The following is a 144,179-nucleotide window of genomic DNA, read 5'->3' on the forward strand; positions in this document are numbered from 1 at the left end:
ACTGGCCAACGTGGAAGAGTTTGGGAAGGAAATGGTGCTCTTGATGAACTTGTACCTCGTGTCCTTATCTCTCCCTCCGCCTCACGCCCAGCAATCTAGCAGTATTCCAAGACTGTAGAACACTCGAGAAAGGGTGGAAGATTCATTTCTCCATGTCGATGGGGAGGAAGGAAGGGGGTAGGAGAAGTGTTGCTGAGGATTTCTGAGTACTGAGTCTTCGTTTAATTTATTCATGTTTTTCCACCAACAATACCGTGGTCCCTTGTGTCCTCTGCTGCATCTCCAACGTGCACCCAGGGGACAAAATGTGTGGCCGGGTTTGTATCTAAACCCAGACATTTAGAGTCTTGTTCTAGTCAAGTTTTAAAAGGGAGTTTTTCAGGAAAGAAAAAAAAAAACAAAAACAAAAAACCAAGACGGCAATAAAATCTACAGATTAAGAGACAGAAATTCAAATATTAATCTTTAATGATTATATTCCACTTCTTGTCTTGTCTTTCTGCTGTACTTTTAAAAAGTACTCAGATGAGGAGAAGCCATTTTTATACGAAGAATTTGAGTCACTACTTTATTGAGGGGCCAGAGGTAACAGATTACACACTAGTGCAAAAAAAAAAAAAAAAAAAAAAAAAAAAAAAGAACTACATTCTCCAAAGTGCTTCCTGAATAAATTTCAAGACCTGAATTCTCACCAATTTGCTAAATATTGGAATACTGTTTGAATAAACTGCTTGGAGGCTCAAAGTTCTAGAACATTCTACAGAAAATTCTGAAGCGGGTAGTCCTAGATGGGCATGAAAGGGAATCTCCTGTATCCTCTTCCCAGTATTGCACAATATAAAACCTGCCCACAAGGTGTAAGCAGGCACTGCTTTATCTCCCCCACATTCAACATGAGGCCTGCACGCTGGAACTTCATCAAAAGCTGCCACCAAGTCTGTCATACGTTGTGTCACCCACACAGCCTGTTTGTGCCAAACACAAATGAGAGATGGAACCTATGTCACCCCCAACCATACAGAATGAGGAACACAGTAAGTCCTGCTGACTCATTGTTTCACGGGAATCCGCGCTCTTGGGAGCCAGGCCACCTCATCTGCCTAGATGTTCTGGTTGTCTCCCTGGTCTGAGTTCATGGAGCATGGTCTGCTCCATGCTGTGCTCTTCCTGTACCAACTGGTCATCAGCTCAGGATGGCAAAACACCTTGACTCTGAACAAATGGCCCACCATCCTCCGGGCACTGCCTTTTACACCCCAGAAAGATGTTGAGTTTAGCGCCCTTCATTTAAAAACTGATTACAGATATACATATGTTTTCATAAATAAAACTTGAGGCATACATGTATATATTAAAATTTTCACCAACAAGGGTGTGTTAAAAATTTCAAGTTCTGTCATTCAAGTTCAATAAAGGCACACTTTTTTTTTTCCTTTAGGCTTGCAAGGAATACAACTGCTAGCAAGAAGTCATAAAAGGCATTTTATGGGACTTTCTTCTTTGATTTTCCTCTTCTTGGGATGAGCGTTCATCCTGTAAGTCAATGGCATGACTCTGCTACCCAAAGAAGTATTGAGATGCATAGAGGGCATTAAATGGATTCCACTTCTGTGTCATGTTTCAGAGTGACAACCCCCAGCTGTGCTGGGTCAGTCACTCCAGGTCTGCTTTGGCCATTTCCATCAAGGCTTCTCACTTCCAAATCGGGCTTTCCGGCTGCCGGGTTCCGATGCCCTCCGGACCAGCCTGGGTGGTGGCTTGGGGCAGACGCCTTCAGTCACACTGTCTTCCCGCACTGAGCCAAACTGGCCTTTGGAGAGAAGGGGCTGCCGTAGCATGCCTGGGGTCTGGGTGCCCCCCTCTTTGCTGGGGGGTGCTGGGGGGTTACAAGGCTGGCCCTGTCCGGAATCGACGTCTACCTCGTTCTTCCATTCCATTTTATAGGGCTGTGGGGCTTTCTTTGAGAACTGTTCTGGCAAGAAGCCCCTTGCTCGGGGCTGCAAATTGAGGACGGTAGTCCCAACATCTGTGTCCGAGTCACTGCTATTGCCACCTACCACAGAGCAAAAGAAGGACAACATGGGCAAGCATTTCAGAGGGAAGGAATTTCAAGTGACTCAGCAATGCATCAGTGGGTCCAGCATTTGCGGTGCCCTCAGGCACCTCAGGCACGGTTTGGGCAGGGGAGATCCGAGGGCTCGCTACCTCTAGCCCACAGACCTGGGCATGATACATAATCTCTGTGGGCGTTAATGTTGACTGTCCACACTAACGCCGAAGAGCTTACTGTGCGCCAGGCAACTGTCCTAAGCACTTTGAAATGCATTAACCCATTTAATCCTCACAAGCGCCCATTCGGCAGGTGAAGTAACCGAGCTTCAAGAGATATTATTAATCAGTGCATGTGGGTGTCACAGTGCGACTATCTGGCAACAGCAGCTGTGTTCCCACCTGCCCCATCAGAACGATCCCAGAAAGGCTCAGCTACGTGTCTGGCACACAGAAAGCAGATTGGCAATTGGCTGCTATTATGAAAATTCTTGTCTTGATCTGGAATCTCAGAGACAGCCTTCTTTATCTCCTTTGCAGTTTCATAAAAGGGCCGAAACACCCATGTGCCGTTTACAAACAGTGGGAAGACACATGATCAGAATGAGCTGGTGTCAAAATTCAGGTCCTAGAGAACTGTGGGTAGAAGAGCTGACGGGGAGCTCGCCCAGGAGCTGAGATTCTTGGGACCCTAAGACCCGGTCTTAGTGGACGTGGCCCACAGCTCTACATATTCAGTGCTGCCTGGCCTCTCTTCTCAGGTCTCATCTCACTGATCATCACCACCAGCCAGCATTAGAATTTCCTCTTCTTGGTTAATTAAGTAAATAAGCAAAAATAAAGGACGTGGTAGTGTTATATCCCACATTCTAATAACATGGTATCTTAACATATTTCTTCTGGGGTTCACAGAAAATGGCTGGGAGTCTACCCAAAGATTATCATTAAATAAAGAGATATTAGACTCGTGATTACAGGCAGAAGTAAAATTTATGGTTGACCTTATGAAAATATATGCAGGTTGTAAAAATTTAAACACTCCTTCGCACATTCACAGCTCTCTATTTATCTGTTCACTACCACAGGTGACAATAGTGGCTCGTGCTGTATCAAATGGAATCATTATGGAAAATCATTGGCTAAATTATTTATAACGTACACAGAACTCCATCCAAAAAGCTTACAATGCTAATAATAAGTCACCATGTTATTATTTGAGGTTTGCAAACCATTAAACAGATTGTCCTTAATGAAGAAGAAGAATGGGAAATTTTCTCTATTTTGTGAACATTAGTAACATGACTCTGCTCCAACTGAGTTCATTACCTGTGTTAGAAATATTCTTTTTCTTTTGTAGCTTTTCTGGAAGCTTTGTATTTTTTGGTAAGGATAAATATCGAGAGGCTGAAGTGGACGCCTGTGAGAAACACAGAAAATGTTTAGATTACGCAGATGTCATTTATTGTATCTTAGAAGTTTAAATTCTTAGGGCAAACCCTGGTGTTAAAAATTAAAATTGTACTTTTCTACTCCAAAATTACTTGTGAGGGGCTGGGGGCATAGGGAAGAAAGCTTCCAGCAATAATTATTTTACTTAAAATAACCAAATCTTTTCTAAAATGTAATAGAAATCAGTATTAAGGAAAACGAAAATAAAATAGGACCATTAACAATAAGATGTGCAAACTACTGAGTTTTTTTAAAGAAAAGCTAAGGAAACACCTATGTATAAGAATATACAAAAGATATGTAGAAACAAGGCACCTGGGTGGCTCAGTCAGTTAAGTGTCTGACTCCTGATTTCAGCTCAGGTCATGATCCCAGGGTTGTGGGACCCAGCCCCGTGTCAGGCTCCACGCTAGGAGCCTGCTTGGGATTCTCTCATTCATATTCATTCCCTCTCTCTCTCTCTCTCTCTCACCCCCCCTTCCCCGCTTGCACTTTCTCACTCTCAAAGTAAATAAATAAACTTTAAAAATAGGCAGAACCTATATGTATGGGGAGAAAATATATGAAAAATGTAGCTTACTTGAGTTTTAATTACTTTAGTAAGTCTCGAAAATGATAGAACAAAAAGTTATTAGTATAGCTAATTTGCTGACCATTCAAATGCCACAATCTCTACTTTCCTTAACTTTTCATCGATGCTGCCACATTTTACACATTAAAAAAAGATCATTATCTTGTTCACACATTACCATTTTGGTCTCTGACGACCCAATACAGAATATTATTAAAAAATGAAATGCAATCCTAAAATTAATGCAACCTTGTGTGTCAGAGTGATAAGATACAATGTCTGCTACGTTAAATCAATCAATCATAATGTCATTTAAAAATGGCTTTCCTTGGGGCACCTGGGTGGCTCAGTCGGTTAAGCGGCCGACTTCGGCTCAGGTCATGATCTCGCGGTCCGTGAGTTCAAGCCCCACGTCGGGCTCTGTGCTGACAGCTCAGAGCCCAGAGCCTGTTTCGGATTCTGTGTCTCCCCCTCTCTGACCCTCCCCCGTTCATGCTCTGTCTCTCTCTGTCTCAAAAATAAATAAACGTTAAAAAAAAAAAAAATTAAAAAAAATAAAAAAATAAAAATGGCTTTCCTTATCTATTGACAATGCCCTCCACCAAGGGCAAAGGTGAACACTCACGTCCCCCCAGCGGCTGTGACCTTGCAGTTCCAGCACGTGCCCCTTGCCCATCTTTGGGCTGCAACCTCTCCCTGGAGATATCAGATAGGACTTTGCAAATGAAGCTTGGTCCAGCCATGCTGTTTAAATCCGCAACTTAACTGACCCTTTCTGTGCTCCCAATCTCCTTCCTCAGCATTGTTTTTTTGTTTTTTGTTTTTTGTTTTTTTGTTTTTTTCCCCATAGCACTCACTGCCCTCTAACATAACAGATAATTTATTCCATTGCTGGCTGCCTTCTCCTCACTAGAATAGGAATTCTACAAGCGAAGGTATCTTGCTTGGTCAGTTTCGTTCACCAACATATTCCAAGTGCCTAGAACAGTGCCTGGAACATAATGGGTGTTCCAGAAATATCTAGAAAGACTTTACCATCAACTCCATCTCAGAATTCCTGTGACTCAACCCTCAGCAGCCATTCTGTCAGTAGAGCCTCCAGACTGGCGGCTGGCTCTGCTCTGGGAAGCTTCCCTCCTCCCAGACAAATGGTAACAAATGCCAGTTACCCTGTGCTCCTGGTTCAAGCTGCTGTCTTTCCGGATGCTTTCTCGCAAACTGTGCCTTCGTCGGATCAGAATTTCCTTGGCTTGTCGCTCACTTGTGTCAGCCGTCAGATTGTGTCTGTTGTAGGACAAAGTCTGAAATGAAAAAAGAGACATTTTACAAACAACAAACAAACAAAGCCTGATTGCTGCCCCAGAAATTCCAAAACTTTGCTGTGTTTCTTTGGCTTTGCACCTCAGCGAGGCACTTAACTAATGTGCAGAGCAGAAAAATAAATGAATAAAAAGCATAAAAGTTGTTAACATTCATAAAAAAGTTAACATCCGTTCAAATTTTGAAAGCACTTGTTTTCTAATAAAAGTGTGTGAATAAAGTATCTTTCATTCAAAAGCGTGATCTTCATAAATCAGAAAAATGATGGAACTCATCAAATGCCTCTGTCTACCTTGAAGTGCTTTATACGTTTTTAGCCCTCATTAGTAGCTGGAGAAAATGATACAATTCATCTTAATAAATTCTCTATTGAACAGGAATTACTGGTATAAAAACAAACCACTTTGAGCCACTTGGTGGTGCCGTGTCCTTGTGATTAAACTTAAGAACACTTTTACAACTGGGTGGTCAAACTGAAAAGGCTGGGGGCTATCACCAGCAATAATCATGTGCCAGTATTTGAAGCAGTAAAATTTCTAAACCAGGGCTGGACATGGCACACATTGTTAGTTTTCTAAATTTCCTAAAATAAATTGTAATTAGCGATGGAGTTCATTTTCTGGTGTATTAATATATTCTTCTTGGGAATATCCCTGTGTCCCGAACTATTAAATATTAAATCTTGAAGAAATATGCAAAACTGAGAGAACAAGGCTCAAGTCCTGCCTTGAGAAAATTACTGGCTGGCTGGACATCAAAGGCTAACAAAGTAATACAAAATTGTGAAATTAAGTGCTAAAACTATGTGGTACGTTATCAGCTCCTAGTGCTACCCCACTTGAAGACAGGGCTGGGAATAATACGGAGGCTGTTGAGGAATCCTTAAACATCGGAGGATGTGGATCTGCTGACAGGAGCCAATGGGACATCCCAAGTGGAGACAGAGAAGAGAGGAACAGAGTCCAAGGAAGGAAGACAGAACCTGGGGGCTTGGGGAGGGGAAGGAGGTGTAAGGTCAGAGACTGTAGAACTTGGAATAAGAGATCCCAAATTCTGAGAGAATAGTTTAGCCTGTAAGCCACAGCTGTGGTTTTGTTTCAATTCAAACAGGGGAACGCTGCTTAAAAGGTGCTTTAGGGGAAAAGGAGGAGCCACAGTAATGCAGGATGGAATGGGGACTGCTTTGGGGAAGACCAGCTGAAAAAGTGCAGAAATGACCCCAACATGGGTGAGGAAGGCTCCTGACAAGCGATGTGATCTGTGTGCCACCTCGCCTCACTGTACCTTAATTTATTCATCTACAGAATGGAAACGACAGTCACCCCACTTGGAGAAATGAGTTAATACCTGCTGAAATGGGGCACGGCAAATTGTATGCACTCTCGAAATGTTAGCTATATTATTAGCCAACTGTTAGAATGAGGTGTTAACAATGGGACAGCTGTGAAAGAAGTGACTCGGGAGATACATTAAAGGAAGACACTATAGCACTTTATGAATAACAAGGAAGATTAAATGAATTTGGATAAGTTTTCTTAAAGCTGTAAGTTTTCTACAAGCTATAAAGCTATTTCATCAAAAAAATTAATGCCTGGGTGGCCCAGTCGGTTAAGCGTCTGACTCTTGATTTGGGTTCAAGTCATGATCTCATGGTTGTGAGATCAAGCCCTGTGTCAGGTTCCACGCTGGGCGTGGAGCCTGCTTAAGATTCTCTCTCTTCTTCTCCCTCTGCCCCTTCCCCACACACGCTGTCAATCTCTCTCTTAAAAAAAAAAAAAAAATCAGAAGAGAGCCATCAATCTCTTTTTTCACAATTAGTTAAAACATATTCTTTTATCTCCAAATCCAGAGTAGCAGAACTCCCAGGGGACTCCAAGCTTTTCCCACTGGTGTCTGGGAAGGAATGGCACCCTAACAAGATAGGACCCAGAGAAGAGAAGCTGTCTGGTGTGGGACTCGCAAAAGACTGGCATAATCGTAGGGCAATATCCGCTACAACTGGGTAGCGTGAAATCAGAAGTCATATTCTCAGCCAAAGGCAAGGAAATGCTTGGCTAAATAAATTATTCTCACTCTCTGTCGGATTTGATAGAGATTTCTGGATAATATTTCTCGGATTTCATCCATTTCACCAGGTGTGAGCTTCCTTATTTTCTCTTCACGACAATCACTGTGAAAGTTTAGAAGAAGAATATATTTTACTATTGGACAAATGTTGGAATCATCAATTTTTTTTGAGATAGAATATCATCTAAGTAGAATCTTAGCTTAAAGAATAACACTTAGGGATTATTCAGTATTTTAAGATAACTCAAAATTCTAAAACTGTTCAGCACCAAAATTATTCAAAACAAGTTCAATCATGCACAAGTTTTCACAGTCTGTTCACGCAATTATTTTTTTCCATACAATTATTATTTTAAGGGAGAAAAACTATAGTAGCTTATAATGGTCTCACTTTAGTATTTCTAATACTCCATAAATAAGGTAATACATGATTGAGTTTTTTCCAACAGAAACTTAATTAGCTACATTTTACTATTAGGGCTTAGTCCTTTAAAGACATCATTATAAATATTTGCAAAGACGCCACTTACAATATGGATGCATATGCAGTCAATCATAATTATTCAAGGATTTCGTATTTGTAAAGTAACCTACTTGCTAAAATTTACTTGTAAACACAGTATCGGTACTCCTGGCACTTTTTCACAGACATGTGCAAAGTGGGGGGAAAATATGAGTGCCCCAACACACAGGTTCCTGGATAAGGCTGAACATGGCAACACTCTGCCTTCTTGATTCAGGTCTTGTACTGTAAACAAATGTCCTTTTTGTGGTCTATTTAATGACACATTTTTCACATTTTTGTGCTTTCTTTTGGTGACTTCACTTTTTAAAATGGCCCCCAAGCATGGATCTGAAGTGCTGTCCAATTTTCCTAAACAAAAGAGAGCTGTGATGTGCCTTCTAGAGAAAAGTCATGTTTGTTCAGGCATGAGTACAATGCTGCTGGCCATGAGAGGAATGTTGATGAAATAGTAATATATATGAAACAAGGCGTCTTTAAATAGAAACGTACATAAAACGAGGTTATATATCATCAGTTGATGAAAATGTTGTGACCAGAAGCTCACAAGAACCTAAGCCCGTATTTCCCCTAGGAGCAACTGTTCAGCATGGGCAAATCAGCGTTTATGGCAATTTTACAAGACATGACTACTGCCAACAATGAGAACCAACTGTATTTATACAGTTTTATTCTACTGCCTTCAAAAAGACTTTGAGAGGGGCACCTGGGTGGCTCAGTCGGTTGGGCTTCCGACTTCAGCTCAGGTCATGATCTCACACTCTGAGTTCGAGCCCCGCGTTGGTCTCTGTGCTGACAGCTCAGAGCCTGGAGCCTGCTTCAGATTCTGTGTCTCCCTCTCTCTCTGCTCCTCCCCTGCTCATGCTCTGTCTCTCTCTGTCTCAAAAATAAATAAAAAATATTTAAAAAAAAAAAAAACAAAAACAAAAAAAAAAAACAAAAAGACTTTGAGAGGGCCTACAAAAATATACGGTAAAATAAAATGCATAGCTAAGAAGATAAATTAAGAGAATAAAGCTGAGAAAGTTAATATACAGAAATCCAGGTCTTATAGAAGATGGGCTAAGGACACACCAATTGAAGGCATAGTTCCTTTATTTTTTTTTTAAATGCAAACTTGCTGTTACTGAAAATCAGCCATAATATTAATTACCTATGCCCATTGGTACTGGAGAAAAGCAAAGGAACAGATACAGAGATTTAAGGCTTCAGCAGGACAGACTTCTCTAGATATAAATGATTCAATTTTGCCTCAACCTCAATTGTTCTTGAGTTTTTAAGAAGCATCTTCTTAGACTAAAGCATTGTTGTTTAGACAGCTGTCCAGGTATCTAATCAGGAGTTTGATCAGCAAAGTTAATTCACAGGACTTGAGAAGGACAAATATAGTCAAGAGGTAACAATCTTTTGGGTGTCTGATTTTCTTGTACAATGTTCCCACCAAGTTTTATCCAACATATGTTTGTATAACTCTAGTGGTAAGTGCCCAACTACCTCCCTTGTTTATACCCAAAGTGTATCTACTGGAATGTAATACAAAAACAAAAAGTACAGGAATCTTACATGCACAGCTCAATGAACTACCACAAAGCAAGTGTACTTGCACAACCGCTACTCAAGTCAAAAAACAGAACGTGACCTAGAACCCCAGAAACCACTTCATATTACACGCCCCCAACAATCACTACTTCCTTCCCTCTTTGACAAAAACAACCACAATCCTAACTTTGGAATTCACAGAATACTTTTGCCTGAATCTGAACTCTATATAAATGGAGTCTTTTAAATACAATAGGTAGTTTTTTATTTTTATTTTTTTATTTTATTTATTTTTTATAATAGGTAGTCTTTTAAATTTAGCCTCTTTTGCTTAGCGTTATATGTTGGAGATTCAACTGTGTTATTGCATGTAGCTATTGTTGGTTCATTTTATTCATTGTGCAATATCCCATTACATGAATATAGCACAATCTACCCATTTTACTATTGATGGGTATTTGGCTTATTTCCAACTTTTGGATACGACAAACAATGCTTCTATGAAAATGGGTCTATTCCAAACTCTTACTTTGTTCCTCTGGTCTATTTGTTCTTTTATCCTTACCCAGGAATCACATTGTCTCAATCATAGGAGTTTTAGTCTTGCTACCTGATAGTATAAATCCTCCAAATTTGTTCTTTCATGTTAAAGACAATTTTGTCTTGGTTAATTTGGGCCCTTTATGTTTCCACAGAAATGTTAGGACCAGACTGTCTAATGACACACTGGAATTATGAATGAAATTGCTTTGAGTCCACATATCAATTTGAGAAGAGCTGATAGTCTTATAATATTGAGTCTTTCTTTTTACTAATATAGTCTTTATCTGGTTTGGACTTTCTGCAGAGAGGTCTCACACATATTCTCTAAATTTCATTTTGATGTTTGACATGGACGTATATGAATGTTTCATGATACCATTCTAAATTAAGCATTTTTTAAAGTGTCATCTTCTATTTGTTGATACTTATAAAGCCACCACTGATTTTTTTTTTTTTACCATGTATTAAGAAACCTAGATAAATTACCTTATTGTGTCTAATTACTTTTCTGTAGGTTCTTTTGGATTTTCTCTGAAAACAATCCAGCTGTTTGGGAAGAGTGACAGTTCTACTTCTTTTCCTATCCTTAACTTTTAAATTTTTTCTTGCCTACCATTGGTACAATATTCATAAAAATAGTAATAATAGGCATCCTTGTTCTTGATCTCAGGATAAATCTTTCAACATTTCAACACTAAAAATCGTATTTGCCATAGATTTTTCGTGAACAAACTTTATTAGCTTGAGAAAGGATTTCTTCTATTGTTAGTCTATTTATATATTTAAAAAAAATAAAGGATATTGAATTTCGTCATATAATTTCTGGGCCTCTATTACAGATAGATAATAACCCTTGATTTTTCTCCTTTATTCAGTAAAAGTGGTAAATAATGGATTGATTTTGACTCTTAAATCATACTTATATTCCTAGAATAAACCAAAATTATTATGATGTGTATCTCGTTTATAGATCTCCGGATTTGGTTTGCCAATATTATGTTTAGAATTTTTACAGGTTTATTATAATTTTCCGTTCTTATAAGTGTCTTTGTCAGGTTTAGTATCAAAATTATGCTAGTCCCATACGGCAATTTGGGAAGCTTTCCATTTTTCCGTACTTACTGAAGAAGTCTGTGGAAGATTGGTTTTATTTTCTCCTTAAATATTTTGTAGAATTACAAATAAAGCCAAATGGTCTTGGGGTTTACTTTGTAGAAACAATTTCAAGTACAGATTTATTTCCTTAGTATTTACGGTACTATTCAAATTTTCTGTTCTTTTATGGGTTTAATTTGTCATTCCTTTTTTCTAATTTCCTAGTATGATTTATTGATTTTCAGCCTAACTTTGTTGTTGTTGTTTTTTCTTTTTTTTTTTTTTTTTTGCCTATTAACTGTATTTCTAACATTTTCATTAAAGGTTAAAAAAATTTTCCTCTAAAAATGCTTTATACAAGTTTTCATACATCCTGTTTTTCAAAGTATTTTCTGATTTATAGCATAATTTCTTACTTGATCCAATTTTTATTTAACTTCTAACTACAGGGACATTCTACTTTTTATGCTCTTTTATATTTTATTTTGGTTCTGATTCCCGCCTGGTAAGGGAACATACCCTATATGAAACTTTTTAAGACTTGATTATTTATTATGTTATTGAAATCTTCTATATCCCTGTTGAAAGTCTGTCTGCTTATTCTATCATTTTCTAGGAGAAGAGCAATACAGTTATCCACTATGATTATGAATTTGTGTATTTCTACTTGTGGTTCTGTTATGCAGAATGTAATGTTTACATTTTATGGTAATAATATAATTATACAAACTTTCTTTTGTTTAGGTGCTTTAACAAGATACCTTTTTATCAACCTTTCACTTGCAATCGGTCTGTACTTTTAGCTAGAAGTGCTATCTCTTATAAGCAACACTTAGTGAGTTGTATATTTTTATCCATTTTGATCATCCATCCTTTCAAATGGAATGTTTGTATTTAATGTAATTACCTTTGGGTTCAGACTATCATCTTAGTATTCGCATTCTATTTGTCCTACCTCGTCTATAGTTGTTTTTTCTACTTTGCTGCCTTTTTAAATTTTATTTTATTTTGCTCTTTTATTTCTGTAGTTAGGTTGGCTTTTATGTTCTTTTACTGTTTTGTTTTTTGTTTTTTTTTTGGTGGTCACCTGGGATTACAACATTAATCACTGACTTATTAAAATCCAAAATAATTTTTACTATTTTCTGGACAACACAAGGTTATCAAAACACAATTAACACCATTTACCTCCCTCCCAATTTATAAACTGTATTTGTTGTTCATTTTAATTCTGCTTACATTCAAAACCACACAGACATTATTACTTTATGCAACTGATATTCATTTAGCTATTATAAGTACTCATTTCCATTGTTTTAATTCCTTCCTTAATCTCCAACCCTTCTCTCTACGGAGACTCTTCCCCTTCTGTCTGAATTTTTTTTTTCTTCTGCCTGAAATTTTTTATCATTCAATTTAGTATGATGATTTTTAATTGTCTGAAAATGTTTTCATTCTCCTTTTTGTGAAGAATATTTTAGCAGGATATGGAACTCTATAGATTATCAGTTGCTTGCTTTCAGAATTTTGTTGAAAAATCAGTTGTCAGCATTTCTTTTTTACTTGAAGAAAACAGGTCTCTTTTTCCCACTGATCATATTTAAAATTCTCTCTGTGTCTTTGACTTTTAGCAGTTTTTTTAGCATGCACCTGCATTTGGTATTTTTCTTATCTAATCTGCTTGGGGTTTGTCTTTGATCTGTCTGGGAAATGCTCAGTAATTAACTGTTAAAATACTATTCCTACTAATTTCTCTCTCATTTTCTCCTGGAACTTTCACATAATCCCATATATTTCTTACTTTATTTTCAACATTTTCCATGCTCCCCTCCCACCCCCACCCCACCGCACCAGCTCTCTGCTTCATTCCGGTTATTCCTTCTGTCTTACCTTACAATCAGTCGATTCTCTCGATAGCTGTATCTAATCTGCCTTTACACTATCAAATGAGATCCTAAATTTAGTTATTTTAGCTTTAGCTCAAATATGCCACTTAGATCTTTTCTATTTATATCATCCCCCACAACAATGTCAAAAGCATCAATGCCATTTTCTTTCCTTACACATACTATTATTTTTATTTTAAAGTCCCTGCCTGATAACTTAATTATGTGAATCCCCTTTATGTCTGTTACTACTCCCTGTTTTTGTTGTATCTTTTTCTCAGTGTTTTCAGTAACACTTCCTTGTCTACTCTTATGCTTTGGATTGGTTGATAGACACGATATAGGAAAAATCATGGAAGTAGTTTAAGACTCTTTATAATCTTATTTTCCTCTGGAGAAGATTTAAGTTTACTTCTCTCAAGCAGCTGGGATAGGAGTAATTACCAATTCCAAATGATTTAAACAATCATGGATTGAGAGAATTCTAGGCTAGACTTCTTTCCCTTGAGGGTTAAAGGGTAGAATTTGGAAGTAATAGCCTATAAGCTGGGTACAAGAACCCCTCCTTCTTAGTAGGTACTGAATTCCAATTGTATTCTGTTTTAGCCTTTTAGACTCTCAGATAACTTCTCTGTGATCCAGGGGAAAAAATGGCACCAAATGCCCGTTCCATCTTCTTGGACTTCCCTTTTCTGTTGACTCTTGGCCAAGAAATTCTTTGCACTGGTGCTTTCCAGCTTTTCAGCAGGTTTTAAAAATACATTTTGTGCTTTTTTTTTTCTAGTTGTTTGCATAGGATGGTTTGGACTACAACACTGAGTCCATTACTGTCAGAAATACAGTTCCTTATTACCTCCCTTTCTGCTTTTCATTTTCTCTAAAGAAAATGTTTCAGGAGCTGTGGAATGGTCAATATGCTACTCATTTACACAGCCATGCAGCTGACCATTAATTCTGTTACCTACTTCCATAACCTTAAGCCTTTGCCTTTCTTCTGCTTACTACCAGCTTCCAAATGAACTATACACAGAGAGGAAAACTAAGATTTCTTAGTGATGGCAAAGATAATGGCTCTCCTTTGTGAAGCTGAATAATTGAATTATCCTTTGCCACAACTGTGAAAGGAATGGTGAGTAAGAAAGATCATTAATTTGTAAAGCTAGAGGGAAACAAAGATCAAGTGTAGCCCCATTTTCTACTTGAAGAAACTCAATCTCAAGGAAATAGATGGACCAGCTTAAGGTCACATAGTGAGTTACTGCAGCGGAGGACTATAAATCAGTCACTGCGCTCAGTCAACTACTGTTCCTAGTGCAATATAATGCCTTTACCTCCAAGCCATTCTTGATCACTATTTCTTTTTATTTTGGATTGGGTAAACTCACATAATTTTAATACGGGATGTACAGTCTTAGTAAAAACCCTAGTTAATATGGTTGGGTGTAATTTGGAGTTTCCTTGTCTTATTTCAACTCTCCCATTGATAGCATTCTAATTACGTGACATGTTCTTTAAATGCACTTCAAGCTCATCGGTGAAAGAAGAAATCAGCAGAACCTGTAATTTCTGTTATTTTTGTGGCAGGGAAGGACTGATGTTTACACGATAAAATGACCTCATTTGTTAACTGAGCAGTAATTTACTGCTCTGCTATGGACTTGCTATAAAATTTTGGGTAAGTCACTTTACCATTCTGAGTCTTCATTTCCTCATTTTTAAAATTAGGGAGATAGACTAGGTCAGTGGCTCTCAATTCTGGCTGCATATTGGAAATATCCGAAGAACTTATAAATATACCTATACCTGGGCCTTAACACCACAGATCCTGGTTTTATTGGTGTGGGTGAGGCCCAGACATTTGTATCATTTATATGCTCCTAAGATATTTTTAATACGCAGCCTAGGTTGAGAACCGTCATACCGTATGATCACTAATGTTCCTTGCAAGCCTTAAACTACGATGCATGAATAATCTATGAGGAAATAGCTATATCCACATGCGTATTTATAATAGCGCACCTTAAGATATTCCATTTCAAAATGCTCGCTAAGGAGGCACCTTTAAAAAGCACTGAATTACATTAAGAAGATAGAATAAAGGCATACCCATCCTAAACATGACAAAGTATTTGCTGAGCAGTCAATTCTAAAATAACCTGACATGATGTGACACAAGGCACACATTTCTAGGCTGCACATTTTAACCAGGATCTCACTCTTCTGTGAGGTGTCCAGGAAGAGGTCAAATTTGTTATTATTACCGGTTTCCAAAAACTATAAAGACATACACAGGAATACTAACTTTTATTTGCAAAACAGTACTTACTTCAGAGATGCAAAAGAAGGAACAGTACTTATCATCCCCGTCTCTGCCATCTCAATGGCATGTTTTATTTCAAGCTTTTTATATAAAGACACAATGCTTGACTTGGGTTGGTTTTCCCGAATCAAAAGCTTCCGCAGGTATTTGTCATCAAACTTCTTAAACCTGGAAACAAAGGAAATCAGAGCTTCAAGTAATTAATACTAAACTGACAAAAAAACCAAACAAACAAACAAAAAAACCCAACAAGCCTGCTTTTACCAATAAAATCATTTCTACTATACTTGGGGAAAAACTCAGTAGCAATGTTTAGCTCATCTGATTATTATATATATATGTGTGTGTGTGTGTGTGTGTGTGTGTGTGTGTGTGTGTGTGTGTGTGTGTGTATTTTATGTGTAGACCTCAATGTATGTGCATATATAATATATGTATACATAAATGACACTGTTGTATCCAGCCATGATATACATGTATCTAATATTTACTAATAACAGAGTAAACTACGTATTTTTTTTTAACAATTGCTATTTCACTGCTTCTGCTTTCAATAATATTACTCAAAAGTGTTTTTAATGCTTTCTATCTCCAATTCCTCTCCACGGATTTTCTCTTGCACATTCACAAATTACGCTTTTGTCCCCAGCACTCCATTGAAGCTACTTGTACTGAGGTCATCGGTGACCCTACAATATATATCCAATGGCCAGTTATTAGCACTCACCTTTCCCGACCTGTCCTGCTTAATAGGTCATTTTCCGGGACGTCACATTCCCCTGGGCTCCCTCCTACCTCTTTCCCAGTCTCTTTTGTTGGGTATTTTTCTCCTTTCTGGCCTCTTGATGTAGGAGTGCTCAGGGTTCCATCTTGGTCCCCTCTACCTCCACTTGCTCTCTAGCCATCTTGCCCAGTCTCGTGATTTTAATAGCATCTCTGTGCCAGCAACTCCCATATTTGTATCCTGCTGTAGCCTCATCCCCAAATCCCAGAAATGAATATTCAGCTGCCTATTCAACATCTGCACTTGGATATCTAGTTCTCCAACTTGACTTTCCCACCGAATGCATCTTCTCCTATAGTTCTCGCCATTTCAGTTAATGACCACTCCACCCAGTCAATTTTGATTCTTCTCCTTCTCTGACATTCCACATTATGGACTGAATTGTGGGCCCCTGAAAGTTCACAGGTGGAAGTCCTCACCCCCAGGACCTCAGAATGTGACTGTCTTTGGAGATAGGGTCTTTACAGTAGTGATTAAGTTAAAATGAGGTCATTAGGTCAGGTCTCAATCCAATATGACTGGTGTCTCTATAGTAAGAGGAAATTTGGACACAGACACACACACAGAGGGGAGACCATGTAGAGAGGCAGAAGGCGGCCATCTACAAGCCAAAGAGAGGGGCTTGTAACAGATGCTTTACTTATAGCCTTCAGAAAGAACCAAATCTACTGATAACTTTGATCTTGGACTTCTAGCCCCCGGAACTGTGAGAAATTAAATTTCTACTGTTTAAACCACCCAATGTGTGGTACTCTAACAACTCTAGCAAACTAATACTCCATGTCCACGCTACCAGAAATTTCTGTTAATGCCACCATCAGAACACACACACAATCCCACCATGCCTCGGCACTTCTATCCTCCTATCTCTTGGATCCACCCTGATGCAAGACATCATCACCTCTCGGTGGATTCTTGAAACAGGCATCCAGTTGGTCTCTCTGCTTCCACCACCTCATTCCTCCAGACTACCCTCAACACAGAAGCCAGAGCGAACCTGGTAAAATGTTAAGTCAAACCATACAACAACGCCGCATCTCTCTTGAGTAAATGTACAGCGACCTGGGGGCCCTACACAGTTTGGAGCTGTACCTCTTAGCACTGTGCTTCTCACATCCAGCCTCACTGGTGTCCTTCCTGCCCTGGAAACTGGCAGTTCTGCTCCCACCTATGGGGCTTGGTAGCCACTATTCCTTCCACCAGGAGCACCCCTGCCCCACAGTTGCAGACCCCCCCTTTATGTCTTCCCTTAAGAGCCATTTTTCCAAAAGGCTTTCCCATCCATCCCATTAGAAATGCATGCTGTCTCCCTCCCACCCTCCTAACTTCCCATTCTACCTCCCAGATAGATTTCTCTCCATACCATTTATCATTTTCTAACATGCTATATAATTTATTTATCTTGCTTTCTGTCCCCTAGCACTAGAATGGTATATATGGGCAGAGACTTTTTCTTTTTGTTTTTGTTTTTTTTCCACTTTTTCCTGTATCACCAGTGCCTAGGACAGTGCCTGGTACACTATAAGCATGGATGGTAGAAGAGATCTTTTGCCTCGATTCCTCCCTGTATCTACACCCTCTGCCATATTACTTGGCAATGTCCTTCCGCCACGGCCTAGGTGACCTGTGCTGTCCTGTTTCCTGCCACTGGCCCCAATAACGTTACTTGCTCTGGTCAGTGGGCTACAGCAGACATGATGATTGGGGCAGAGGCTTAAAACAGACTTGTTGGCTTGCACTTGCGTATTGAAGCTTATCTCTTTTGTTTTCACAATTACCATGAGAAGGACATGCATGGAGTGACTCATGAGTCCCAGGACAAAGGTGAATGCCACATGAAGCAGAGCTCTGTTACTCCAGTCACATACAAGAAGGCCAGCCAGGATGAGCTGACAACTAGCCAACCCCCTGAAGCATTAGCAAGACCTGTCCGCATCAGCCCGGCACAGCCCCAGATCCTGGACTCTCAGACTCATGACTCATATGCTTTCATAATGTGACTGTTGTTTGGACAGCTGTATATCAGGGCAGTTTATTATGTAACATTATTATGCCAAAAGGTAAGCAAAACAGCATGCAATAAATATTTGTTGAGAAAGAAAGAAATGCATTACAGTGATCACCGTAAGCCCAGAGAGGTTTATAGGTACACCTGTGCTATGAAAGGAAACAATGTGAACCCACATTCTTGGTACTAGTCCTTTGTTCTATACTGGAGGGCTATGAATAATTAAAGAGAGCCATCCTTTCCACTGGGGCCACAACACTAAACACACAGCTAACTTTTTTCTCCGTTTATTCTCAACTTCATGTTAGGCCCATTAGGCCAGGACTCCTGGCATCAGCAACACATCTTTTCACTGTATTTTTTTTTAACGTTTATTTACTTATTTTGAGAGAGAGAGAGAGAGAGAGAGAGAGCAAGTAGGGGAAGAGAGAGAGAGACAGAGACAGAGAAATCCCAAACAGGCTCTGTGTCGTTAGCGCAGAGCCCAGTGCAGGGCTCGATCTCACAAACTGTGAGACGAGGACCAAAGCCAAAATCAAGAGTCGGACTCTTAACCAACTGAGCCACCCAGGTGCCCCACAGCAACACCTCTTTTTAAACTTCTGTTATTTTTATTATTGCTTTAGCTTTTCAGTAGAGATCAACAGAAGAATTAACATCAAGGGCAATGACATCTGATCTATTTAGCATAGGAAATATGTACTTTCTTTTCTTTATTTCCACACCTTTCATTTCTCTGCCAGGCCACACCTAGGTGCTTTCTTCCTTTCGCCATCATTAGGCAACTTTTACCAAGTCTGAGAAACTTTCCTACTCAAAGGATTGCGCTTTACCCTTCCTCAAAGCATCAAATGCCTCAAGAATTCTCTGGCAAGACCACTAGAAATTTACAGCATAAGGATTCCAGACGAAATGGAAAGATACCCAACATACCTGAAACAATCCACTTCTTTATATGTGATCTTTAACATCAACAATCATGTACATACCAGAGATAGGATCTGCAGAGAGCTAATTTTAAAAATGGCCTGCGTCAGCACCAAATTCCTCCACACCCACACCCACTTCCTTGCTCTACCTGCGACATACAATGTACTTGACAGTCCAGAGAAGTATTTGAAATCTACCTGGAGAATATGAGGCATGGAAACATACAGGACTGAAATGAAGTATGCACACTGCAGAGAAAAACGTGAGACACAACGCAATACCACCTTTCGGACAGGAAATCAGAGTTGGCTCTGCCCTCTTTAGTATTTATGGTCCAATTACCCTGGCAGCATGTAGAAATCAGTCTGGAGCAGACTCCCGTACCCCAGAGACAGAGCATCTCTGCCTGCAAGACAGGATGTAGCCAGACTTTTCTCTGCTGTTCCAGATCAAACCCACAGAATCACAGGGTCCACCAATCCCTCCTACCACTGTCCCAGGGGCTGCGGACCTGATGCCTACATCTATCTACTCATGTCTACTTCCCCCTGTTTGGGAGGCAGAGGAGTGGTATAAATCTTTAATTGCATTGTCCCTTTGGAAAGGAACCAACTGTTGTGGGCTACTATACTCTCCTGTCCCTCCAGGGAAGGAAGGGGTGCCTAGAGAAGGGAGAAAAGTGGTCGGGTGGAAAGGGAGGATACAGGTGGAAAACGGACCGGGCTGAGAAAACAAGAGAGAGAGAAAGGCAGAAAAGTCTGTACTGCTGGCTTGGCAAAGACAAGGATCCATCTTTGTTAGGAAGGTCCCAGGGATGTAAAGCAGGGTAGCGTAGAAAGTCACAACAGAGATAGGTAGGTTCTCTCATCTACCTCCCGCCTGCAAAAAATGTAAAATCCTGCCCAAGATAAATGGCCATTTTTCTCCATATTTTTATGATGGAGATTTCAGTTTGCTTTATTACTTTGTGCTCCCATGTGGCTAACTGGGCACTCTCTCCAGACAAATAAAATATTTTTTCTTTACTTAATAAAGTAACACTAAAGGTTACTGAAAGGTCCACCAAGGTCCACTAAAAGGTCCAAGGAACTTTTCTACATTAATAGAAAAGTGTAGCCAGGTTTGTAAAGGTTGTTCTCGTACTTAGAGTCTCTGTAACTCATTTGATCACCTAATGATATCACACACACACACACACATACGTACACACACACCGGTTTGCTGTGTGTCTGTGTTGTTACCTTTATTTTATTGCAAAATTTTAAAGTCCTGAGTTCATGGTTTATATTTCTCGTGTAATCCAATACCATGTTGGAACATGTAAACAAACAGTAAGCATGCAAAAACTCCCTTACGTGAAACTGCATAAATTGGTACGTTGGTCAACTTCACGTAAGTTAGCAGGGAGAGGGAGGGGATCTAGCAAGTCAGGAAAGCAAAGGCAAGCAGAAGAGGAATCTACCAAAATATAGTTTAAATCTGTCTGTCTGTCTGTCTCTTTCAAAAGGCTTTCTTCAACAGTGATGGGCTGATAAGTGTTAACAAATTGTTTTATGACAAACCAGAAAAAGGCTCTGGTTCAGAGCATTTGTTAGTTCCATGGCAAACTCCTGCCATGGCTGACTCAACCTACCCACGTAGATGGCAGTGAAGGTGCACGATCAGCTCCTGGTGGTCCGGTGGGCTGGCTCCTCCACTCTGTGGTCCCCAGCCCTGCTGTCACACTAATCCTTACTGCTTGATCCCATAAGTCCGGTTTTCAGTTAATATGAAAGCATGTACCTAATTCTGTACCTAACTCTGCCTGGCTAGTGTACCTTGTCCATTTCAACTCTAAGATCCTTGAGGAGAAGCACTGAATCTTCTTTATCCACCGCAGAGACTTTAAAGGTTAAAACAAAACAAAACAAGGACAAAGAAACAAACAAAAACGGACAGAGACAGACACATTTATATAAGCACACACAATATTTCATGTAAGTGTAGATTGAAAAGCCTTTGTTATTTGTATTTTAAATCTATTTGTAAAACGCGTGTTATTCTATTTATATCCTCAGGTGCTCTGAAGCTCTGCACTGGACAAAGCCCCTCAACAAGCGTGGGAGAACAGACAGTAACAGAACCCTCAGTTTTTAACCAAATGGACTACATTCCTCAGCCTCCTGTGCAGTGAGAACTGCCCACGTGATGGAGCCCTGGCCCTATAGGGCCAGGCCATGTGTGTTAACTGGAAGAATTCTGTGAAAGCTTCGGACAGCTCCATTTCAGAGGAAGCTGGTACATATTCCTTGTCTCTTCATTATCTTTCTTCCTACGTGCAGCCTGGAATGTGTGCATGATGACTAATGCTGCAGCAGCCACTCTGGTCTAAGAGGCAACCTTGGAAACGGAAGTTGTTGGTGGATTCACCAACTCGGGACAGAAGGGTCCCGAGAACCACAAGCGGTCCGTGGAGCGGAGCTCACCTATTAATGCCTACATGGTCTACAGAGCTCTGGCTTTTTACAGAAGAGAAAAGTAAGCTTCTAACTTGTTCTAGGTGTCTGTGGTTGTTGAACTTTATCTTAAAGGACAGAGGCTGGCACAGCGCAGGAAAGGTGTGCAACTCAGAAAAGTAACACAGCTCAGTAAGCCCTGCTTCCAGAGCGAGCCAGAGCCACTTCAGAATATAATGGCGCAAGACCTTCTTACTTGTCTCTCCAAAAGTTGTGACCCCAATGTCCACAAACATCTTCAATCCCAGTCTTCACATGATCAAAAAACTAAAACGGAAAAAGCAGGCTCTTGATTAATTGTTACCTGAAATCACTAATTTCCACTCTACTGCTATCACTTCTAAATTCTGAAGATGCGGATCATTTTTTGTTTTGTTTGTTGTTGTTGTTGTTGGGTTGTTTGCTCATTTTGTTTTGTTTTTACTGCAAGCCACAAAACAATAATTCAACTCCAAACAAATTGATGTGTATTATATCAATATTAGGCAATTCTCAGGTTAGCTTTCTCATCGTAACACTTTGCTCATAATTTTGGAAAATAATGACATACAGTGATAGTTTTCCAGCAGAAACATTTTCAGGTTGAATGAAGTAACAAGAGGGATTTCTTGGGCCCCTATTCCCAAGAGGTCTAGCGGGTCAATTTGGAGAAGCCACTATGGGGTTGTGCTCATTCTATTCCCCCTACTCATGCCTTCCTTGGCCCCCCTTCCCTTTTATCCTTTGCCATTTCCCTCTCCTTCAGGAAATGAACACCTTAATATCAAGTGGTCGACCGAATCCAACAATTTTTTCTCTTATCATTTAAACCATTACATTACATTAACACTTACCCGGCAATGGATTTCTTCACTGACCGCTTGCTGTTTCTTATTGGACTTCTTCACATCTAGAAATTCCACCAGCGGTCGGATAGTAATTCCCTACATAGGAAAAAAAAAAAGTGTATCTTCTTATAAAATTAAGTTAAAAATTCAAGAATAACTTTTATTCTTCCAAGCTTTGATAACTAACAAAAGATGCCCTCCTCTACTAGAAACACAACAATGGACAAAGTACAAGACGTTGCAAACAGACTCTAAGTAAGTTATTCTAAGAAACAGAGAAAGAAAGAAATTCTAAGAAATAGTAAAGTATTACCCAAGTCAGAGGAATCACCTACTTGCAGTATCCATAGAAAACTTTTCAGTAATTCTTATATTCATTACTTTATTAAAACCACTTTATTGAACTTCTGCACAAATGTTAGGGTCTTGGGCATTTGGGACAAAGTTAAGGCACTCAGCTCTAGGACTTTGTAATTTTACAGAGAGAAGGATACACCAAAAACAGTTATAAAGTAGGCAAAAGGAAGAATGAGAGGTACCGAGGAAGCCCATCCAGGAAGGCTTCCTGGAGAGGGAATACTGGATAACAGTCTTAAAAGACATCGGAAGCGTATCGTAGCAGGACCAAACACGAGCAAAGAATCAGCAGTGAGAAAGGGTACAGAGGGGTTTGGGCACATTTGCGAACTTGAAAAATGGACAGAACCATAAGGTATTTAGTAATCTAAGAAAAGAAAAAAATATCCTTAATATAAAAAAAAAAAAACATCTGCCAGAAATCTGTAGTGAACATCTGACTTAATCATTAAACATTAAAAGCCTTTCCATTAGAACTAGAAATAACACAAGGATACTCCTTATCTGCTATTTGACACAGTTCGACATGTCCCAGCCAATTTAATAAGAGACAAACAGGTAGAAGTAGAGATAATAAAAATGAAATAACAAGATTTTTGTTGCTCGTGAGCGATCTAGTTTTTGTCCTAAAATATCTAAGACGATCTTTTTTCATTAAGAAATACCAAGAAAGTTTAATAAAGTCACTAGACACAAAATCAACATACACAAATCTATCCCATATCCTAATTTCAAAAAAGAAACAGAACACTTACATGAAAGAACACATATATATAATACTAGTGTGTGCCAGTATATAATAACATATAAAATATACACTAGTATACTATATAGATACTAAATATATATTATATACTCCATATATGCATATTATGAAATATATGCTCCCATCTTGAAATGCACAAAACCTTTATAAAAATAACCATAAAAATTAATAAAGGATATTTAAAAGATTTGAGTTTTAAAAAGACACAGTTCCTAGATGGGATTACATTACAGTATGATCCTGACAATTTTATCTCAGTACATGCAATAAAATTCCGGTAACATACTCCAAAGTATTTTTACTAACAGAACTTAAGAGGCTGGCTCTAAATTAGTCTGGAAGAGTACAGGTAGCCAGGAAAACTTAGAAAAAGAAGAATGAGGAGGAAGTTACAGATATCAAAACAATCAGTTAATAGACTTAAAACTATGAGATACTAGCACTAAAACAGGCCAGGTAAGGGGTGGTGAAAATGTGGGGTCAAGGAAGAGCCCCAAGTCTGCTGCATGGTAGGCAGATGGGTGGCCCTTCTTGGCATGGGGAACACATGAATGGGGGGGTGGTAACTGGGTTTTTTTGGGGGGGGTGGATACACATATTGAGATATGTTCCCTGCCATGTATTTGATTTTGTCTTGCCTTTCCACGTCTTTGAGAATGTTTTTGATAATATAAACTGTGACACACACACACACACACACACACACACACACACACACACTTTTTAAACTTTTTTTTAATGTTTATTTATTTTTGAGAGAGAGACACAGAGCATGAGCAGGGGAGGGTCAGAGAGAGAGGGAAACACAGAATCCGAAGCAGACTCCAGGCTCTAAGCTGTCAGCACAGAGCTTGACATGGGGCTTGAACCCATGAACTGTGAGATCATGACCTGAGCCAAAGTCAGCCCCTTAACCGACTGAGCCACCCAGGTGCTCCCCACCTTTTTAAAAAATTTTTTTAATGTTTATTTTTGCAAGAGAGAGAGATACACAGAGTGTGAGTGGGGGAGGGTCAGAGAGAGAGGGAGAAACACACACACTTTTTAAAGGAGGTTATTATCCACTGTGTTCTATCAATCCAGCTTCAGGTATTTTTAAGTTTAACTTTCTGGGGTGTGAACTGATTTTGACCAAATTTGGTATATAAGACACATTATGTTCTATTTGCATTTCAGTCTGTCTCTCTGAAATAATATAAGAGGTGATGCACAGTTTTCCAATCAACAAGTATTCTGTAATTTTTAACTTCTATAAATGAAAATAGGTGTAAACACGTGGCTACAGAGATGGGTGATTCCATTGAATTTGAGATTCCATGAAAACACTGATTTAATAATCACTCCAGGAAAAAAAAAATCAACAAAATCAGTGTCATGTAGAAACTATCTAATGTGTTCTAAGGACACTCGCGGTTGTTTTGCATGCTTTTTTTCTATCAGTATCCATTTAGTAAAAAAATAAACAAGGGCCCAGGCATTGTAATATAGGGGACATAAAAATAAAGACAGGACACGGGCCCCGATCCACATGTGGACTCCTTCCACCAGACATATAATCTAGAAGTTAATGTACTGCTACAAATAAAAGAAAACTGATCAACTACAGGAAGCAAGTGCGGTCTGGTGATTAGGGCAAATCCAGTTTCCAAAAACACCACCTATTTTATAGTTTATAATTAATAAAATCTATCGGTTATATGCAATGGATCACTGGTACAATATTTTGACAACCTGTTCTTAAACAGCTCCTTTAAGAGTCTCCTATTTGCTCTTTGAAGTATTTGCAGTTGTCATGTCATGTCAACAGGAATTATTTGATAGGTTCCTCTCCTTCCCTTCTTCCTTCCTTCCTCAGTCCATCTATTTTGGAGGCAGAGTATGTGGCATCTGCATATGTCATATTAAGTTCCCCAAGCTGGATGCTCTCTTCTAGGAGCCCTGGGTCTTGGGTTGGGAGAAACAAAGGGGGAAAACAACAACAACAACAACTAACCCTTGAGAAGTCACCTTATTTTACCACACTGGAAAATTTCTAATTTAGGTCACTTGGGAAGCAACCTGATCAGCTTGTTACCATCCATGTGGGTTAAAAACAAAATAAAGAAACCCCTTGGTCCTCCATCAAACCACTGAAAAGCGCATCTACAAAGTACGAGTAAAATGTTCACCCATTCATTCGGCTTTGGCACAGAGAACATAACACCGCAGGGCCAGACCCCATGGAAGGGAATATTTAATAGCAGGTGCAAACAGAAGGACAGCGAGGTGAGCCTTGTTTTCTACCTGGTGCCACCCCTGTTTCCACCCACCTTGCCTGCTTCTGTTCCCAGTAACAAGTCACGAAAAAGAACTGCTGTCTGATTAAGTAATGAGCATTCTTTTGCTTTAAGCTTTTGGAAGAAAATGAGTTGGTTGGTTGGTTTTAATTAAATTTTACCAAAAGAAAATAATAATAAGGAGGTTGGTGGGGGGGGGGGGGGGAACTACCTTCTATTTCTTTGCTGATTTAGCAGACAATTTCCAGAACAACTTGAGGAAACTCTTATTAAAAAATGGCGCTATCATTGCTATGCGTAGCCCTTATCCTATGTAAGGCCGTGCTCACATTACAAACTTGATCACAGAGACTGTAAACCCAGTTGCACACACAGTATTTATTTTTGAATGGGATAAGTGGGCAAGAACCATAAAAGTGTTCACACGGTGCTCACGCTCTTCACCCCCCAGTCTCCCGGCTTCTGTTTACATTTCTTTCTGAGCTTAACCACATTGCCCGGTATCTGGCCATCATCTGTCTGTCTCTTCCCCTAAACCAAGTCTTTCCCTTTACTGTGCCATCAATGTTTCTCTCTACTGTACCAGCATTCAGGCATGCTACTATAGCTTCTACTTTGAAAAACACAAACAAAAGCCCAAACAGTCCCTTCTAGCTACTGCCCCTTTCCTCTCCCAGATCTCAACAGACTTGCCTTATGTCTCCTGTCTTCGATCTCTCTTTATCCTTCTCCCTGGAATCCAATCGACTGGTGTTTCCTCACCATCGAACCCCAGCACTCTTGTGAAGATGTCCACTCATCACAGACTTGCTGCATCCAACAGTCCACTCTCTGCTCCCATCTCACCTGACCATGCACCCCCTTTATCACAGTTACCAGAACCCTCTCCTTCCTGAACACTTTCTTCACTTGACTTCTGGATGAGCCCCTCTTGATCTTTCCCCCACTTTACTATTCACCTTTTTCATTCTCCTAGGCTGGTTCCTAAACATTTTCTTGACTTCTCAATATGGATAGGCCTCCTCTTCCATATTCCTCCTATGCTTGCTCCTGAATAGTTTCTTCCAGACTCATGCTTTAAAAACCATGTATATACCAGAGTCTCAAATTTCTATCTCCCAGTGAGGAGACAGCTTCTTTCATAAATTCTAGACCCATATATATAATTGCCTAGTCAATATTTCCATTTAGATGTCTAATAGGCAAATATTCATATCCAAAATGTACATGTCCAAAACTGAACATCTGGTTCCCCACCCTTCAAACCCAATACCCACCCCTGGTATTAATTTAAACATTGCCTTCTCTCACCTGGTTGCTCAGTCACAAACCCTTGGAACTATCTTTATGCTTTCTCCCACATCCTAAATTATTCACCTACTTTTTTTTTTCTTATCTTAAAAATTCCTGATCATCTTGTCATTTTACTGTAGGACCAGAATGAATTTTTGTTAATTTCATAGCCCCCTCCCCACTCACTTAGTAATGATGTATGTTAATTAAATATGGAAGGTGTCACTGTTACACTACATACATATCTTAAATATGACCATTCATTTAACAAATCAAAGCACACTTGAAGGTCCTCGCAATATCTATAAAATAGTTGGCATCATTGGCCCAGTTTGAGAGGCTAAGTCAGCAGAGATACTTGTTGTTGAAAAAGGCCAGCCCACCTCGGGTCCTGAGTGTCCCACCCATTCTTGCAGGGGGGTACCAATAATGCGGGGCCTCAACCACTGTTACCCAGGCCATTTTTCAGGGTTGCATTTGCAACAAGCAACATTGAGGGATGAGGTAATATCCCCCTCAAGACAAAGAGAGATAGAGTCTCACGCTCAGTGCCTGTGTCCCGTCTCCTGCCACGCACCACACGTGCAGACCTCCATTCTGAGTCCTCTGTGGGGAAACCCCGGGGGATGGAACACTGACACAAACCAACACGAAGCTCCGGCTACTCCTTTGGCCATGTGTGAGAAAGTGAGTCACGAGTCAGAATCTTCTCTGACTTCTCTGATTCATGGAATCGTCTGCAAGTGTCCATGGAAATTTGACAAGCAGGTTAAACTTGTTAACTTGCAAACAGGGTAAAATCTCAGATGCTTTACAGTTCTGAACAACGACTTACAACAACACTTATCTGCAGTGGACACTGAAAGAGACTGGCCAGGACAGCCTGGACTCTACCTCATCCCCAATCTTGAATATAATTTTAAAACAGGAGAGACAGCTTATATTTTATGTATCATTACCTATCTTATCTAAAAGAAAATGAATTCACATGCTCAAGGGATCAGATTGTTTACTCATTCAATATTCCACAAGCAAGACTGTACTCTGGTAACATGTTAATGTGTTTCATAAAGAGGCAACTTTCTCTAATTATCACCATGACTCAAGGAACGCTAAAATTCTCATTATAAATCTTGGTGTCACACAATAAACCATGTCACATGGAATTCTATTTTAGAATATAGTGCTGATAACTCAACAGTATTAGAACAGAGGCGCTCATCATATAAGAAATAGTGAAATAAGGGGGGAAGGCATTTTGAAGTTTCATGATAGATCCATCAACATAAAAGTTGTCATTTGAGAAAGAATGCATAGCCCTTAATCAGAAGGCACAATTTTATGCATATATTATAATTATTTCTGGTATGTTTATAATCCACTTAAGTATTTTCTTCCAGGCTTCTTTCCCCGAGTCCCTTAATTATGGATGTATTCTGGAAAAAATATCCTCTCTTAAGGAAGTGTGTGTGCCATTTGTGTGTGTGTGCATGTGTGTGTTCATAACCCAGAGGCTCTTAAGAACTAGATTCAGGGGAGCCTAGGTGGCTCAGTCGGTTAAGCGTCCAACTTTGGCTCAGGTCATGATCTCATGGTTTGTGGGTTCAAGCCCCGCATCTGGCTCTATGCTGACAGCTCAGAGCCTGGATCCTGCTTTGGTTTCTGTGTCTGCCTCTCTCTCTCTGCCCTCCCACTCTGTCAGAAATGAATAAACATTAAAAAAAATTAAAAAATAAAAATAAAAAGAGCCAGATACATTAGTCTCCAATCTGTCCACACAAAAGGGTGGGCAAACAACAGTGACAGGAAGATTATGGGAAGTATGGAACTATAGAAATTCCTCTCCTTCAGGGGTACCAGAGAGAGCTTTGCCAGGTTATCCTTAAGCTGAATCAGAGGAGAAGACTATCCATGGTGTATGCTTACAGACTCCCAAATGTTGACCCCCAAATATCTCCATCACTGAAGGGTTAATTTGATATACCTACTATACCAAATATAGCAAATACATCTAAACTATTCTGTTTGTGGCCGGTGTTTTTTCATTTGTCGCATCAAAAACTCTGTTAATTGCAGTTAAGTCTGGATATACATGCTGTTCTTCAAACTGGGTGTGTAGGCTTTAAATATGCGTATGTCAAGTTCACCTGTATCTTTTGGTTGATTTACAGTTCCAAAAAGCCAAGATACTATAAGCATAATAATGGCACTCTATATTAATCACCTATATACACACATTCATTGAATAACTGTACACTTTTCTGTAATACTTTCCTTTTCCCTATGTTATGTTTGTTCTGATTGTAGAAATGCAATCTTGCCTGTTGACTCTAATAACTAAAACATTTGAGGTTGTATGTTGTATGTCCTCTCCTGAATTACATCTTCCTATTTAGTCATTTTTTTTTAATGTTTATTCATTTTAGAGAGAGAGTAGTGTGAGCAGGGGAGGGGCAGAGAGAGTGAGCAAGGCAGAGGATCTAAGGCGGGCATTGCGCTGACAGCAGCCAGCCTGATGGGGGCTCCCACTCTCAAACTGTGAGATCATGACCTCAGCTGAAGTTGGACACTCAACTGACTGAGCCACCTTAGTCAGGCGCCCCTTAGTCCTTTTCATTATATTTTACAAAAGCATGTGCCCCTGATGTCGGGGGAGGGGGCTGGTTCTGCACTATAGGTATTTGAGAAGCACTTGTGTAGGTAATTAATAGCAGCTGATATATTCATCTCCAAATGACCTAGTTCCTAGTTACCCCAGGCTGACTTGGTTCTATTTTTGTATTTGACACCTTAAGTTCTGAGGGCACGGAGGAGTCCAGAGCACTGACTAAGCCTTGGCAGGGCTCGCTAGGAGTGCTAAGGACAGGGCAGCTGGCCTAGGAGAGGCAGTAGTTCACTCACTCTCGCCTGACTTTTCCCCTCGAGCCGGATGCCCCAGGATGGATGCTCCGTAGAGATTAAAATGCTCAAGGCAAAATGGATTCAATGCACAATTTTGCCTCAGGTAACCTGTGGGGGTAGCAAATTGGATGACTTTTTACAAGAATCCTGTAAACACCACAGTAAAGAGATAAAGACAAGGTCAGTTTGCTTCTCCTGTACACCCCCAGGTGACTCACTGAGTGTAAGAAGGGGACTCAAGCCAACATGGGATATTTGAACCACAACTAGTATGTGTGACTATAACCGGCACTGTTATGAATCATAATCTGATAGGTAATGTCTTTTCTGAGTGAAGTCAATGGAGTTCAGTCATTCTGAGCTCGTCTGTGGGGTCAGAGTCCTAGGCTTAACCTCAGCTTCTGTCATTCGCCTATGTGTGTCCTTGAGTCAGTCTCCTTTCTCTCTTTCAGCCCCATTGGGCTTGTGCTCAAAGGTTTGTTGTGCAGATGAGATAATACACAGAGGAAAGTCCTTGTCTGAGTACCTGGCACAGGATCACTGATGGGTACCAGCAGTCTGAAGGTGCTGAGGACAAAGACAGTAACAAAAAATGGCTACTTCTTGACTTAGGAAAGGGTCACCCAAGGCATTCTTCTCCAGGATTCCTCAGACAGGACAACCCACTGTCCCCAGCACTGGGAGGTATGAACGGATAAAGGATGAACTGCTTTTTGGAGAACTGATCAGCGGGAGGAAAAGGAGCACAATGAGTCACAATACTGAATGCTTATTATGTACTTTATTGAGAGTCAAGACCAAATTGGTCTCTGCACCACCTTTTACTATGTGTGTAAATTTAGGAAAGCGACTTAAGCATAGGCTCAGTGTCTCAGTTTCCCCCTCTGTAATATGGGGTTAGTAACAGTGAGTCCTAGAGTTTTGTGCCATAGAATTGTTATGAGGATCGAATGAGATACTATAAGAAGAGCTTAGACCTGAGTGAGGCAGCTAGGAAGCATTCTGTGATGAACTATTGAATAAAGTTGTTGTTTTTTTTAAAGTACCTCCTGGGTTTCCCCCTTTGTCATTATCACTTGCTCTCAGTGTCCTTGGCTACCTCCTTCTTCTCCCCAGTGTCTTAGAGTTGGGCTGCCCCAGAGACCAGTTGCTGGTCCCGTATATTGGCTTCCTTGATATATATGTTCACTCCCTTGGCAACAGGTCCAGTTTCATGGCTTCCAACACCAGCTCTCTGCAGATGACCAAGCTATCTCCTAAACCCCAGGCTTAGGACCCTGCCTGCTCATCCCTCTGCTTGTAGGTTTACGCAGCACCCCTAACCCAGCATTGCATGTAATCGAGTCCAATCCCTTCCACCCACACCCTTCCCTCCTCACTTAAGAGCAAGTCGCTCCTCCTAGCTGCTCAGACCCAAAGACCTTGCGTCCTCTGTGTTCATCCCCCATCCCTCCAGCTACACTGGCCAGGAACACATTGCCTGCAGACCTATGGTCCTACCTGCCCAGAATGTTCTTCAGCTCAGCTAATTCCTTCACCCCCTACCAGCCTTTGATCCAGTGTCACTTGATCCAGTGTTGCCTTCCATGACGACTCTATTTAGAACTGCAACTCCCCTGGGGCGTCTGGGTGGCTCAGTAGGTGAAGCGTCCAATTCTTGATCTTGGTTCAGGTCACGAGCTCATGGTTTTGTGAATTTGATCCTACATCGGGCTCTGTGCTGACAGTGTGGACCTTGCCTGGGATTCTCTCTTTCCTCTTTCTCTGACCCTGCCACACTTGCGCACACGCTCTCTCTCTTTCAAAACAAACATTAAAAATAATTTTAAAAAGAGCTGCAACCCCCTGTCATTTACCACTCCACCCTCACCTGAGCCCTTACTTCTCCTTATATAGCACCTTTTACCTTCTTACATCCTCTATAATTTACTCACTCACCATGTCTGGGGTCTAGTTTCTGCCATCCCCTCTGGGATGCTAAGTTCACAAGGACAGAGATATTTCTGTGTTTTGTTCAGTCACGGATCCTAAGCCCACAGAGCACTGTCTGGCACATCGTAGGAGTCCCAATACATATTTACTAAGTGAGTATCTGCGAAATATAATCTCCTAAGGGCTGGCTCATTAACTTAAAGAGACTGGTTGGCGAAGTCAGGATCCTGACACGGGCCCGTGTTCTTCCTACCATACTTTCTGCCTCCTGATACTAAACATGTATTCACACCACCCATCATTTGCAGGGACACACTGCTATGTAGTCAACTAATGTCAAATTGCTGTGGGAAGGTCATCACACAAGTAGCATTTAACGAGCACATTTACTAGGTCAGAGAGTAAGACAAATGACAAGGGTTAGCAAGCTCAGTTCATAAGTTTCCAGTAGTAAGCTTAGATCACTTAGCTGAGTTTCCTTAAATAAGAATTCCTGTGGGGGGGGTGGGGGGGACAAGCGAACAAACTGGATTCTCCCAGGGTCCTGTACCATCAGGTGACATGAGAAGATAGCACTTTCCCTAACATCACGACTGCCAAAGTTCCAACCCACCTTTGCCACTTTGTATCCTGCAAAAGGAGTACATTATGATAGCCTGAAAGATCTGGTCTTCTCTTGGTAACCAGACAGACTGTGCCGGAACAAAGAAACTTACTCACCAGGATGAAGACAGTAAAGAATATGACAACGATTGCAGCTGTAATGAACAGCTTTTTCCGAGGAAACACAGCAGCAGGTAGGAGAAACACAAGCGCAAAGCAGATGGCACCTCGGAGCCCTCCATAGGCAATGATGAACTGATCCTTAAAGGTCAGGGGAATCGTCCGGAACCAGTTAATGACCTGAGTCAGGACAAAGACACCTGAGAACAAAAAGCAAAACCAAAGAGAGCAGACTGTGTGAGGCCGGGACGTGAAACTAGGAAGACTCATTTTCTGCGCTTCTGTGGCACACGGGCACGGTATCTAATCTAAGTCCCATGATCTTCCCCTGCACCTCCGCTCTCAGGCGCGCTTCCTCGTTCCAGGATAATGGGAGAAAACGTGGACTCAGAGAGGCCCAGAGAGGTCAGTCTGACTTACAGCATAGTCACGAAGGTACTTGGGGATGGAAAGCATCTATCAGGAATGGGGAAGAGGGGGAGGAGAGGGCGAGGGAGAAGACAAGGAAGAAGAGGAAGGAGCAGCAGCCAAAGGGAGGACAAGAAGAAGCGAGCCCCATTTGTCTGAGTGTTCATTTGCGAAACAAGCACCATTACCCAGCGCTCGCCAGATGAGACAGAAGGCAAGAGTGAAGCACACGAAGGCCCAGTTCCACTCGTGGTTCTTTCCAACGGTGGACACGCCCATGAAGATGAAGATCAGGGTCTCGCTGACGCTGCTCAGCATCTTCATGAAATACTTGATGGTTGTGTAGGACTTTTGAGATACGTTTTCTTCAACATACTTATTCATAGTCATTGCACAGGCGGTGATTCTGCAAGAAAAGATGCAGCTCCTATTGAAACATGACATGGATCCTAATCAGAATATTGAGTGTCAGCACTTAAGGGCTCAATGGCAGCTCTACCCTTCTGCCAGTCACTATAGTGTTATTGATTGACCGGTGTAAGTGAACGAGACGTGCATCATCGGAGCCCCACTGTCCCTGGAGGTCTTCATCAGTACCTATGGCTTGAACGTCTCAGCTCTGCCCAGCTTTGTAGTCTATGGGCACGGGCACCTGCCAGCATCACAAAAACAAGTCCACGATAAATTCAAAACCTGTTGTCTTCCCACAAAACCAGCTTCATCATCTCTATGCCTCCAGTGCCTAAAATGCTAAGGTATTGCCTAAAACCCTGAACTTGAAACTGCAGTGGCATTGGCCTTCTCTCCCCTGCCACACCTCCTCGGTGCCCCCTACCCCACCACCTAATTGGTCACCAATTGTTTTCTACCCCTCATCCTGAATATTTCCCAGACCCACTTACTCTTTTTTTATCCCAAAGCCTTAGTTTCGGGTCTCGTTTCTACCTATCTACTGTATGCGCTCCTAGAAAATTCCCAACGTATTTATAGGCTCAGAGAAACTCCAAGAGGAAAGAAGCCCTTTTTCTTGTTTCCTCCAACATTTCTAAAACTCTGGGACTACAGAGCCCTTATTTCCCCCTCGGAATATATCTGTTTTAATAGAGCACCTGTGCACACTCTGGTGAGGGCAGGGCTTCAGGGTCAAGTTCATGCTCCTAAGGTGGACATCCAAAGCTCTTCATACTCTTTCCTCAGTGGACAATTCCAGTTTCATCTCCCACACAGCCTCTCCACCCAGCATACACCATATGGCTCAACTGTAATTTCCCCACCACACCCTGCTCTTTATTGTCTTTTTGCCTCACCGTGTGCATAAGCTCATCTCTCTGTCTGGAATGCTACCCCTGACCACTCAGATGGCAACCAGAGAGGAAAATTCAGTATGAGCCCGATGACAGCTCATTCCAGGTTCCATCTAAAGAGACACAGATACTAGACATCGGCTGTAGCAACATTTTTTCTAGATATGTCTCCTGAGGCAAGGGAAATTAAAGCAAAAATAAACTACTGGGACTTCATCAAAATACAAAGTTTCTGCACAGCAAAGGAAACAACCAACAAAACTAAATGGCAACCTACTGAATGGGATAAGATTTGCAAATTATATATCTGACAAAGGGTTTGTATCCAAAGTATATTAAGAACTTCTACAACTCAACACCCCAAAAAACCAATCTATTAAAAAAAAAAAAATGGGCAGAAGACGCCTAGCCGGCTCAGTCAGTTGAGCGCGACTTCAGCTCAGGTCATGATCTCATGGTCTGTGAATCCGAGCCCCGTGTCAGGCTCTGTGCTGACAGCTCAGAGCCTGGAGCATACTTTGGATCCTATGTCTCCCTCTCTCTCTGCCCCTCCCCCACTCATGCTCAGTCTCCTTCTCCCTCTCTCTCAAAAATAAGCATAAAAAAATTTTTAATGGGCAGAAGACATGAACAGACATTTCTCCAAAGAAGGCACTCAGTTGGCCAACAGACACATGAAAAGATGCTCTACATCATTCATCATCAGGGAAATGCAAATCAAAACTACAATGAGGTATCACCTCACACCTGTCAGAAATTGCTAAAATCAAAAACATAAGAAACAACATGTGTTGGCAAAGATGTGGAGAAAGGGAACCCTTGTGCCCTACTGGTGGGAATGCACACTAGTGCAGCCACCGTGGAAGACTATATGGAGGTTCCTCAAAAATTAAAAATAGAACTACCCTATGATCCAGCAATCACACTACTTGGTATTTACCCAAAAGATACAAAAACACTAATTCAGGAGTGCCTGGGTGGCTCAGTCAGTTAAGCGTCTGACTTCGGCTCAGGTCACGATCTCGCAGTTTTTGAGTTCAAGCCCCACATCGGGCTCTGTGCTGACAGCTCAGAGCCTGGAGCTTGCTTCAGATTCTGTGTCTCCCTCTCTCTGTCTCTGCCCTTCTCCCACTCATGCTCTGTCTCTCAAAAATGAATAAACATTAAAAAAACACTAATTCAAAGGGATACATGCACCCCTATGTTTATTTCAGCGTTATTTACAATAGCCAAACTATGGGAGCAGCCCAAGTATCCATCAACTGATGAATGGATAAAGAAGATGTGGTATGTATATGTGTGCGTTGGATATGTATATATCCAACAGAATATTATTTGGCCATAAAAAAGAATGAAATCTTGCCATTTGCAACAACATGGATAGAGCTACAAGAGTATAATGCTAAGCAGAATTAAGTCAGTCAGAGAAAGGCAAATACCCTGTGATTTCACTCATATGTGAAATTTAAGAAACAAAACACACAAGCAAAGGAAAAAAGGGGAGAGAAAGAGGAAAACCAAGAACAGACTCTTTAGAGAACTGATGATTACCAGAGAGGAGGTGGGGGTGGGGGGGTGGGTAGTGTAATAGGGGATGAGCATTAAAGAGTACACTTATCATGATATAAATTAAGTGATAAAAAAAATATACAGAGACATGGGGACTAGAAAGTACCAAATGACTTCATTATGAGAGAGGCTGTTCTAGAATGAAGGAAGACAGAATTTGAGTGAGCTGTCCGCCTTCCACCATGCCATAAACCAATTGCTGGCCATGATCTGTGAAGTTTTCCACATTCTAACTTCAAAGCTACAAGGACCCTGAATGCACCCTGCCCCCAACCACCGCATGTAGTCCTTCTGACCTTGAGAAGATGGCTGGTATTTTAGGAAAATCCTCCTACTGTGAGCACAAGGATAGGTAAAGAACACAAACCTAAGGGCTCTCTGAATCAAGACCTAAACGGGTAATCATGAACATATTTCATTGCAAGAAAAAGACCTGTTTTTTAAACACAAAAAATGTATATTTATTTTTGTGCCCTTATTAAAAGAAAACAAAGACCCCATCAGGTCAAGAACCATGCATTTAGCTACAATGTCACTGTCCCCAGAACGAGTGGGTACTTCTTTTAGATTTATATGTGGGAGGAATGCATAATTCACGTGGTTCCCGAAAGAAAGAGTGCCTTATTAAATAACCTAGTAAAATTCAGCAACCACAAACACATAGCAAAGACTTTGACATAGCAGAGGGCTTGTATAATAACAAGCAACCTTTATAGCACCCCTGCTGTGCCAGGTGCTATGCAAGCTCCCTGTGTGGATTATGTCAGTTAGCCTCATTACAAGCCTCTCAAGCAAGTTCTGTTATCATTCCCATTTTACAGATGAGAAAACAAAGGCAGACAGAGGCCCTCTTATTCAAGATGACACTGCTAATAAATGGTGGTGCCAGGATTTTTACTCAGGCAGTCTGACTCAAAGCCAGCACTGTTGAGGATGTAACCCTTGCTCTCTTTGAGCCCGGTTACCTCCGATGGGGAAGAGGTCTTAGTCCTCTGCCAAGCCCTTGCTCATCCTGTCTCAAATACAAGCCCCTCTGTATGAGCTTCGTATGGCTGCTGTAAGAAATTAGCCAGAACTTAGCAACAACAACACAGACTCATCATCTTATGCTTCTGGAGGTCAGCAGTCTAAAACCACTTTCACTGGGCTGAAGTCAAGGTACTGACTGATAGGGTTGTATTCCTTCTGGAGGCTCTTTAGAGAGACTGCTCTCACTTTTTCTAGTTTCTGGAGGCCGCTCACAGGTCTGGACTCACGAGCCGGTCATGCCAACTTCCTTGGCCATCTCCTTCCGACTCTGACCCTCCTCCTACGATCCTCTCCTCAGGTTCTATGTGATCAGATCTGACCACCCAGACCATCTAGTGTTATCTCCCCATCTCAAGGCTCTAACTTAATCATGCCTGCAAAGTCCCTTCTGCCATGGAAGGTACCATATTCTCAAGGAGAGTCTGGGGATGAGAATCTTCAGGGGGCCGTCACTGAGCAGATGTGTGGTGGTCACAGTCAAGTGCGTGTTTCTGGATGAGCGTGACCGGAGTTGCTCAAGTGTGCTTGGTGACAGAGGCAAACAGAAGCTTTGCCACGCTAACTTGAATCAAAGGCTGGAATGTCCACTAGCAGGCGAGAGAGCCTGAGGAGGAAAGAATGGCAAGGAGCATCTCTCTGAGCAAGTCTACAGGGCATCTCACCAGCGCCCCGCCCCCCCCCCCCCCCCCCGAATAGAAGCCACTTGTTAACTACACTCCTGAACATCTTCGGCTTCCATATTTTAGATTTTCTTTAACCCGACTTAAAAAAGTAAGATTTACCCAATAGAAAGTAATGAAGGCAAAAGCCAGATTAAGCTGATTAAAAATCTAAAGCATATGTTTTTATACAAAAAAGACATACACACAGCAATACACACTAGTGAGCATTTCTTCATTGTTGTCAAGTTGAAAATTTGTAACAAAAATAAATTATAACGGTCCCATTACTTCCTGAAATGGTCTAATGCTACGCAAAGGGTGCTTCACAATGATTTTATTATAAAGCATTTAAGCTTAGATACAAATATACAGAATAAACACCAAAGTACTTACTACCCAGCTCTTTCTAATCACTTTTTTTTTAATTTTTTTTTTAACGTTTATTTATTTTTGAGACAGAGAGAGACAGAGCATGAACGGGGGAGGGGCAGAGAGAGGGAGACACAGAATCTGAAAGAGGCTCCAGGCTCTGAGCTGTCAGCACAGAGCCCGACGCGGGGCTCGAACTCACGGACCGCGAGATCACGACCTGAGCCGAAGTCGGATGCCCAACCGACTGAGCCACCCGGGCGCCCCTCGCTTTATTTTTTTTAAATAGAACATCAGCTACTGAGTTGAAATCCCTATACTTTTCTTACTACCCCTATTTCCCTCTCTCCCTCCTGGCATTGGATTTTAATCATTCCAAAAGTGATTTTTAAAAGGCTGGAGAATATTGTTTTTGTGAATATGATAAACATTTCCCTCTAAGATCACGTTCCCATCAGTCACTGGGCAAAATGTAAACCATATATAGGCAAAGAATAAGCTCCAGTCCATTATGGGAGCAATTGAACAAAAATTCTATTCAGAAATTATTGAAAGAGATAGAGCTTTGGTGTAAGAATAAAAGACATGAATGAATTTTACATGAATGTCCATGGTATCAATTTCCATGGCTTTGTGTCCTTAACACGACACCACAGTGATGCTCATGTCTGCCAGACATGTCACTGTAACTTAATGCCGCTTCCTACCTGCACAGTGAGACACTGGAGGAAGAAGAACGGCCCTGGCAGGTACCAGAGGCCTCGGCATCCGGTAGTTCCCCGTTCAGGAAGCATGGGCACGTCTAGGACATTGATGCGCTCTACAGGCTGGGGACAAAAGTTCCAAGTGTCCCTGTTCTGGCGTGTCACGGACAGCTTAATAATGCACGTGGCCTCTCAAGCAAAGGCCTAGTGGTGTTTTCATCGCAAAGGGGTTTTTTGTTGCGCTACGCTCTGACCTGAAGTCAAACCACCTCACTGCAATCATCTCGTAAGTACGCAAAACGACCCATTAGGGAGGCAAACACAATACAGTCTCCCAGCAGCTGAGAAGAATAGAAACCTTCTCTCCTCGCTGCAAAGACCATCATCTGCAGCTGACAGTCTTGGCACCATAAATTTGCATCTTCTTCATTTTTCTAAAAGCAGGCACAAGAAACTTACGAGGTGGTAATGGTCCAGGCTGGTGTCTGACTGTCTTCAGCCTCACTGGCTCTGAAGTGCGTGGCCAGGAGTGTCCTTGGGCACAGGGTCATGTCAAAGCATGTCACTGTAGCAATGTCCTTACAGAGAACTAAGATTTTCTTCCTCCATCAGCATGGGATCACATGACGATTTCATGCCTGAAATCCATGCCTTCTCATCCTCATTCTGAGCATCAGTGTGACAGATAATATCTGCACCAAAATAATAACCTAAACAGAGGCGCCTGGGTAGCTCAGTCGGTTGAGCGTCCAACTTCGGCTCAGGTCATGAGCTTGTAGCTCGTGAGTTCAAGCCCTGCGTCAGGCCCTGTGCTGACAGCTCAGAGCCTGGAGCCTGCTTTGGATTCTGTGTCTCTCTCTCTCTCTCACTCTCTCTTCCCCTTCCCTACTCACTCTCTGTCTCTCTGTCTCTCTCTCTTTCCAAGATAAACATTAAACTTTTTTTAATTCAAAATAATAACCACGACAGGCTCATTTTAGAAAATTCTAGTTGAATCTCTTAACTCTAAATCTCCATCAAATATAAAACCATTGGCCTTTAGAATTTGCAATAGAGCCTTACTTTTATAAGCCTATGTCACTGAGTCATCCCCCCCCTTCCCATGCACATTTCTCTTTCCTAGTCTCCAGAGCTAGCTAATATGATTATGAAGCACAATTTAAGATCAACCAACATTTTCTTAGCATTTACTCTGGGTCAAGTTCTGTGCTGGGGTCTAGGAAGATAAAAAGCAAGTAAGACACAGCTTCTATTTTCAAAGGTTCACAGTCTCAGAGGAGAAAGGGCCACACAAAGATAGCATCGTGACACAACAGTGCAAGCGCCAGATATGGGGATTGGAAATGAGGCTTTGGGAGTGCAGGGAAGGAAATCACTCTACCTGTCACAAAGGAGGAGACACTTGAGCAGTATCTCTATGGCTAAGGGAAGAGCTCACCAAGCAGGAAGAAGTAAGCCGAGCAAAAGCAGTGGCCATGTACGAAGGCATGAAAAAGAAAAAAAAAAAAAAAAAAAGTTGGCATATTCAGGGAACAAGGAATGATTTGGTTAGCCAGAGATGACGATGTCAAAAGAAAGGAGTTAGGGGCCAGATAATGATAAATGACACGGTTATATGTTATGCTCAGGAGTTTCAACTTTATTCCAAAGGTTGGAGGGGAAAAAATGAGAGAGTCTACCTTTGATCTTATACTTAATGCCTATTTCCCCAACCCAACTGTTAGTTTCATGATGAAAAATAAATAAATAAATAAAAAGTGTCATCAATGTTTAGCATAGTGTCCAGCAGGTCATTAATGTGTTTCAAATCAATGACTACTTTGGATCCAGGGATGAATTGTTCACAGAGATGTTGGTGTGGTGTGCACAGATCTTGTGTTTTATCAAGAGAACTCTGAAGGAAATGCGGAGACCAGATTTGGAGGGACAGGAACCTAGAGGCTGGAGTCAACTCATTTCCTACAATGGTTGGTCATTTTGTTTGTAAAATCCATCGTAGCCCCTACCTGGCCCATACGATATCCCAAAATGTGTCCGTGTTTTGACAGGTGTTGGCCTCCATTCTGCGGGGCCACATGGAGGTAAGGTATGTATAGAATTCACTGGTGTTTTCTGCTTTGTTATTACCTTACCTCACATTACATTTTAACATAAATGTATGGTGATTATCACCAATTTAGAGGCGGAGAAGCTAAAGCACTACAATTAGTGGTTTTTACCTTCACCAGCAATTGAGGTTTTCTTCATCACTACGTCATGCTAAATACAGCATACACAAAATTCAGGCCAGCTAATACTATCTCAACAGAGTCTTTGGGGGGAAAAACAAACTTTGTATTTAGAGGACCTGTCATTTGACTATTCCTGAATAGAAAATTCCAACAAATCCTTTGCTCTGTATTGCAAGACTCCATCCCAGCAGTCCACGAAGCCAGTCTTCCATGGACGTTCATTTCCTTCTACCAGAATGTAGATTTTGAGAGAGCAGGACTAGCATTCAACCACGCTTACCATGGTTCACTTCATGTTATGGTACTGAGTTGCATGTTCAAATAATCCTGGCTGAGCTTAGTTTAATGAAGGTCCAGAACCCTTCATTTAGATGGCTGTGATCTGTAGGACGAAAGGGACCAGCGTCAATACGGAATGCATACCCTGTCTGTGTTTATGTACATATGGTGATGCCATGCCTCAGTGACTTCAGTTTATAAATACAAGTGCTTTTACTTTTTTTTTTTTTTTAAGGTTCATTTATTGAGAGAGAGTGAGAAAGAAAACAAGTGCAGGAGCACAAGTGGGGGAAGGGCAGAGCGAGAGGAGGAGAGAGAATCCCAGGCTCCGTGCTATCAGGGCAGAGCCAGACGTGGGGCTCGATCTCGCAGACTGTGAGATCATGACCTGAGCTGAGATCAAGAGCCGGATGCTTAACCAACTGAGCCACCCAGGTACCCCACTTGTATGTTTCTGAAGAGTGGCCAATTCTCTAAATTTCCATTCCCAGATTAGGAGACTTCTTCTGTAATCTGAACTGCTTATTGGAGTTAAACAAATAAAAAGAATGTTGCAAAGTTCTTGGCCCCTGTTCTATCTCCACATGTGAACTTAAAACGTATGGATTCAGTTGCAGAAAAATACGGTCCAAATTATAACTGCATATTCTCAATAAAGACTTTGCCAGATAGGAAAGCATACTCCACTAATCAGTGTCAAGCATTAGCAGTGACAAAGGACAATTAAAAAGCTTTCTCTGTATTGATTAAAGCCAGGTCTCGTGGTGACTCAGGGTACACTGCATGTTCTCAGAATAAAGTACTCACTCATGTGAGGTAAATTAATTATTCCAGGGCATGAATTACTATATAATGGATTGCCTCTTCTACAAAACCTGACAACCGAGAGAGAGAGAGAGAGAGAGAGAGAGAGAGAGTTTGACATATGAGAAAATGCAAGCAAAATTTGTTTTTAAAGAAGGATCCGAGTCTAAGAACGGAACAATCTTTCTTAAAATACCAAAGAAAAGCAAACTTAAACTATTGCAAATGTCTGGTTATTCGTGTAGTCTTGCCCATTTCGTGTATTTTCCACGTCTTTTGTTTCTTCTCCTTTATAGGCTTTCAACTCAGGTCAACTAACATTTATAGGTCATTCACTGAGTGAGGGTTGATTTTGTGGAGAGAACATATAAAGAATCATTATCAATAGTATAGTGACATACAAGGCATCAAGGGACCCACGGAGTCCACTGACTCTAGTTGGGGAGTGTTGGCAAAGGCCTTGCGTTTCTTTCATAAAAATATAGCTTCTCTGTAATGACTAGAAAGCCTGGGACAAACATAAATGGCTGGGCCCCATCCCAGACCTATACAGATTCAGAATCTCTAGCTGGGGCCTGGGATTCTGTAGACACGTAAGACAACTTTCCAGGTGATTCCTAAATACATCAAAGTTTGAGGAAAGCAGGAGGGGTTACAGGCGGAGGGTTCAGTCAAGTAAGAATGAACGAGAAAAAGCGTTGAAACTTGAATCATTTTATTTACAGTGTTATTGGAGAGTGAAAATAAGGGCCAACATGAGATGTATGGACTGAATTAAACCTCACCACCTATTCTCTCCTTCCTTTCTCCCAATTTCCATTACTCGGTTCTGGGTGTAGGTTCTATCTTCTCTTGCCTGGACGGCACACATTCTTGTCCTGGCAAGCCTCCACCTAGGCACCTTCACTCTGCTGCCAGAAGCTGTTCCCTCTCCTCCCACCCAGAAGGCGAATCCTCTGCCCCGGGCGGGGGGGGGGGGGGGCATCCAGTGAGCCTGAGGCCATGACTGCCTGCCAGCTTTCACCCCAGAGTGCTATGAAAATACTACTAGTTTGATGTGTGATGGCCTAAGAAAGCTTTGGAGGCACTCCAGTCTTCACTATGAAACAGAAACACAATTGCGTCACCTCTTTGCTCAAAGCTTCCAAAGGTTCCCAACTGCCTACAGCACAAAGCAGGGCGAGACCAAGCACCTACCGCCTTTCTCATCACCCCGGGGTTCCATTCCCTGGAGGCAGCAAAGCTTTTCGCCTTGGAGCTCTCTGCTGCGCATCACCCTTGGCACATAATGCCCTTCTCTTCATCACTGAGGCCTCAACTCAATACGTCACCAGTCCAACCCTCACTATACTACAAAGGACTGAGCTTTCCTGGATAACTTGTGGTCAACACAGACCGAGAGGCAGGTCACACTGGAATTAAGTTTAACTTCACAACACCTTCTTCCGGTACTTCTCCCACCACAGGGCTGGTCATGTGACACAGTCTGATCCAATCATGGTCCTTGCTTTGAAATGTCTTCTAACAGGAGCTGGCAGAGTAGAACTCCCTGAACGCTTTAGTGACAAGAGTCGCAGAGCAATAAAGCCCGATCTGTCTGTAACCCCTGCTTGATGCTTTAGAGATGGCTAGCCTATCAGAAGGAAGCCATCACACAGAGTAAGATGAAAAAGAGAGAGAGGGGCTTCTGGCCTGGGGTCCAATCAACCCAAAGCCAAATCTACACCTGCCCTCATCAAGAGGTGATTTACAAGAACCTCTATTCAAATAAATCTGGTTTGATTTTGGGTTTCACTAGGTGACCAATAATCTGGTTTGATCTGGGTTTCCCTTGCTCACACAGAGCCTCCCTCTACTGTCTGAGCTGGGCTCCTGCTTACAAGGACCCCAAGTGACTCTATTTACCTTAAATAGCCGGGGATTAACTGCGAGGGTGCATGTGGGAAAAAGATTCTTGGCCACTTTTCCAGATCCCCTGGAATCAAACGCCCTCATGTCTGACTGGCATAAAGGAAGTGGCAACAGAGGGACAGGGCACACTGACAGAAAATACTAGAGCATCAAGAGGAGCTACTCACAGCTGCCCCATGCCAAGGGCACCAAGAGAGGAAGTCTCTGGGTTCATTTCAGGCTAGCTTCCTCCCCCACACAGCCAACTGCTAAGTAGTACACTAAGGTTTGGGGCGCCTGGGTGGCTTGGTCTGTTAAGCGTCCGACTTCGGCTCAGGTCATGATCTCACGGTCCGTGAGTTCGAGCCCCGCGTCGGGCTCTGTGCTGACAGCTCAGAGCCTGGAGCCTGCTTCAGATTCTGTGTCTCCCTCTCTCTCTGTCCCTCCCCTGTTCATGCTCTGTCTCTCTCTGTCTCAAAAATAAATAAACGTTAAAAAAAAAATTAAAAAAAAAAAAAAAGAAGTACACTGAGGTTTGTTAAAGCAAGGTGAAAGAGAAACAGGTTTTCCTTAGGGCACCTGTCCTGTTCTTGAAAGAGCAAATGTTGACCCCCATTGCTGAATTCCCTCATGAAGGGAACGGGACATTGATTCGAGCCATGTGGCCAAAGGCTGGTGTCCTACTCAGAAGTACTAGCTGGGAAGTAACTGCATGCTTTCCTTCAGCATCAGTTTGCTGCAACATTTTCATTTTTCATTAAAACAGAGAAGGCAATTGCTTCTCAGCAATTATACAACATTTACGTTTCTGATTTATCATCTTACATTTACATTTTGGCCTACATATTACTAGAAAACAATTTTAGGGGCGCCTGGGTGGCTCAGTCGGTTAAGCGTCTGACTTCGGCTCGGGTCATGATCTCACGGTTGGTGAGTTCGAGCCTCGCATCAGGCTCTGTGCTGACAGCTCGGAGCCTGGAGCCTGCCTCGGATTCTGTGTCTCCTCCTCTCTCTGTCCCTCCCATGCTCATGCTCTGTCTCTCTCTGTCTCTTAATAATATATAAACTTAAAAAAAATAATAATAATTTTAGCCTTACTATTGCAATTTACTTATACCTGAGAATATGGAAGCGGAAAGCACCACGTGAAGTAGCGAGCTCTGGACCAAGAGTAACCCAGTGATGTGGTGCTGTGATTGTTTTGACATAAACACAAACAAGACTTAAAGAGTCCAAAGAGCAAAGTGACAGTAACCCCAGTACTACCCGATCACTGGTTATTATCGAGAACCTCTATTCATCAGAGATCTTAGGGAATGGGGTTCTTAATTCAGGAGCCAACTGTTAAAGTTTCATGTAATGTAAATAAATGTAGCAGGCAAACACCAACCACGTTCCCTAAAATAAAGATATGTGAAAACGACACGCCTAAAGGAGCCACCAAAGCCCTCCAGTGAGGAAGGCAGGCCTCAAATTCTATCACTCTATTCAGTTGCTCTCAAAAGAGAAATCCATAAAGTGCACTTCACAAAACGAAACACACTTATGGTGACATTCACTGTGACCCCTCTTTTTTAATTTTTATACTCTTTTCAGGAACTGCCACGAAATATTCCCCTGGGCCACTTGCTGCATTCTTACCCTCCCTGAACATGCCGAATGACAAACTGTGTGACCAAAATCATATACCACTCTTGTAGTCGAGAACTCATGGCCTCTATGAATGATATTCCCCATACAGATGATTATGATAATGTTTTTAATGTTTCTACGTATAAGAAGATGAGGCGTGAAAACACATTATTCTGAACACTGAATTTTACAATTTCAGTTTGTGAAAAACATAAAGTACCCAACCCCAGGGAATCTGTTTTAATGGACTTCGCTCATTCCTAGAGCGATAACAACTTTTTCTCAGGAACAGTCACTCCCCTTGGCCATGTTTTGAAGAGTTTATTCAAAGCCTCTAAATGTGGACCTTAGGGTAACAATTTTCCTTTCCTCACAGGGGCTTTAAGTTGACTTCTTAATCATCACAAGCCACCTCAGGAGAACCCTCTGCCCTCTCTTCTGTTATTCCTCTCTTGCTTTCTGACCTTCCTTGCTCTCAAAGAAATCTTCTTTATAAACAGCATGATTTATAAACATCCATGAAGGGAATGCATTTCCATTCTGTTTCTTACCTCCATCTTTTCTTGCCCTGTTTTTTTTTTTTTATTCTACTGTATCAGACGGAAGAAAAATATATTTCAACGTCTTCAAATATCCAAACAGCAAAAACTAATGGCGAGCACTAGAGAACACTGTTACCTAATAGAAATATAACGCGAGCTTAAATTTCTTAGTAGCCATGATTAAAACTATAAAACGAAGGGCGCCTGTGTAGCTCTGTCAGTTGAGAGTCAGACTTCAGCTCAGGTCATGATCCCACCATTCGTGAGTTCGAGCCCCACATCAGGCTCTCTGCTGTCAGCGCAGAGCCTGCTTTGGATCCTCTGTCCCCCTCTCTCTCTCTGCCCCCTCCCCCACTCGTGTGCATGCTCTCTCTCTCTCAAAAATAAATATTTTAAAAATGCAAAAAGAAATCGGTGCGATTAATTTTCATAATATATTGATTTCACTCAACAATTATTTATATTATTTATTGTTGCTTCAAGCTGAAATCAATATACAAATCATTAATGAGAGTTTCTACAATTTTTTTCCCACTAAATTTTAAAAATCTGGTGTCTAGTTTAAACTTAGAGCACATCTCAATTTAGACTAGCCACATTTTAAGTGCTCAAAAAGCCACATGTGGCTGGTGGTCACCACACTGGACAGCACTCAGGGAAAATGTGACAGCCCATTGGTTCTGCTCCTTCTTCTGAAAAACCAAGCAAACTCTGCAGTTCGTCAGTTTGACTCTGTTTTGTGAAACAGTTTAAACTATAAAAATAAATCCAAGCAATTTCATGAAGCACTTACACTACTCTGGATAAATACTGCATGATCTCACTCATGTGTGGAATTGAAAAAAAAAAAAAACCAAGGTCATAGAAACTGAGAGCAGACTAGTAGTTAGCAGGAGTGGAGAGCAGAGGGGGTGGGGAGCAGGTGGAGGGAGTGAGGGAAATGGGTGATGGTGGCCAAAGGGTACAAACTTCCCTTATAAGATGAGTAAGTTATGGGATCTAGCGTACAGCAGGGTGACTGTAGCCAGACCTTGCTTATTTAGAATAAGTTTTTTCTAATGTTTATTTTCGAGAGACAGAATGCAAGCAGGGGACGGGCAGAGGGAGGAAGGGAGACACAGAATCCAAAGCAGGCTCCAGGCTCTGAGCTATCGGCACAGAGCCCTAAGTGGGGCGCGAACCCACGGACCACAAGATCATGACCTGAGCCGAAGTCAGACGCTTAACCGACCGAGCCACCCAGGCGCTGCAGAATGAGTCTCTGTCCATCTCTATACTCCGAAATGTTAGAGGGATGCAAGATGGAAAGTGCTATGGAACAACACAACTTAAGGAGGAGGCAGACATGCGTTGCAGTATGCACGCATGGGAGCCACAGGGCACCGGGACCTGGGGCTGTCCTTAGAGCATCCCCTACCCATTCTTTACTTGTGATGCTTCAAGAGCTCCAGCTGGCCTGCACTGAAACCAATAACTGACTCAAAGTGCCGGCTGTAGGATGAAGTCAATTCTTAAAGGCCATTTCTTCTTTGAGTGTGCGCAGGGAAAGGTATGAGCGCTGGGATGGGAGTGGATTTGAAGTTCAAACTAGAAATAAGCTGATGTGATCTGCTTGCTCTCTGTTTAGACAGGCTTTAAGACCAAATGGATTTGCATGGAGGCCAGGCCGGAGGGTGTGTAATAACAGATTACTTGGGGGCACTATTTATCCTGGTTGCATTATCCAGATTGATTTATTAAAGCTCCAAGTCACCTTCTTACACTAAGGAAAACATTCACTAACATGAGACAAGTCTAGGAAAATTAATAAAAGGAGCTTGTCTTCCACATACATACAAATATATGTATATACGTACATATGTAAGGTTTTATGAATGTCCTGCAATGTCAAGAGTTCATTTTTGCCCCATATTTGGAGAAGAGCAGAATACATGAATATTCTGCAAGCAGGAACATTCTGGCACACTGGCCTATGATTCCATATGACTGTATCTTAAAGAGACGGTCTTCTAAATACTACCAATGGCAGGCTGATCAAGAGAAACCAGGACAGTCGCTATAAAATGGCAAACAAAGGCATGCTTTCCTATTTTTCTCAATGTTTGAAAAAAATGACAATTACCAACTCATACACAGAGAAATGAGGAGAGAAAAAACGGCCTTCACATCTTCAGCAATGACTCCTCAGTCCAGCTAGCTTGGCCCACTCCTAGACTTCATTTCTGAGCTTATCATTCTGGAAATTCCCTGTTAAAGTCTCACTTAAAAATTGTCATACAAATGTGCAGTTTTTTTAAGTGTATACTGGGACATATGCTGGACTGGCCTGGTAACTGGAGTCCAAGGGTCCAGGACCAGCTTACAAAGACTCACCTGCAGCCATGTTTTTTCACCACCTGAGTCTCAGTTTACTCATTCATAAGACAGGACTTATATTTACTATTGCCTACAGTCTTTGCCATAATGCTGCTAGAATGATTGAAACAACAAATGGAAAACATTAAAAAAAATTTTTTTAATGTTTATTTTTGAGAGAGACACACACAGAGTGTGAGCAGGAGAGGGTCAGAGACAGAGGGAGACACAGAAACCGTAGCAGGCTCCAGGCTCTGAGCTGTCAGCACAGAGCCAGATGTGGGGCTTGAACTCATGAATGGTGAGATCAGACCCAAGCCGAAGTTGGACGCTTACCCGACGGAGCCACCCAGGTGCCCCCAAATGGAAAACATTTTAAGTACCCTCAAGAGATGGAAGACTAAGGAATTATGAATCCATGAAAGAAAAAATCAACTAAGAAATACTGGGTGCTTATTCTCCTATCTGAAGGAGGATTTAGCCATTTTTTGAAATTCCTGGAGCACCTCAAAAAGAAATCAGCACTTCCCCGCAGGCTGCAAGCTGCTGTGGAGACTAACATCCCTTCCTTCGTGACTGTGTGTTTTTAGCATCTCATGGACTGGAGCACGGGGGACGTGGCGGGCACGAGGTGAGGACTGAAAGAGGTGCTTGATGTCCACAGGAAGAGAACAAAGTCCTACTTCAGTTCACTTCTTTGTGGATCTGATCTGTGGAATCATCTTACACATCCGTTTGTGTCTTTGGATAAGGGGAAGGGGACAACATGGAATTGTCAGTGTCTTATCTCTGAGCATTTTTCTGAACATAAACCCCAAAACATACAAACCAAGACACGCATTTCTAAAGCCAATAGCTATTCTGCTTCCTCTATATGTCCTACCATGCTGCTGTGATTCTCAAAGGTGTCCAGTGCTCCTGAGACATGAAATTCCCAGTTCAAGGGACTACGGATACTTTCTCTTAACTTTAGCTGCAGTGCTGTGGAGCTGCCTATGAAACACACACGCACGTGCACTTTTCCTACTGCAACAATCTGTTCCGGTGTAGAAATGAACAAGAGAATATTAGGAAAGAAGGAATTTCATTTACCCTCCTAGGGGTTGCAGCGAAAACCCTCCCGAACACACAGGAAGACAGGACTATCATTAATTGCTTAACATTAAATTAGCTTCATGAAAGTATGAAGAGACCACAAAGGGGAAACCAGACCTAGGGATGCCTAGAAATCAGTTCTCCAAATAGCTTCTGTCAGACAGAGGAGGAGAAGGCAGATAGAACTCCACCTCGTGTTATTTCACGTACTTGTTGTCAGTGAAAATCAGATATCTCCACAATTCCATGACAAAACAAACAGCTGCAAGGGGAGCTTTTGAATGCCCATGGTACATCACTCCCAACATCTCTCCAAAGAAACCAAGGTGCTGAATTCCTATCCAGGGCCTTCCTACCTAAAAGACTGACTGCATTTTGAGCTCAGACCCAAGTTTTCTGTTCTGTGGAAGGATGTTTCTTTTTAATCAAACTTTTGTGTTAACTTCCTGCTCACTGAGTGATCTCAATCTTGGACAGGCTGCTGCCTAACAGCCCACCCAAGACAAAGTGCAAGCACAGAGGGTTACAGCATCTGGAAGGCAATCAGAAGGGGAAGGAAGAGAAAGGAGAGATAGATGGAAGGAAGGGAGAGAGGGAGAGAGGGAGGAAACCAGGCGAAACTCAAGCAGGACAGATGCACTTTGCTACACTGTGTTACAGATACTGACAGCGGCTTTAACCTTCTTCTCTGCTCCCCAGCTGCTTAACCTCAGTGCCTATTTTCCTTTCTACGTGGCTGCGCACTTCTCTCAAGAAAACAGGGGAAATCACTGAGCATGCTCAGCATGTCACATGCCTTCACTCCCATTAACCTTAAAATTTGTTTTTAAATGGCAGAAGAGTGCAATTAGCATGAAGTATGATGGGAATTCTTAAACTCCGTGCAATTTAAATGCAGAAAAAAAAATCCCTAGTTCTATAAAAGCAGCACACATGGATATGCAATTTTAACTGCATCATTAGAGTGGATCCCCTGGACTGACGTCCCAAGGTAAGGGTAGTACTTACAATGGGGAAGAGCACACAGTGCACTTTTCAAAGGGGCGACACGCACACCTTGGATGTACACCATACAGAAGCATCACGCATGGGCGAGTCCTGAATAGCATACTAATACCCCACATTAGAAAACAGGGTGGTCCTTCTGAGAACAAATACACTCCAACATCAATCTGTCACTTCATTGGCTATCATAGGGTAACGGGTGTGTATGGTAATTCCAGATCCAAAAATGTTTAAATCTCCTGCCATGTCTTATTTAACAGTTAACTTATTATGTTAGCGCACTACACGCAATGACAAAATTTGTTTAAATGTAATAAAGGACCTTTCTGTACAGTAAGCTGTTTCCACACTGAAGCTGGAAACAGAGGTGATGTTTTTCCTCCACCAACAAACCATGCAGAGGATTCCCTGTGCTATCTCCCAGGGATATGTGGCCCTATTTGTCCCTGATTTCCTAATTCCCAGAGCAAGTAAACCCCTAATCGCATCTTCGCAGGAGGTCGGGGCCTTGGTGGAGAACCAACCAACCACCGTGGACCCTGGGCCTCACGGACATTTCTAGGCAAGATGCACCAGGACCCCAACCCCTTGCAACACGTCAACTATCCCCCCAGCACCCTGGATCTTCCCATCTCAGTCCCTGCCAATGTCAAACATATTTAGATAATTGTGTGGGTGTTCTAGAACTTTCACTTGTGCACGTGGTCAAACGATATTCAAGGTTCTGACACAAACTGCTGTTAGCACACTGTTGGGATACTAGACACAGAGTTCCACCCCCATCATTCTTTAGAGACCTTGTAACTAGCTGATCACACACTTTCAATGACACTGGTCAAAGAACAGTGAGAAAACTGGAAGTCATACAAATGATATGAATAGCAACCAGGAAGATACAGAACATTTCATTACTGGGTCAAACTGGATTAATATGTTGCTTTATTTAGGCTCTCTGTGAAACAGAAAACCACACAACCTTTAACTCATGGCTTGCATTATAATGGATTCCACTCTCCTCGGGGAGAGGCACCTGACTTCTTCCACCACAAACCTAGCCTGCTTCCAATATAGCAGCGGTGATAGGAGGTGAAAAACAAACAGTCCTTAATCAAAGCAACATCTAAATCCGGCTGCAAGACGAAACTTCAAGAACCAGGCTCGGGTCTACAAACCTCAAAATGTAGCAGGGCCAAGCATAGAGCCCAGCACATGTCTAGCTATAAATAAGTATTTATCAAAATGAAACCATATAGAGCCATTCCATTACTAAGCATTTCTCACCAACCCTATACAGGGTGTGACCATAGTAGGCTTGTTTTTGGAAATTACAAAAATATCCACACTCAACAGGGAGCCTCCTTCAAAGTGACCCTGTGAAGGCTAGAAACTGATCCAAAAACCACCCTTCTCTAGCCCGCATGCAAGGCTTCTTGAGAAAAGTCCTTCAGAATTTGTCGGTGAATGATACACCAACTGTATCTTTAATAAAGAACTTCTTGCTTTATACATTTCTTGCCTTATAAACATACCTCTTTTTTAAAAAGCTAAGCTAAAATGACCTGATTACATGCTTTCCACATTGAATTTTGCTTTGAATGACTTAAACCTATTACTTCAAATCGAATGGAGCACGCAAAGTGAAAGTTCCCTCCTACCAATATCATTCGTATGAATATACATACGCAATTCCAGAACTCCAGATGCAGTTTGGGCAATCTGACCTTGCTGGAGTAAGTTTAGAGCCTCCCACATGGACAACCTCTGAGTGAGCATCAAACTGGGAAAATTCTTGGTGCTTGACAATCAACCCCAACAGTTTATTGTCATGTTTCATATGAGACCCAAAAGAGAATTCTTTAGTCGTTTTCCATTCTAGCACCAGATCGCTTTAGTATAAAATTGGCTGAATTTCTTCATTTCTTTGAAACTAAGAGTAAGGAGACTCTATTTTTAATCTTTCTGGAAAGAATTTAAGGAACCCTGTTTTATAAAATGGATTCAACCTTTGCCTCTTGGCTTAGAATACATAAATTTAATGAAACTTCATCAGTAAGTGCTTTTAACAAAGAGTTAAATACTTACGCCATGATACCTGAGAGGTGAAACATTTCGGCTGTTATATAGGACAAATAACTGTACAGGAAGACAAAGAGTGGTTCAATCACCCGGATGTTATGCGTGAACCGAGTAGTAAATGCCGCTATAAATCCCAGGAAGATGCCAATCAACACCCCACCAATTCCCACAACAAAGAAGTTTGCAATTCCAGCAAACACGTCAATGGTCTCAATGGTTTTCATCTGGCAAAAAGACTTGAACAAGTTGTACAGGACCTGTGGGAGAAAGAGAGCGCATGGTCAAGATCCTTCCAACTTCCCCGTTTAACTGCAGCCACAGAAAAATCCACCTGGCCTTGCAACAAGGACATTCCTTCTATGTACCAAAGTTGCTGACCAGTGGCAATAACTATATTTCTCTATGTCATGTTTTAATATTGTGTTGAATAGCTTTGAACAGAAAGCAATGTAAAAGTGTATTGTCAGGAAAGAGATTTCTAAAAGTGAGGGAGAGGAGACTTCACAATTATGATGTGACTTGCTCCTAAAATGTTATTTTTTAAGATACCATCTAAAAGATAATTTTATGAGATGTGGTTGCCAGCCAAGAGGCTCTGCTTGTATTACCGATGCTGGACAAGTAGTACGTCACAGAGAAAGCTTGTCCGTGTTGCTGTGAGTTTAGTTACTTTGTGAGGCTCTCTGGTGAAGCCCTGCCCTGGAAGGGGCCCCACCCAGCAGTCCAGGTACCCCATCTAAAGGTATCTTCCTCCCAGGGCACTGAGGTCCTCCCTTCTCACCCCTCCTCCTCACCCCGCCCACACATGCACATCAGCTAGAGGAGACCCAAAGGAACTTTCTTGAAGTCAAGAGGCACCTGTGTCGTGTGTGTGTGTGTGTGCGTGTGTGTGTGCGCACTGTAATTTCATATATATTTTATCCCTTTTCTAAAGTAATGAGCTTACCCAGTTACTTGGCTTCTGAAAAATCCAGTCTTTACATAGTCTCAGTTTAATTAAGCTTCAAAAATGCCAGGCACTTCATGTCTGCTAGGGAATATGCTTGCAAACATGTTTCTAAGGGTCACTGGGCCAAATGAAACAGGAAGTGATGGCTTACGCCCTGCCACACTTTTTACAAAGCCAGCAAGTAAAATACTCCAGCAGGTGCCCTGCTTCTTTTCATTGCGTTATTTACAGCCAGAATCTCCAGGGAAGCTGGCTGTCAGGACATTGGGATGAAGGCCTTTTACAGTACAGGCCGTACTATCCCCTTATTTGGTTTCTGAGAAGCTAAAATTGAACCCATTTGTCCATGGTCACACAAAATGTCACAGGCAATATGAGAATCTAGGTCTTCTGACCTTCCTGGTAAGTTTTTCAAACTTCAACCATGGGAGAGTGAGTCAAGTTCTGACCCAGCGAACCAGAGTGTGATCTGGAAAAAAGTCTATTCCACTCTTCACCTCACTTAAGGTCCTTTTTTAGTCTACCGTGTTACAGGTTTTGTGTAATTTTTCCCTCTTTTCCGCTGGATCATACACTCCTTGTGGTCAGGGTTCATTCCTTATTATAATTTGCTTCTTCCATGCTGCCTGGAGGGGGACAATAAATGTCTGCTGGTTTTGAAGAAAGCAGATTACTAAGAAATTAGGAGCTTTGCTCATTCACAGGTATGACACTCAAGAGCATTTGGTCTTGGACCACCAAGAAATGACTTGAGTAAGAAGAAAAAAAAAAGCAACTTATGCCCCCAAAGATTTGAATATGTTGAGAGTATCATCATTTGCTGAAAAAGAAACTGACTTCAAGCAGTGGCTGCTTCCTACTTTCAACCAGAGGCTTGCTGCATACAGGATTCCATCAGCATCAACATGCCACGGTTGCTTCCTGAGGCAGGTTCAGAGATGTGCTATATATACCCCATGTCTCCAAACAGCCAAGACTGAAGGGTGACGGTCACCTGCTTCCTGAGGAGAGAGGTAGGTTTCCTGGCCAGCCATCTCTGCATAGACAGGCTCCCCAGGCCACTTGGTCACTGTACTTCTATCCCCAGGCTCCATGACTTCTGCTCTCCTTGTCTCCCACCTACACCAGCAAATCTCAGCTCTCCCTTGCTCAAATGCCCCATACAGCCAACACAAGACTCACTTCCTTTATTTTTTAAAAAAATTTGTTTAACGTTATTTAGTTTTGAGAGAGAGAGAGAGAGAGAGAGAGCGCGCACAAGTGGAGGAGGGTCAGAGAGAAAGGGAGACGCAGAATCCAGGGCAGGCTCCAGGCTCCGAGCTGTCAGTACAGAGCCTGATGTGGGGCTTGAACTCAAGAAACATGGGATTGTGACCTGAGCCAAAGTGAGATGCTTAACCTACTGAGCCACCCAGGGGCCCCAAGACTCACTTCCTTTAAATACTGTTATTCTATTTGTCACTCTCAAGTTTAAAATCCTTGACTTCCTGGGGTGCCTGGGTGGCTCAGTCGGTTGAGCATCCGACTTCAGCTCAGGTCACGATCTCGCGATCTCGCGGTCCGTGAGTTCGAGCCCCGCGTCGGGCTCTGGGCTGATGGCTCAGAGCCTGGAGCCTGCTTCCGATTCTGTGTCTCCCTCTCTCTCTGCTCCTCCCCCATTCATGCTCTGTCTCTCTATCTCAAAAATAAATAAACGTTAAAAAAAAAATTAAAAAAAAAAAATCCTTGACTTCCTGGGGTGCCTGGGTGGCTCAGTTGGTTAAGAGTCCAATTTCAGTTCAGGTCATGATGTCGCAATTTGTGACTTCGAGCCCCACGTCAGGCTCTGTGCTGACAGCTTGGGGCCCAGAGCTTACTTTGAATTCTGTGTCTCCCTCTCTCTGCCTGTCCCCCACTCACACTCTGTCTCTCTCTCTCTCAAAAAAAGAAAAATTTTAAAAAAAGTAGTAATAATCAAATCGAATCAAATCCTTGACTTCCTGACTTTGGGGAAGGCTCAATACACCTGACAACAATTTTTTTTCTTTTTTTACCACTTTCCAACACCCTTCAGTCTGGAAGGGGGTCTCATCACAGCTCCGCAAAACATACCATATTTATCCATTACTGCCCCTGGTTTCCTTCTTGTGGTTTCTCTTGGCAGAAACCTACCAAGTAAACCCAGGGCAATCTTTATCTATCTTCCATGGCCCAGCTGAAGCTGCTACTCCTCTCCAGAGCCTTCCTGTACGTCTACAGCCCCTGCAAATCACCTTATCCTCTGCCCTCCTACAACTAAGATGAGCTCCAAACCAGTTGGGCTTTGGTGATGCACCATCTTGCATTGTAGGTGTTGCCTCTTGGTGCCTACCTCATTTCCCCAGCAAAAGCAGAGAGTCCTTGCACACAGAACCCGAATCTCCTTCTCCTCCTCTCTCACATCTCCCCTCCCCACCCCATCGAGCACATTTATGAGGCCTCCAAAGGAGGTGCAGGCCCATGACCAGCATATAGTCACAGTTTTTCCAGAGGCATTTTCCTCCATTTCAATCCATCAAATCCATCCAAGGGACATTCTGGTTTCAATAGCTTTTTAGGTTTTGCAGAGAACAAAGCTGAGTCACAGGCACTGTACGTTCTGCACCCGGGCAGAAGCTCCAGTTGGATCAATCTACTGCCTCAGATACCAGGGCAATGTTACAGGGAAATGTCTTAGGTAGAGACGTTGCCTTGACAACCAGAAAGCTTTCCATAACCTCCCACCTGCTTTACACTGAACCTGATACCTAGTGATCAGCACAAGATAAAATTCTTTTAGTTACCACTGACCATAACCCATAGTTAGTTCATTCCAGTTAAATACTTTAGTTGTATCACAGGGGAATCTATGTAGAAAAGTGCTTTTGGAGATTTTATTATATACTATATTTATATATATGTTATACGTGTATGTAAAATATATAAACATATATATAAATATGATGGCTACAATTATGTCACTAGTTGGTCTGTGCAAAGCTGACCTCAATCTGACAACTGTACTTTTCGAAGACTGAAATACGGGTGTTGCCTGTATTTTGTAGTGGGCTAATCTGACAGCTGAGTACTTTCCAATCTTTCTACTTGATACTGAGGTTTTAAAAATTCTTACATAAGCACCCTGCTAGCTCAGCTGTTAGAGCAGGAGACTCCTAAAATACTTACATATAGAAGAATTAGAAATGATCTATTGTGACCTTTGATTTAAAATGTGCAACAATTCAGTGAAATCACAGAACACAAAGATGCAAATATGGATCCTTTACCAGAATAGCTCTGTTCCGGAAAAATAGTTTCCAGGTCACTTTTTTTTTAATGTGAAATACAAGAAATAATCATTTTTGCATAAGGAATTTGAAATATAGTCTGTTACTCGCAAGAGCAACAATGAGTACCAAGTGGTTGCTGTTTACCATCTAGCTTCCTGAAGTTAAATTCCAGGGCGCTGCACATAACGACTGGGCCATTAAAGCCCATCCCCAGCCTCGTTCCAAAGAACCAGCTATCCTTATCCAAGCCTTGTTATGGTTGATTAAGGAAATTCTTTAAGTGTTCTTGAAAAATGTATTAGGTTATTCAATGGGTGCATTAACACGGTCTAGAGGTGATATTGGAAATTACCATTTGAGCACAAGTCATTGGATTATGGACTACTAGGAATGGCAGGAATGATCTGGTAACTGACAGCCTAAGCTGTCTTTGCCTAATAAGGAAAATGTTGACAGATTTTCCTAAAATATTTACCATAAGGGAAAGTACAAAGTTCCCAATGAAAAATCTCACCTTTGTTCCTTTGGCTGTCATTTCTCCAGCTGATTCCAATCTACTATAGCCTTAGACAGTGGCACAGTTGGACTGCAACATATGTTATCATCAATTTCTCTTTGAATGGGGACATTTTTAGGGTAGGTTTTCTCCCCTCATCTCTGCCACCTCAGTAGTGAACCTACCGTGATTTGGGGAAGGGATTAATTGCACTGACCTATAATTTCACTCATCAACCAGACTACCTTTTTAACACGAGTTCTCTCTGTTTAATCTTTACCCTTCTAGTTGCAACTCCTAGTGACTCATCATTTTCACTGTACACAGCAGGATTCATACTTTTCATGCCTTTCCCTACCCTAAGAGTCCTTAAAACACTCCTGGAGATAAGACTAAATGTCAAAGAATCTTCCATAAAACATCTCCACTTCTATACTCTGAGGGTACCTCACTGGGAGGCAAAATGATCATTTTTACAACGTTGTTCTAATCATTCCTAACACCACATCAGTGCAGTCCACTATTCAGCCAATTCAGTGAAAATAATACCTGGTAGTTTATTCTTCGGCTTTAGGTAGGCAAAACCCTTGGGCATGCCCTGCTATCCTGTGGGTGTGGCTTTAAGGGTCCTCAGCTTGGAGCCCAGGGTATATAACCTGAGGAAGGCTCATTCATGGGAAACCATTATAGTCATCCTGACTTACAGGTGTTGGCTTTGTAACAAGGGCTTTCACATCTAAAGAGCAGTCATGCCCTTTCTCTGTCCTTGCCCTCCTTCTTGTAGTGGAATGATGCCCTCAGTTTGGCCCACTGCCCTCTCTGTCCATAAAATCACATTTGATGGCTTGGTGCCTCTTGACAGGAAGCACAGGATGTGCCTCTGGAAAGCCTGGGGCCTTCGCACACTTTGAATGGTGGTTTAGCCAGATTGTTTCCTCATATCTGATTCTCGACAAACTCAAAGAATGGACACTGAGTTGTCTGAATGACAGATTTTATAAGAGAAGAGAAAGCAGTGTAGTATCACTCTGAAACTGAGCTGACATTGATATACTGCCCAAGAATGAGTACAGCGAGGTGTTATTATTTCTTTATAAAATTTTCTATATGCAAAAGAGATCCAAGAAATCCTCATTAAAATGTCCACGATCTATCTCAACAAAGGTAACGTGTACATATCAAACTAGACATTAGAATAAATCACAAAATGTCTTCATTGCTATGGTACCTTCCCAGTTACAATTTATATTGGTAAGTTAATGACTGATCACTGTTAATGAACAATGGAATAAAGGAAGTGTATTTTGTTACTTGAGTGAGGCAACTTAGCTGCCTTAAAATACCCATCTTAGCAGCCATTCTAAAAGATGGGATTTCCTGGGGCACCCCAGTGGCTCAGTCAGTTGAGCGTCTGACTCTTGATTTCAGCTCAGGTCATGATCTCATGTCTCGTGAGTTCAAGCCCCACATCGGGCTCTTTGCTGACAGTGCAGAGCCTGCTTGGGATTCTCTATCTCCCTCTCTCCCTGCCCCTCCCCTACTCGCTCTCTATCTCTGTCTCTAAAATAAACAAACATTTAAAAAAATGGGATTCTCTTCTCAATAAATTACTTTCTACCTAATAATGTCCACATGGAGTTAGCGGATATCCTTAAAAATGATATTTCACTCAGTTCAGGGGTCTGAATATAGGTTAATGGCGAGTGATGTAGGTTTCTGTACTGACTTTTAAATGAATCAGGAATAATATTTTAATGAAAGGACCTAATGAAGAGGGTGATGTAAATTACGCAAGTTACTTAAAAGGATTTAATCCTTCTCTGCCTCAACTTTCTTCCCTATCAAAGGTAAAGAAATAATTACTGCATAGGTTGTCATAAAGACCCAAGCACAAAGCAGACATCCACAAAAGGGTAACGGCTACATTGACAACTGTCACCATCACCACTACAGATTGGTGGCTGACATAAAACGGCCTCACTGGTGCCCACTAACAGGTTTACCGATACAGGGACACCTGAGTGCCTTTTGCTGCCGAAGGGGCATTTTGTAGGCCTTTTGCTGGGTGGACAGAGACACTTCCCGGTCACTTCTCCGTGTTTTGCCTGGGCTCCGAAAGCAGGGCGGAGGTAAATTGTGCTACCGTGAAGATCCCAACAGCCTCGGACTCTAATTATGGGGTAATTAGTGACAATAAAAAATAACTAGGATTTTCAGAACAAATACCCACTTGCAGGAAAGTGGCGAGGACCAGAAATAAGCTGGCTGAGTGATGTGTGATGAAAAGTTGGCCTAAAATCATGAAATGACAAATAAACCATGCCCAGATACAGAACGGTACACAGCAGGTATTATCGTTTCACTTCTATTGCGTGTATCGTATACTGGCAGCGTCGCATCTCACAAAGAATTCTGGGACTTGAAGTCCTTAAATTCTATTCAAAAACCATCACTTTTAAAAATGGCACATGAGGGGTGCCTGGGTGGCTCAGTGAGCTGAGCGTTCGACTCTTGGTTTCGGCTCAGGTCACGATCTCACGGTTTTTAAGTTTGAGCCCCACACTCAACTTAGTTAGTGTGGAGCCTGTTTGGGATTCTCTCTCCTCCTCTCTCTGCCCCTCCCCCACTTCCTCTCTCTCTTTGCCTCTCTCTCAAAATCAATAAACCTCAAAAAGTTTTTTTTGGAAAATGCCAAATGAGAAATCCTCAGAGATAGGGAGGTCACAATCACTCTTATGCTCCTCTGTCCCAAGCAGGGACCCGCAACACAGTTTGTACAACCCAGTGCAAAGTGAAAATGAGGGGCCCGCTGTATAAAAACAAATTAAAAAAGTCATTAATCAATAAAAATCTTTACAAGGTAGTTCAAGACAGCAGGAACAGCATGAAACCAAGCGCGGGGCCTTCCTAAGCACAGGACCTTCGGGGTCTCACCTCAGCTGTCACTACCAGACACAGATAGACCAGCGTGTTGGAGTGACACAGCATGAACCTGTTACTCACCACTGTCACTGCATCATTCAGCAGGGACTCTCCAAAGACCAGGATGTACAGCTGCTCGTTGACCTGGATGTTCTCAAAGACAGCGAGCACAGCCACGGGGTCCACCGCTGAGATTAAGCTGCCGAAGAGCAGATTCTGGAGCAGAGTGATGTCACTCAGGCCAAAGGCTTCAATTTGGCAGATACCAAACAAAGACACCCCAATGCCAATGGAATTCCAGAGGGTCCCTACCACAGCATACCAGAAAATGGTGCCAATGTTCTCAAAGAATGGGCGAGTGGGCATGAAATAGCCCGCATCAAGCACAATGGGTGGGAGAAGATACAAGAAAAACACATCGGTCTTCATGGCAGGGGGGGACTTTTCATCGACCCCAAAAATAATCCCTCCTAGCAGCAGGCCAACCATTATAAGGAGGCAGCTCTCAGGCACTATTGTGGGCAACTTGTGATACAGATGGAAGCCTGTGAAGGAAAAAATAAAGACAAGGCATTTGGGTTGTGCATGAATTAGGGAGAAGGTATACTGGTTCTCTCTGCCAGAACCAACAGGTTCTATTTCAAAACCTCCCAGGTCAGCATAATTGGCTACAGACTGGCTTTACAGATTATGATGTACAAAGTCAGATGATCTCCTTAAAACTATTCACAAAGTACATGGAGGCACAAATGCAACTTTACATTAGAAGTTGAATGAGATACATACATAATACACAGCACGGCTTTGTCTAAATTCCAATTAAGTTTTCTTAAACGAGATCACGCAATTTTACATTTGAAGCAATTTTGCGATTTCCAACACATTTTCAAATGTGACAGGTCATTTCAAAAAAACTTCAATGGGGCGTCTCGGTGGCTCAGTTGGTTGAGCGTCCGACTTCAGCTCAGGTCATGATCTCGCGGTCTATGAGTTTGAGCCCTGCATTGGGCTCTGTGCTGACCTCAGAGCCTGGAGCCTGCTTCAGATTCTGTGTCTCCCATTCTCTCTGCCCCTCCCCCACTCATGCGCTCGCTCGCTCTCTCTCTCTCTCTCTCTCTCTCTCTCTCTCTCTCTCTCTCTCCCCCCCGTCAAAATAAGTAAAACATTAAAAAAAAAATTTTAATAAAAATAAAAAAATAAAACTTCAAGGAGGAGGTAGGGCAGTTATTTTCACCGTTTTAAATGTATTCATTTCCGTGGAAACCGAGGCTCACAGAGATACAGGGTCTTGCCACGGTGGCCACATCACATGGCAGCTTTTGGGTTACCACCGTGCCCTCTGGTACTGAGAAGAGCTTTAACTTACTTAATATTTTTAATGTCTGATTATCTCTTGGAATGCTAAGTATGTTTCATTTTTCAGAGGTCTGAAACAACCAAATCAACCCTCCAAAGGCACATCAGGTAGTTACGACACGAGAGGTGTAAACACACCACGATCTCCAGTCTCAGAGAGTCTCCAATTGAGGCAAAGGAAGAGATATGTTTATGACCTCCTCTGATGTAAGACACTGTGTGATAAGGCCCCAAACAGCCACTAGGGGAGCAGCAGAGAAGGACATCATGGAGGAAGCAACATCAGGCAGGGCTTCCTTAAAGGACAGACTTTAAATACACAGAGGAAGCGTGAAGAGTCTCCCAGGAAGAGAAGAAATGGAGGGAAATACCCATCTCCTAATTCATGGTGGAGCCCAGTGTAGCTTTATTGCAAAGACTATGTCGGGGGGAGGCCTGCAAGCAGTAAAAGGAGAGGAATGTGAATTGTACCAGTACATGGGGTAACATGAGGAGCAAGTTCACACATGAAAGGGCAGCCCTTATTTACGAGGCAACAACGAGCCATCCTGAAGACATCTCACACACTGTAGAATTAACGCGGCACGTGGAAGTGATCTGTTATAGGAACGCAATACGGAAATGACAGAATGAGTCCTTAGAAGCTCTGAATCACAAAAATTTTAACAAGAAATCCCTTAGTACAAACCGTACTAAAGTCATAGCACGAAATAGCTTCTACACGACAGCAAAACACTAAACGAACAACTTGAAGAGATGTAAAGAACTAATTTCTAAATAATGAAGTAAACATCTTTACACTGGGATTCAAATCATTCCTCCAGCATTGATCATTTTATTATTCATATTCTAGCAGGCTCCAATAATTGGTGAATAAATGTATTCAACTGGTTCAGCCACTCTTTACCCATAACCTCTATCCTGCTGACCCCTCTGCTGAACAGAGAATTTTAAGAAAGTCCCCTGAAAACCGTATCTTTGTTTTTTTTTAATTAAAAAAAAATTTTTTTTAACGTTTATTTATTTTTGAGAGAGACAGAGACGGAACATGAGTGGGGAGGGGCAGAGAGAGACACACACACAGAATCTGAAGCAGGCCCCAGGCTCTGAACAGTCAGCACAGAGCCCGACCGCGGGGCTTGAACCCACGAATCGTGAGACCATGACCTGAGCTGAAGTTGCACACTTAACCAACTGAACCACCCAGGCGCCCCTGAAAACCGTATCTTTGTAACCTCTCTTCACAATGACTCCTGCTTCTACATTCAACTTCCCCCTGTGTGATAAGGATGTGCCCACAATAGCCCTGCTGGCCCCCTTGATTCTAAGGGAAACCAGCTCCTTTCTGGAATGCAGGACAGGAAGATCCAACTTGAAGGCGCCGTGTGTGCTGTGAGCCTTAATGGCTGCTGTCTGACAATGGCCCGTGGCTTCACATCTAGTGCTCCCACTCTGCCTGCGGCTGTGGATAGGTCACAACCAGGCCCAGGCCTGTTTGGTTATCTGGCGACAAACGTACCTGCCACCTTAAGGACTGGAACAATCATGAGTTGATGGCTGCATGGAGTCACCACTGTGCCTATGATATCACACATGCCCCCCAATTTTGGCTTCCTCCCCGTCTTCTACATCAAAACACAAGAGAAAAAAGTTCTAAAGAAATGCACAGAAGGCCTACAATCCTCTACAGACGCAAGGCCTCTTCCTGGTGGTGGCTCCCTCTTCTTCTGGCCTCTTGCTTTCCTCTTCCTGCCACTCAATCCCAGAAAACCCAGTGTTTCCATGTGGAGTGTCGTCTCCTCTCACTGTATTGAAAGGAGGTCCTACTCCTAAGGATGGAGGGTGGGAAACAAGGCAGATGAAAGAAAGGAAGAAACAGAGGCTGCTTGTATGCATTTTGCAGGCCAACAGCTGCCATGCTCTGGCGCCATGATGGATCCTAACCAGGAACGGGGGGAGCAGAAAATGACCAAGCAGATGCCAGAGAAAGGCAGCAGAATACCATTAGATGAAAGGGCCACTGGGAGAGGGGGCTAAAAGAGATGGGGCTGGGGGATGAGGAGGGGGAAGTCTGGTAGCAGCAAACATCAGAAAAGAACAGCGAACATCAAGAACTGTTGTTTAAAAGGTCCTGCCTTTAGGGGCATCTGAGTAGCTCAGTCACTTGAGCGTCCGACTTCAGCTCAGGTCGTGATCTCTCAGTTTGTGAGTGCCACGCATGGAGCTCGCTGCTATTAGCGTGGCTCCTCTGTCCCTCTCTCTCTACCCCTCCCCCTCCTGTGCTCATGCTCTCTTCCTCAAAAATAAACATTTAAAAATAAATAAATAAAAATAAAAGAGCCTGTGTTTATATTTTTAAAACACTGTTTCCCTTTCTTTTACGAATGTTTTGGTCATTCCGAATTGGTCTGAGTGACCCTTGCTTGAAACTGGACAGTAGTCCCGAATCTGCCCAGTTGTTCCATAAGCAAGGGGGGATTAAATGAAGGGTGGCCATAAGACATCTTCGTTCTGTGCTTCTGGGTAAACACAAGCAGAGACACTGTATTTTCTAAGACACTCTCTGTGGGCACAGAAGGTTTTGGGTGTTAAGCGTCTATGGTTTATGAATGACAAGAGTCAAGACACCTATCACCAAAATAACTAATCAAAACAAAAGTCATCTTAAATTTCACCGTTCACAGAATAAAACAAATAAATCAACACTTGCCAATGTGAATTCATTTGTGGCTCTCCCCACCCTCAATTCTTTGGAGGGTACATGAATTTGAATGGACAGAATTTGCTCTGCAGAGTCATTATCTCATCAAATGCTATGGAGAAACAGATCAGTAATCAGGAAAACAAAAAAAAGGAAAACAAATGAACTTTCTGATGATTTTCACGAGGCTGAACGTGTGCTACTCCAAGTACAATCTACTGCTCAGTCTAGGGGTCAGCTAATTTTTTTCCACAAAGGGCCAGATAGCAAATATTTTCAGCTTGCAGGCCATATTTTACTCTGCCGTTGTGGTACAAAGGAAGCCAGAGATGATACCTAAGTGCAGGAGTATGTTCTAGGGAGGCTTTCTTTGTGGACATGTCCTACTAGTTTTTATGTCACGAAATGTCATTCTTCTTTTGATTTTGTTTAAAAATACAACAGCCTTTCTTGACCCACAGGCCATACAAAACCAGGGCAGGAGCCATGCTGGGCCCTTAGGCTGTGGTTTACCTGTCCCTGTTTTAGTTTGTTCTTTGTATTTCCTGCTAAGTTCTACTTAGTAATGTATGGGGCATTGTAATTGTGTCATTCACTTTTTATCACTAGCACATAAGAGTCTGTGAGGGTGGATGCTTTAAATTTTCAAAATTCACTTAGCAAGAAGGGGAACAGGATTAGGGTCTCATACAAAATGCATAGTTAAGACAATCCTCTCTTGGAGTGAATCTATTTTAATTTCTCTTTGCATACAAGTGTTGAAATTAACTGAGCTTTTTTTAAGAGCTTAAGATCTATGTAGAAAGAAGTACAATGCAATTAATTCACTGTATTTTCTCATTATGGTTATAAGCTATTTGTCAAATCCTGGGAAGAGAACACAGGAAGCTTCCAGATAGCAGGATCCACAGAAGAGCAACAATGTAAAAATCTAAATCCCAGAGAACCACCACCAACAAAAAACCATACAAAATAAGTTTCAAAAATTACATACAGTTCTTTTTTTTATTTATTTACTTTGAGAGAAAAAGTAAATAAATGTGAGCTGGGGAGGGGCAGAAAGAAAGAGAGAGAGAGAGAGAGAGAGAGAGAGAATCCGAAGCAGGCGCCAGGGCAGTGCCCGATGCAGGGCTCACATTCACCAACTGCGAGGTCATGACTTGAGCTGAAATTCAGAGTCAACGCTTAACTGACTGAGCCACCCAGGCACCCCCAAAATTACCCACAGTTCTAATTAGCAAGTGACACGGCCAGGAGGGAAAGAGGCAACTAGCATAGGTGAGCAGGGACAAAGCCTACAGGAGAGAAAGCCTACCCTCCAGGCCCAGACAAACAAAACTATCCAATTAATGTTCCATATTTTACGAGAGCTTAAAGAAAAAATAATGACATTTATTGGATCCACAAATATTTTCCAAGCTCGTGTTAAGTAGGGGACAGGTACCCTTGGAAACAAAGTCAGCATAGGCAGCCTGACTCCGAATTCGTGTCCCAGGGTCATCCTTCTTGAAGCAACTCTGGGAAACATTGGATTTAACATAAATAGTCTAAAATAAGCCATGCCTTCTTGGCTGGGGGATAAATAGGCAAATATAGAGTATATTAAACTTGTTTTTAATTATTAAGAGAAATAAGCAAGTTCATTCAAAGCTAAAAATGCTGGTTTTATGTATCCCAATTCACATAGCAAGCAAGCAAAGGCACAATTTCAAAACCAAAATGGCAGCAAGCACTAAACATTGAGAAACTGGAAATAATGCGAATCATTTTGATCTGATACAGCAACAAGCTGCTGTCACTGCCAGATTGATGCCAGTGGACAAAGACTGAGTGACAGATTTTAATTCTAAAAATAGAATTGGGGCGCCTGGGTGGCTCAGTTGTTTAAGCGTCCGACTTCAGCTCAGGTCATGATCTCGTGGTCTGTGAGTTCGAGCCCCGCATTGGGCTCTGGGCTGACCGCTCAGAGCCTGGAGCCTGCCTCGGATTCTGTGTCTCCCTCTCTCTCTGCCCCTCCCCTGCTCATGCTCTGTCTCTCTCTCTGTCAAAAATAAATAAACATTAAAAAAAAACTATCTTAAAAATAGAATCAAACTGCATTCGTAAATAAAAACAAACAATAAAAGTATGGAAATAAATAAACACATAAACAACGAAATTCAATAAATAAAACAGAATTAACTGATTTATGTCAGTAACTTATTGACACATGGATGCTGGGGCCAAAAGGTACATTTAATTTCTCCCCACCAAAAAATAGTGCAACTATGAATATATAGCCAACTCGTGTTGTATTGCACTTTGCTTTACTGTGCTTTGCAGATACTGCACTTCTTTTTTGTTCGTTTTGGTTTTTACAACTTGAAGTTTTGTGGCAGCTCTGTGTCCTTGAGCAAGTCGACTAGCACCATTTTTCCAAGAGCATCTGCTCACTTCATGTCACTGTATCACATTTTGGTAATTCTCCCAACATTTCAACCTTTACATTATTATTATATTCATTATGGTGATCTCTGATCAGTGATTACAACTTGCTGAAAGCTCAGATGATGGTCAGCTTTTTGCAGCAATAAAGTATTTTTTAATTAAGGTATGTACACTTTTTTTAGAACATTTAGTAGACTGCAGGATGGTGTAAACATAGCTTTTATAGACGCTGGGAAACCAAACAATCCATTTGACTTGCTTTATTGCAATATTTACTTTATTGCAGTGGTCAGGAGCTGAACCTGAAGTATCTCCATAGAGGTTTTAAAAATGCCCCACTTAGGAGGTCTGCAAAGGACTTATAATAATAAAATAATTGAAAACAAATGAAATATAAATGAAACATTAAAAATTTATTGGGATTATTCCAAAGCAGAACTTAGATGGTATTTAATTTTTCCAAATGACATGACCACTTGCAAAGAAAAGAAAAGAAAAGCACAATGAGTACAGTCAGTCCATGAAGAATTTCGAAAAGGAAGGAGGAGTTAAACCCTTAATCAGACTGTTGAGTCCCTTCCCTGCACGAGGCTGTGAGGGAACCAGTATCATGGATCATGAATGGGCTACCTTCAGTGAGCTTGGATTTGGCACAGAAGATAAGACACGAACATAAGTAATTATAACACAAGACAGAGAGTGATAAACGTGAAGAAAGAAGAGCTGTAGAAGTTCTAGAGACATAAGGAAGGGAAGAAAATCACAGAGGAGGAGACTCAGGAAGAAACTGGAGGAGGTGGTGTTAAGATAACTAGCTGTAGATATGTAGGTTTCAAGGGGAATGAAGCACAAAGAAGGCACGAGAAAGACTGGGTGCCATGAGGGAGGGGCAACACACCTGACCTAGATACAAAGCGCAAACAGCAAAGAAGAGATGAGCCAAACAAGGAATGGCCACACTACAGAAGGCCTGGAGAGCCGATCTTTGAAGATCTGCCTCTGTTCTCTGGGTCAGAGGGAGCTATTGAGGGTGTCTCAGAACCATCCTTGTCTTCCACGCATGGCGTGAACAGGGATGAGCCCCTCCTAAGAGACTAGAGACTGGAATTTAAAAATGAGGGATGAAAGCTGCCTAGAGTTTTACACCAGATGGATGTGATTAACCATCAGTGAAAATAAAGAAGACGATGATGCAAACCTGTGACTAAAAAGTTTAAGAAGAGCCCAAACTCCAAAGGGATGTATGCATAATCTTATAGAGGAAAAGTCTGAGAGGAGAGCCACTCAGCACAACCATGTAGTAATGTAAAAAGAACACATACATAACAGAACAAAACTATATTGCAACATTATATGTGACAGGGAAAAATCAGAAGCAATAAAAATTATCAATACCATCCGATCATATTTTTCATTCAATATACATTTACCGGGACTCTACTATGTGCCAGGTACCATATGAGGCACTCGGACTGCAGCAGTGAAAGAAAGAAAGCCCCTGTGCTGGAAGGCTGCAGTTTAATGGAGGGAAACAGGAAATGAATACATCAGCCGGTAAATTCAGAGCAGCAAGTAGTGATGAGCACTACAAAGAAAGCCAGAGAAAGGTGAGGCATCCAAAGTGACAGGACAAGGTGGTATCTGGCATCAGTCTGGTCAAAGAGAGCCTCTCTGATGGGTGACATCTGAACAAAACCCTGCGTGAACTGAGTATGTGAAACATGGTGGAAGAACTTTCCAGAACAGAGAAGAACAAGGGCTCTGTGTTGAGGGCACCCTGAGCAAGAAAACCACCGTGGTTGGAACAGGGGAAGTCAGGAGAACAGGGTAGGAAATGACATGGAGAGCAGCAAAATAATAGAACACTCAGAGCCTGTGGCCATGGGAAAGGCTTTGGATATTTTATTAGTGCAATGGGAGCCACTGGGAGCATCTGAGCAGAGGAATGTCATGATCAGATTCACAGTTTTATAGGGTCATTATGACCGCTGTTGAAGAATGGAAGCAAGAACACCAGTCTCTCAGGAATTCAGGAAGGAGATGATGGTTTCCATTAAAGTGGTGGTGTGTATAAGAGGAGGCCAAATGCTGAACATATTTTGATAAGTGCTCCAAGAGGGCATGTTGCTGGCCTGGAGGAGGGATGTGACTGTCATATTGTGATATGAGACAAATATATATATTTGGTCTTCATCCCAAGCTCCTGACCAGAGCTCCTAAAACCTTTGTAATTTTCCAAGTGATAATGGTGTTAGGGGCATCTTTTGTTCTAATATTTGATCTTTGACCCCACTCCTTGACACAGAGCTCTTAAATTCCTTGGAATTTCCTAGGTGATAGGAGTGTCTTTGGTTCTAATAAGGCAACTCAAGGTGGGCTCCTGGATAACTTCAAGATAAGGTCAGGTCACCAGGAAGACCAAGCCATGAGTAGAAACTTGTAACTTTCAGCTCTCCTTCCTCATCCTCTGGAGAAGGAAAATGGCTGGAGACAGAGTTAATAGTCCATCCTGCCTATGTGATAAAGGCTCCATAAAAATCCCTCAACTGTGGTATTCAGAGAGCTTCCAGACTGATGAACAAGTCTACCTGGCAGGAGAGTTGTACACTGCAACTCCACAGGGACAGAAGCTCCTGCACTGGGGGATCCTTCCAGATCTTGCTTTATATCACTTTATCTGGCTATTCATCTGTATCCTTTATCATATCCTTTCTTATGTAATACACCAGTAAGCATAACTGTTTCCTTGAGTTCTGTGAGCGGATCTAGCAAATGACTGAACTCACGGAGGGCATCATGAGAACCTCGATTTATAGCTGGTCAGTAAGAAGCACAGGCACTCACAACTGCCATGAACAGTCTTATGACGCTGAGCCTTTAACGAGTGGGCTCTGACACGAACTCCAGGTAGATAATGTCAGAAGTGAATTGAACTGTAGTACACCCAGTTAGTGTCCTCGGAGAATTGGAGCATTGCTTGGTGTGGAAAACCCACACATCTGGGTATTCCGTAAGTCTAGATGTTTTTCTCTTAGTGAGACTGATGAATCAAAGATGAATCTGAGCATTTTGGAAAATTCCATATAGGTTAAATAGTTTAGCATTAGAAAAAAAGAAGAATCTATAAAACACACAATAAAATTCTATGCTGCAATTATCTCTCTTAAAAAGCAGTGACATATTGTAATCAATGACCCCAAAGTAGAGGATATTAAGCTAGAACTTAATATCCTTTTAAATTCACCTTTTAGCTCTGTGCTGGCAGTGCAGGGCCTGCTTGGGATTCTTTCTCTCACCCTCTCTCTCTGCCCCTTCCCCACTCATGCTCAGGTGCTCTCTCTCTCTCTCCTTCCCTCCCTCTCTTTCTCTCTTAAAATAAATGGGTAAACTTTAAATAAATAGACAAATTCAACTTTTAAAGACTGTGAAAAAAGTAAGAAAATAAAGATTAAGGAAAAAGAACTAACTTCGGCCTCTGGAAAGATGGAGTATGAACGTTTCTTTATTCTTCCAACTAAGTAAAAAACCCTAAAATCCCTAGACATTATATACAAAACAAGCATAAGGATATTCTGAAAAGTGGACAGAAGAAGGAAAACCAGCTAGGGACCTTGAGATCTGAAGAACAACATGGCTGAGAGTTTTTTGGGTTTTCTTTTTGCCTCTCATATCCCAGACCTGAAGAAGCCACTAGCCTGGAAATGCCAACAATCACAGACGACAAAAGTCCCAGCAAAAGTCTGCCCTATCTATACTATGGACCAGGAAAGAAGCAGTATAGCAAAACAGAAAACTTTTAGATCGTAGCTGCTCTACTCCTGCCAACATGTCAAAAGAAACTGTGGCCCCAGTCTTGGCAAAGTCTGAGTGGGGAGCCTAGATTATGTGCCTACTAGACTGTAAGGAAAACCCCAGCCTCCCTATTGAGATGGTGTCAGAAAAGAAAAAGGAGGGAGGTAGGACTTTCTTCATCATGGAATGGTAACTCTCTTCCATGATGCCATTAAAGGCTATGTGGAGAGCCTGGACCTCTGCCATCTGCAGTAATGAGGCACCCCAGACCCTCTCCACTGAGGTGGGTCAAAGAAGACCTAGTGGAGTCAAGACTAGGTCACTTCCATCCAACCGAAATGAAGCCACCGCACCCCTGTGGTGTAAGTGGAGGCCACCAGAGGAACAGCAAGGAGGTACTCCTAATCCCTCCCAGCCAAGGAAGGATCAGGGGAGCACTAGTAAGGATCCGGAACTGCCAGCCCCATACAGTAATGAGAAGCATCCTCCCCAGGTAATCAAAGCAAGCAAAGCGGAGACCTGAAAGTCCATCCCCACCTGTCAGTAACGATATAGTGCCTTTCTCTCCCACCACCAAACTGCTCATCGTAAGAAGTCATCTAAAACAGAAGGTATAAATAAGATCCAGAGTCTCATAACTAATATGCCAAATGTTCATGTTGCAGCAGAAAGCCACTCATTATACCAGGAATCAAGAAGATGTCAAACCAAATGATAAAGAAAAAAAAATTAACAGATACCACTATCCTGATGACTGAGATGTCAGATTTATTTGACAAAAATGTGAATACCGCCATGATAAACATGTTTCATAAGCAATTACAAACACATTTGAAACAAATGAAAAAAATATAGGCAGTCTGCGCAAAGAAATAGAAGATATGAAGGACAACCTTCCATAAATTTTAGAACTGAAAAACATAATTGAAATAAAAAAATTCAGTTGTGTAGGCTCAATAGCAGAAAGCAGTAGACAGGAAGGAATTAGTCAACTTTAAGATAGCATGACAGTAATTACTCAATCTGAGTAATTGGGGGAGGCTTAGGGACCTGTGGATCTATAGCAAAAGATCTAACATTCCCATCATCCGAGTCCCAGGAAGGGAAGAGAGAGAGAGAAGGGCTACAAAAGCATTCAAAGAAATAAGGGCTAAAATCTCCCCAAAGTTGGCAAAAGACATAAACCTACAGAATCAAGATGAGTAAGCCCCAATTGTGACCAGCCCAAAGAAGCCTACAGCATGACACCCGATAGTCAAACTTCTGGAAAAAAATTATGATAACAGCCAAAGAGAAAGGACACCTTCTCTACAGGAGGGAAAAGAGAATGACATCAGATTTCTTGTCAGAAACCATGGAGACTATAAGGAAGTAACAAGACATCATTCGTGTACAGAAAAAAAGAACTGCCAACCCAGAATTGTGTATCCAGTGAAAATATCCTTTAGGAATAAAGGGAAAATCAAGACCTTGTCAGCTGAACAAAAACTAAGTAAATTCGTTGCAAGTAGACCTGTCTTGGCTAAAGGAATTCTCAAAAAGAAAACAATGTAACCTTAATATGTGTGTGTGTGTGTGTGTGTGTGTGTGTGTGTTTACATACATACATACATATATTTTAATGTTTGTTTTTTAGAGAGAGAGAGAGACAGAGTACAAGTGAGGGAGGGGCAGAGAGTGAGGGAGACAGAAGACAGAATCTGAAGCAGCCTGCAGGCTCTGAGCTGTCAGCACAGAGCCCGACGTAGGGCTTGAACTCTTGAACTGCAAGATCATAACATAAGCCCAAGTCACATGCTTAACCAACTGAGCAACCCAGGTGCCCCAAAAATGGAATCTTAGAACATCTGAAGCATAAAAGAAAAACAGATAGAATAAAAAATATGGACAAATTCTATGCATTTGCCTTCTCCTCTTTAATTTTCTAAATTAAGTTTGACCACTGAAACCAAAATTACAACACCGTTTGATGTGGTTCTCAATGTATATAGAGGTAATGTTTAAGCCAACTATATGACAAGTTGGAGAGAGTAAAAAGATGTAATGGAAGATAAGGTTTCTACATTCATTCAGACTGGTAAATGACTACACCATTAAACTTCTATTTAGTCACATATATAACATAATACCTAGAGGAACCACTAAAGACGCTATACAAAGAGGTAATCCCAAAAACACTATAGATAAATAAAAAATGGAGTTTTAAAAAAAATGTTCAAATAACCCACAGGAGGTCAGGAAAAGAAAACAGAGAAATGAAAAAGAGAACAAAAAATCAAAGTCACAGACTTAAACACAAACATATCAATAATCACATAAAATGTAAATGGCCCAAACACATCAATTAAAGGCAGCTGTTAATAGAATAGGTTAAAAATATGACCCAACTATTTGCTGTCCTCAAAAAGCTCACTTCAAATACAGGGATATAGGCTGGGTTAAAAATAAAATAATACAAAGTTATATCATTAAACATTAACCAAAAGAAAGTGGGAGTAGCTATATTAATACCCAGTAATGTAAGCTTCAGTGCAAAGAAAATTATGAGACAGGAAAGACCATTATATAATTATAAAAGGGTCAATTCACCAAGATATGGCAAGCCTAAATGCATATATGTCAAATAACAGAACTACAACATATGTGAAACAAAAAGTGATAGCATTAAAAGAAGAAACAGATAAATACACAATTATAGTTAAAGATCTTGATACCCCTCCCTCCCTCAATAATTGATAGAATAACTAGACCATCAACCAATAGGATCTAATTCTACAGTGGACTCCAGCCAACTACAACAGAATACACATTCAAGAATCCACAGAAACGCATCGAGAGACATATCCTGGGCCATGAAAACATGCCTCAATACACTTAAAAGAATGGAAATCATACAGAATACATTGTCTCATCACAAAGGAGTCACACTAGAAATCAGTAACATATAAAAAAACAGGAAAATCTCAATTTGGAAATTCAATACTCTTCTAAATAATCTGTGGGTCTTCACAGACACCAGGGTGGCTCTCCTCAAAAAGACAGGTAATCACAAATGTTCATGAGCATATGGAAAAATAGAAGCCCTCATATACTGCTGCCAGGAATGTAAATCGTACAGCCACACCAGAAAACAGCCTGGCAGTGCCTCGAAACGTTAAACACAGACGTCCTGGGCCTAGAAATTTCATTCTCAGGTATATACCCTAAAGAAATGAAAACCTGTCCACATAAAAACTTATACAGGAATGTTCACAGCAGCATTATTCATAATAGCCAAAAGGTGAAAACAACCCAAATGTCCATCAACTGATGCCTGTGATAAACAAAATGTGGCAAAAAAAAGGGGGGGGGGGTATTATTTGGCCATAAAATGGTACATGCTACAACATAGATAAACCTTGAAAACATGCGCTAATTGAAAGAAACTTGTCACGAAACCACATATGGTATGACTCCAGTTATATCATACATCCAGAAGAGGCAAATCTACAAAGACAGAACGTAGATTCGGGATTTCCTTACTGTGGGGCAGGATGGGGAAATCACACAGACATAGCTAAAGCATATGGGATTTCTTTTAGAGATAATGAAAATATTCTAAATTTGACTAGAGTGATGGTTGCACAACTGTGAATATACTGAAGGCCATCAAGTTGTATACTCCAAATGGATTCAATACATACTATATAAATTATACCTCAATAACACTATTACAAAAGAAATCGATGGGTCAAAAAGGAAGTCTCAAGGGAAATCAAAAAGTGCTCTGAACTGAAAGGAAATGAAAATACAAAATATCAAAAGCTAAAGTTTTGCTGAGGAAAAAATTTATACCACCAAATGCATTCATTAGAAAGTAAGAAAAGTCTCAAATTAATAATCTAACCTTTTACTTTACTATTTGCAGGTGACATACTACTATATATGGAAAACCCTAAAGATTCCACCAAAAAAAAAAAAAAAAAAAAAAACTACTAGAACTGATAAATGAATGCAGTCACAGGATACAAAATTAACATAGAGAAATTGGTTTCATTTCTATACATTAAAAATGAGGTAGCAGAAAGAGAAATTAAGGAAAACAATCCCATTTACAAATGCATCAAAAAGAAGAAAATATCTAGGAATAAACTTAACCAAAGCAGTGAAAGATCTGTACAAAAACTACAAAGCACGGATGAAAGAAACTGAAGATGACACAAATAAATGGAGAAACATTCCGAGTTCATGGTTTGGAAGAACGAATATTGTTAAAATGTCCGTAGTACCTAAAGCAATCTACAGATTGAATGGGATTCCTATCAAAATGCTAACAACATGTTTCACAGAACTAGAACAAATAATCCAAAAATTTGAACAGAACCACAAAAAACTCCTCAGAGCCAAAGCAATCTTGAAACAGAACAACGAAGCTGAAAGCATCACAACCCCAGAATTTGAGACACACTACAAAACTGTAGTCATCAAAACAGTACAGAACCGGAACAAAAGTAAACACACAGATCAATGGAACAGAATAGACAGCCCAGAAATAAACCCAGGCTTTTACAGTCAATTAATCTATGACAAAGGAGACAAGACTATGCAATGGGAAGAAGAGTCTCTTCAACAAACGGTATTGAGAAAACTGAACAGCTACATGCAGAAGAATGAAATTGGATTGCTGTCTTACACCATGCACAAAAATAAACGCAGAATGAATTAAAGACCTAAATGTGAGACCCAAAGCCATAAATTCCCGGGAGAGAACATAGGCAGTAATTTCTCTGACATCGGCCATAGAAACACTTTTCTATATATGTATCCTCTGACAAGGGAAATACAAAAGTAAAATTAAACTATTAGGACTACACTAAAATAAAAAGCTTTTGCAGTGAAGGAAACCATCAACAAAACTAAAAGGCAACCTACTGAATGGGATATTAGCTAATGATGTATCTGATAAGGGGTTGATATCCAAAATATATAAGGAACCCATACAACTCAATAACCAAAAAACAAACAATACAATTTAAAAATGGGCAGAGAACATGAGTAGTCATTTTTCCAAAAAAGACACACAGATGGCCAACAGGCGCACGGAAAGATGTTCAACATCACTAATTATCGGGAAAATGCACATTACAACCAGAAGGAGATACCACTTTACACCTGTCAGAATGGCAAAAATAAAAAAAAACCACAATAAATAACAAGTGTTGACGAGGATGTGGAGAAAAAGGAGCACTCATGCACTGTTGGTGGGAATGCAAACTTGTGCAGCCACTCTCAAAAACAGTATGGAAGTTCCTCAAAAAATTAAAAATAGATTTACCGTATGATCCAGTAATTCCACTGCTGGATATTTATCTAAAGAAAAAGAAAACACCAACTCAAAAAGATAGATGTACCCTACGTTTATTGTACCATTATTTATAATAGCCAAGATATGGAAGCACATGCACACATGCACACACTGGAATATTACTCAGCCATAAAAAAGAATGAACTGTTGTCATTTGCAGCAACATGGATGGATCAAGAGGGTATAATGCTAAGTGAAATAAATCAGAGAAAGACAAATACCATATGATTTTGTTCCTGTGTGGAATTTAAGAAACAAAAGAAATGAGCAAAGAAAAAAGAGACAAACAAACAAACAAAGACTCTTAAATATAGAGAACAAACTGGTGGTTACCAGAAGGGAAGTGGCAGGAGGGAGGGGAGGTGGTAAAATAGGTAAAGGGGATTAAGCGTACACTCATCATCAGATACCTGGGTGGTTCCATCATTAAGCATCTGACTTCAGCTCAAGTCATAGTCTCACAGTTGTTGAGTTCGAGTCCCATATTGGGTGAGCTTGTGCCCCACTTCGGGTAAGCTCCAGCCCCACTTCAGGTGAGCATGAGCCCGCTTTGGATAAAAAAAAAACACGAGCCCCGGGTGAGCCCCACTTCTCTCTCTCTCTCTGCCCCTCGCTCACTTGACCCTTCTCTTAAAAAAAAAAAAAAAAAAAAGGTGTATACTCATCATGATAAGCACTGAGTCACTGAGTCATGTACAGAATTGTTGAATCATTACATTGCACACCTGAAACTAATATAACACTATGTGTTAATTATACTTGAATAAAAAGGAAATTTTAAAAATCAAAACAACTAAACACAGCCAACAAGTCTCTCCCAAATAGAGGCAATTGTTTAAACTAGAGCCAATCAAGTAATTTTCTTCCTTTACTTCCAGTTCTTCTCTATGAAAGTCTTGCCCCTGGTTCCTGCCAGTTGAGTACTCCTAATGACTTCTGGTTTGTCACCACCCAATTTGAATAGATTTTTTCTCAAATAAACACTTAAAATTAAAAATAACAATAATAATAAAAGCAAAATAAACCCAAAATAAACAGAAGGAAGGAAATTATAAAGAGCAGAAGTCAGTGAAATCAAACACAGAAAAATAGGGGAAAAATAGTGAAATAAAAAGCTGAATCTTGGGTCACCTGGGTGGCTCAGTCAGTTAAGCATCTGACTCTTGATTTTGGCTCAGGTCATGATTCCACAGTTTGGCAGACTGAGCCCCGCATCGGACTCTGCGCTGACAGCACGGATCCTGCTTGGGATGTCTCCCTCTTCTCTCTCTGTCCCTCTCCTCACTTGCACACGCTCTCTCTCTCAAAATAAATAAATAAACATTTAAATGCTTGTTTAAAAAAAAAGGGTGAATCTTCAAAAAGGTCAATAAAATTGGCAAATCTTTAGCAAGACTGGTATTAGTGTTTACCAATAATTTGGGAATAAAAAAAGGGTATCCATTACAGACCCTGCCATCATAAAAAGGATGATGTGGGAATACTATGAACAGATTTACATACACATTTCACATCCTGGATGAAATAGGCTGATGCCTCAAAACACACAAACAACCATAATTTACCTCACATGGAGATAATTTATATAGCCCTACAACTAGCAAAAAATAAAAACAAAAACAAAACTGAACTTATGATTTAAAACTCTTAAAAAAATAAACTCTTTAGCCCAGATGGTCATATTAGTGAATTCTACAAAATAATACCAATTCTACATAATTGTTTCCAAAAACTGGAAGAAGAGGGAACATTTCAGTTGACTTCTGAAACTACTAGACCCTAGTATCAAAACCAAACAAAGAGTACAAAAACTAAGGCAACAGGTCAATATCCTTTATGAGCATTGTGATATTGTAATTTATAATAATAAATACATATTTGTTCTTCAACCCTTTTTCTGGTTTACAGAGCCCCTAAAACCTTTGTTTGATAAGAGAGCAGTCTTGTGGGACTGAGCCCTAACCTGACGTTGCTTCCCAGTAGATAGTGTCATAACTGAGTTGTAGGATACCTAGCTGGTATCCAAGAATTCCTTGGTGATGCTGAAATTGAATGCGGGATTATGGTATAAATGCAAAAATCCTTATCAAAATATTATCAAAGAATTCAGCAATATATAAAAAGACTCATATGTTGTCTTTTGACCAAAGGAGGCTTACTTATTTCAGGGAGGCAAATGTGCCTTAATATTCAAAATCCAATCAGTGTAACACATCATATCAAGAGACTAAAGAAGAAAAATTACATGATTATACCAACTGATGCAGAAAAAGTGTTTAGCAAAAATTCAACATCTGCTTATGATAAAGACCCTCTGCAAACTACTAATAGAAGGAACTTTCTGAACTTGATAAAGATCATCTGATTCCAAATGCCAAGTTTTAATTACCCTGCAAAAAAAGTGCCTAGTTGGCAGAAAGGTTGGCCTGTTCACTTAAAAAACCCCAAAGTTGGTGCTCAAGACACATACATTTGGGAAATGACTGAATAGACTATAAATCATTAGGTGGAAACCATGTATGCTATGGGAAAATCATTGCAAAGAAAATATTCTTCCTTCCTAAAAACTGATAAATAACTCATATGATTACTTATTCTTTCATTTATTGACCCACAAGCATTTCCAAGCACTCACCATCATGAAGCGTGCATAGCACTAGAGACATCGCAATAACCAAGATGGAGATGTCTTTGTCTCCATGAAGTTTACCATCTACAGGGACAAAGGACTCCAAAGAAGTGGTTACAAATGCCATGCTTGTTACGGAAAGGGAAATGTAAGTCACAGTGGAACCGCTGCAGGGTCTTTAATCTTGTCTGCCCCATTGGAGAAGGGCTCATTAAGGAAACAGTGGTAGGAACTGTCAAAGCCAAGAGGCATGGGAGGGGCTTCTGAGCAGAGGGAATGGCATGTGCAAAACTCAATAGTGTGGGCACCAAGTGTGGCCCATAGGAGGCGCTGCAAGAAAACCAAGAGAGGGTGACAGTAATGTGTCCTAGGGCTTGTCATCCGCAGTTTGGATTCACCTCAAGGTAGTGCAAGTAGTAACACCCAACACAGGCAATGATATGAAGAAAAAGGCATGCTCTTCATTGGAAGACATTTACAAAATGTTTCAGAGGGCAGTGAGTACCCACATGGCTCTCTGTCCACAGTCACACTGTGCAGATGTTGTTAACAGACTACTTACTGCACTACAGTTCACAGACCCACCTGAGGGTCTGTTTCACCCCCTAGAGCAGGTTCCCAGGGTGGTAGCGAGTTTTACTCAATTTTGCCCTCCCATTATCTCATAGGTTGTAGCAGGTGGACCAAAATGGCAGTAAAGAGGGGCATCTGGATGGCTTAGTCCATTGAGCATCCGTCAGCCGGCACAGAGCCCACGTCAGATCCTCTGTCCCCCTCTCTCTGCCCCTCCCCAACTTGCTCTCTCTCTCTCTCTCTCTGAAATAAATAAACATTTGAAAAAAATGACAATAAAGAGAAAAGCGCTTCACCTTCCCTTTGATCTGGATGTGCTCCTTTAGGGGTTTTACTCCATGCCTCTGGACAAGCATGCAGTGACAACCAGATAAGCATGTTGTCGCTGGGGGTCAAGCACTTGAAAACAAAGATCAGATCATGGGCTTCGCCTTTTATCACAGTCCTCACCCACATTCTTAGTTCCAGCTTTTCTATCATTTTCTTTAATCTTTAGTTTTGTTATTTTATTTACCAGCGGAACACCTAGCCAACTGGTTTATATCTGATTACCCTAAAGGTTTATGCTTTCATCACCGATGGTGAGTTCTACCTTCAACTCAATTTCCTTAAGGTTGTAAGAGTTATGCTGTTCCTCCTTAAAATCTTCACTTCCACCAGACACAAAAGAACACACACTGTATGATTCCCCTTACATGAAGTCCCTAGAGTAGTCAAATTCGCTGAGACAGAAAGTAGAATAAAGGCTCCCAGGATCTGGGAGGACAGAGGATATAGGACAGGGAGTTAGTGTTTAATGGGCAGAGTTTCTGTTTAGGAAGACGGGAAAGTTCTGGAGATGGCCAGTGGTGATGGTTGCACAACATGGTGACTTGACCTAATGTCACTGAATTGCACTTGAAAGGGTTAATATAGTAAATTTTATGTGGCATCTATTTTACCACAATAGAAAATACATCTTCACTTTCATTTTTCACTTTCCTACTCATTCTTATGAAGTAATTATGGCACAGAAAAATGAAATATTGGTAATAGCTACATAAACCCTGCTCAGCAAACAAGTGTGAAAAGATGTAGCTGAAACTGATCTCTGCTGATAGGCACTGGCACCATGCACATAACCCAAAACAACTACCATCAGCTGAAGGCAACTCTCAGCGTGGTGAAATAAAGCGTGTCTGGGTATTTTCACTGTGTACGTCTCTGCCACAGCATTTCCACTCGCAAACATTTTCACCGCACAACTACTCGACCAAAAGGACTTCTGCTCTAAAAGATAGAATGACTGATTGACAGTTTGGTTTCATTTCTCCATTGACAGTTCCCATTGTTACATTATATAACTATTGGCTAGACCTCATAATGTTCTATACGGTGATGAGCAGACAGGGTAGTATTAAAATAGCAGGCGATAACTTCTAAATCGACTTGATAGAAGAGATGGTAACCAAACTTACTGGAAGTGTGAAATAAGACAGTCCAAAGCTGTATCGCATACTATACTCTACTAGAAAATATCAGTTACAATGATAACAAAGCTCAGTTACAAATGCATTACAGCAACACTATGTCTTGTACATTTCCCATAGAACTCCAGAACGTCTATGAGCAGACATGTGACAATATGTCAAGGATGAACAGCAGTGTAGAAGCCTTTCAGAGTGCAGTACGAAGCTCCGTTACAAATGTGTATCCTAGTCTTTGGAAAACTGACACTTCTCTAAATGAAGGAAGACATTAACAATGAATTTTATTGCATTTTTCATGTTTATTTATGTCCTTTTACATGTCCCTGTTTCACTTTTCATGGCTTGATCTTTTATTACAAATATCCTAATGGCACTTCTACTAATTTTTTCATGTTTTGTTATGTCCATTAAACATGAACGTCCCTGTTATCTTCTGTGATTTTCTCTTTTGCAGCAAAATTGCCTTACACCCAACTAGATATATAGCAAAACGTTTGTGGCAATCATGTTTGTGGTGAAATGACCAAGAACCATAAAATGGGCAAAGCACGGGCTGTCCAAAAATAGCAAGCAAAAAAATCAGGATTTTCTGCGATGCAAAGGGAAAAATAACTAATTTTTACAAAAACACTCATAGCAAAATATCAAAAGGAGATGGCTGACCAAAGTATAACACGCTAACATGCTATCCCAATCTACCATAGCACATATGTCAATTACAGCAATACTCCTATGGGTTTATTGTAAATGATGCTCAGTGAACAAGAGCACAAGAATGGTTGTCTTTATTATCGTTAAAACTGTTAAATTCACCGATCTTGTTCACAGACATATTTTTAAAGGAAAGTGCCTCTTATATGGGACCTCATCATCCACTGAGACCCTAAGACCAGATAGCCTTATTTAAATTGGCAAAACAGAGACATTTGGGGGAAGGTAAGTAACACTTTCATTGTTTTAACAATGGTCGGGATGACATTTGATGTATCCATAGAGTTTACCTTTCACAGATAATGAAGTTGCTGTGTGACATAACTAAATGTCAGAGGCAGGGTGAGAGGGACGTGCCGGCAGCCTGGCATCCCTCCCAACACTGCTTCTCACGCCTGCGCTCCTTACTCAAGGTGTAAAACGGGAATGCCTTTTACTTAGGGATTCCATGACAGCCTCCCCATTTTTATCAATGGTAAGGGGATGTCACCATTTTTACTTATTTCTCTTTTGGTAACACAACCATATTCTGAGGACGGTATTCATTTTGACTATTATTAACTTGATAAATTCCAGCAGATCCTGAGTGCATAAGAATCCCAATCAGTAGACTCACCTCCCTTAAATATAAGCAGGTATAAATACTGGAAGCAAAATTTCATGCAACGTGAAAAAGGCTGGGCCAGAGGTTACAAACTGGCAGCTCATGGGCCATCGTGGCCTATAGACCGATTTGGTTTTGCTCATTGTATTTCTGAATATCGAGCTAATCTCTCGTAAATGAGAGTTTCCACATACAAATTCCTCTGTTTAGTTTATCTTGAAAAATCAGCAGACTGGGCCCTCTGTCCCCCAGTCTGTGCAAGGTGGCAATGAGCTGGAACTGGGCAGGGGATTCTTCTAGTCAGAGCGAGTGCTGGCTCTCCAGCTTGCCTGCCAGCCTCCCCCACGCTGGGCATCCCCACCCATCCAGCCCACACAGCATGCATATGCACTACTAGGCCACACTGTGTGCTGTCCGTCTAGACGGCAGGTCCAAAAGCCTATCTTCAGAGGCTACTCAGACTGCAATGGAGGGGCACCTGGATGGTTCAGTCGGTTGAGTGTCCAACTCTTGATTTCATTCAGCTCAGATCATGATCCCAGGGTCCCACGTGCATGATCCCTGCGCGCATGGGGCCTGCTTAAGATTCTCTCTCTCCCTCTGCCCCTCTTCCCCACTTGTGCTCTAATTAAAAAAAAAAAAAAAGACTGCAATGGAGACTGGGGCGAGAAACCTTACATTGTCTTTCTCTTCAGTCTTCTTTTTAGATTCCTGACTTCAAATCGGAACTGCAGCAATGAGAACACAACTCAGCACTCAGATTCCATGGCTTATGGGACTGGCTTCCCATCTCTTAAGCAAGTGACCAGTGCTCAGCAACTCAGGGGGTGAGGTGCCTCCCTCTTCTCACCGGGCCCCATGGCTGGTTTCTGTCAATAGGGCGAGCTCCCTGAAAAGTCCGAAGTGCCACACTTGGAGTTGGTGACTTCTGCAGGCTGAGAGAACTTCCCTCAGTGTATGCTGAGGCATACATTGCGGGCTGGGACTTTCTCCTCCACTGAATCCTAATCTGACCCCTGAGCCAGGGCTGAGCACAAGAAGTGACTTGTGCTCTTGCCTCATTATCACCTGAATTAAGGCCTTTTCTTTAGTCTCAGACCCATTATTTGCATTCCTGGGCCATCAGCAAGATTAAGATCAATTCTCAGTGTTAGTTAGATTTTTCTTTCTACAAGAAGTTGGGCCCAGAGAGTTAGCCTATAACCAGTGGGTCAGAAAAGTATTTTTGCTGTGTCGAGTATGCAAATACTCATGAGCAGAAATCTCATATTTAGTTTTTACCTGGCTACCTGTGATTGCTCATGACAGACTTAAAAGTTGTGTGTGTGTGTGGTGTGTGTAACACATGGAGATACATGTGTGAAGTCATCCCTAAGCCCTGTGGTTTGCCTTGCTTTACGAAAGACACTGCATCCGATGCTGAGAGTTTTATGTCACACAGAAGACACATTTACTGGGGCCCAAGGTAGATGCGGCTGGAGGTGCTGCTCTCGGAAGTCCGACGTGGAAAAAATAAAAGACTATATAGGTCTCTGGATTTCAAGGAAAGTCACAAATTGAAACAACAGCAAGCTATCCCTTCAAATGATAGAGAAGTTTTTGGTTCCACACATGAAGGTGTCTGGGAGGAAATATGTGCTGGGCTGAGCGGGAACCAGGTGGCCTGGGAAGATCTTCCTGGCACTGAATCCCTTGGCTCTCCAGGGCCCGGAGACCAAGCAAAAAGGGCCAGAGTCTCTCCAGGCTTGGCAGCCCAAATCAATTTTGGGCAGGCCGATCACAAAGAAAGTTCTCCTGGCTGTAAAAGAGGCTGGGCCACAGTGGCGAGCACACGAAGCACTGTGCAAAGTTAATGATTCTGTTGATACGGCTCCTCAGCTTGTGCGTTACAGCGTATCTCCAGTCTTCCAATACCTCTATAAAATCTATTCTAATGAAGTGACAATCGCGTGCCCTGGCTGCTCGAAGGCAGCTTCTGTGACAGAAAAGCTCACTATTTTTCTAGGAATTCTGAAGGAGACGGTCATGCAAGAGACTAGCTTATTAGCATCTATGTAAAGGACATACATCATAATTATTTTGCATAGTTATCTTGCCAAAAGCAAATCAATTTCTTCCTTTCCAAGATAAGAAAGAAACTATGCTCAGAGAGTGAGGAAAGCCAGCGAAGAAAGGAGAAATAAATAAATGAACACTGTGCTTTTCTGTAAATAATACTTCTTGCTTTTTATTTGAGTTATTTGCGGTTTTCAATTTTATGTTAGGTTCCTTACCACTCAATGGCTTTCAGAGGATCAAACCAATTACATAGTTTACCATCTTGGTTACTTCCTACTGCAGAGGCCAATCTTAGATTACTCTGTTAACGGGTCACACTCTCCTTTTTTTCTTTTTTTTTTTTTTCATATTTATTTTGAGAGAGAGAATGCACAAGCAGGGGAGGGGCAAAGAGATAGAGAGAATCCCAAGCTGACAGCATGGAGCCCAACACAGGGCTTGATCCCACGAACCCTGAAATTGTGACATAAGCTGAAATCAAGAGCCGGAAGCTTAACCAACCAGGTGCCCCCACAGTCTCCTTTTTGAAGCTACAGGTAGGCTAGGCCAGGGAAATGAATTCCGAAGATGTTCAGTTCTTGCTATCAGCATGCTCAGATTGGGTCCTATGAATTTTGCAAAACGTTCCATGAGCACAGTGCAACCAAGATGGAGTAGTCATACCACACCATCCACATGGCCCAGAAATTATAACTGATTTGGGTGCGTCCTTACCGCCCACCAAGGCAGCAACTCTGCACCAGGAAATAACAATGACACTGGCCAGTGTCCCAAGAATTTTCACATATTTTACATCTGGGTGTGAAATATGTGCCTCCCTATGCCAAGTAAAGTAATCCACAGATGCCAGGGGAATTTCTAATATCGCCAGGTGGGAAACAAGATCCACGCTGTTAAAATGCTCAGAGCAGCCCTCGGACACGCCAAGAATTCTTATTTAGCAGAGTCCTCGACTCATGTTTCTCATGAAGTACACATAAAGTCGTCACAGAACTTGTCCTGCATCTGTCAGGACTGCAGGTTCAGATTTTACAGCTCTGAAGCGGATTCGACAGCCCCATATTCTAAGTATCTTTAACGTTACCAAGTTCTACCCCCTTGTGGCTCTTGGCCCACCCCTTTTTCTTCTTCTTCTTTCTCCACTGCAGTAACACCCTTCGAGGAAGGGGTTCGGAAAAGGAAGGGGTAGACTGAAAGAGATCTTTCTGAGGGGAAAAAACTCTCCCGGGTATAGGCATTATGTAGGGGGAATGACAGTATCCAGGGAGTAGTTAGGTTTGCCAACTGTATCTGAATAGACTTTCTGCAGATCTGGCTGGGAGGGAGAGGGACAGGGAGGGGGCACCGGGATCCAAGACCCAGGAGTGGTGACAGGGACCCTGGGGTACTCTAACCTAGAGAGAGGCAAGACTTGCCATGCAGGCCAATAGCTGAAAGCAATTTTTTTCCTACTGCCCCAGCTAGATGTTAAAGCCCAAGATTTGTCATTCTTTCAACCCGTGTGTTAGTAAATGATTTATGCCAATTTTTGGTTGTGTTGTTTGCCCACCCATCATTAAGTTATGCACGGTTATCCAGAGAGCCTACCGCACCCACTCAACCACCTTGTGTTGGAGTTTTATGTTCCGTTTGGCTTTTATTCCTCTGAGAGCCTGCCTTCTAAACAAACGTACCACTTGCTTAAAATAAATAGATCAAAGTATAGTAGAGGAACCCACAATTGCCAGTAATTGCTGCCTAATTGCATTTTTCAATTAAGTGGTCGCTAACACTTAACTCCAGTCACTGGTTATATACACGGAGGGGATCTGCGTGCACACCGGTGGCCAAAGCTAAATTAAGAAACTACCCTATTTGGTAAAAGGATGCTATTTTCTCAACTTACCAGAATCAGCATATTTTTGCTCATTTTGCCTCCTCTCCAGCTTCTGATTACCAACTCGGTGATCTCTGCACATCCATGTGTCTTTCGATTTGCTTATCGTTGCAAAGACCAAAGGGATTTCAATTCTTAAGAATTCTATGGTCCAAGCATCATCATAATTATTACACTTTAGGAAAATAATAACCAGTACTACTAACATATTTAGTGGAAAAATAAAAGACCGGAGTCCTGCCAGTTATACACACTTGTTCACAGATTCAGAAACAGCAATAAACTCCCTTGGTTTCAGTGGCCTCAAAACACAAAATTGAGACATCAAGACCAAACGGAAAGAAAAAGAAGAAAAAAAAAAAAAAAATCACTGCAGAGGGAGTAAAGTCATTACATATATAAATCGGCTATCTTATCAAACAAATCCCTTTAGCAAAGCCATTAGCACTCACGAACCACACTTCGAATGAAAGCACATGAATACATGTCAGCAGTAAAACAAAGCCAAGTGAAGACTCTTGTGAGAATCAAAATAGGCTTATATATGTGAAGCAGCTGAAAACAGAAAACAGTACTGAGGATGTAGACATCATGAGTTTTGACTGTGAACCGCCTAAGCCCTGCAGAGGTAGACAAAAACAAAAGACACAGGCCCCCATCCCTGGAGCCTGTACTTGAGGAGGGAGGGACTGTGAGCACACACAGGCGACTGATAAATAAATAAACATATGTCAGATAGTGACTAAAGTGCTAAAGGAAGGAAGCCGTGCACAACAGGACCCAGAGAGACTGGGGTGGGAGCTGTTTCCCGCAGGCACACACACGTATTTTCTAGTTCTCTTAAAGACATCAGCTCCTTGAGCCCACGGCAGCATCTTTGTATCCTTCCGGACAGGTCACGGAGGATGCACAAAGAATGATGCCATTTTCCTAAGAAGACAGGTAGACATGAATGGTATATTCATGATTACTTTGGGCAGGACTTTGTTTTACAACTCCTTCCTGCCTCGATTCCTAAAGGAACACAGTTTAAAAAAAGAAAAAAGAAAAAAGTACAAAGGGACTTGGGAATGACCTGCTGAAGAACATGTTTGCCCTGCTTGTGTGTGAATGGACATTGCTGGGGACCCTGAGGACACGGAGTGGACCCAGCAGCTCAGAGGGTGTCAGGAGGAAGGCCTAGGGGAGAGCCAGCTCCTACACAGAACGTCTCACCGGACCACAAGCCTTGTGTGCAAGGCCCTCTCTGCTGCCTCCCACCTACTATGCCCCTTACCTACTACACCTGGCTGTTCGCCCTTCAGTCTTTGACAGAGGAACCTGCCACCAAACAAAGGGGGGTGTGTGGCCTTTCCTCTCTATTGCGAATTAACTTACAAAAGCAGACAGATGATTTTTTTTTTTTTTTACATTTATGCAACACTGAAAACTGCAAGGTTATGATTTAGAGAGAAGCCCGTGCATAACACCAACAGCAGGAGACAGGGCCATCCAGACAATCTAACAACTTGCTACAGAATAACTGGACGAAACAGACTTTGGTGGCGCGATACTGTTATGCTTTGGAGGAGGAAGCAAGACATCGGTTCTTATCCAAGGGCTAACCACATTTCCAAGGTCTGAAGGTGGCAAGTTTTCTACGTGCACTCTCATCAACCTCACAAGGAAGCTATTCTCATTCTCCTATTTTATGGATGAAATAACTGAGGTTATAGAGGATTATTAACTCACCCAAACTCCACAGCTAGTAAGTGGCAGAGGTCAGATTTTGGACAACAGGGCGGAAGTTACCACTCAAAGTATGTGCAATTACAGTATATGCATTGTATGTAGAGTGACTACATAAATGACCACGTGAACTAGCATATTTGAGAGTGAGGGGCAGACTATTAATATATGTTCTCGGATAATGGACGCAAATCATGGATATCATGGACAAACCAGGAGGCACAGTTACCTTAATTACCACATGATTAAGCTGAGGTGAAACAAAAAGTGTCTCTAACTACTATTTACTTATTATTTTTCTCAGTGCTTATTTATTGAGTACCTGCTCTGTGCCAAGCACTGTTCTAGGCAGCACGTCAAAGAGACAAAATCCCTTCCTGCACAGAGCTTCCATCCTAATGAATGTCGTTCACGTGTGCAAATGTGTCTGCGTGTGCATGCATGTGCATGCAGTTCAACACGTGTGCATGCACGTGCAACCACGAAACACATTTAACACCCTGTCTCCTGTAAACCTGTTGAAGCTGAACTTTGGCCTATTAAAATGTATATGGTAGCCCAAGTTATGGGTTGAACCTTTAACCTATGAATCTTAACATGTTAAATATATATATCAAAAGCATTGGAATTCTATATTCTCTAAGTTATGCATGGGAGAAAAAGTTAGACCAAGCTTCAGAAATTCCAGACTCAAGTTCTAGCTCTGACACCACTTATGAGTTATGCCACCTTGCCTTCTGGAGCTCCTTCTGTCCTACCAGTTTACAGAGTTGTGGTGAGGTCCGACCAATGTCAGCTGTAGAGTCAAATGTGCTTTCAGTTGGTCCACACAAAGATCCTGTGAAGTAGGCAGGATGTAATCATCGTGGTCCGATTTTACGGTGAAAATCTGAGACCGTCAAGATTAAGGTTAAGAGTGTATGAGATAAGGCACATCTAGGTGCTCTGGAGACTACAGACAGATGCCTAGAATGTAATACTCTTCTCCGGAACAAAACACAGTAGAGCAATGAGGTACGCTGACCATGGATCCCACCTCTACCACTTAAGAGTTGTGATACCCTGGACAGGTTACCTCAGCTCTCTAAACCTGTTTCCTCATCTATTTTTTAAAACTGGGGATAATAATGATGGCTTACCAACCAGAGTTGTTGTGATGATTAAATGAGACAATGGGTATAAAACACTTGGGCCAAATACCTGGCATGGAATAATGCTTCATCCTGGTTGGCTATTATTGTTTTATTAAAGAAACCTGTGATAGAGGGATTATGTAGGCCCACCCATCTCCACCCTCCAATGCCACAATAAAAGACTCTGCTCGGCTGCATTACATTGATCAGGTTTCCCAGCCCATGGATCCCTAGGAAAGAAGCTTAGTAATAGGGAGTAGCAGAATTGCCTGTGGCAGAGTCACAGGAACACGGCAAAAGAATCGTCCCATGGCCTTGTGACTCCACGAGAAACTTTCCATGGATAACAAAATTTTTAAACTGCTTTAGAGCACTTTCACAGGCAGGCTGGGCATGTGTAATCTGTTCCATTTGCCGCTGAAATTTCTAAAGACAATTGTGAATTTGACTTTTCTGTTTTTCACATGTGGGCCTTTGTATGCCAACACCAAGTATTAACATGAAACTCACCTTTAAAAATATGGTTGTGTCACAACCACCCAGAGAGCTTTCAAAGGAATTCCCATACCTCCCCTGGAGTTATTGAAGAGGGAAAGGAATGCATACATCTTCAAACAAGGGATGAATTTTACAAATCAAGATTAGAAAGCCCTGGAACAGTGATGAACAATGTGTAGGACTGTTGCAGGAAGTACATCAATTATGATTCATCACATTTAAAAGATGTAATTGCAAGAGAGTAACCTCTAATTGTGCACGCCTCATTTAGAATGACAATACGCCCATGTCTGCACGTCCCTTTAATATAATAAACACATGCTTCTCTTGGCTTAAGTTTCTTTTGCTATAAAAGTAAAATCTTTGTTATAAATGACTTCCTCCCCTACACAGTATCTCTTATTATCCCTTGGAAATGTTAAACAGGAGGGGCAGATACATATCCCTACTTCTACTAATTAAATGTGAGAACCAAGTCTTGGGAGGATCATACAACAAAGTTAATGGCAGAACTCAAAGTGCCACAGGGTCTTCCTGCTTCTGATCTGGGGACGTATTTTCCAAACCTCAAGTCCAACACTTTTTCAATTGCTGAACTATTTCTCTTCTACCCAACTATGAAAATATAGAAGAGAAAAGGAGAATAGTTACATCTTCCCATCCTGCAGATAGAAAAACTAGGAAAAGAACATATTATATTCACCTTACATTGAAGAGAGTCCATTATGATATCCTATGGGCAGAACATACCCATGGGCTTTTAACACTACATAGCACGCATTTCTTTTAAAAGTGCCATATAAAATGTCACTGAGCCATCCAACAATGTGAACACAGATAAAACCATCTCGTACTTCAAACACAGAAGATTAATATCTAGCCACATCCGAAATAAAGGAAAATGTCTCCGAGGCCAGAAACAAGAGAAGTCCAAGAAAGAGACATCAGTAGGATTTCAAGCCACAGTGAACCTGGGGGATTGGATTCCACACAAGTTACCTGCACTACGTGCTGGGACCTAGCATTTGAACACCTATATGAAGCCAAGAAATCCGAAGTCAGACCAGTCAGGGAAGGATTCATGCATAAATTCCTGAGTCTCAGAGAGCTACTTTGTGCCAAATAAACACGTACTAAAAGATGTCTATAGCCAAGGAAAAATTGAAGGAAATACATCAACTCTTTATAGCCTTGGGCAGAGGGAAAATTCACCTGTGAAGTATAAAATTCCAGATTGACCCCACACACAGGTTTAAAGTCCACTTGAATAATATAGGAAAACCAAGCTAGCACTAAAAACCAATCACTGAAATTCTGGGTCCCAGCATGAAAACTCAAAACCATTTTTGTTAGAACCATTCATAACTTAAGGGAAACAAACCACTTCCAAGTAAACATCCCCTGCTGAAGCTAAGCTCACAATAAAAAATATAATCTATATGAGGAAATAAATATCCAAAAGGGAAAATCGGTAAATGTGATAAACATAATTAACAACTAAAAATAAGAGAAAAATCTACCTTTTTAAGTTTTTTTAATGTTTATTTTATTTTTGAGAGAGAGAGAGAGAGAGAGAGAGACAGAGACAGAGACAGAGCATGATCAGGAGAGGGACAGAGAAAGAGAGAGAGAGACACAGAATCCAAAGCAGGCTCTAGGCTCTGAGCTGTCAGCACAGAGCCTGACACAGGGCTCGAACCCACAAACCGTGAGATCACGACCCAAGTTGAAGCTGGACGCTTAACCAACTGAGCCACCCAAGTGCCCTAACAGGAAAATCTAAAAAAAAAAGGAAAAACAAAAACCACAACAACAACTATAAAATGAATACAGTTTAAATAAAATACTCCAAAGGAGGAGTATAAGTTAATTAAATAGTAGAATAGTATGAACAAAATGCAAGTAGACTGGAAAAAGAACCAAGGCAGCATAAATGAAAATATAATTAAAATGAAAAATCCAATGAGTAAGTTAGGCCTGTGCCTAACTGTGAAATCTGTGAAAGTATAATGTGGTACTGGAAAAAAAGATCTGATAAAATCACCAAGAAATAGAAAAGAGATGAAAAACATCAAACGGCATTAAGAAACATGGAAGCACAAGTCCAAGCAACAAAAATAAAATAAGTCGATACCTAGACATACTGAAGAAGCGGCAGAATATCAGAAATAACCAAATGAAAAATCTTAAATACACACAGACAGCAAAGTCTGATTAATCCAAAGGGCAATGAGAGTAACAACATAAATCTCCTTAGCAACAAAACCAGACAGAAAGTAATGAAACAATATTTTCCAACTGATAAGTGATAATAACTCCAACTCCTATGTTGTTATATAATCATTCAAGAGAATAATCAAGATAAAGACATTGTTAAAGATCAAGAGAATTTATCATTCAAAGGTCCTCCCTGAATGAAGTATGTATCAAAGAAAACACTTCAGTAAAAAGAAAACAATGTGGAAGGGAGAGAGAAGAAGTAACAATAAAAAATTGGTAAGCATGTTTGCAAATCTATGTAAATACTGCTTATAAAAATAAAAAACTAATTTGGAAGAAATTAAATACAAACCAGGTCTAAAAATTAAAGTCTAATTTGGAAGAAGTTAAATATAAACCAGGTCTGAAGTCTAAACCAAAAATTACAATTCTGAAACAGGCAAATAGCAGTTAAAAATTTTAAAGTTTAAATATTATTAAGGAACAGTATAAAACAATAACATAATAGTAAATACTGTTTGCCATGTTCCAAAAATTGTTTTAAGATTTTACATATATTAACTAATTTATTTTTTATAGCAGCTTATGACACTGGTACTTTCATTATACCCATTTAACCAATAAGGCAACTGACCCCAGAGAGTTTTAAGTTATGTACCCAATATCTCACAACCACAAAATATGTAGGAAAATGTAACTGGGATGTGAGCCAAAGCAGTCTGCCCTGGCTCCTGTTAAATCAGATAATCAAATTAAAATTGAAAAGTAAGCACAAAAGGAATATAAACAGAATATATAATAATATGTTAAAAATAAATGAAAAAAATTGACTAGGCCAAAATATGACACTAAAATTAAATATACCAAATAAAAGCACAATAAACAAAGAACAAAATAAGCTCACATATATCTTAACTTACAATAAATGTAACTGCAATTTTTTAAATTACAAATATTTTTAAAATTTAAATTAAATATAAAAAAATCCAGTTATATGTAGGGGTTTTTTTTGAGCTTTAAGTACAGACTTTATTTAAAAAAACTTTTTTTAACATAATTTATTGTCAAGTTGGCTAACATACAGTGTATGCACTCTTGTACTGTTGGTGGTAATGCAAACTGGTGCAGTCACTCTGGAAAACAGTGTGGAGGTTCCTCAAAAAATTAAAAATAGAACTACCCTATGACCCAGCAATAGGACTACTAAGAATTTATCCAAAGAATACGGGAGTGCTGATTCATAGGGGCACATGTACCCCAATGTGTATGTAGTTTAACAAAATGTATCTGAAGAACAATTATCTAGTTGATTTGATTGCAATGTTAAGGGAAAAGATATGTCTGGAAAATGTAGATGTGAAAACAGATACAGAAAAAATACATGTGCAAAATCTAGTTTTATTTTGAATAGCAATAGTAATAAGAGAAAAAACAGACTATGAGCCACAAGAATATTATTGAAAATAAAGAAGCTCATAATTTAATCATTAAAGAATTCACTCAGAAGATATAATATTAAACTTGTATGAACCTAATAACTTGGCATCAAAATATATAAAGCAAAAACTGACAAAATTACAAATAGTAATTGGCATCACAATCTTAGAGACTGATTTTAATGTACCCCATAACCTAATAGATAAAATAACCAAAACTCAGCAATTCTATTAAATATCTGAACACCATAATTAAAATGTAATCTAATCCTCTGTGTGGAGGCATGTTATCTTCATATGTGCACATGTGCCTGTATAGAATCCTACATCCAATAAATAGAGAATATATAATCTTTTTTTTCTTTCTTTTTATATTAGAGAGACAGAGAGAGTGGAGGAATGGGGGGGGAGAGAGAGAGAGAGAGAACGAGTGCTAATTTTAAGCAGGCTCCACGCTTAGCATGGAGGCCAACACAGGTCTCAATCTATGAACCTGGGATCATCACCTGAGCTGAAATCAAGAGTCGGACACTCAACTGACTCAGCCACTTAGGCACCCCTATAATCTTTTTCAAGCAAGCATGGAAAATGCAGTTTAAAAAGGACCACATGTTAAACCACAGAGGACATCTCAATCAATATCAAAAATCAATTATCAGGCATATCTAACCAAAATTAAATAAAATATGAATAAATAAAAAATAACCACATATCTCAATATGCTTACTGACTAAAAACTATAATTCTAAATAATTATTGGGCTAGAATAAAAAAATCATAAGGGAATTTAAAAATACTAAACAATACTAAACAATAGTGAAACAATAGTGAAAACTCTACATATCAAAACTATACAATGCAACGAAAGTAGGACAGAACAATATACTTTTAGCCTTAAATACATATATTGCTGGGGTACCTGGCTGGCTCAGTCGGTTAAGTGTCAGACTTCAGCTCAGATCATGATCTCGTGGTTTGTGAATTCAAGCCCCATGTCAGGCTCTGGACTGAGGGCTCAGAGCCTAGAGCCTGCTTCACATTCTGTATCTTCCTCTCTCTCTGCCTTTCCCCTGCTCATGCTGTCTCAAAAATAAATAAACGTTAAAAAAAAATACATACATTGCCATTCTTCTAAGATATACCCATTTGGATCATGAGAAACCATCTTTAAGAAGAGTTTCTTTTACTATTCCTATTTCAGCACATGAGGCATTTCTTTGACTTCATAAAGACTGTATTGGATTTTATAGATTTTAAATCGGTGGCTGGGTGCCCTTGATGAGATACTTCAGTCATCTTTCCAGCTTTATCACTGATATGTTAAGTTCTCATTTCAGAATACAGGTGGTTTGTCAATTAATAGCAGTAATGATTTCATGCAGTTGCTTAGGAAAGTGCAATTCCATTTGCATCACCTCCCTGAATTCTTTAGTCTTTGCCATGCTCTTTATTGTTATTATAATTTGCAATACAGATAAATTTACATAAACATAGTTATCATGACTATGCTTTGTAACACAGTCTTGAGTGTTAGTTTATCACAGCTTTGAATTTAATGAAAACAAGTAAATAGCCACATTTTGGAGGAACTGATGAAGAGAAATGGCTTCTTAGGAGTTGTAATAACTAAAATAAACTACTGAAATAGTTTTGTGCATTTTACTAAGACTGATGTCATTTTAGCATAAGGGTATGCCTATTTTAGAACATAGGAGCTCATAAAAACATTTGTCATTAAAATTTTTGAAAGTAATATTATGTCTTCAACTCTAAGTGTTTTTTTCAGGGATTAATTATCATTGTTAGGTGGGAATACACATATTAGAAAACAAGTAAATTCAATAATTAATGAGCTAAACTTTCAATTCAGGAATGAAAAAAATATATATATGCCAATAAAGTAGGAGTAACTAAGTAATACAGAGAAGAAATTGGTAAACTAGAAACCAAACAAAATCTAATTCTTTGAAAAAGTATAAAATAGATAAATTTCGGAGACTGTTGATCAAGGTAAAGAAAGAAAAATTACCTGTTACTCTTTTAAAAGACATGAAAATATTTCTGCGTTACAGTGCAGTGATAAGATTCCAGGTGGCACCTGAATGATCCTTAGAAACAATACAAGCTGCTGCAGTCATCCTTCACACAGAACACAGGAAATGTATGGTTAACCCAAAGTGGAGAGAGATGGAAGCTTTCAGACAAAAAGAAATCAAAATTCTTCTTTTAGCTTTATTAGGAACAAGCGCACGCCATCAGGAAGACTGAGCTCCACAAGTGTGTTCGAAGTAAGATGTGGTTCAGAAACAAGGAAAGATCATGAGCTTCATCCACTGACCAACCAGCTGGTGTATACACTTCAGGAAAAACAAATACAACAAAGAGAAACAGATCAAGGGCAATGATAGGTTTTTCTAAGAGATCAAGATCTCAGGTAATACAGACAGATAACAACTGCAGAAACTATCTGGTTTCATATTTCAAATCAGGACAGAATTGATCCCAGAGGAGAAACCTTCAGGGACCAAACTGCTTTGACTTTTCCTCATAATAATACTACAAGTTATTTAATGTCAAGACAACGGGGTGGAGGGAAGTGGAAAATTCTGCATCCTAACCCCAAGTTTAAGGGCAAAGGAGATGAAAAGGGCAGGATTCATGCTGACACCTGAAGAGGCAAACAGGCCAGCTCAACAAGACTACTAGGTAGGTGAGGGGACAAGAGAACGGAGTTGTGTTGCTTTAAACAGCAGGGACCCAGTACTCTGTCCTTGAACTCTGAAGAATGGTAGAACACATGCCCAAGTTCACCTGGTTTAGGACAAATCCAATGATCCACTTCATGGGCAAGGAAATCAGAGGAGACAATCTTAGAACACTCTTGGAAGTTCTTCCTCTTCTTAATTCTTTGGCTACCTATTACTCTAAGCTGTAGAACTCCATTGCTGTGTATAGGATTTACCAAGCAAGGTGTGCATTTCATAACTGTTAAAAAAATCAACAATTATTCCAAATATAGATCTTAAAAATTAAAGAATAATACAAGTTCACATGTGCTAACTTGGAACTAAGTGAAAAACAAATTCTAAAACTGCAAAATTTAACACCTGTTCAAAAGTATAATAAGTTTCCTACATTCTTTGATTTATTTAACCTACTTTGCATACACATTCACATCATCATCATGATGAGAGGATTTTGTTTTTAACCAAATAATTCAGAAATTGAGTTTCCCTAATAATCAGGTAAAAGAGTGAAAAGTTGAATCATTCAACACTCTCCCGCAAATGCACCTGCTCACTTCTGACTGCAATATTTCTAAGGTTATATTGTACTGCAATCTAGCAAACAATTCTGAATTCACCATCAGGCATGATTTAAACCTCCTACAAATGTTATTAGGAGCCTCCATTTGGGGCAACCTGTTACCTTTGTTTAGATTAATCACCAGCAATGTTTCTCCATGTTCTCTGGGTAGGTAAGTTCAGGTACACCAGGTACATGGCATAAAAGTGCTCCAAATAGAAACCATGGCATTTTGCATGAGTTAACACATCTATAATCTCTCAAGTCTCCCTGCACAGCTCAATTCATCATCGTGCCCAAAATATGAGCAAATTAAGTCATATAAGTCTCCCCAAATAATAGTTTTTCCAGGGCAAAAGTTAAGATAGCATTTGAATGACTAGATACTGTTTAATGGGCTGTAAAGGCATCCCACAATACAAGACAGTTTTCCTCAAATCCAACAAAAAGTGCAGGGCCGGTGGGGGAGGGGCGTGGGGGTGGATATCTGGGCATTTCCAGGCTTCTCTAAGGGCAGAGTTGCAATAGGAAGGCAGGGCTGGACTACATATATACACGAAGAACCTAGGAAAGACCCCCAAAAACTGGCCTTGGGAGACTGAAACTATACTCTCTCTTCTGGGAACGATATATACCCTTTACCTCACAAACGGCAGTCTCCACTGAGGTCTCTCTCTGGTCAGACCCTTCTGGTTGGGAGACATGAACATCTGTCTGTGTTCCCATTTCTGTGCCACCCCAGATGCAGGGAAGAAAGGGGACTTAGTAGCCAGTAAAGATTACAATTGGGGGAGGGGCAGAAAGGTCAGAACAACAAGTGCCAGGGAATATAAATACATCTGGGTATAAAACAAAAATACTGCCAATGGGCAGATGAATACACCTATGAACTCATAGAAGCATTTCAATAAAATACCACACAATTAGTGGGATAAAGTCAAACGAGATGAATAGATGATGACAGAAAACAACAAGCATGAAAGAGCAACCCACACACGAATAGGAACACTTGGGAAAGGCTGAGCCTAAAGGAGCAGAGAAAGGCAGGAGGTTACCCAGCGCAGTGGAAAAGGAAACACAGTGCCAGAGCACTAACCAAGGCTTCAGTTCACTCCTCTTCCACGCCTACTAGTGACAACATTCAGCGCTTACCACACGTCCAGCATTTTCTAAGAATGTTATACATAGGTAGTGTCATTTAATCCCCATAACAAAACAAGCCTCCAGGATAGACACAAAGATGAGACATCAGACAGACCTGGATGGAATTCTGGCTCCCCACCCACCAGCAAGGTAACCTCCCCACTGCTGTTTCTTCGTATAGGAAATGGGGTAATCAGACCTACCCACGATGGTTGTGAAAATTAGAGGTAATGAACTTAAGTGCCTACCAGCAGCTGTTATTAGTGTAATTAATCAGATTAAAATAATCAGGAGTGAAGAACAAAACAAAGACTTGTAATTGAATAGAAATAGCAACCGAGCAGCAGTAATGGAAACAGGGCACAAAAGCACCTCTCCAGCGATGGAGGCTGGGACAGAGTGAACAGAGCCTGCATTTGGCTCCCCACTTTGTATATCTGTGGGCAACTCCTGTAAGCTCTCCAGAGTTTCAGTTTCCACCTCTATCAAGGGCGGGGGAGGGTATTAATATCTGCCCTTCCTGCGTGGCAGGGTTGTTGTAAGGACCATGTGAGGAGACAGCACCTGAGTGTATTGTTACAGACAAGGAGTTTACCTGCAAATGTGTATACCCTACCTGATAGATGGGGAAATCCATTTCCCCTGCTTCCACTTCTCAGGTGGAATTAAAACACTGAACTGGTACAACAATGTCAAAGCCAGGCAACTGCAGCCTGAAAAGTCACTAAACAGCATGTGCCTCCTTTGGCCACCATTAATAGAATCTAATTAATTTTATCTGACATCAGGCTTACCTCCCACAACTTCCACCCTCCTGCAAACCATCTCTTCTACCTGCTTTGTGCTTTCCTCCCAATTTGTGCCTTTGTTCATTCCTCTCTGGAATGTTGTTCCCTTTCATCTCCGACTGACCCTACCCTGGTCATCCTTGAAAGCCCAATTTAAATGCTTCCTTCACATCCTGACTTCACATCGTGACTTCACATCGTGACTTCACAAGTGACTTCTGCCTCCCGACACTGCCATATTATCTTTTCTGAATTTGTCACACAACTTAGCACTTTCTTGTATGAGGGTCACGGGTGTGTATGGCATCTCTCCCACCAATCAAGAAGCCCAAGGCCGACAGGCAAGGCGTCTGCTCATCCTTTAGGGCGACCTGCCTCACGGTGCAGCACAGGCTCTTTCCGAGGACAAATGCAGAAGACGTATGCAATAATGCATACGTGTCTTTTGACCTAATAACTTTTTGAATCATGACGACAGTAGTTGACATATTTTAAAATAAAAAAGTATTTAAAATATAAAGCAAAAATAGCATAAAGCACCATGAGCACAACAAAAGTTTACGTGTCGGGGGCGTGGGGAATGCAGATGAGAAAAGACATTCAGCGCTTCTGCTTTCCAAATGAGAGTTAAGGAGACAGTTTAAAAAGTGGGTTAATTATTTTTAAATATGCATCTTGCTTCACTGGCCTCAGTCACCTAAGAAAACGCTTCCTGGATAGTGACAGCCTCAGCCCAAAGGAGGGGAGGAGACAGGGTGTTCCTGTCGCAGCTGCAGGCACTCAGTCGTCCCAGGTCCTCTTCCATGCACCTCATTAGTCAGGTGCATGGCAGGGTCTGGGTCACTGCCAAGGCGCCTCTCTCTCAGAGCATCCAGGGCTTTAACCGTTTTAGTCTCTGTGCTAGCCCGCGCCTCTCTCCCAGTGGGGGAGACCAATAAACCTCAGCTAACTCGCCTCCTCCCTCAGTAAACAGGTCTCTACTTTGGCAGGAGGCTGTACCACTTGGTGTCCCAGGCAAAAGTAAGCAGCAAATCGCTGAGTTTGTATGGACTAATAGTTTCGGGCTATTTCAAGGCCAATGTCCACTTAAGAACCAAAGCATGAAAGTGTTCCTCCCGGGGTCCCTGTGGAACAGAAGCTGCTTTGTCGCCCCTGCCCTGATCCGCAGGGAGGTGGCCACCACCCAGAGGCCAACTCGCCTACTCGGACGCCCACCCACCTGGGCGTCCCCTTCCGATCGCCTCCACCCCAGCTCGCGGGTCCAGCTCGCTCACCTATCTTGGCCAGGGAGGCCAGCAGGATCCACAGGGTGATCTCGAAGGGGATCTGCACGTGGGGGTAATCCAGGGTGAACACTGGCAAACGACTCTCCTCGAACGGCGTCGTTCCGGGAGCCACCACGCTCGCGGGGCTCGGCGGGCTGGAGCTGGAGCCCATAGCCCTTGACGCGTCCAGCAGGGTCTCAGCCACGGTGCCCGCCGGCCCCGCCACCTGCAGGAGCAGCAGCAGCAGCAGCAGCGGCGGCGGCGGTGGCGGCGCCCGCAGGCTCCTCCCGGCGCCCGCGGGCTCCATGGGGTCGGCTCCCCGAGCTGCCGGCGAGCCCCGCGCTCGGCCCTCCGCGAGCTCAGCGCATCGCTCCGAGGCAGCGCCGCGCGCTCGGCCGCGCACAGTGCGGATCCGTGAGCCGCCGCCCGCCGCGGGGCCGGGGTCTCTGCAGCCGCCGGTTCGGTCCCCGCTGCGAGCGGGCACACCGCCTGGCCGAGCGCGCACCCTCAGCCGCCCTCCGCCGCCGGCCGCCGGCCCATGCCCGGTGCGCCGCTCGCCGGCCGCAGCTGCAGGCCCTGCCCCGGGCGGCCCGCGGGCGGGGGGCGGGGGCAGGGGCGGGGCGGGCACGGCGCCCGGGCCGCGGGGCGGGAGGACGCGAGCACCGGGCCGACGCGCCGCGCACCTGCCCCAGCCCGCGGGCGACGCGGGGCCGCGCTCCTCTCTAGCCCGCACCGCGCGCCCGGACCCCCCACCCCCGGAACCAGCCGGCTCCGGGCGGAATCGCGCAAGGTGGCCGGAGCTGTCCCCGCCCCGGAGGCAGCGTCGGGCGTCCCTCCAGCGAAGGGGCCGGCGCGACCCACGCGTCGCGCCCTTTCCCCCGCAGGCTCCTACGAGGGGACGCCGGGTGTGCCGGGCTCGCGCCCAGGCGCCGCAGGCTCGGGGTCCGGAGGGGAGGCCGGCCCCGCGGGGTGGGGGCGCTCCCGGCCCGGCCCCGGAGCTGCGGAGGCCGGGACACACTGGGGAGCTCTGTGGCTGTTTCAGAAAGTTGAGAAAAGCCTCATTTTGTTCCCCTTCCGAGGGTTATCACATCGCGTACTGTACAGGGCATTCTGCGCGCTGAAACTGTCCGTGCCAGACTCTCTTCCCACGCTCCCACTTTTCTCGTCCACCCCGTACTGGTTTCGCTCCCTCCACCACTGTCGCTTCCCCTGTTTTCTCCCTGCCCCCGGTCACGAAAAAGAAAAACAGCTGTCTCTGTTTTCAGGCTTAGAGGTGCACATGTCCGAGAGCAACACAAATATAATTATTTCGTGAAAAGCCAGTGATTTGCCTAGCTCAGATTGACTCGCTCCGCTAATTACAGGACGGGTTGCGGTTAGAAGAGGGGAGGAAAGGGAGCGCGATTCTCCTTGGATCTCCAGGAGCTTCCAGCGCCGACCGCCCCCTGCCTTCGGAGCGCAGCCTGCTCACAGGGCAGTTTTCCGCTTCCCTGGGTGAAGTCTTACTGCCCCAGTATCTTCATCACCAGAAACTGAAAGGATCCATCGTCGAAAGCGGACCGGTCGTCATTCAAATAAGTGAAACCGTTTTCCCTTCGATATTTAGAAAATAAAATCCTTCTTTTTTTCAAATGTTTTCAATGTCAAAATATGATTCCTGCTACTAAGCACTCGGCATTTCAGAGTTTAAAGCAGATCCCCCCCCCCCCCCCCAAGTTCTAACATAGGGAATCTATGAGAGGTCAACAGAGGATACACGGGAGAAAGAAAGGAAAAAAAAAAAAAAAAAAAAAAAAGGTCTCCACCTGAATAGAGCATATAAGTCATCTTCAGACTTTGAAAGTTATGCAGGACAAGTCCAGGATAAGAGAAGGATTCTAGGAGTACTTCAGTTAATATAAAGCATTAGTGTTTCAAAAATTGTAACAAGAATTGAATGTAGGGATGTCCTATCTTCTTAAAGAGAATCAACGAGCCATTCAAAAATCTGCCTGCCTTCTAAATTTTCATTGAAAAGTATGTGCTTCATATGCCTGGGAAGAAAGAAGCAGCAAATAATACGTTTGTAAAACTATGTAGCTCTATGTGGGGAGCTGCATGCAAAGCACTTTACCTGTATTTTTTGTCAATTATCACAAAACCTCGAAGAGGTAGACATTCTTCTATCCATTTTACATTCTTGTACCTCTTTTGTAAGCAAAGAATTGTCGATGAAGAAATACTTAAAAGCAAACAAGCAAGCAAGCTGATGTACCCAAGTTTACCAATCAAATAATGGTTTAGGAGGAATTTAAGTCAGCCTGTCCGTGCCAGCACTCCCTCCACCTGAGGACTAGTTGGCCATGAATGGCAGATTATTTTCTCCAGTGGTTTTAAATAGAACAGTGGAGGCTAATTTAAAGATTGTCCAAAAAAGCCACAGCAGAATAAAGTTTTCTTTGCAGTAAGCAAATCGGGCCAGTTCTACAAGTTGAGTGAAATAACAGCAGGGCAAGGGCACATTCAGACAATAATTTCTAGAAGTTTGAATCACAGAATGCTTTGAAGAATGATTGTGCATCATAAACAAGAAAACGAATGACAAATCTATGTTTCTGGGATCTGACTGCCTATAACAACTGTAGAAATTACAGACTCTAGTATCACTTGTATAAATCTGTGTTACTGTAGTTAAAGATTATCAGCTTTTTCTTACATTTAGAAAAGTACTCTTTTCTATAAATGGGAGATGAAGGACTTAGTTTTATAAACAATCTTTTCATCCTTCCCCTAAAGCAAATAACAAAGTATCAAACTATACTCCCATGCTGAGGAGGGCCTGGCTGAGCCATTTTTCAAAGGGGCCTACGAGTCAGAACTCAACCCCTGAAAGTGGTAACACCACCTATTACTGTACACATGAAATGACTGAAGGTAAGATCATATCTCTATCAAATTAAAATCCTTCAGTGACTTTTCAGTGCCATTTGGAAAGATTAAAATCCTACAGTGGCTTACCTGATTTGACCTCTGCCTTTCCTACTACTTTACTCTATCCCATCACCACCAATGCACTGTGAACTCTGACCAAAGTTCCAGGCTTCCTCTCACCTCAGGACCTTTGCACATTCTGTTCTTCCTCTTTTTTGCCCTTCACATTGTTAATTCTTCCTAGGGTCTCTGCTTGAAGGTAGCTGGTTCAAGGATGTCTTACCTGACACCTACCTTTCTGGAGTAATTAGAATCCCATTTTATGCCTTTGATGTCTTTCTATAGCTTTCTGTCTTAGCACTTAATCATTTTACTTTTCTCACACTAGACCAAAAGCTCTGTGAAGGTAAGGGTGATCGCTTTGATTAACTTGCTTATCCTTAGCTCCTAGCACAGTGCCTAGAATAAATACCACTTAGTATGTATCCGATGAAGGCCAGCTCTCCTGCTTTAGGGGTATAGGCTGCAGTCCTTTCCCTGACTGTATCAGTCACAGGAAGGATATGATGGGTTCCACATGAAATGTTTCCCTTCAATGATCCCTGGTTCATATTTTGGGATCTCACATCTCCATTTTTTCTTTCTACCCAAATGATGTGAAAATCTGATCACACGACAGGATATGTAAATATTTTCATACTTTGGGGTGCCTGGGTGGCTCAGTGGGTTAAATGTCTGACTATTGATTTCAGCTCAGGTAGGTCATGACCTCATGGTTTGCGCGTTCCAGCCCCAAATGGGGCTCTGCACTGAGAGTGCAGAGCCTGTTTGGGATTCTCTCTCTGCCCCTCCCCTGCTCTCTCTCTCTCTCTCTCAAAATAAATAAATAAACATTTAAACAATATTTTCATGCAGGGTAACTACCTGATTTGAGACTGACCTTCACATAGGAGCATATGAATCCTCCCCGAGAAACCGGTGAGGCTTTTTTTCTGCCCTTTGATCCGACGCGGTCGATTGGAATATTATAATCCTGTAACAGAAATAACTCCTGAACCATCCAGTCATCAAACTGGACAGTACCTCTGGCATCACTAACACTCACAAAGGACTTTGGAATTTAGCTCAAGAGAAAGTGCACCTTAAAAAATAGAAATGTGAGTCCTGCAGGGAAGATGAGGATCATCCTAGTGCAAGGCTGCTCTTAAATCCCCTCCTCGCCCTGGAAAGCTCGGGAGGATCTGGGATTTAACTGGCTGCCTTGCTACCCAGAGTTTGGAGCTCGGTGAAGTCGGTAAGAGTTGAACCCCAGGAACTTCTGTGTGAAGGAGAAGGCGGGGATCTCTATAGCCTAGCAGACAACTCCAGAAAGCCTGTGTATCACCCCGATTTTTCAGAGGTAGAGTGGAGGCTGACCAGAGGAAGGGATCCGTCTGCAGGTGGCAGTGGCTCCCCTGCACCACAGCGTGGCGCCCGTCATCTCCCCACTGGCAAACTGGCGACAGCAACGTGGGCTGCAGTCTGCTGCGCATGCGTGCTCCGTGCTCCGGGGACAGGGGGCGGCGAAGGGCTCAGCTCTAGGGTGCCGCAGAGTCCCTAGTAAGGGAAAAGAGTTAGTACTGACATTTCACACTATTTATTCTTTTTACATATTTTTATAATATTCATATTTTAACTTCTCCTTCTTTGAAATCTGCATTGTACAACTACAAACCCTTAATGTTGTAATGATATTTCAATTCCAAATCTTTGCTTATAAAGTCAGCCCTCATAAGAGTGTTGACTTGATAATTTTATTATATTTGCAAGTCTTGAAGCCTGCACTAGCTTTGTTTGTTTGTTTAAAGACAGTTCTCAGCAAAAACCTAAAGCCCATTTCTTAAAGAGCCGCCCTAGCAAGGATCATGCAGTAGTGTGAATGTTTTATTATGTGCACAGAATTAAATGCTTCTCCCTCTCTCTTTTTAGCCAGAGATACTTGTTTCATTTCAGCAGAGAAATGTTTTGGTGTCTGAAAAGCTGCAAATTGAAGGTAAATAAACAAGCGTGGTACTTTTCATATTGAAATCTCCTAGTATATTTAAAAAGAAGATTCTGTCTTCAGATATTCAACTACTAAGCTTTGCAGAGCCTTGTTTTTCTTTTGTAAAAAAAAAAAGTCTTGTAATAATAAACTTTACGTTTCTTTCTAGAAGGCTTAAATAAAATCTAGGGTTTGAATCCAACACATTTGTGTAAAAGAGATACACACCTACATCCTATGTCACCCTCCTCGGCCCTGTGATGTCAGGTGTGGGGGGAGAGCCTCCCTCTCCTTTATCTTGCTATATCTTGATTCTGAGGTGCAGAGCAATCAAAAAACCAAAGACAACCCACAGAAACCTCTGAGTAGTATCCCATTATTACATATAAGGCACACCCATTCACCAATTCAACAAATATTTATAAAGTAAACCTCTGAACTTGCTAGGCACCTGCTACTAAAAGTCGTTTTGTACCTTTTTTTTTTTTTGTATCCTTCTGAATTTTCAGCTGAGATTAACGAGAGAAAAACAGAAGCTTATTAACATGTGTGCCTGTTATGTGCATACATGAGAGCTCTCCAGGGAAAAATGAGTATCTCTCCAGGGTGGCTTAGAATCCAGGATGAAATGCCATCTTTGTAGGGAAAGTAGAGGGAAGATGTGACCTTTTAGGGGAGGGTAAGGGAATAGATGGGAGATGATAGTGATGAGTGAGCAAAAGGCAAGCTTAGCACAAAGTACAAGCTGGCACCGCCCCCTCCCCAGGTGGGATATGTATGATATTCCTCAGGCACTCCTGGCTGCCCAAGAACAAAGGAAAGGAAAGAAAACAAATGGTGGTTAACTGATAGAGATCACAGTCATGAAGAACACGGGTCTCCATCAGTTACAAATGTCTTAGTAAATGACAAGAAAAAGGCAATCTTATCAATAACCTAATCTCCAGAAACCTATAGGCTCACTTTTCTGGAGCCCCTAATATCCACCCTCCCCTCCATAGTGATGTGGGGAACAAAGGCAAGAGGAAATAGCAGGTGAAATTAAATTTCTTTATAACCTGCAGCCCATTGACAAATACTTGAGGCATATACAGAGTATAACCTTAGTCCAGGAACCCCCAACTGTCTTCATGTTAATGCCTTACTGGAGGGAAAACTACCTTAGCGTGACTAATAGCAAGGCCTCAGTTATTTTAGGAGTCCTCTTTAGCATATCAAAGTCCTTCTGGAAACCTGCATTTGCCTTTACCTCCCCAACTCCATAACATATAACCAGCCACTCTTCCTAACCCCAGGGCAGCATTTCTGGGCATGTCCTGTCCCCGTGCTCCAAAAAAATCACCTTTTTTGCACCAAAAACATCTTCAAGAATTCCTTCTTGGCTGTCAGCTTCGAGCCCCCACCATTCCAAAACACCACCAACAGTTCATGACACAGTGTGTCTCCTGTCAATTTCCTGTGACCAGTCCATCTTTCCTGGTTGCTGAAACTCCTAGGAAGATGTATAGCAGCCAACTTCCTTCTGGAGAATCTGTCTTTAGGCAGATAAAGGGAGTTCGGAGAAAGCCTCCCCCTGCGTCTGCTGTTTTTCAAATGTCCACGGCTCAAAATAATCAACATACCAAAGTGGCATGTTTTGGGGTAGTGTATACCACTACTCTTCAGGATCATGGCGAAAATGCTTGTAGAAGCAGCTGGGAATGAGGAATCCCCTTGCAAATGTATATTTCGTTTAGCATTCTGGAAGTGAATCAACTGCTACCATACTGGAGATGGAAATCTGCCCAAACCCTAACCTGGAAATAGAGAAAGCAGACTTTAAAACACCCATCTTCATCCCAGCGTCTTCAGTCACTTCCTCTTGCTCTTTGATCTGAAATAAGTCCTTAAAGCTTTTTGAGTTTTAATTTATCTCTCCAAAGGTCACTGTAAAGGCATGCTTGTGCAGGTCTTATTTAATGAGAGTTCACTCTGAGAAAATCTCATCAGCTGCAACCAATGTGAACTCTGGCCCAGTCAGTTCACCAAGGACTGTTTCTCTGGATTCTCGGTGCTTCTCCAAGGCGAAATCCAGTGTGTGTACCTCTGAATCTCCCTTCTCCCAACAGTCCCTGGCTTCTATAATTCTCTTTATCAGTCTTAAAACCTGAAAACATCTTGGGGTGCCTTGGTGGCTCAGTTGGTTGAACGTCTGACTCCGGCTCAAGTCATGATCCCACAGCTTGTGGGGTTGAGCCCCGCGTCAGGCTCTGTGCTGACCGCTTGGAGCCTGGAGTCTGCTTCAGTTCTGGGCCTTCCTCTCTCTCTGTCCCTACCCTGCCTGTGCTCTCTGTCTCTCATAAATGAATAAATGTTGAAAAAAAAAATTAAAAAAAAAAACCTGAAAACATCTCAAGGAGATAACATTAGTCTAAAATTTCATGTGTGCTACATTATGCCCTGCCTATCTTTGACTTCTGTTTTTATTCATCCATCCATCCATTTATTTATTTATTTATACAACCAAACCTCTAGTGTTTATTTAACTTTTTGCGACTCTACTGTGTGCTAAGTGTTTGTTCCTATAGGAAATACAGAGATAGACCATATGAATCTTTCCCTTGAGAATTATATACCCATGACAGAATAGATATAATACCAATAGCTAACATTTACTGATCACATGAAGTGAGACAGACTCTTTTTCAAAGACTGCATCTATCATCTCGTGGGTAAGATAAGAAGGAAGACAGGGCTTTTGGTTTAGAAACGTAGAGGTTTGGGGACCCGGAGAAGAACAAGTTTTGTACAGCAGTACCTGTGAAATTCTGACAGGTTGAAGAAGCGGGAGTTGGAGACAGTGAGTAGAAGCATCGATTTCAAGGATTTTACTGTATGGGGAAGAAAATAAATGGGACAATAGCTAGACGGAAACAGGTTCAAAGAAAGAAACATTTGTAAAGCCTGGAGAACCAACAGCATGTTTTCCTAGTAATGAGCATGATCCCATGAGACAGGGGAAAGAAGAGAAACAGAAAAATTGCTGATGCACTATCCTGGTTAGATGTGAGGGATGGTTTCCAGTGTGCAGATGGAAGGATCCGGCGTGGCTAGGAGTAAGGACAGTCTATCTGCGGCAACAGAAAAGAGGGCACAGACAGGTCGGTGAGCAGTTGTGATGACAGCACAAATTAACGTGTTCTGGTCTCACTGCTTCAGTTCTTCAGTGAGAATGAGGTTAGGGAGTGAAGCATTGAAGATTTAAGGAGAAAAGTGAAAATATAAAATATAGGTTCAAGGACATTGGAAGAGTGAATGGCATGTAGGCATATAAATTATGAATTACAAGCAGAATTAGAGCTCCTTTGAAGCTTACAACCAGGCATATAAAAAGGACCAGTCAGATAAATTGTGTGTTTTCTGTACGTTCATTCTCTTGTATAGGTGCAGGCATGTAGTGGGCAGAGATCGGATTCACCTACATTGTGGTTTCACCAGGCGTGTAGGACAGAGGGAGGTGATTGAGTGCATACACAAGGGAGTGGTACAATGGTCTAACGGCATTTAAGTCAGGTAGGACTGAGGGACTACAGGTGCCAGTGAAGGCAAGGATTGATACCATTGGGGGTATTTGAAAGAGTGAACCAGAAAGATGTGGAGGGCACCAAAGTGTGGAGTGTTTAATATTTGAATTTATTAATGAATTTGTTTATTTTCGTGTATACTTTGATTTATGAAAAAGGGCTGCAAAAGGTGAATGTAATTTGTGAAATGTGTTCAGATATTGATTTATTCATTCAACAAATGATTATTCAACTGAATTATTTTAGACTTTGTAACAGACTTCCATCATTGTACAATAGGAGGTATTTTAACTAACGAAGCTCATTTTCTCATGGATTGGCACAAATCTTAAATTGTAATTCAAGTTTAAAGACAGCCCTGCCTCGGGGCGCCTGGGTGGCTCAGTGGGTTAAGCGTCCCACTCTTGATCTCAGCTCAGGTCATGATCTCACAGTTCATGAGTTCGAGCTCCACATGGGGCTTGGCACTGATGGTGTGGAGCTTGTTTGGGATTCTCTCTCTCCCTCTGTCTCTGAACCTCCCCAGCTTGTGCGCGCTCTCTCTCTCTCTCTCTCTCTCAAAATAAATAAATAAACTTAAAAAATTAAAAAAAAAAAAAAGGCAGTCCCTCCTCTAGAAGCAAACGAATAGCCCATGAGATACCGTCCTTATAGATTCAAGTTTACAAACCAACATAGATCACAATTGATTTTTGCACAGGGACATGGCCTGGAATTTCTTCAGAATTCTGTATTTGACTAAAATGGGCTATTTTGTATTAAATAACAACTTATCCCTAATATGAGCATATAGATGCATGGTAAGAACTGTACAAATTTAGAGCAAGATTTAAATACCATAAAGTATTTCCAACTAATTTCCAATGCTTAATCTGAGCTAGAATTTACCCAGGCTGTTTAAAAAAAAAAAAAAAAAAAAAAGCCCTGATTTGTTCTGGGAGCCTACTTCCTTCTTGGTCAGAGAAATTACTTAGAGGTAGTTTTGTCAATTCTGGAATTCTGAGAATATTATACAGAGAAAAATCCTTACAGAAGACTTTATGTGTCCCTTAATTAGTTTCTTATGTGATCATCTATGGCTCTCTTCCCTGTATTCATTTATTCCTGTCCCATTCTCCCCCTCTAGGAATGTGAGTTTCTAGTGAGCAGACACCATGTAGATGCTCAGCCAGTGGTTGAATGAGTGGAAAAAAATCAGCGAATGGCCTTGATTGCTGCCTGGTCCTGTCCTACTTAATTCTTACAGAATTCTTTCTCATTCTGTCTGTCATTCTGTCAACTGTGTGCTCCTTGCGATTTCATCTAAACTCTCCCTCGGTCTTTCTTACATGCTTTTCTCATCCTTGTAAAGAGAAGGACATTGAGCCCCAAGATATACAAGTCCTCACTTGCAACTGGCTTTTTCTACTCAGGAGTCTGGGTAGCATCCTCCCAGATTGTAACATTCACTCATGGCTTCCTCCTGAGGTGAAAATGACTGTGTGGAATGCCAAGGACAGCTCACTCTGGTAGTTGACTTCTGGAGTTGTGGAACCAGTCTGCTTCGGAGCAATTGATGAGTTTTCCACAATATCCTTTTTTTTTTTTTTCATATGGTTAGCAAATAATGGAAGTTTACAGTATCTCATAGAATATGTTCCTCAAAGCAACACTGCTTGGTATGTCAGACTTGTCTGCAGTCAAAATCTATTGTTGGGCAAATGAACAGAATCATCTTGAGTAAAGGCTGAAGGCAAGCATACATTCAAGTCGAGTCCCTGGAGTCCTGATTCTCAGAATATACTCTTCTGATTCCAAAATCAGTGCCTGCTCTACTTAACCTCCTGAGGGAAACTTACCCTCAGCTCACCCCTGGGAGGGACAATGCTAAGGCATTGGTTTAAGATACCAATTAACAGGGCGCCTGGGTGGCTCAGTTGGTTGGGTATCTGTCTTTGGCTCAGGTCATGATCTCCTGGTTCATGGGTTCCAGCCCCAGGTTGGGATCTGTCCTGACAGCTCAGAGCCTGGAGCCTGCTTTGGATTCTGTGTCTCCCTCTCTCTGCCCCTTCCCACCACCCCCCCCAAAAAAATAAAGATTTTTTTAAAAAATAAAAAAAGAAAAGATATCAGTTGACTAACTTGAAAGGAAATTAAAGAATCCATTTATGTGAAAACCTCAATGAAAATTATAAAAGTAATTAGGTACAACAGATCAGGTGGATAGCAATGTGTTTGCTTCTCTGTATAGGTCACTCTTTCCAAAGGAGTTCTTGCAAATCCTCCTTCAACAAATGAAACATTTTCAATTCAAAAGTAACCTTTCCTCTCCTAAAATGAAACTGATAGCGCAATCATCTCAACCTACCTGAGTTCCAGAACTGAGCACGGCTGATCTCTGAGGCTAGGACATGGGAAGTCCTCTTAAACGTTTCCAAATGAGTCAAAGCCTTGTATTTTAAACCTTAAATATACAACAACTGGATATCAAATTTGTTGTGACAGTGGGAGGTACAAAATGGACGAACCTGGTAAATAAGAATGATAAGAAACCAGGACAAAGACATTTCCTACCATCTCACTTAAGGGGGTTCCTTGTATCCCTTCTTGGAAAGAAAACTGGAAATTCATGCAGAACCAGACAGCGCTTCACTTCTAAGTTGATTAACACACTATTTGCCTTTCAAGTTTCACAATTTTAGAAAACAGTGTATATTTCTTGTTTATGCCACAATGTCAGAGAGAGAACATTTTCCTCCTTCTGGGTTTAGAGCATTGAGATTATCCAGATACACTGTTTGCAAAGATACTTGACATGGCTTCCACAGAAATCAAGTTTCCAATATCAAGAAAGTTTTACTCCCTGACACTAATTTTAAATGCATATTTTATGATATGCATCTAGTATACTGAATGCTCTTCTAGGTTAGAATAATTTTATGAAAAATAATGTAATAGCTTTAAAGAGATAAGTATAACTTAGGCCAACTAACAGGTATATATAACAACATATACACTAAGTAGTTTCCTATATTAAAATAATGATGATAGTGGTAACAATAGAACTCTCTTATGTATTGTAACAGTGTGTGACTGATAAAATAGACAAACAGACTAAAAACATGCAAAGAGAGATTCGTTGATGAAGGGCAGGATGACTTCATCAATATAAATGACTCACATGTGCATAATCACTATGCAAATTTCTAAAAATGCAATGTCATGTTGCATTGAGATTTCCTAAGAACTCTTCTTTTTATTATTTATTTTTATTTATTTATTATTTATTTAGAGAGCATGGGGAGGGGGCAGAGGGAGAGAAGGAGATAATTTCAAGAATCTCTGTGCTGAGCACAGAGCCTGATGAGGGGCTCAATCCCAGGACCCTGGGATCATGACCTGAGCCAAAATCAAGAGTTGGACACTCATCCAACTGAGCCAACCAGGTGCCCCTCCTAAGAATTCTATTGAGGAAGTAAAATTATCCTTCTATAAATATTCCCTTCTCTAGAGTAGTTGACCAAATATTAGACTTAATTGTTTTTCGGTGTTTATTACTATTAACATTCCTGTGATGGTTTCACATAAATTTTATACCCTTACTGATCATATTTCTATCTTGAATTGTTCTTTCATTTTATAAGTGTGAATACCTTTTCTATCCTAGAGTTAGTTGAAAAAAAGTGATATACACATGCAAATGGGTGAGTGGCAAAAAAAAAAAACAAAAAAACCAAACCCACACTAATCATGAATGTGTATGATACTTATGACAGGCCCTATGTAGGTACATTTTTACAACTTCACAGACCTCCATTTCTTTATTTCTTCATATATGAAATTAGAGTAATGGTGTCTACTTTGGAGAGCTGCTGTCAGGATTGATTGCAAAAATGTATGGTTAAGTACCCAGTGCAGTCTGAATAGAGCACACTCTAAATAAATATCAACTCTCCTCCCTACATAGTCCCTGGAGGGCCCTGGAAGCTCCAGTATCACATGGCATAGTGCCTGATGACCATTGATACTGCTCAATAACACTTGGGTCCTATCTGAATTCCAATGAATCCTAAGAATATACATATATAGATATATAGATAGATAGATAGATATACACACACACAGATATGTATATATTTACATATATATACATAAATATGTACATATATATGTACATATATATGAATATACGAATACATGTACGTACATATGTATGTATATATGAATATATATACAAATATATATGTACGTATATATGTGTGTATATATACGTACATATATATGTGTATGTATATATATGTGTGTATATACACACATATATACATATATATGTATATTTTTAGGATTCATTGGAATCCATATATATATATATATATATAATTTTTAAATGTTTTATTTTGAGAGAGAAAGTATGCAAGTGGAGAAAAGGGCAGAGAGAGAGGAGAGACAGAATCTCAAGCAATCTCTACGCTGTCACAGGGGAACCTGATGCTGGGCTCAGTCCCACAAACTGTACCTGAGCTAAAATCAAGAGCCAGATAGTCAACCAACTGAGCCAACCAGGCACTACAAGAATATATATTTAGACTTGGTATCATTTCACGTACATAAATTGTGCTGGTCTGAAATGGTGAAAATATAACCTCTTCACAGATGTGGTGAGGAAATGAAATTCTTTGCCTTTATAGATTTAAGGGACTTAAATTTTCAATGATTCAAAATCAGCTTGTGCTCTTACTTCCATTTTTCTAATTACTTAGGCACTTATGGAAATAACCAGAAGGAAATAAAAATAACGGGGTGAAGGGTGATTGGCCAAAGCACCAGTTTATATTGTGTTCTGAACCTACCATTTTCCTTTGAATGTACAGATACATTGGCCATCGGGGTGCCTGGGTGGCTCAGTCGGTTAAGCATCTGACTTTTGCCCAGGTCATGATCTCACAGTTCATGGGCTCAAGCCCCACATGGGGCTCTGTGCTGACACCTTGGAGCCTGGAGCCTGCTTTGAGTTGATTCTGTGTCTCCCTTTCTCTCTGCCCCTCCCCTGCTCATTGAGTTGATTCTGTGTCTCCCTTTCTCTCTGCCCCTCCCCTGCTCATGCTTTCTCTCTCTCTCTCTCTCTCTCTCTCTCTCTCTCTCTCCCTCTCTCTCTCTCTCTCTCTCTCTCTCCCTCTCTCTCTCTCTCTCTCTCCTCTCTCTCTCTCTCTCTCTCTCTCTCTCTCTCTCTCACACACACACACACACACACACAAATAAACATTAAAAAAAAAAGATACATTGGACATCAAGAATCACAAACTTGAGGGGCACCTGGGTGGCTCAGGCAGTTAAGCTTCTGACTCTTGGTTTCAGCACAGGTCATGATCTCAAGGTTGGTAAGATCAAGCCTCTTGTGGGGCTCTGCGCTGACAGAGCAGAACCAGCTTGAGCCTTTCTCTCTCCCCTCTCTGTTCCTTCCCTGCTCTCTCTCTCTCAAAATAAATAAGTAAACATTAAAAAAAAAGAATCGCTAACTCCAATTAGATCTGCAAATAAAATAGTTTAAGTTTTACTAAACTAAATTTTAGGCCTATTTAGATTTAAATTCAGGCCTATGCAGGTTTGAGTTTTAGATTAAATTCGTGCCTAATCGGATTCATTTCCAACTACTCAAAAACATGGACGCAGTTACCACGCTAAGGAGTTAACGGTTCAATTATCCAGGAACCCTGTGTAGTCCTTGAAACCAAACGTTAGCAGAAAGGACTTCCAACAAACATTTAATAGGAAAACATACACTATGGCCACCAAAGCAGCTGCCTGTGCAAAGTTACACTGGCCTGGACCCTGTTTTCCCGGATGTTTGTGTTTAGTTGTTACATCACAGGTATGAGCCAGATGAATAAACTGAAGCCAGTCGAATCACTGAAACGGAAGGGGTCAGGTGCCTTTTCAGTAATGCTTGCAATGGGGGGTGACAGTCCCCACAATGCTAAATAGTAGAAGGAGACACATAAGTGAAATGTCCATATGTCCATTCTTTTAAAAAAAAAAAAAAATTTAAGTTTATTTATTTTTGAGAGAGTCAGAGAGAGCAAGCGGGACAGGGGTAAACAGAGAGGGAGAAAGAGAATCCCAAGCACGCTTTGCGCTGTGAGCTCAAAGCCTGACCTATGGCTCGAACTCACAAATCATGAGATCATGACCTGAGCCAAAATTAAGAGTCAGACGCTGACCCAACTGAGCCACCCCGGTTCCCCAATATGTCAGTTCTAAGGAATAGCATCTCCAATTTCCCTTCTTTCACTAACAAGTCTCTGGGTATCTGACCAGAAAAGGAAGGGTCTGAAAAAGAAAGAGCTGGGTCTTCCTCTTATGGGAAAAAAAACTACACACACACACACACACACACACACACAGTCCAACGCCTGCATTTACAGAAGAGAATGAGTTCTTAAAAAAATGCACTGAATTAATAAAAAAAAAAAAATCAGTGCCATATCCAAAAAAAGAATTCTGACCTCCTGACTTGTAACTTGATCACTTCCCATTCAGCTTAATAATCCTGGTAGCATGATGGTCCAACCAGTTTAACATACCTTGAACATTTCTGGGTATCTATCTGGGATTAACTAGAAATTTTCCTTATGAATGTGTCATCTAAATAAAGATATTACATGAATAAAACATAATCACAGATGCTGTTGAGACATAATGAGATTCCATACTACTGGACTGTCATTATGAAATATTATGTTTTTATCAAAGAGGGTGAGATTTCAGAGGACAGAATTAGCTAAGGACAGAGGAGAAGGTAAAATGAATTTTCTGATCCCAAAGAATACAGAACAGCCTGGTCTACCTTCTACCTGCAGAGAAAGAATTGTGAAGTTATTGCTGATCTGCCATGAAAATACAGGCTCACTCAGAAGTTGAAATCAAATCTGGCTAAATCCAAGAACTTGATTCCGTGACACATACACGCACCCCTACATCAGCCATGGCCTGGATTCTCAGCAGGGAAAGCCAATAAGGGCCTGTATGGACCGCAGCACCTGCTGCCTTCTGTGCCCTATTTTCAAGACCCATAACCTTGCCTGCACCTCTTAGGGAAAACAGCTGTATGGAGGCTTCAGTGCCCAAGGACGAGTGTTCCCACTTGGTAAAAGCATAGGAACAAAGGTCAGCTGTGATAAGAATCTCCATAGTTGTTGATAGGGAGGAAATAAAGTCAGGAAAGAAATCTCAACCCAGTTTTTTCCCCCATTCTGTATTTACTCACTTAATGATGTCCTTACTCTTTCTCAAACTTCATGTAGCTGTCTATTGACAAGTGGAAAATTTTGTAGTCATCTGGATGAATGAAGTAGGATAGTCATGCTCCCATTTCTGTGAGACTCTCTACTTGTATGTAAAGTCCATATTATGAATTGTATTTGCAGGTGTAATACACATGCTTAAATACAAGTCTATATGTTTATGTGTTTTGTCCTCCTCTTTATATCTCTGCAAAAGAGAGTAAGGAAACCGAAATCACACCTTAGGATTGGCAGGGACTCTGCCATGTGCTTTTCATAGATTTTTCTCCTGATATATCTCTATTTTCCTTCTCTTTTCTCCTCCTTCTGTTTTTCCTTCTTTTCCTTTCCTTCTCCTCTTCCTTCTTCCTTGTCCGTCTGCCTCTTCCCCTTCCCTCTCTCTAATCTGTCTTTCCCCTCAGATACACAGGTACACACATGCACACATATATAAAGCCATGTGTAAGAATTAAATGGCAATCCAGGGGTGCCTGAGTGGTTCAGTTAGTTAAGCATCCGACTTCCACTCAGATCATGATCTCACGGTTCATGAGTTCGAGCCCCGCGTGGGCTCTGCATTGAGGAGGAGCCTGCTTAGGATTCTCTCTTCCTCCTTTCTCTCTGCCCCTCCCTGGCTCATGCTTTCTTTCTCTCTCAAAATAAATAAACAAACTTAAAACATTTCAATGACAATCTGATGACAACAAAACTATATCTAACTTCTCTCTCTCTCTCTCTCTCTCTCTCTCTCTCTCTCTCTCCAGCCACACAACTTTTCTGCATCTAAACAAAGGAAGTGTTGCTTTTCTTTATAATTTTCTTTATAATCCACTCCATGTCCCCTGGCTCCAGGCTTTTATTGTATTTCATCTGGTCAGGAAGTGCCCTTGGATTCTTCTCAGCTTCTTCCTATCATGAGGCTCCCTTGCCACAGTCCTAGAGAGGTGATATTATAGGATCCAGGCTTGTAAAAATGACAAGGAAAACCTGGAACTTAGCCATCAAAGGGGAAAAAAGGACATGTCCATTTACCTGAAACGAGTGGTCAAGCTGCATTCACAAGAACACACTTTTTGGCTTATATTTAAATCATCCTTAACAATTGCCATGACTCACTGCCTGAGTCATAGATATGTTGTGAAGCCAACCAAAATATATGAAATGGTCTGGCTCATTCCCCTTGTGTATATTCAACTCAAGGTGAGAGGTAAGTTACTCTTCAAGAATGCCTACGGTGCAATCCGGCTTCCACTGTTTAAGAACCAGTTTTTATAAACCTGTTTTTAAGACCTGTTGTTTAATTCATAGATGTCAAACAAAGCTGTAAAACCCGTTCCTCTATTCGGGCTGTACTAAGAGGAGCCTTCTGGTATACATCTTTTCATCAGATGATGTAGTTTCTCTGTAAGTAGACCTACATTCCTCTAGTGGTACTTGGGTTCTACCTTTTATACCTAAATTGCTGCCTGTGTAAATAACTCATGACTGTGGTTGATAAAGATGCTTTATCATAACTTATTAATTTAAAGGAATGCTCCTGTTTTCCACCAACATCTCAGTGTGTTTCTGTCCTGAGATGTATTACACTCTACAAAGTGGGAATATCGGCTTGATCATCAGGCATGGTTGTGCCTTGATCCAAAAGGCTGTGGTTGAAAGGACACCCATTTAAAGGTATATCTCTTAATTGGATGACTTAACATAGTAAACATTGGTCCATATGATTTTTTTTCAAAAATTTTTGAAGTATCACGGTAAATTAGCATATATACAGGATATGTCCCTAGGTATCAGACATAGAGAATAAGATCAGCAAATAAATTCACCATGGCCATTGAAGTCACCTGGAAACAGACATAAGAATATCAACAAGAGACAGCAAATGAACATGCATTGTTATGGGAAACCCATTTTTTCTTTCTTTACTATTGACCAAAGAGTTGATTATTTTGGGGAAGCTGATAAAAAATAACTAGAATTCTGGGGGCTCCTGAGTGGCTCAGTCAGTTAAGCATCTGACTTCAGCTCAGGTCATGGTCTCACGGTTCGCACGTTTGAGCCCCGCATCGGGCTCTGTGCTGACAGCTCAGAGCCTGGAGCCTGCTTTGGATTCTGTGTCTCCCTCTCTGTCTCTGCTCCTTCCTTTGCTCATGCTCTCTCTTTCTCTCTCTCAAAAATAAATAAAACATTTTAAAAAGTAACTAAAATTCTGATTTTTTTCAATCAATTCCAAGAAAAATTTCAAAAATACAAAATAAGGAGTTGGTTTCGAGCAAAAGAAATCCAATATCCTCAAATCTCTTGTTCCGCTGTTCTTCTGGCAGGCACTGCACTTCACAAAGGGAGGCAAGGTAAGTACATTTTTTGTTCTGTGTGCTTAATGTATAAAGTATCCCCACTTCCCTCAAGAAACAGTATCATATCTAAAACACTTTGACGAACACTGAATATTAAAATATTATATGACACTACAGAAATCAAAAGAAGCAGACACAAATGCATGCTCTTCAATTTCTCAATATGTTCAGAATATACCACAGCATTGATAATATGAAGACAAATATTTGGATTTATTTTTAAATTGAAAATTCTTCTGGTTGTTCTTCACTGAGGGGCGTTAGCGGTGAAGAGGTGATCAGCTTGCCGCTGAACGAAATGTGTCTGGCACGTTCTTGGTGTCTCTCCTCCACCTGAGTAAATCAAGCCGAATGTCTGCTTTTTCTTTGTGTGTTCCCAAGTCTGGTGGAAAACAGCAAAGTCATTAAGATGTGAGACATGACAAATTCACAGTCCCCCACCACTCCTGGGACCTTAACGTTGCCGGGAGAACAATGAGGTTTTCTTCATTTTCTCTCCCAATTTTTGTTGTTGTTTTTGTTTTTGTTTTCAAACCTTCACTTTCCTAAAGAATAATGCTTCACCTCCTTCCCATACCACTCTATCCTCCTTAGAGAGAGAGAGAGAGAGAGAGAGAGAGAGAGAGAGAGAGAAACCATCAAGAACTCTCTCACCCACACCGTATCAACCGTTCATTTGTTTCCATACTGTCTCTTTATCTTGTCCTACTGGGGGGTGGGGGTGGGGGGCAATTCCTACCCAAATTTTGTTCTTGTATCTGAGCTTCGAATTTCATTCCCTTGGGTCTTATCAGGACCATCACCATATTGATTTTTCTCTTGTTCTTTGACATTTAGTCTCTCCCTCCCTGAAAGCAGGCATATACTCTTCCTCCATGATCTTCCTTCCTATGGCTTTGGCTGCACATTCTTAGCTTCCCTGGCAAGATCCCTTCGCCTGCCCGCCCTTTCCTTGTTGAGCTGTTGGCTGATATCCTTCCTCATTCTGCCCTCTCCGTGTATTCTCCATGAGCATTTTCACCTTCTCTGCTGGTGTCCAAGTCCGATATACCCATGACACATAAATCTACCACCAGCCCTAAATTCTCTACTAAATTTCAGGCTCATGTTTACCTCTAACTGCAAAACAGTGCCTCCTGGATATCTCACAAGTGTGAAAAATGAGACAGTAGGCCCCAAACAGAGGCACTTCTGCTAAGTCCCATGTCACGGAAGCAAGACTTAATTTAATTACAGTCTCAGCTCTCCCAGAAATGGAATCTTAAACCAGTCCATCAGGAATCACCTAACCGGCACTAATTAGGTAATCTGCCAAAGAAAGCCCTGTCATCCCCCAAAGGAAAGTAACCCTGCCATAACTTTGCACATGCTAATGTGCCTCTTTCCCACCTTCCTTGTTCCAACTCCTTTCTGCCCATGTAAGTCTTCCATTTTGTAAGTTTCCTCAGAGCTTCTCTCTGTCTTTTAGATTGGATGCCACCTGATTTGAATTTTGACTTTTGCTTAAATAAGCTCTGAAAATATTTAACATACCTCAGCTTATCTTTTAACACAGGTAACTCAATATTTTAGAATAAAATTTTTTATCTATTCCCCCTGTCAATCCAACATGACCCTTTCCTCTAATTCTGATTTCATTAAGTGTAAAACCATCTGTTGGATTAGTCATGAAACTTAGGCACTATTCTTGGTTTCTCACTCTCCCTCATCCTAGACAGAGTAAAACTCCAAGCCCTTCCCCCAGGGCTCCAAAATATCACTGGAATCTATCCACATGTCTCCACCTCTGCTGCGTCTACACTGGTTGATGCCCTGCTTCCTCCAGCTTAGACATTGCAGTAGCCTCCCTGCCTCCTGTTTCCCTATGTCTTCCATCCACTCTTCATTCTGGTCCGCGGTCACCTCTCCACTGAAACTCCACTCAAACTGCATCTACCTACTGTCAGTTCTAAGTCAGCTTGCCCTCCATTTGTTGGTTAGGCTTTAGCTTAGATCTCATTTTCTTTGTAAAACCTTCACACCATGACTCTGGGTAAGGCTGTCCTTCCGATGGCCCCCTAAAGCATCCTATTGAACTGAAATTTCCTACTCAGTTGTCTGTATCCAACGCTGAATTTCATAAGTTCTGTCTGTCTTGATCACCCTTGTGGTTCTAGAACCTGGCACCCAGTACCTGGCATAGAGGAAATATTCTAAATAATTATTGAATAAATTCCTGAATTCATAAATAAATGGTTTTAGGACTAGTTGAATACTAAATGGAAAAAGTTGGGCTGAGGGAGGGAAATCAAACACTCAGCAAGGCAGTTATGAGGGCAAAATGGTCGATGGATTATTCCTAATGTCTCTTTTCCATCATAAATTCTTTAAAAATGTGTTTACACACTTAACGACTTTTACATGTTTGCAACAGATTTCACTGAGTCTTATTCTTCGCTTTTCCCTGTATCTATGCCACTTGTCAAGTAATTTTGCAAAGCTTACTAACCATGGGCAGGGCACGTTTCCCACCTCAGCTCTGATTTCAACCATGACAGATGCTTTGGTCCACAGGTAGATGTGAAAGTAACACAGTGTTGGTCTGAGTCTAAGACCCAAGAGGTCTTGCATGTTTCTGCTGGTTTCTTTGTGCCTCAGCCACCGCCATGAAAAGAATATGGCTGTGCCAATGCACTGGTTCCAGGAGGAGAGTATGAGACCCAGGGAGCAAAATGATGCAGCCAAGGTGCTTCAGCTGACCCCAGCCTAGGTCAGCTGACCCCAACTGACTTGTAACCTTGGTTTCTATATAAATGCTTATTGTTTGAAGTCACTATGTTCTAGAATAGTTTTTTATACCAAACTTTTGTGGTGGCAGTAACTGCCTGGTCTATCTGCTACTCGAATGTTTGGGTATTCCATATGGTTATGAAACGTACTTGCCGTTGTCCATTAAAAAGTAATCGTTTTGGAAAAAATATTTACGGTACATACATCTAACGAAAGAGTCAAATCCAAAATACATAAAGAACTGTGCTCACTTTGGCAGCACATCTACTAAAATGGAATGACGCAGAGTAGATTAGCATGACCCCTGTACACGGATGACATGCAAATTTGCAAAACACATAAAAAAAAACCCCTCATAATAAAAAGTACAAACAACCCAATTTAAAATGACACCCCCCACACACTTGAACAAATATTTCACAAAACACGGTATGCAAATAGCCAGTAAGCAAATGAAAATGTGCTCAACGTCATTAACCATAAGAGGATGCAAATTAAAACCATGGTGAGATACCTTTCACAGGTGCTAGTGGGCTATTCTCAAAACACCTAACAAAACAGACATTTGTGAGTATCTGAAGTGACTAGAAGTCTCATCTATTGTGGGTAGATGTCGAGGAATGTCCAACCACACGGAAGAACTCCTTTGCAATTTCTTGTAAAGTTAAACAGTTACTTTACGTAAAGTAAACAGTAAAGAAGTAAGGACGATGTGTACACAAAAAGACGTAGAGAAGAATGTTCATAGTAGCCTTACTCATAATTGCCTCAAACTCGAAATGGCCCAAATAACCATCAACAGGTGAATGGACTAACACATTGTGGTAAACTCATAGAGTAGAATGCTTCTTAGTAAAAAGAAATGAACTACTGACACACACACCAATTTGGATCAACTTCAGAAACATTATATCAAGCCCCCTCCACCAAAAAAGCACGAATTGTGTGATTCAATTCATATGACTTTCAGTATAAGCAAAACAAATCTATGTGCTAGAAACTAGAGTTGTTGTTGTTGTTGTTGTTGTTGTTGTTGTTTTCCCTGACAGGAGATAGTGCAGAACTGACCAGAAAGAAGTTTGAGAGGATTTTCTGGGGTTTTGGAAATGTTTTCTATTTCCATAGGTTGTGGTTAAATGGGTGTATGCCATTGACAAAACTCTTCAGAATGAGTCCTTAAGATCTATGTATTGTACGTAAATTATACAGCTACATCCGTAAAAGATTGTTCTGGCCAAAGGGGATGGCGAAGATATATACATAGATGAGAAAGAAAGAGACACACATACAGAGAAACAAAGAGAAATAATGAAAACTCAAACTACACTTCAAGAGGGAAGTTGCAGTGTTTTGTAACCATTTGATAAGGGAAGGTGTTCTCCATACACACCATTTAATAACAAAAGGAAACAGTGCTTTTTATGGAGGGCACGTAGTATTTGTGAAATGAATGGCTGCTACAGATGGTCCTGAGGCAGCCACAGTGAGATCTCCTGGAGTAAGAAGAATGCTGAAGCCCACAGAGGATACAGGAGACTACAATTTTGGTGGCAAGACATTGCTGTACAAGCTGGCTTGCAATAGGTAGACTCTTTAGACTCACTTGATGCTTTCCTGCCCAACGGGATACACACTTAGAACTCTCGAGACTTCAGCTTTCCTTGAATTGAATGGCTTTCACCTGGGCTCTGCACCTGGGCTCAGAACATCGGACCATGGGCAGCTGCATCTACTCACGAGGTGCAGATATTTTTGTTTGGTACTGTCTTTGGTGCTAGTGTAAGGAAGGGAAAAAAAGCCTCTTCCCCATCCCCTCCGAGGGTCTCCAGCCGGAGCCTGAAAATAGACTGACAAAGGACCGATGAACAAGAGAAGAACAGAGCTTGTTAACATGGGCAGCATGCATGCATGTGGGAGAAACTCAGTGATGGGTAATTCAAAGAGGTGGTTTGGTCTTGCACCTAAATGGCATCTTAACAAAGAAGGACAAATTTGTAGTGAAGTGAAAAGACACAGGGAAAGGGTTTCTGGCTTCTAGGGACTTCCAACTGTGGGAAGGCAATGTGGGCAGTGGAAAGGAAGGGCCACTTTAGCAAGGTTTGGTTGCACAGGTCCACTTCAGTGCTGATTTTCCTTCTTCTGCGTGACCATAGAGCTTCTCCGGGAGAGGGGATTTGGGGCAGTTTTCATTTTCAGAAGTTTCTGCTTTGAGTCAGATAAGAGAAGTTCTGAAAAGCCTTCTTTCTGCATCTCTTGATTCTCCGCCGTACCAAAGCTGCACATTTGGCGATGGCACGCTCTGATCCTCCGCACTAGCTAATCAACTGAAATGAAAAGTATTCCTATGCCACTGACCTTGGAACCCGGAGATCGACAAGCTTCAGTTCTCCTTCCTATGTTCCAGAGTGGAAAGAGGGAATCCCAAGCAGGCTCCTTGCTGTCAGCACAAAGCATGATGCAGGGCTGGACCCCACAAACCGTGAGATTATGACCTGAGCAGAAGTCAGATGCTTAACCGACAGAGCCACCCAGGAGCCCCCTTAACGAGAGCCGATACTACTGCCTTTTAGATGGGTCCACTTTGATCATTCTCCCTTTGTAATTTAGATTGAGTACTTTGCGTAATACCATAGGTGAATTCCTGAGGAAATTGTACATAAGCCATGATCAAATCGTTTTCATGCACTGGAAAGACTCACTATTTAACAGATTCACTATTTAGAGGAAAATTAGATGGAACCTGTCTCTACAATTGTGCCAGCGTTTCAAGCAGAAGGAATACATTGATTTCCTCAAAGAGGAAATGGATGCATTGGAGAGACAGCTGGCGCTCAGAGTGGTTAACAGCTTATATTCCAAACTGGACCATGGCCACCAAGCTCTGAGGTGCTGTGTGGTAACAACCACAGTCAGAGTCACAGCATAGGTAAGGGACACTGACACAGCGGCTGCCCCCATGATGGCTATGGCTTCAACCAGCGCTCTTGCTCGTGGGTCATTCTCCCAAGTATCAGCATTCCCCAGAGGGTCCAAATGTCCCAAGGACTGTCCCCTGCATGGGACCCCCCCTAGCTTTTCTGAGTGGGGAGTTGGGTGATTTGGACCCCACAGTTTCCATAGGAAGACTTACACTCTACATCCTAACCCAAAGATGCAGGGAGGTGCAGTTCTCCAAAGGGTAATTAATCCTTGGGTGCCTGGGAAGGATGAAAAGGACTGACAGTGGGAGCTGGCAGCCCAAAATTGACAAATGTCAACTAGAACTTCGTTCTTAATTGAGGAATATCAAATTGATTCGGCATGGAGATGCAGTTTCTTTTAGGTATAGGACTGGCAAAAAAAGTTACAGCATCCATAGTGAGTATTGTTACTAAGGGTGTGGAAAGCATTCTCCTATTCTGTGGGTTAGCATGTAAACTGATATAATGTATTTAGGGGACAATTTGGCAATTTCTATCAAAATTTTTTTAAAAATGTAATGTTTTTTATTTATTTTGAGATAGAGCATGAGCGGGGGAGGGGCAGAGAGAGAGGGAGACATAGAATCTGAAGCAGGCTCCAGGTTCTGAGCTGTCAGCATGGAGCCTAACGCAGGGCTCAAATTTGTGAACCATGAGATCATGACCTGGGCTGAGGTTGGACACTCAACCAGCTGAGCCACCCAGGTGCCCCTACAATTTCTATCAAATTTAAGACTAAGTAATCTCTTTGAACCCACAATTGACCTTCCAAGACTGAAAAGCAGTCTTAATGCATACCTGCAAAAGGGATTTATGGTGTTGGCAAAGTTGTTTATAAAGAAGATAGAGAAGAAACAATTTAAATTAAGTGTTCATCAATAGAAACATTGTCGGGGAGCCTGGGTGGCTCAGTGGCTTGAGCGGCTGACTTCGACTCAGGTCATGACCTCAGGGTTCCTGGGTTCAAGCCCTGTGTGGGACACTGTGCTGACAGCTCAGAGCCTGGAGCCTGCTTGGGATTCTGTGTCTCCCTCTCTCTGTCCCTCCCCCTCTCACACTCTGTCTCTCTCTCAAAAATAAACATCAAAAAAAATTTTTTTTAAATAGAAACATTGTCAAATAAATTATGGTACCTCCAAACAGTTAAACAATGCATAGCTTTTAAAAACTTTGTAGATATGAAAAGATTGCATTCGTTAAAGTAAAAATGTTAAAAACAAGGGATGCCTGGGTGGCTCAGTCGGTTAAGCGGCCGGCTTCAGCTCAGGTCATGATCTCGCGGTCCGTGAGTTCGAGCCCTGCGTCGGGCTCTGTGCTGACAGCTCAGAGCCTGGAGCCTGTTTCAGATTCTGTGTCTCCCTCTCTCTGACTCTCCCCCGTTCATGCTCTGTCTCTCTCTGTCTCAAAAATAAATAAACGTTAAAAAAAAATTAAAAATGTTAAAAACAAAAGTCTTCATAAAAGGGAGGCATATGTAACATCTATGCTTGTATACATGAGTAGAATTTTCTTACAGGATTCACAAGAATGTGAGTTGGGTGAGTTAAATTTGAATCATAGACAAACAATGAGTAATTGTTTAGTGAGAGTATGTCTCGCTTGTTTATCTGAAATTCAAATTAAACTGGGCACCCTATCCAGAGGAGTATTTTAAGGAAAAGTCCCATGAAACTTTGTGTCAAGGTATTGCTGAGGACAGGGATGCCTGTGTGGCTCAGTCAGTTAAGCGTCTGACTCTTGGTTTCAGCTCAGGTCGCGATCTCACAGTTCTTGAGTTTGAGCCCCGCATCGGGCTCTGTGCAGTTAGCTTGGGATCTTCTCTCTCCTCTCTGCCCCTCCCCTGCTAGTGTTCTCTCTCTCTCTGTCTCTGTCTGTTTCTCTCTCTTTCTCTCAAAATAAATAAACTTAAAAAAAAAAAGATATTGTTGAGGACATTGTTTATTCTATCATGTAGTTTCTTTTTCAAAAAGAGACCAAACATAAGCGTTTTGGTTTTTTTGGTTGTTGTTAGGGTCTAAATGCCAGGAAGAATCTTCTGTGAAATGCGTTTATTTCGTAGAGTCTGTGCGGGAGCACTTGACCAGGTTACTGTCTTCACTGTGGCTGCTGGCAGGTTTGAGCCACATTTGTCACCCAGACACGTGGAAGAGAGCACATCAATACTTGGTTTATGCAAACGTTTAGGCTTTTTTCTGGCTCCATTTTCTGGCCCTCTCTTTAGTCTCCTTTATTCTGTTGCTTCTGCTTTATGATTGTTATCTTCTTGGGTTTTGTATCATTTTTAGCACTTTTTAAAAGTCTTGGAGACAGGGTGTGTGAAGAAAAATAAATATGCTAACCCTGAAGTCTTACAAAAATAGTTTGGTAATTTGATAGGGAATTCTTTGTGTTGGATTCCATCTACAATGGTTTTGTGGCTAAAGGTTTATTTACCGTTATTAGGAGATCTACAACATAGGCCCATTTTGAAGGTGGTCCCATAGTCGAATCCCCCAGACCCTCAATGGAGTGAGAATCCAGCACGTTTTCATTCTTCATTCGGGGAAGAAAATGTTCTCTTTCTTCACCTGGCTGCCGTATACCCTTTCCTCTATTGCCACCACTAAAATTATCTTTTTGTTTAAAGAACATTTGTGTTAATATCATATTTCTATTCAAATAAACACTCTACCTCCTGTTTCTTCTTTAACCTCTAAGTTATCAGTATGCAGATAAACAATTTTATACCTTGTTGTTAGAGGGGGAAATGGGGCCACTGTCCATATGGGATGCTTTACATGGAGCCCCATCTGAGAGCCGAGTTAATTAGGCAGAATGTTAATTGATTTGGTCGGTGCAAAGGTTGAAAGTGAACACTTAGTTTAGCGCTAGTCTCCACGTTAACTCTTAGCCTGCTGCTCCCTGGTAGCATAAGTGTTTATGATTTGGTGACAGTAATTCCATTTGTGCTTGCTTCATGGGATCAAGTTTTCTCACCTCTAATTTCTTAAGTAGTTGTCACCTTGACTGTGGCATTAAAGGCAGTGTCTTTCATTTCTTCTTCCCTCTGAGTTTACACCAAGCATGCATCAGGACATAAACAATAAGAACAAATACAACCTAAAAGTGAGAAGAGGTTGTTTTTTTTTTTTTTTAAATTGTTTTTTTTAAGTTTGTTTTTTTGAGAGAGAGAAGGGGGGGAAGGGCAGAGAGAGAGGGAGACACAGAATCCGAAGCAGGCTCCAGGCTCTGAGCTGTCAGCACAGAGCCCGATGCTGGACTCAAACTAATGTGCCGTGAGATCATGACCTGAGCCGAAGTCAGACACTTAACTGACTGAGCCACCCAGGCACCCCAAGAAGGGTTTATTAAAACCTACCCTAAAGCCCTGTGACTTTGTCTTCTAAAATGCAGTGTGGGGTTCTTTTTAATTGCCTTGATTGGAACGCCTTGGTGGCTCCTGAAAAATCAATCTGTAGCATAAAACATTTCAATCTTTGCATGTTGAAAAACTAGTAAAATCATTCAAGAGAGTGAATTTAAGCTTATGTCTCCGGCCTCTGGACACGAAGAACCAAAAGAAACAGAGGAGTTAACGAAAGTGCCGGGACGGGCTCCTCGCAGAGACAGACCCATAGTGCTGTTCTGCTTCCCATTTGCCCCAAGCTCCTCTGACATTATTTCCTCCTGGGTTTCGTCCGAGACTGGGACCGGCTCACATTCCACCCCCAACGTGACTGTTGTTCCAAGAGCTCCTTCTGGAATTCCCCACTGCACTTTCTGGTTTCATCGAGAGAGGTCACTGTGGCACTGCTACTGATAGAGCAGCCTATCCAGCCGGCAGAACAAGGGGAAAATGCAGTCAGTCAACAACCACGTATTGGACGTTATCAGGCACCACTGCCAGGCGGCAGGAACGAAGAGGCGCAGAAAGGAGGCGGTCCGCGTGGCACCGGAAGGGAGGGGAGTCGGAAAAGAGGACGCGTGGAAATACGCTCCGACAACGGATATGTGCCCGGCCTCAGTGGCAAAAACATCAATGTCCTGTTTACATTTGGTAGGTTTTGCCTTGAACTGCATTCCGGCAAAGTCTTAAGCACGAAGAACTGCTTTTAAGAGGCTCGATAACTTGCGTCATGTTAATTCTGTATCGCAAAATACCTTGGAGTCGTGTCTTCAAAGAAGCAAGTCAGCCACAGCAACAAAAATCCCACGGATCTCTTTTTTTGAGAAAAACACTAGGCTGGGTTAGTATTACCTTTCACCATCGGTGGTTTGTAAGCAGGTGACAGCGAAACCCTCTAGCCATTGCTTTCCCCTGAGCAGTGAGGTGGAGGCTCTTTTAAAAATCCCCATCCCTAGGCTTCATCCCAGGCCAATTACATCGGAACCTTTGGCACAGGGGGCAACACTGGGGTCTTTGAAAGCTCCAGGAGACTCCAGTGCACAGCCACGACTGAGAGCCAGGGCCCTAGGAGGTCCTCAGCTCTGGTCATCAAACTAGGTTCTTGTCCAACACTGAGAAGGAGATTTTAGAAATGATTTTTTAAAGTCTATTTCATGGAAACTGCTTGACAAATGAAGGGTCATTTGGTTCTAAAATGTTATAAAATTGCACAAACTAAAAGTAGGGCTGTGGCCACAGTTAGTTTCAAGGAAACGATGGAGTTGTGAGCGGGTAACCCTTCTGAAGGTTGCCAGTGATTATCTGTGGGTCATGTGAAATGAGTTTTATGTCAATACAGTAGAAGCTGTTTTGTGTGGTTAAGTACTTTTGCCTGGTTAAATAAGCAAACAAAGGTGGAAATCGGGAAAGGAGCAGAGTCTGATTTGCTTTGTGCTACCCAGATAAGTGGCCTCCCTTTCTCTGGGTTTCGTCTAGAATAGAAACTGTCTCTCCTGCCTCCGCCCCTGGTCTGTAATGAACAGATGCTGATTGTTAGACAGAACTTAAGACCTAGCGTATTAGTTTGTGTCACAAGTACGGGTCCATGGCTTGATTTTTATGACTTCTCTCTTGAGCAGTGGCTATCCTTCTCATTGAAGTGAGCTTTGAGCTCTGCAAACACTGCCTGATTAGAATTGGTATCATTAAAAAAGATTGTTTTAAACATTTGTTTATCGAAATCTGTAGTGATTTATTTTTTCAAATTTTTTAATGCTTATTTATTTTTGAGACAGAGAGAGACAGAGCATGAGTGGGGGAGGGGCAGAAAGAGGGGAAGACACAGAATCTGAAGCAGGCTTCAGGTTCCCAGCTGTCAGCACAGAGCCCAACACAGGCCTCAAACTCACAAGCTGTGATATCATGACCTGAGCCGAAGTCGGACGCTTAACTGACTGAGTCACCCAGATGCCCCTGTAGTGATTATTTTTAATGCATAAAAGTTGCTAAAATATTTTTCCACTATATTATGGACACAGTATGTGAAGAGTAAGAGGAAGTAAAGATGTCTGAGTAAATTGAAAATTGTTCAGTTCCATTCATAGTGAAAGATCTCAAGTGAAAGCAATAATGAAGTTCATTTCCTCTATTAAGTTGTTTTTAAAGTTACAGTGTGTAGTACAGGTGAAAATATAAATGGAAGTGGTATATCTGTCCAATCCTGAAGACCATATAATGTGGCAGAAAATGTTTGAAAAATAATTTGACAATACTTATAACAGCTTTAAAATAATTTGACATTACTTATAACAGCTTTAAAAATATCTATACCTAAGTAATAGGAATCAAATAATATTAATATACAATTTTTTTAAAGATTACAAACAAATTTTTTAAATTTATTTTTAGAGAGAGAGAGAAAGCGTGAGTTGGGGAGCAGCACGGAGAGGGAGAGATAGAGAGGGAGACAGAGAATCCCAAGCAGGCTCTGTGCTGTCAGTAACAGAGCCCAGCACGGGGCTCGATCTCACAAACCATGAGTATGGATACTTAACCAACTGAGCCATCCGGGTGCCCCTCCCCACACTGTTTTTAATATTGTGGTTAAATACTATGGAAGAATAGTAAATTTTATGACATACGTGATGTTCACTGATGGGAAACTCTACCTTATAAACTGGAAAACGGTACGTTAAAAAAAAAATTAAAAAAAAAGGGGGGGGGGTGCCTGGGTGGCTCAGTCAGTTGAGCATCAGACTTCAGCTCATGTCATGATCTCGCAGTCTGTGAGTTCAAGCCCCACGTCGGGCTCTGTGCTGACAGCTCAGAGCCTGGAGCCTGCTTCGGGTTCTGTGTCTCCCTCTCTCTGACCCTCCCCCATTCATGCTCTGTCTCTCTCTGTCTCAAACATAAATAAACATTAAAAAAAAATTTTTTTTTTAACTGGAAAACGGAGAATAAGGGAAGTAAACTAAGTGAAACATCAGAACCAGTTCAAATTATAGAACCACTTTAAAACATAATAAATACAAAAGTACATAAGGTAATATGTAATATATAAATTATAATACAAATGTAAAAAAATAAAAAGTCATTTTAAGATTCACACAAAGTAATACCTTTTCTGGTGACAGATGGTAACTACACTCCCTGTGTGAACACTGTGTAATGTACGTAATTGTTGCATCACTGTGTTGTGAACCTAAAGGGAAAAAATTAAAATTAGGAAATAGAGAAAGGGTGTATTTTTATTTAAGTATCCACCAATGAAAATATTTGGAAAAGATTTTAATCTAAATGCCTACCAATATATTATGTAAGTCATATCTACATATAAGGTATTATTGAGATATGTTGATATGTGAAAGCCATTACTTTTATAACATAAAAATTCTCTGTGAAGCAACAGAGCAAAAGCTCGTGCCGTATGTGTGATCGAGAATGAGTTGACACAGGGGCGCCTGGGTGGCTCAGTCGGTTAGGCGGCCAACTTCGGCTCAGGTCACAATCTCGCGGTCTGTGAGTTCAAGCCTCACGTCGGGCTCTGTGCTGACAGCTCAGAGCCTGGAGCCTGTTTCAGATTCTGTGTCTCCCTCTCTCTGACCTTCCCCCGTTCATGCTCTGTCTCTCTCTGTCTCAAAAATAAATAAACGTTAAAAAAAAAAATTAAAAAAAAAAAAAGAATGAGTTGACACAAAGCTCAAGGAACAAAAATGCGTTACTTGAGATCTGGATAAGGGTGAGAAAAAGTCAAGCAGCATGCAAGCTTTGCTATAAAAGAGGTGACAATTATTACCGGACTTGAGTTGCAGAGGCAATAATTTATATTGGGGGATCGATAAGGTTCTAGAATGAAGGAGGAAGCATCTAGAATGAATTCTGAGAGGATGCTATCAAGCAGGTGGATATTTGTGTATGTAAAGTTGGTTAACAAGCTGTAGAACATAGGTCAGTCGAAGGGAGAAATATCTGTGTGCAGAAGGCACATGGGAGAAGAGTAAACTATTTTATTGAGGAAAAAAGTTCATTCCATCTTATTCATTCATTCAATCAATCTATCAATATTTATTGAGCAGTTACTTGGAAATCACACTTCCAGGTGTTCTGGTTACAATGGTGAAAGAGACACAGTCCTTGCATTTCATGGGGTTATATTCCAGAGCCTGAGACAGGAAAGAAGTGTTGGATTAACAAAAGTGCTATGAATGTATATTGGGTACACTAATACTGGGTAACTCTGCTTCCAAACATTTATTATTACATTTAATGACAATAATAACCTTACGAAGTGGAAATTCTATGTCCGGCTCCTTTAAATTAGCTTGATGAAGGAGTTACAATCTAGATATCAACACCCAAACTAAAACTGCATCCTGTAAGTAAATTTCCAACAGAAGAATAAGGACCCCCAGGATGAGGGGATTATAACCTCTTTGCAGATGCATATAAACAAATGGTTTTTCAGTCATGAGACTTTGGGCCCCTCCTGTGTCTGACCTTTAGGAATTTACCTGGACTTTGAGAGTTAGTATGAAGTCCTGCCTTCCCTATTTAAGAAAAACCATTTCATTTAGTGAAGAACTATTTTTTGGTACCTACAATAGGTTGAGCATGTTGTTAAGCCCCGGAGACACCAGTAAAATAAATCCTGCTCTGTCTTCAAAGAGCATGGAGTCTAGTGGAGAAGACCGAAGACAGTGGTCAGTGCTGATAACAGTGCTCTCCAAAACCAAATCAGAGAACCAGAGCCAGCTTCCTGAGGAGGTATTATTTGAATAGGGTTTTGAGGGGTGAGTAAGAGTTAGCCAGATTAAAACAAAGTGTGGCGTGGTAGAAAACATCACAGAGCCTGAAGCAGGGCTCAAACCCACGAATGATGAGATTACGACCTTAGCTGAAATCAAGAGTCAGACCCTTAACAGAGCCACCCAGGCACCCTGAGTGATTTTTTTAAAAAAAGCAAAGTGGGGCCCCTGGGTGGCTCAGGGGGTTGAGCATCTGGCTCTTGGTTTTGGCTCAAGTCATAATGTCACAGTAAGCGGGTTCAAGTCTGGTGTCAGGCTCTGTGCTGACAGCAAGGAGTCTGCTTGGGATTTTCTCTCCCTCCCTCTCTCTCTGCCCATCCCCTGCTCATGCACGAGCTCTCTCTCTCTCTCTTTCTTTCTCTGTCTCTCTCTCTCTCTCTCAAAATAAATAAATAAACTTTTTAAAAAATTTAAAAATTAAAAGAAAAAGAAATGCCTTTGGATGAGATTATACTGGTCTCTTTCAAATGTTAGAGAGAGGTTAATGATGTTAGTGTCTGAACATTTAATTTTCTTTAATTATTTCTTCATATAGCCAACATGCATCAATGTCTCAAGAATGTTCTTTAAAACTTTTGCGTGAATTACTTGCTAATAATAAATCGTCTATATTTAATTTATAACTTGTTAAGTAATATATTTACTTTACCTTGCAAAATGATCTCCTCCAAGCTATGATAGGTCTTTTTTCTTTAGGAGATAAGGCCATGTTGTTTTGCTTTTATGCACATGTTTTTCAGTGACTCTGAATTGAGAAGCTAGCACTCAGTGATCCCTATGGTGCCAACTGGTTCTCAGACTATGGCCCTATTGGGGAATTTTTGACTTTCCAGATATATAGAATCTAATTATTTATTGTGCCTTCTGTGAAACCTTCTGAACTGTTTTAATCTCTGCAGTTTCTTTTCCAGATCTGCTATGTTTTCCTTAAAGTGTGGTAACCAGCTCCACATGACATACTTCTAGAGGGCCATTTCCCCAAGGGTACAAAGCCTATCTTTGAGAAATGAAGGCAGAACAAGTGAGAGTTTGTTTGCCGTGTGACCAACACTCCCCCAAAGGACCTAAGTCACCACCAGGGATTCAGTGCATGGTGCCCCAGAGCTTAGCTTCCCTCGGGAGGTGGGGGAGGAGGCGGCACAGGCAAAGGGGAGAAAGAAAGAAAGAAAAAGGGGGCTGAGCACAGGCAAGGCCAGGAAAGAGGGTGAGCATCCAAATCAGAATTAGCTATGTAGTTCTGCAGGTTACATGGAACCCTCCGGTTTACCCAAGATCAGATTTATCGTATACTTCTCAAAACGTAGATTACTGGGCCCCAGCACAGACCTGTTGGATCATCTGGGGAGAAGTGAGAGAGAATGTGCAGAAATCTGTGCTTTAGACAAATTCCCCAGGTAATTTTCATGCACAGTCAAGACTGAGAATCATTAAGACAAAAAGGTGGTACATTTTACAGGTGATCACCCTTGCTCTTAAGAAAACATTTAGAATGTGCAAATGTCCAGAAAATGACCTCTAAACTTTTCTATGTGTCCAATCGCTTCTATTTGAAAGACCTTCCTGAGAAAAAAGGCAATTTAAAATGGCATGGCCAAAACGAGATGGCACATTATCACATTCCTTTCAACTAAGCTTAAAGATACACTTGTAAGTGCTTTCTAGTTTTCATTTCAGAAGATTGTGCTCAACATGGTTGCTTCAAGTCAGTTCAAGTTCAGCTAACGCACCAGTGCAGACCAATCTTTTTTTTTTTTGGTCTGGAGTCCTACACAGATCTTAGCACATCACATTTCTGTTTCAGAAGTCCTCCTTTCTTATAAAGTGAGAGGGAAGTCCCCTTTTTCCCTAAAAACCCTTTGCAACCACTTTGATGCCTGAAATTCATTTTCCTTAAATGAGGCTCCAAAGCTAGGTCCTCTGAGAGATCTAACACACCAAAATGTAAGGTGCTTATCCTGAACTTTGCCTAAGAAGGCATTTTGATAAAGTAGGGGTTGGCGGGGCGGGGGGGGGGGGGGGGGTGGAGGGGTGGTTGTTGCGCAGCATGAGGCCTGGAGGGGAGGGACGAGCACAGCAACGAGGAGCTGGATTGGAAGACCTTGACCCCATCATCACTTTCCAGGACCAGCCCTGCCCTGTTACACTTATTTTCCTTAGAGTAGGGAACAGCCATTTGAAGACAATGGCTGGTGCTCCCAGAAGCATAGCTATTTGGAGCTCAAGGACCCACTAGCTCAAAATCTGGCCCCTTGTCTAAAAGGAACAGAGGAAAGATTGTTTCACTTTACCCAGATAATAGATCAAACCAGGGAAAACTGATTAGTCCATAAAAGCCTTTCAGCCAGACTATATTTGCTATACAGAAAAAAGAAAGGCGTTCTATTTTAGCTACTCTGTGCCTCCTCCCTGAGCTGCCTTAATTAAGGGTCACTCCAGGATTTTCAGAGTTTTCTTTGGTGGCTTCAGAAGAGAAAGATAGGAGGTGGCTTTGAACAAACAGGAACCTCACCCATAAAGCCAATCTCAAATTTCAACCTCAGTTCTTTTGCCAGCTAAAGCATCCACATAGAGAAAGGAGGGGGCCATTGTGCCAGGGAATTCACCCTCAGGGAAAGACAAAACCCCAACAAGCAAGGACTAACAAAAGATAATCTCAGACACAACCCTTCACCCTGGCTTTCAGAGAGAAAACACACTGTGGGTCTTAATTCCTTTATCGTTGGAGATAACAAGGCCAAACATTGGGAGCTGGATCCCTATGGTGGAAGGGTACAGCATGTACTTCCAGTCTAAACCTTAGTGTTCTCCAAATTGTGGTCAGGGGTCAGCTGAAGTCTCTTGAAAACTTTCTGATGACTCCCCACATCTCCTCTGGTTCTCTTAGTTTATAGCCTGGCAATGCTTCCCCATCCGGCAACTCTTCGTGATCCTGGTGGTCACCTAGTGACTCTGTCCCCAGCTCCCACACTGCCATTCCTAAGCCTGAAGGCATTTTCCAGGAAGATTTGAAGAAGAGCCAAATGGAAAGTCAAACAGGCAGAAACCTTAGCGAGAGATTAACTCACAATAGGTATGTGTGTTTGGGTGCCCTGTAGGGCAGTATTGTGCATGGAAAAGCTATTCAGAGGTTTACTTTGGTTTTAAAAAAAGTTAATACAGGTATCCCCTGATTTTCAAAAGGTGCCATTGCATCACTTTGCCATGACAAAAAGACCTTCACTAGTACCTGCTTCCGCTAACCAAAAGAAACCCAAAAAGGATTTTCACTTTTATGAAAAAAAGTTGAGAAGCAAAAATGGCATTCATTGTTGGTTTTGCAGTGAGCCACTAGAGAGGTGGGGTGCCCCTGAGTCCCTTCCCCGGAGCTACACTCCTGCCGGAGCTCTGACCTGTGTCTGTGACCTGGGCTTCATCTTGATTTGTTCTGTGCATCTGTTGGCAAGGTGTGTCCTCATGTATCAGAAAAAGTATAAGAGGGGTTATTTGGGGGGTCTACGAAAGCTCGAAACTTTTTCCATGTAAATGAATAGTAACTGCTCTTTACTTTATGCCACTTTATGCCGGCTCAGGAAAGATTTCACGGGAACACTCTTGGGTGGCAGAAGAAGCCTATAATAAATTTACTGAAGTTATGAATTTAAAATTCAAACCCTCAGCTATTTCTCTAACCTTTTAAAGTCAGTTCACATTTGATGAATCAGACTTATAATTCCATTGCTATTTGTAATCTTACTAAGATGGCTAGTTAAAAATCATGGGACTATTTCAAATGCTTAAATATTCATCTTATACTGCATTTGTAAGGCTAATCTTGTCTCTATCAGTTGAAAGTCTGGAACAATACAAATACATAAAGTATCAATCATATACAGATTTCTTAATTCAAAGATATCAGTACCAACGATTAGGTCTCACAAATATTTCTTACATTAAGTTTTAAGTCTTCTCATCATTGAAAGACAGGTATCCATTAAGGAAAGAATTATGGTAGGAGCACTTGGGTGGCTCTGTCGGTTAAGCATCTGACTTTGGCTCAGGTCATGATCTTGCAGTTCGTCAGTTTGAGTCCCATGTCGGGCTCTGTGCTGACAGCTTAGAGCCTGAAGCCTGCTTTGGATTCTGAGTCTCCCTCTGTCTCTGTTCCTCCCCTGCTTGCACTCTGTCTCTCTTTGTCTCAAAAATAAATAAAGATTAAAAAAAATTATTTTTAAAGAAAGGAATTATGGCATTTCACACAATTCAGGAATTATTTTCCTATACAATTTTAGGGAGTGCCTTCTCAACCTGGTAAGCTTCTTAAAGTCCAGAGATTTCAAGCAGGACATGACTGACCCTTGTCTCTGACCCTGAGAGTTATTATACCTGACTGTATTTGTGGTGGCTGGTTGGATGACTCCATTACTCAGAAAGAAGCAGTCAGGTAGTCCCAGAGATAGAATTAGTTACACAGGGACTAATTATTTGGGAATGACCCCCTCCCCCCCGGGAAATTGAACACAATGCAGAGGGCTCATTAGTGTGCTTCTTTAGGTCTTAATATATATAATATCTTTCCATTTTACTCTGAAGATCTATGGACCTGATGAAATCTTCTATTCTTTTTTTCAAATACTTCTCTCTTACTAATATTAAATGATACCTGCTTGAATAGTGACTCTCCTTTGGCGATTTTGAGTACTTGATCACAATTTTCAGTCATTCTGTTAACTGAGATCAGCTTCAGAATGGTATTAAGAGGCTGTCTGGAGGGCTATTTGAGTCTGATTCTTGGGAACATATGTGGACCATAAACTAGGCAGTTCCTTTCCTATGAGCTGAACAAGTGTTCCATGTACCTTAACTGGGGATTTCCACCCTCATTCTTCCTCCCTACAACCCTTGCTGTTGCCAGAAATAACCGTAATAAGGCCAGTGATAATGCAGACCATATAATAATGAAGCTCAAAACAGAAGAGTCCATTGTTTGGTTTCACGGGGAGGATTTGCGATATATTGAAAAGCCAGGTAGGTAATGGGATGTGTCCATTGGGAGCCAAAATGTACTGCTCATATAATCAGAGAAGAGTAGAGTTTGGGAGATGTCCAAAGATGGGGTGGAGCTCCATGGTAGGATGTACTTGCTGTATAAAATGGAAGGAAACAACACTAAGCAAGCAAGCAACCAACCAACCAAAATTCTAGCACAAAATGAAAAATAAAGTAAAACACTAATGAGCTTCGTCTCAAATGACTGAATTACCTGGGTTCCAATTCTTACTCTGCCACTTACCAACTGTGTGATGTTAGACAGGTGATAACTGCTCTGATCCTTAGTTAATTTATTTGTTAAATGGAAACAAAACCTACCTCCCAGACAGAGATGTGTATTCCAATAGGAAGACTTGTTCCATGCTTAGAGCACCGGTATTTAAAAAAAAAAAAAAATGCTTCATTAATGTGACAGTTGCTACTTCAGAAGAAAAATGATCAGTATTTTATTAAGAAATCATAATTCTGCTGCATTTCCTTACATATATTTTGCAATGAGTATTATTTTAATTTTCGTCTTGTGTTCACCGGAATTTTTTTTAGCCCATAAGGCCATTAAATGCCATTACCTGGCTCAGTTTCCAGAGTTATTATGAGAATTACATATATGTGAAAACGAAAAGTTTGGTAAATATAACAGGTGGCTGATGATTTTTAGTGTGAGAGGGACAAAAATTTAAAATAAAACAAGTTTCATAGGCAGTCCCTACCTGCTATGGAAAATTTTCTTTGGCTAGTGGCATTCAAGCCTCCCTCAGCTTTATACCAGCCTTATCCAATTGATTGCTGGGAAGAAAACCTTAAAAAGGGAAACAGATCCCTTCTTGCGGAGAAAGAAGATTGCATGTGAAAAGAAAGAGAGAAAGCGTGAAAAAAGAATCTAGACCTTGCACGGTGACTGGTTTTGAAACCTTCCGGGAGCCTTGAATAAAAAGATGACTTCGGACACCAGCACACTGTGGTGGGCCCTCGGAGCAAGAGAGATGTGAAATTTATTTTTAAGGAGTTTAGGACATTTGTCTCTGAATATTCTTCATATCTGGCCTTTTCACAAGAGAAAAGTAAAGAACTAATTTTTTTTCTTTTTTTTTTTAGTTCTTTGCTTTACCGATGGTCTTTCATTCCATGTCTGTGAAGTGTTGAGTTTTGAGGTCAGAAGAAGTCATTTTGCTTTCGTGCCGATTATATTATTGTCATCACCATCACCATCGTTACTCTCATTATTGAATTCCAGCTACACAGAGAAAAGCAAGAGGGTATCAAGGAGTCCATCCGGCAAAGAAAGTGAGTTCAGCCAGTGAAGAACAGAGCATCTGAATGAAAAGCACGCAAAACAAGGTACAAACCAGTTCATCACACATGTATTGAGCACCTGCTTTGTTCCAGGCATGGTGATAGAACTTGCCAAGTTTATGAACAAAGGTTGCTCCTTTAAGAGGATCACAGTCTTGTGGACGAAATATTTAAACATCCTGGACATGCTAGAAGAGCCACAACACAGAAAAAGCATAACAAAGTTAAACTGTTATAAAGGATGGAATGATGCATTGTGGATAGAAGAATTGAGATCAAATTCATGAAAGAGATAGAACAGTTCGACTGAACCTTGAGGTAGACATTGGATTTAGGCTGGTGTTGCTGGAGAGAAGGGGAAAGGACACAACTTCATTTTGAAGCATAATATACTTGTGATAATGTTCTGCTACATATGAGTGAGTTATAATTATATGTATCATATATCATATGTCTGTGGTGAACACAGATGTAAAATTTCTATGTACGTAGAATTTCTATCATATGTCTGTGGTGAACACAGATGTGTTCATACTTGTGATAATATACTTGTGATATAATATACTATAATATACTTGTGATATATACTTGTGATATGTACACAAATATACTTGTGATATAATAATATACTTGTGATAATGTTCTGCTACATATGAGTGAGTTATAATTATATGTATCATATATCATACGTCTGTGGTGAACACAGATGTAAAATTTCTACGTATGTAAAATTTCTATCATATGTCTGTGGTGAACACAGATGTAAAAATTCTAACAAAATAAACAAAAATAAAAATTCATCAACAGTTAAAAGATAATATGTAACAACAAGTTTGGTTTATGAGCAACATGCAAGATTGGTTTAATATTAGGAAATCAATCAATATAATTGATCAATATATATAATTCAATATAATTCATCACATCTCTCCTTCAAAGATAAATAAATATTAAATTTTTTTTATAAAAAAAGAAGTGGAAGTTATAGAAGTGAAAAATACATTCACAGGGAAAAAAGTTATAAAATTGACTGAAGGGGAGATAGGACACTGTATAAGAAAGGATCACTAAGCTCTAAAACAAGTCAACAATCATCCAAACTGAACTTCAAGAGAAAAAAGAATGACACACACACACAAAAACAGACCCTCGGTGGTCAATGGGAAAATATGAGGCAGTCTAATATTTGTGTAATTGAAGACTCTGAAGAAGAAGGAGGTGAGGGAAGTGCAGAGAAAATATCTGAATAAATATGGCTAAAAGTTTCTTGAATTTGGGTAAAAAATGAATATACAAGTCCAAAAATCTCAGTGAAACTAAGCAGCATAAAAATAAAGAGAAACATACACAGTGGATAAACCATAGTAAAATTGCTGGAAATCAGTAGTAAAGGGAAATTCTTAAAAGAGAATATAGAAAAAAAAGACATATTAAATACAAAGATACAACAATAAAAGTATGGCTGACTTTTTATTAGAAACCTCCAGAAAGGGGCGCCTGGGTGGCTCAGTCGGTTAAACGTCCGACTTCGGCTCAGGTCACGATCTCTCGGTCCGTGAGTTCGAGCCCCGCTGGGCTCTGGGCTGATGGCTCAGAGCCTGGAGCCTGCTTCCGATTCTGTGTCTCCCTCTCTCTCTGCTCCTCCCCCGTTCATGCTCTGTCTCTCTCTGTCTCAAAAATAAATAAAACGTTAAAAAAAAAAAAATTTTAAAAGAAACCTCCAGAAAACAATTGAATTGTCTTTAAAGTGCTGAAAAGAAAAAAAAAATGTCAACCTAGAATTCTTTGTTCAATGAAAATGTCCTTACACAATGGAGGCAAATGATGACTTTTTTTTTTCCAGTTAAACTAAAATTAGAGAATTTGACTTCAGAGACCCTGAGTATATAGAAAAATATTAAAAGTTCTTTAAGTTGAGAGGAACTGATGTCAGATGGAATCTTGGGTCCTTATAAAGGAATCAAGAGGACAGGAAATTAAGACAGTGATATTGGCAATAGGGTAGATAATAATTCAGTGCAGCAGAAGGGAAGTTCCAGGGATAGACTCACATATCTAGTCAGTGATTTGTGATTTCCCTATTCAAGATCAAGTAGGTCAAAGTGGAATCTGAAAGTCCGAACTTACAAATTCAAAGTTACAGAGTTATGGAAGCCCCACCCAAACCGTGAGCGCTTGACATTTGGAAGTGTGAAAATATGTTTAAGTGATAGGCAACAATGTCATTACATGGGATGGGTAGAAGGTAAGGAGCCAAGAAAAGTCTGGGTTTTTAGAGTTTGCCCAACAGAAAACTACTTTCTGACCGAACTCTACTGCATCTTTTACTGAAAGTGGTTCTATCATTGTCTTGGACAAAAGGAGTCCATTGCATTTCACTTTAGATTGGAGAATACTTTTAAAAATGACAGTGTACTAGTTATCAGTATTATTGAAAGGCCGAAGGATGTTTGAATGAGGTTCATATTTTGCTTGCAAATAAACATAGCAATTAACATGTGCTGAGCTGCCACCATTGACAAGCAGTATTTTAAATACTTTCCAAGAATTCTGTTTCCATGTCCTAATAGCTCACATGACCATTATCATCGTGTTTGAGATGAGAAAATGAAGATCACTTGCCCAACATCATAAATCTAATCAACGTAAAAGCTGATATAAAAACCCAGGTAGTTGGGCTCCAAAACCCACACTCTTAACCACTAGTCTGTATCTGCCTCCCCGCCAAACAAACACTTTGGCACCTTCTTTTCTTGGGACCTATTTACCTACATTTGGTCATTACAATTCCTGTTACACACAGGAACTTTCAGATAAGCCCCAGCAGCCATAATGTTTATGTGTTTATGTATCTGAGGCAGCTTTCATCAGATTCTGTCCAAATGTATTCTGCATTCATACTCTACAAAGGGTGTGTGTAACTGGACTATTTGCAAAATACTGAGGCACAAGTTCTCTTGACATCACACTAATATTAGAAACAGCGTTCTCATTTTTTCCAACCTCCTTTAACAAACACTTCCCCACCCTGTAACCCAACGTATATGCTTTCCTTGTTACAGGTCTGTGCAGGGATGGCTTGCTCCATTCTCTGAATATGGGTTGTTGCCTCTCTTTCTGAGTCATGTTTATCATTACTATTTTTTGGTTTCCTTATTCCCCTTTGTATGAGATATCTAAGTTTCAGAGAAACTCATGCTCGTTTCCTTATCTTACACCAAACCAAACACTCTCAGAAAACTGACAAAACTCTTATAGTTAACCAACATTGTTGAAGCAAGAACTTGATATGTGTGACTCCTTTATTTGAGCATGTTTAAGGTAAAGCTGAAAATCATTTTGCCAAGTGTGTTAGATACGTACCAGGCTTTAGAGAAATAAAGATGAATTAAGACTTGGTAACTGCCCTCAAGAAGCTGATGACTCAGTGGCAGACCTGTTAATGGACCTTTGTTTATTCTGTGGATTTAGAGAAATCCTACAGAAGAAAACCCAGCCAGAGGGACACCTGGGTGGCTCAGTCGGTTAAGCGTCTGACTTCAGCTCAGGTCAAGATCTCACACTCCATGAGTTCGAGCCGCATGTCAGGCGCTGAGCTGACAGCTCAGAGCCTGGAGCTGCTTCAGATTCTGTGTCTCCCTCTCTCTCTGCCCCTCCCCCTGCTTGCACTCTGTCTCTCTCAAAATAAAATAAAAACATAAAAAAATATTAAAAACAAAAAAAAAAAGAAAGAAAAGAAAACCCAGAGAAGCAAGATCCCTGACATCCAGAGATCCTACAGCTGCAGAAATAACATCTCTATACATATGATTGAATGAATTGGCTATTTGTAAAAATAATAAATAGCCTTTGAATACCCACTATATGACAGACATTGTTTTAGTATATTTTTTTAAATACACCACAGTCTTGGGGCGCCTGGGAGGCTCGGTTGGTTAAACGTCTGACTCTTGATTTCGGCTCAGGTCACGACCTCACGGTACATGAGTTCAAGCCCATGTCAGGCTTTGAGCTGACAGTGCGTACCCTGCTTGGGATCCTGTCTCCCTCTCTTTCTGCCCCCCTCCCCCACTCATACTCTCTCCCCCTCTCCTTTTCTAAATAAATAAATTGAAAAACATTTAAAAAATCCCCACAATCTTATGAAGTTGATTTCTATTCTTACTCTCATTTCATAGATAAGGAAATTGAGGCACAGAGAAATAGAGTAACTTGCTGAAGGTCACCCAGGTGTCAGGAGCGGATTTGCATGTTTAACAGGAAAACCACGTCTCTACTAACTGGTTAGTCTCAGGCAAGTTATTTCCTTAAAAGTCAAACAATAGTATTTGTTCAACTTCAAAATATTAAGTGCAATTAACTGAGTGGCTATTATATTTCAAACACCATTTTAGACTCTAAAAAACAATAGTAAGCCGGGGCACCTGGGTGGCTCAGTCGGTTAAGCCGCCGACTTCGGCTCAGGTCATGATCTCGAGGTCCGTGAGTTCGGGCCCCGCGTCAGGCTCTGTGCTGACAGCTCAGAGCCTGGAGCCTGTTTCAGATTCTGTGTCTCCCTCTCTCTGACTCTTCCCTGTTCATGCTCTGTCTCTCTCTGTCTCAAAAATAAATAAACGTTAAAAAACAAACAAACAAACAATAGTAAGCCTTATATTCATTGGTGTGCAACATTCAGGCCATATATTGAGAAGCCTAGCTAGATAGAAATATATCTATTTATTTCTTAATCCATTCAATACTTGTTTACTGTCTATTTATTCTGGTTTAGACTCTTGTCCTAGCTCAAGCCGGCATATACATCCATGTACAGGAAACTTTTAGGCCTCAAGAGGTTCACACTACAGACAGAAGAAACAAACAATAAATACATAAATAAGCACACGAATGAAGCCAACTTCTTATAGTATACTCTGCTTTTCTACAACTATCACCATGTGGTAATTTTTTTTCATGCTGTAAAGATGTAATGGATCTTTTTATTTTATTTTTTTAATACTTGAGGATATACATCATCCTTTGAAAATCCTTTGTATACTGGAGTACATTCCCTTATGATATCTTCCCTCCTGTGTCCTAGATACAATTCAATCTGCACTTCTTGCTGTAACCCAGGTGCATGTGGGCTCTTCCAAACAGGTGTACTGCCATTGGATTGGAGTTGGAAGGGGCAAAGGAAGTTGGTTCTGCACACCCTCCTGTTTGCTAGTCAGGGTGGAGGTAAGGCACCTGTCTTAGGGATTGTCAAGTCCAGTCCCTGATACAGAAGCAACAGCGGGGCCAATAGCAGGGGATTACAATGGTGTTTCTGGCATCCGATGCTGCTGTCCATGAAGGCAGCAAGCAGGAACAGCAACTTTTAAACAGGCCAGCTCTTGGGGCTCCTGGGTGGCTCTGTCCGTTAAGCTTCCAACTTCTGCTCAGGTCATGATCTCTCGGTCCGTGAGTTCGAGCCCCGGGTCGGGCCCTGTGCTGATGGTTCAGAGCCTGGAGCCTGCTTTGGATTCTGTGTCTCCCTCTCTCTCTCTGCGCTTCCCCCACTTATGCTCTCTTTCTCTCTCTCTCTCTCTCTCTCTCTCTCTCTCTCTCTCTCTGTCAAAAATAAATAAACATTTAAAAAAAATTTTAAAAACAAAAACAAAAAAACAGGCCAGCTCTGTGGTGACTTTAGGCATTCTATGTGGACATTTAACACCAGACCCATTTCTCCTTCTCTCCCAATGATACTATGAGCTGCTGAATGTCAGTTAATATATTTCCTGGAAACTAGATAGTGGATTCCGTTGCTTATGACTGAGATCCTAAACCTATTCAGTAATTGTTACCAGCAGTGGGTGCAGGGACAAGCCTTTGCTTAAATAAGAAACTTGTCTGGCCTGGTCTGAAACAGAAAGAATTGACAGGAATAAGAAAATGGGGTTCTGGTAGTCCATTTCATGCAATGCTGGAAACATTTTTTTAAGAAAAAAATTTTAATGTTTATTTATTTTTGAGAGAGAGAGAGAGAGACAGACAGAGAATGAGCAGGTGAGGGGCAGAGAGAGAGAGACATAGAATCCGAAGCAGGCTCCAGGCTCCAAGCTGTCAGCACAGAGCCCGACGTGAGGTTCAAACACACAAACCATGAGATCATGACCTGAACTGAAGTCAGATGCTTCACTGACCAAGCCACCCAGGTGTCCCTGGAAGAATTTCTTTTAAGGCCATCAGTGCTCACCCTGAATAACAGACAGGCCTTGGAGGACTAAGTGGGCACTGCCTTAGGGCAGAGGGGAAGATCTGAGGAAGGCCATAATAGGTGGGCTGCTACTTCCAACTGTGCTGGAGAATGTAAAGGAAAACAAGGTTAGGTTTTACATTTTAAATTTTCTGAATACAACATATTCTGTCCTAAGAAAATGTTTTGGACATAAAGACCTACAACAGTAAACACAGCTGAAAATTGTACAAACTCCTTGACCATGTTAAGATGCAAAATTCAAGTGAGTAAATTTTTAAAATCTTATTGGCTTTATTCAATGATTCATGAATC

The 144,179-nt window shown here is 41.4% G+C and overlaps 2 protein-coding genes and 1 non-coding gene across 3 annotated transcripts; 2 read left to right on the forward strand and 1 right to left on the reverse strand.

Moving 5' to 3' along the window:
* Window positions 1-450: 450 nt before the first annotated feature.
* On the reverse strand, window positions 451-99,901 carry SLC9A2 (solute carrier family 9 member A2). The gene is made up of 12 exons (XM_053890504.1): window positions 99,329-99,901; window positions 60,344-60,807; window positions 52,615-52,865; window positions 33,251-33,468; window positions 32,652-32,854; window positions 22,413-22,502; window positions 21,776-21,846; window positions 15,369-15,530; window positions 7,463-7,559; window positions 5,239-5,370; window positions 3,376-3,466; window positions 451-2,053 (listed from the first exon to the last, which is right to left on the reverse strand). The coding sequence occupies exons 1-12, from the start codon at window positions 99,624-99,626 to the stop codon at window positions 1,683-1,685; spliced, it is 2,448 nt and encodes an 815-aa protein (XP_053746479.1). The 5' UTR covers window positions 99,627-99,901; the 3' UTR covers window positions 451-1,682.
* Window positions 99,625-100,440, forward strand: LOC128773406 (translation initiation factor IF-2-like). The gene has a single exon (XM_053889954.1). The coding sequence runs from the start codon at window positions 99,625-99,627 to the stop codon at window positions 100,438-100,440; it is 816 nt and encodes a 271-aa protein (XP_053745929.1).
* Window positions 100,441-120,443: 20,003 nt separating this feature from the next.
* On the forward strand, window positions 120,444-120,549 carry LOC128773550 (U6 spliceosomal RNA). The gene has a single exon (XR_008417918.1). It is a non-coding gene; the product is annotated as a U6 spliceosomal RNA (small nuclear RNA).
* The last annotated feature ends 23,630 nt before the right edge of the window (window positions 120,550-144,179 follow it).

Source organism: Panthera pardus, unplaced genomic scaffold (genome assembly GCF_024362965.1).
Source record: "Panthera pardus isolate Hobbes unplaced genomic scaffold, ASM2436296v1 HiC_scaffold_25, whole genome shotgun sequence".
NCBI classification, from domain to species: Eukaryota; Metazoa; Chordata; class Mammalia; order Carnivora; family Felidae; genus Panthera; species Panthera pardus.

Bases quoted from the DNA above. Each gene is read 5' to 3' on its own strand.
- SLC9A2 (XM_053890504.1), bottom strand. From the start codon at position 99,626: ATGGAGCCCGCGGGCGCCGGGAGGAGCCTGCGGGCGCCGCCACCGCCG. The intron at 60,808-99,328 runs GTGAGCGAGCTG...TTTCCTTCACAG, and splicing joins GGCCTCCCTGGCCAAGATAG to GCTTCCATCTGTATCACAAG. The intron at 33,469-52,614 runs GTAAGTATTTAA...CTTTTCTTGCAG, and splicing joins CACCTCTCAGGTATCATGGC to AATCACCGCCTGTGCAATGA.
- LOC128773406 (XM_053889954.1), top strand. From the start codon at position 99,625: ATGGGGTCGGCTCCCCGAGCTGCCGGCGAGCCCCGCGCTCGGCCCTCC.